Raw genomic sequence first — 136,179 nt, 5'->3', positions numbered from 1 at the left:
CAATATATCCTAAGAGCTACCATCAACATTTAAAAACCATAACTTTGTGACATCATAATTTGTGCACACAAGAGAAGGTCTACCAAAAACACGAGTCCAAAAGACTCACAGTAAAATTATTCTGTAGAAAAATAAGTTTTATGTTTGCATAAATCAACAGCAATCCACAGTAGACAACACAGTCATGACATTAGAAAGTAAAGAAACTAAATTTCCTTTTAGTAAGTATCAATAAGGCTGACACATTCTAGACCCTGAGGAGTGACTGAATCCATTAATCTAAATGTAAATCTGGGCTAGGGTGTGAAATTCAGTGCCATGAGGTTTATAGACTATTGGGGAGAAAAAACAGCTTTGAAATTGTCCGATTATTCTCTGGACTTACTGTCCATGACACTTCTCCAACCACACAAAAAGCTTTGAAAATACAGTAAGAAAGAAAAGTCAGCCATTATTACAAATTAAATGGGTTTATTGTCTCATCTTTGAGTCTAGACTGATTTTTATTTTTACGTCTTCTAGAAAAAGTCATTGTAATTATTACTAATTCCTAGCAGCCTGCCCTATGAATTTCTTATAGTTTGTGTGCACAAAGGAAAGGGAAAAGGAAAGGAGGCAAGGGAGGGAAAGAGGAAGAAATAAAGGAATGGCAGCGCATGATGCATTTCACGAGTTGTAAGTGGCTGGACTGCATATAGTGCTTTACCACTGGACTGTGTGTTGGAAAATCAGAAGTAAGATGAAAAATATAGGGGAAAGCTGAGTGAAGACTTATAAAAGACAAATAAGAATGATTTGTTTCAGGGTATAATTATTCTCATGAAATGAACTGAAATGGAATTTTAGATGGAAGGAGTAGGTAGATCCCAGATAGTCAACATTAATTTTTTTTTTTTTTTTTTAGTTTCCACACTGTATTTCAAACCAGTTTTAAACTGCCCACACTATTCCCAAACTATCTGATTTCATGTTTCATCATTTGCTGAGTTTAATCATTTCCATAAAGGAAGCAACAAATGATGGCCAAATGAAAACAGAAACTTCAAGAGCTGGGGCATCGTTAGTGAGGAGCCCAGCTTCTTCCCAGGAAACCTGCTAGGCTATGGGTTCCAGACAGAATAAGAATCTCTCCTGAACTTACACAACCTTAAGTCAAGAATGAAAAGTGGCTAATAGGAGAGAGACAGATGAAAAAGGATGAGTTCTCACTCACTACTCAGCCAAGCTTTTTACAGGAAGCAGCATGTATTTCACACTTTTCTGTAGCGTGGATTTTACCAAATTTCAGTAAAGACACATGGCAATATTTCTTTCTGGGCATTAACTTAAATCTATTTTTCAATTCTTATTTTTAGACATCAAGTCCTGTGGTTGGCATTGCAGAAGTGTTTCTGGAACGTGGCCATGTTGCCAGTGATTTTTAATGGATGCCAAAGAAGAAAAAGCATTCTAACTTGGAAGAAATACTTTAGGCCAGAGAAGAAAGCGCAAGGCAGTCTAAATGTAAACCATTTATGTTAAACAAATGCAGTCATGCTGAAACAATAGAGTTAGTGCCTTAGTCAAAGAATCTTGTGACATGTTTATGGTTATGGAGACTTGTATAAGAAATATAAAAATGATCTTTTTTGGTACTGGGGAAAATTAGGATATTTGCCTCAAATATTATGCTGTGGGTTGCGACCCATTCCTAAAAATGTTAGAAAGCTTTTTTTCCTTGCCAATCTAAAACAGATACATGAACAAGAATAGTTAGGGTGAGTAGGCCTTGGACATTTAGGCATGTGGGCATGGTATGAGTCATGGGAACATGACAAAAGGAAGTCCAAAGACCTGGGGTCTTGTCCCAGATCTGTCATTTGCTAAATATGAACCATGAATCGGTACTCATCTAAGCTTCTATTTCTCATTAATAAGAATAGGATGATTTTTATGCATGCCCTCTCAGGGTCCTTAAGAAAGGGGTTCAGGGCTGGGCGCGGGCTCACGCCTATAATCCCAGCATTTTGGAGGGCCCAGACGGAAGGATCACCAGAGGTCAGGAGTTTAAGACAAGCCTGCCCAACATAGGGAAACCTCATCTCTACTAAAAATATAAAAATTAGCTGGGCAGGGTGGCTCATGCCTGTAATCCCAGCTACTCGAGAGGCTGAGGCAGGAGAATCACTTGAATGCGGGAGATGGAGGTTCCAGTGAGTCAAGATCCTACCACTGCACTCCAGCCTGGGCGACAGAGCAAGACACTGTCTCAAAAAAAGAAAAAATAAAGAAAAGGAGATCCAGTACCACATCAACGGCAAACCGGTAGTATATTTTGGGACTAATAATAAGCCCTCATAAATTGAACCTCTTAAGAAGTAAACATGTCTTTCTGGCTTAAAGAAGCAAAACAGAGCTTTGGCTTTCCAGAAATTTTCAGTAGAACAACTAGGAGAGAGGTCAGAGAGTACTAACATTTAAGAACTGCAAAATATTAAGAATGCATGTTTAATTTGAGTGTTGGTCAGAGTTAATGTCAATGTTTTTGGTGCCCAAGGCACTGACGGTCAGCTCAGCGTCTAGTCAGCCCAGAGGCACTTTGAGTCTAATGCAGCCTCACTCGATACCACCTTATAGGTGATGTGGAGAGTCTAACAACGCTCAGTCTGGATTTTTCTCAGGCTCCATCCTCCTCAGTCTCACTTTGACAAAGCTCTTGAAAAAAGTTCAGCTTATCTGACTCCAACAGGGTGTTGAGTTTCTTGTGTCAGAGCTCTAGAAATAAGGAACTATTCTTAGCTGGGTTTACTTGGGAAATATTTCACTGTGGTTGTTAGCTATTCTAGGAACGAGACTGGCTTTGGATGGAATCAGGTTGGCGCCTCCGCTAGAAGAATGTCTGTTTGTTGAGGAAGAGAGCATGGGGATTGTAACTTCAGTTTGAATGTTTTAAACTATGTTGTGGGTAAATAGAAGTTCCTGCAACCCAGCTCCTCAGCATAATTCATCCATGGCTCTGTGCTTACTTACAAAAGGTGAGGCAAACTTGTAGTCAGCATGACCCCTAACTTCCATGTCGGTTGGTTACATTTACTGTCTTATCTACTAATGAAGGACAAGATTCTTAGGTGCAACAAAAGTCACTGAACTCTTGAAACATACCCTAAACACCTCTAGAAGCAGTTTACCATAATTCCTGGCACTCAATATTGGCATCAGTGCATGGCCTACTCCAGTGTCTTAGAAGTCACAGATAAATAAATCCAATCAGAAAACCAGAGGGAGAGACTTTAAGAAGCAGGAGACAACCTTAGAGCTCAGTTGGCATCTGAAGGCAGGAAAATATGTAGGCAAACTGCCTAATTGACAAGTTGTAAACCAGGATTACAGATGCTGTAATACAACTGAATGGCTCATAGATTCATGGAATGTCAGAACTCCAAAGGCAACTGGAGATGTGATGTTCAATAAGAGTCAGTGATTATCCCACCAGACCCTGAGCAAGACCTGCATGAGAATTTCCCCACCAATGTGTCTCAGCACCTACCAGAGTATCTGGCACATAGTAGGTGCTCAATGTGTATTTGTTAAATACATGACAAACAAATGAGTAAATAAATTAATTAATTCAACAGCACTTGTTCCAGATGTCTGCTTTAAGGATGACAAACGCTCTATAGCATTAATAACAGACACTGCATGCTTGCTTTATCTCACAGCATTTGAAGTCTTAGATAACATAAAATTAATTTAAATGGTTTGCCTATTTTCTCACACTTCTAAAATCAAATTTTTAGTGTTCCTAAGCCCCGCAAAATGCTGAGATTGTGAAATCAGCTCCAGCAAGAAGTTATTAAAAAATAATATAATAACAGAGCCATAGGAATCTGTATGAATTTATAGGCACAAAGCCTGAAGTCAAGAGTATGCGTGATATGTTAACCAAATGTATGAATATGTAATACAATACATATTATAATTAATTTAATATGTGCACTAATATTTAGATGCTATTACGCTACACAAGCATTTGATAATTCCTGACAACATAAGTGACACCACCTTGACATTCATAAGAGAATGTTAAGCTTATAAAAAATTGTTAGTTGGTCAATGTTTATGTACTGTTCATTTCTTTAAATCTGTCATAAAAGCAAGATGTCCTATAGGAAAAATAAGAATTATGAGGTGATTGAAAACAGAAATTGGGCGTTTTTAAATCTGCAAGTGAAATATGTATCTCTATTTCAAAATCCAGGTTTTGACTTCATGCTCACTAAAGAAAAAAGAGAGAAATTTTAGCAATTATCCAGATATTTCAAAAGAGGAAAGATATTTTTGCTATTCCACCAGAAATTTCATACAAAACTAAGGGCTAGCATGTTCCACATGATCTAGGCATAGCCCGTTTTCTTCTAAAAATTTTGTAGTTACATGTAATGAGTAATTTTTGTTCCATGGGAAACTTAGTTTTATCGTGATTCACTGGTTAGCTATGGGTAACATTTTATAAAATGGCTTATATTCTATTATATTAGTCATTGAAAATAAAACAATATATAAAATAAATATGTTGATCTAGAGAGACAGAAGAAAAAGCATTGTTTATTCACCAAAATATTAAATAATAAACACGTATCTTTCACTCTAAATACAAATGAATCTGACTAGATACAAAACACCTATTCTACTCATGGTAACTGTCACATGGACTTTGAGAAATTAAACATCCACATGATGGGAGATAAGGCTGGCTTCATCCTGTTCTAAATCAAGTACCAACTCATGGAAAAGCAATGAATCACTAGTTTTCTTTGAGTGAGGAAGAAACAGATTGTGTGTGTTAATTCATCTACTTAAAATGGAAATATTTTGAAGATTTTAAAAAGGAACTCTGGATTCCAACAAATAAATGCAGATTTGGGAGAGTCATTTATAAAAAAAAAAAAAAAAAATGGGTGTGTCTGCATTTTCCCTCCTGATGACTGCAATCAATTAGGTAACATAATGGGCAAAACTTGTTAGTAGGATAGAACTGGAAACAAATTATTTTTTCTGACAAGTTTTCTATTGGAGATATTAAGGAACAACTGATGTCTCTTGGAAAAAACTGAAGACAACACCCTCTTTGGCAATCAGCTGTGGGTTTTCTTTGGTCTGATTTTCCCTGTTTTCCATGGCAAACAGGATTTACTTGAGGATGCCTGTCTCTGGTCTGCCTGGCTGTTTTCCATGGGAGTCAGAGCTCCCTGTCTGGTGATGAGTTTGCTTTCTCACAAGTGGGGATGATACCCTGAGACCTAGGAGACCCGCTGCCCAAGGGCAGTGAGCATCCTAAACAGATGAACCAGAGAAAGAGAAAATGTTCTCCATAACCAAAAGCAAATGCAGAAAGCCAGGAGGAAAGAGAAACTCTTGGTTCCAAGGACATAGACATTGGTTCTGAGAACATCTCCTGCCTTGTAAAGAGTACATCACGGAGAACACAATCTTTTTGTCTCAATGGGCATCTCACAAGGCCTACAAAGCAAGGCCCCAGAAAAACTGTATTAAGATCTTCGTTTTCTATTTCGACATTCAAAAAAAAAAAAAAAAATGTGGCTGTTTGGTAAAACTCTCCTGACTACAAAGGAACCATCTGGGACTAATTATGCTATCTAGCCTTATTTAAAACCGTCATTTCATTCTGTATTTTGAGTTCCTCTAATGTAGCTAATTAGGGTTTCTCCCAACCCTACTATAATCCCATATATATTACTATATTATGGGAGATATATATATATATATATCTATATTTGGAGGCATACGTTGGAGGAATATGTATATGTGTGTGTGTGTATATATATATATATATTCCAAAGCTTTTGAAGAATTGTGCCAGGATTACTACTATTAGTAGCAAAGAGTTAGAAAGTTTTCCAAGCATTTTTTTTTAACTGAAAGTCATTTTCTAAGTTTTCTTCAACCGATAACAGTAATAGCTCCAGGACAAATTAATGGCTTACATCATTGGAGCATCACATCTGGAGACCATGACTGCAGTGCACTCGTGTCTCTGTCAGCATGTGAGTTGCTTGCAATAGGACACGTTACTGATCCAGAATAAGAGGGGCCCCGCCCCTTCGGGTCTATAGAAAACCCCCAAGGGAGCGGTGAGACCATAAAGAGCTTACCTCCCCCCAAAAAGGTTAGAGACTAAATTACATTGAATAAGCCCTTTCTCTTACAGGCTACTGGCTAGAAGTAGATGGCTCTGTGGTAGCATCTTTCCCACTCAGCTATACTTCAAATCAGTTTTTGAAAGAATATCTTTAAAGAGGCCTCAGAGTTTTCTGAAGTGCTTCTACTGCTTTCTTTCAATTGCTAACTAGAAACTGAATTTAGAAAGGAGATAACAGAAGTTTGGGGGGATCTCTCTTAAACCACAAGGAAAGGCAAGACACCTACTGAAAGAGTAGGGAAATTTTATCCTGGTTTATTACAGAGTGGTTTCCTTTTCCCCCAAATAACTCTAGTCAACATGCTGAGAACCACCTCAGGACCATGACATTTGGGCATAGGTCTTTTGATTCCACCCTTCTTTCCTGCTGGCCATTTCCCTACCCCAGCGTGGGGCAGAGCCAGGCAGAAGAGAAAGAAGAACAACTTGACTGCGTGTGGATTTTCTGGCAAAAGTTTAGTGAAGGACAAGGTTCAACCTAATTTCGAAAATAAATTTTTCAAGTGTTATTGGTACAAACTCAGTCTGTTCCCCATTACCACAGAGAGCAAGAATTAACTATAATTTTACTTCTATTTGATTCCCTGTAAGGACAAAACCACACTTTTAATGCCAACACATGCACAGTCTAACATTACAGTAAACGTTTTTCTGACGCATTTACAGATTGACAAAAAGAGAGAGAGAAATAAACTAAAACATTTGGCTAGGGCTTAGTTACCTCATTGAGAATCAGTAATATTTCAGAAAGTGGTACAATGTAGAAATTACTAAACCCATTCTTTAAAGACCCTCAGGTTAGAGTCTGAATTACTAGAAAAAGAAAGAAATGCAAATTGTTTATTATTTTCACATGTACAGTAAATTCAAAAAATTGTACTTCTTTCGAGAACCATATGGGACAGGCTTTCTTTTCATCAGGAGTGGTTTTGCTTGTTATGCCAAGAGCTAAAAAGATGTTTTTAATAACCAAAGCCAGTTTGTTATACAAACTGTCTGGATTTAGCTTGTAAGAAAGATGAAGATCCCTTGGGCAGAAAACAGAGGGTGACGGGGGAGTTGCCTGAGATGATAGAAAAGTAGCGCAAAATACACGAAGATGATGATAAAAGATGATTCCAAAGGTAATCAGCTTAACTTGTGGTTGGTAGAACTCCTGCATAGTTCATTGAGGAACCATAGGAGGTGACTGGGGCTCCTTTTGTCAATGTGATCATGCTCTTTATGGGGAGAGTGTAAAAATAAATTGTGTGCTGGCAAACATGTTTCTTAAATACCTACGTTTGGTGCACGTGAGGAATTCACCCAACAACAGCCTCAGAGGATCTCAGAGAACATGACTCCTCTTTAAATACAGCTTAGGACAAAGGGAAGGCCAGCACCCTGTCTCAGACTAGGAAAAAAGAGTTATGAGAAATGAGAATGATCTTGAGAGGGTCGCCCATGTGTGTTTCACTAGACCAGAATTTCAAAAAAAGATATACCAAAAACAGGTCCAATAGCAGGATGAAGTTGTCATGGTCTATGATGAAACCAGAAAATTAAGGAAAGTATAGCGCATTTTTCATAAAATTAAACAAATTTGTATTAAGAGCTAGTCTGTTACTGTAAGGTATATCCTTACTATATTTCTCAAGTTAGAATAGGCTTTATTACATTAGAGTGAATCATGGGAAATTGCCAATACTCAACTGCTTTTGACCTACAAAAGCAACAGTTTGCAAGAGTTCAACCTAACATTAAATGATGATAATTGGATATGGGAGAGTCTAATGACCTTATGTGGCAAAATATAGAGCTGGTAACCATATGTCAGTATCTAGATTGGTTTTGAAAGTTGTTTGGTCTATAAAATCCAGAAAAATAGTCATAAATATATATTGCCACTAAAGGGCATCTTAACCAGCAGACTTCTAGATTTTGATTGCAGTAAAATGAAACAACGCCCTCCCCTCTCCATGCCCCTGCCAAAAAAATAAAAGGAAGATAGACCCAGACACAAAACAGAATGTCATGGTCATTGTTGGAACCAGCTCTATAAGAAGGAGGGGGTATAATTCCCGCATCTTGGGACACCAGGAACACCAGGAAGACATGAAACAGCCCTGAGCTAGGGTCTTCCCCATCCCCTGCCCCAGCCTGGTAGCTCAAAGGAAAAGGAATTTGCTGCTCACCCACATTCATTTCCTCCAATGGAAGGCAAAGAAGCTGATCGGCCACTAGACAGCAAAGGTAAAACTCTACTGGTGACTGGGTAGAAAAGAAGGTCCAGAAACTCAATATGGAGGCTTCTGCCAACAGTAGACAGGAAGAAAAGCAATCCAGCCCTCTGGTTCTTATAAAAGAGGATGATCCAATGCCAAGATGAGGGCATTTTTATTGACCTTGCCAATCACTGCTCAGGCACACCTGACAGACCACAGTGGGCCAATGGGATTCTCTCTGAGTGGGAATTTGGATTTGTGGGAGATGAGCGGGAAGGCCCTGCAGAGACTAAGGCTGCCATTTTAGAATGAGCACAATGAGCCTATGTGCAGGCAGAGAGCTGCCAAGACCAGCTCGGTCGTGGAGTCCCTAACCCAGAGGTGCTAGAGGAATTAAAGACACACACACAGAACTATAGAGTACGGAGTGGGAATCGGGGCTGACAGCCTTCAGAGCTGAAGCTACGAACAGAGTTTTACCCTCATATTTATTGATGGCAAGTCAGTGATGAGCATTGTTTCTATAGATTATAGATTAACTAAAGCAGGAAACAAAGGAATGGGCTCTGGCTAGTTATCTGCAGCAGGAACATGTCCTTAAGGTACAGATTGAGGCTCATGCTATTGTTTATGGTTCAGGAACGCCTTAAGCAGTTTTCCGCCCTGGGTGGGCCAGGTGTTCCTTGCCCTCATTCCGGTAAACCAACAAACTTCAGCATGGGCGTCATAGCCATCATGAGCATGTCACAGTGCTGCAGAGATTTATGGCCAGATTTGGGGCCTGTTTATGGCCAGATTTGGGGGCCTGTTCCCCACAGAGAGCTGAAGAGAGGAAGCAAACATGCAAAAGCCATGAGAGATCGTATGCCAAAGAGAAATAGCTGGGAAGACAACAAGGCAGAAATAGATGGGAAGACAACAAGGCAGAGAAAGTAGCGCCCTTCATTATTCCAAATCCACGTCCAGCCACTTAAGAAGACCTAGCTGGGTCTTGGGATCCAGACCTTGAGATCCATGAGATAGCCTGAGACTAATTTTTCTTTACATAAGTGAGCTGGAAGACGTGGGGGAGGGAGTGTCTTAATTTTACAAACAAAAGATCCTTGCTAAATTATAAGTTTGTAAGTGATCTTTAATATTCAGCAGGAGAAGAAATGAGATTATAAGTAGAACTGGCCAAAAGTTATAGCAACCTGACTTCCATAACCAGGCTTCATTAATCTGAGAATTAAAGGATGGAAATAGGAGTAACCCTCTCATTAGTACCCCTGATGATTCACTAGCAAATCATCAAAAGTTTGCTTCCCATACTTGCAACTTTTGGCTTGGCTGGTTTTGATTTCTTAGTGACAAAGAAAGAGGAATGCTTCCACCAAGAGACAAAACAACAATTCCATTCAACTGGAAGTTGAGACTGCCACATAGTCACGTTTGGGTCCTTACACCTGTGAATCCACCGGCAAAGGAGTTATGCCAGTAGTTCCCAACTGGGAATGGATTTTGTCTCCCAGGGGACATTTGTCTCCCAGTGGTCATCACAACTGGAGGAGGGGATGCTCCTAGGTATTATGTATCTAGTGGTAGAGGTCAAGGATGCTGCTAAATATCCTACTATGCACAGGATGTCCTTGCCCTCCCCCACTTTACATCACCTCCCTCCCTTCCAAAAGGCCTGCCCTATAGACATCAAATTCTAGTGTAAGACATGAAGATAGGTTCACAGAGACTATTTAACCAGCTACTACAATTGTGTATAATGTTAAATCTCTATTCAAAAATGAATATGTATAGTTCAGCCATTGTGGTACGCAATTTGGAGATTTCTCAAAGAAGTAAGAGTTGAACTATCATTTGACCCAGCAAATGGGCATATACCCAACGTAAAATAAATTGTTCTACCAAAAAGACACCTGCACTTGTATATTCATCACAGCACTATCACAATAGCAAAAACATGGAATCAACCTAGGCATCTATCAATGGTGAACTGAATAAAGAAAATGTGGTACATATATGCCATGGGATACTACATAGCCATACAAAAGAATGAAGCCACTTCCTTTGCAGCAACATGGACGCAGCTGGACACCATTATCCTAAAGGAATTCATGCAGGAACCGAAAACCAAATACCACATGTTCTCACTTATAAGTGGGAGCTAAACAATGACACAAAGATGAGAACAAGAGACAGTGATGACTACTGCGGGGGAGGGGAATGAGGGTTCGAAGACTATCAGGTACTATGCATTATGCTCACTACCTGGGTGGTGGGATCATTCATACATCAAACCCCACGACACGCAATTTACCCATGTAACAAACCTGTACATGTGCTCCCTGAATCTAAGATAAAAGTTGATATAAAAATAATGCACACATACACACACACACACTTATACAGGCTCCTTCCATGGCCCTGGAAGGGTTCCTAGCATTATGGTCTCTTGATTGTATGTTTTTGGAAAAATCTTAAAAATAAGCTATTTTGAACACAGTCAGTCAAGTTTCAAAATTATTTTGAACACAGTCAACTTTCAAAATTTGTAACTAGTTGTGATTTGTTTTCCTTAACAGAGAATCACCTTCATACCTAGTTTATACTCGTAATTTCATACTCATTCTCCTAGAGAGGGCCTTCTATAGGAAGGAAAACAGTCTATGCTTCAAAATCTGGCCCTGCAGAGCTCTAACTGCACTTGAGGTCAGTTCTGAGCTCATACCCCAGAAAACAAATCAAATGACCCTTTTACAACTGTAGGATGAAATAGATGCAAACTACAGAGGAATGAAGAAAGTCAGCAAGTCCTGAGTTCTAACCTCAGGCATTTAAACATGAAGTGAATTCTAGCAATTTAGTCTTCCTTATAGTTTGTATAAAGAAAATACCACTGTAAGAAGAAGGGCTGTCCTGGAAAATCAGGTTCAGTCTCAGAATACACACATCCTCAACAAGAAGAGGGATGCAGCTGAGGGTACTAGGAGCTCAAGAAGGAAGATGAATTAAGGCTAGAACATCAAAATCTTCATCAGTGCATTTCTCTGGACGCTGGGCCTTCCCAAAGAGCAGGGAAATTACTAACATGTAAAGAGAGTCTCAGATCTTATTGGACTGATTCATTGAGGTAGAAATGGAAAGTGCCTTGTTTGAGGAGAACATTGAGACACTGGTTTCTAAGGTTTCTAAGTTCAATGTCACACATAAATGTGACAACAAAATTTTAAGACCAGAGATGGGTTTTGCTCAGAATTGATGTCACTGCTGGCTAAAGATGAACATTTTGGAAAACACTTTATCACTTTAAAATACTTGGAAATAAAATTTAGCTCCTTAACCAAAAACTGCAATAATATGCATTCTACAGCCAAGTATTTTACAAAAAAAAAAAAAAAAAAAAAAAATCTTCACATTTCTAAGTTTTTCTGTGACAACTTTTATACTGAAGAAATAATATATATCCTTCATAACCTAAATGTATAGATATTTTAGACATATTTTATTTGTTAACATTGTAAAACCATTTTTATCTCAGATCTAAAACAGGATGGATGGATGGATGGATGGATGGATGGATGGATGGATGGATGGATGGATGGAGAGAAGGGAAGGGTTTGATAGATGAAGAGTTGTTATTCTAAACCTGGCTGCAGTTGGAGCTAGGTGGCAAGAAAAAAAACCTTCTCATGATGGAGAAAGGCTCTTTTCTTTAAGAACAATTCCATACCGAGCATGTTGGTTGTGAAAGGTGAGATTCTTAGAGTTCAACCTACATAACAGAGTTCCAATAAAGAAGAATCAAAGCGTTCGACATGATAAAGAAAGAGGATTTGCAAGCCTCTGACGGTGGGCTGGGAAGAGAAGGTTTTTAGGTCTCTGAGACTGGGGGATGCATAAAGAATTTGGAGGAAGAAAAAGAGAGGTCCTCAAGAGGGTGAAAGTTCAAGGCTGAGAGATGAGCATGGCCAGTGAGAAGTTCTCTGAGAGGGATTAGCATCAAATGTCCATGAAAAGAGAATTGGGAATGATTTCCTGCCTTAGGCCATAACTATTCTATTAATTCCCCAACGTTTAGGAAAATCGGTGATACTCATGCCAATGTCAGGCAGCTGCTCTCATAACTGAGAGCCAGGGGGAGAAGGTGAAGCCACCAGCGAAGTAACTGAGAACCACCAGAGGCAGGAAATCAGAACCAGAAGGCACAGTGGGAATGTGAGTCACTGCCACGCACACCCGGTCCACCCTCCTGCTGATGCCCAGCTACGATGGGGAGCAGACTTATTTCTCACATGAAAGGGGCTCAAGCCACTTTATAGGAGAGTAAACTAAAGGTTGACACAGAAGGTCAGAGGATTTGGGAACATCTGGGTAGCCAGCATCAGAGTTACATGTGTTGCAAATATAACAACTAATTTGATCACCTACATTTGCCCTATTTTTCCTTAATAAACATTTCAGAAGGTTCAAACCGCATTTTAAAATCGAATTCTTTGGAACTAGAGGTTTTGCTCTGGACCATTTGGTTCCTATAAAATGTTGTTGATCTCAGGAGCTAACAGCATCACACAGAAACACTGCAAGTTCTATCGCACTGAAAGAAATCTGAAATAAAGGCAGGTCGTCTCAATGAGTTACACAGAAATGTTGGGTCGATTCATTAATCATGACCTTGAGGTATGAGGGCGGAGAAGGCACAGGCAGGGACACAGGCAGAAGGACGGCTGCTCAGTATGCTGCCTAGAAGATTGTGTCCCTTCTCTGTCTCCTCTGAGGAAGGGCAAGTGGCTGTTCCTCACCCGCCCCCAAGAAGGGGATCCGGTAACACCCTGGTTCCTCTGAGGACCTAGCTCCACCAATTTTCTTCCCTCTCTAGTATATATTTGTTTAACCTTTCCCTACTCCCCAGTTCCTCCAACCAGCACAGGGGCTCCCAACTGCAGAGGCAGTCAGCCTGGTGGGGTGCAACACCGTGTGGCTTGTTAGCACTGATTTCTCACACTGTTTATATAAATTACAGAGTATTCCAGAGCTGCTCTGTAATATCACTCTCATATTCCGCAATGCTTTTTTGAGTGAGAAAGCTCTAGTTTGCTATCTGGGAATTGTCTGTAGCCCACAGCCTATCTCAGTTACCCGTGGACATTTATGCACCAGGGATCTCAAAGGAACAGAATGCTGTAAAGCCCGAAAATTGGGATACAGGGTAACAACGTGTAGGCATTTCTGCGGGAGTGTTATTACACATGTGAACCGCATTATTCATAATGTTGCAGCAGGCAAAACAAACACCTCATCACTAATGCCTTACCCTACGATATGCTCAAGTTTCTTCCATCTTATTAAAATCTTATTAAAATGGTTGCCTTAAATCCTTTTCGAAAAACTCTGAAACTGCTAGATATAAAACAAAGCGACAAATAAATTTTAGTTTGTCTAAACCCCTGTGTAAGTCTGTTTCCAATAGGAAACAGATGGCACCCTCAAATTAGGACAATTTAAGTGGGGTTTAGTTAAACAAGAACCTTTTATAAGGGTCCCAGTAGGGTATAGGAGAACCACAAGGGAGAGTGTAGTGACCTGGGGCTAGGAGCAATGGAGTAACCATCCCTGAGTCGAAAGCAACAAGGGAAGAAGTTACTGAAACACAGAAGGAGAGAATGCAGAGGGGGCTGTCTTGAAAGGAACAGTGAACGTCAGAGAAGGGATGAAACCCAGTCAAAAGCATTCCCTCTGGGAGATCCCCAGGGGATAAATATCCTGAGCTCCCTCTACTCGCTCTTTTCCGTGAAGTGTGATGTTCATCAAGGACTTCCTTTTGGGCAAATGCAGGAAATAACCACTCCTTAGTTCTTTTCTCACTTGATCTCTCTCCAGCATTTGACATGGTTGACTACTTCCTTCATCTTGAAAGCCTGTTTTCCTTTGATTTCTGGGACACTACTCTTTCTTGGTTTGCTCTCTTCCTCTCTGATTTCTCCTACTCTAAATCTACAGATTGGTCTTTCTCGTCCTACTCCATAAATGATAGTGTCCCCAGGGGTCTGTTATCAACCTATCCTTTCTTCTCAAGTGATCTCATTTATTTCTTCACCAATACCATCTAGTTTTCAACTTTTCCCATATGCCCATTACTACCTGTCTTAGTTTGGGTTTCCCTAGAAGTAGATCCCGAAACAGGGATGTAGATGCAAATAGTTTGTTTTGGCAATGATACTTGGAAACGCCATTAGGGGAGTGGGGAAGGGAGACAGGGAAGAGGAAGGAGCCCATAAAGTAAATTATTAAGCAAGATTCCACAAGGGGCGAAAGGGCTTAGTCCTGCTGGGAAGCTCCAGGGAACAGCATAAAACATACTCTAGAGTTTTCCCAGGCAAAGAACAAACGAGCTGTGGCGTTTGTACACAATCCCCGAGTCATTGGTTGAGGGCTACTCCCAGAAAGCATTAATTCCTTACCCCTTCCAGCCTGCCATTACCATAGGTAGAGAAGCCCCTGAGGACAGTTATTGGCAATGGAAAGATGTGCCAGAACACACCAAAATGGTAAGTGCCAAAGCAATGTGGGTGGAACACTGACAGCATCTGCTACATTTCTAAATTTCTGTTTCTGGTCCAGATCTCTCTCTTTTTCCCCAGATCCACACAACCAACTGCCTACTTAGTCCTCTACTGTGAGACTGCAGGGGCCACCCACTCCCACCCTCACCTGTTTTCTCACTGATTGCAGAGCCTGACACCACCATCCTCACAACCCCAAATCAGACACCTACCATTCATTTGTGATTTGCTAATTGGTTGCCAACCTCCTAACACCACTTTTAGCTTCTATCTTCCATCACACTGTTAGTTCAGGTCCTAATATTTTTTGCCTAAGCTGTTGCAATAATCTCCTAATCAGCACTTCTCTCCCTGTTCTATTCACACTTCCACACCATGTAATCATCTTGCTCGAAATCCTCTAAAATCCTCTTAAGGGCCTCTCAATTACCTCAAGTCAAGATTCTAAGTCTTTAGGTGAACACAAAGATCCGGTCTCTCTCTTCATCTCCAGCTTCTCCTTCTCAACTCCTCTAAACACATTCTATCTACCTACCCACACACGTGTTCATAATTCTCCACACATGACAGAGTCTAGACTTTGCATATGTGTTTCCTTCTGCTGTGCTTTCATCTTGCCTTCAACTCCAACTTGTGTCAAACATCACTTTTTTGCCACTTTGTTCCAGATCTCCAAGGAGGCAGCTCTTACGCTGTGTTTCCGCAGCACTAACAATTACTGAGCAATAATCACATATCTAATGGGTTTATAGTAAAGGTATTCATATGAATAGTGTAGGTTCTTTACCTGAAGATCAGAACATACCAGAAGTGATCCAAAAAGATGAAGACCTGATGGATAAGCATACAACTGCTCATAATAATACTCAACATCAGACATAAAGACATCTTAAGATGTCTCTTTCTCACTCAAGGGATTCAAGTCATGACCAGACTCAGCTCTGGGAACCTACCATGATGGTTCAAGTACAGCTTTTTATACCAGATCTAGATTCTATCATCAACATTGTTATTATGTGGATCAAAGGGCACACCAGTGGATTGTCCAGCCACAGATGTCAAAGACCAATTTACTATTAACAAAGATAATCTAATCTGATTAACACTCCTGCCCATCAGCCTTCTAAGGTTACTGGGCTGCTACTCACCCTCTACCACTCCAGGGTCTCAGCATCCCTATGGAAACTAAGCATTTTGTTTCAAAGGTAACACCTACCTCCACCCTAGCCTACAGAGGACAGCCACCAGGGCACTTTTCAAAAGTGCTGATGCCACATTCCCAATGTGTTTATCAGTGCTATGACAAAGGGAGTGTCCTCTGGGCCTTTACAGAGAAAAATAGTTACGGGGAGGGAGAGCAGTTCGTGCATGATAAATCCATTCCTACATCTCAATCATTTAAGTTACTGCATTTCTCTTCTTTCTCTAACACTAAGAAATGACTGATCCCTCTACTTCATTTAGTGTGTGCCACTGTTGAATCTAGGTTTTAATCAACAAACTGAGAAAACTGTTAGGAACACTTCCAGCCGCTCAAACCAGCACATTTAATCCAAAATCTCTGGTGAGAGAACCCATATCCAAAAAATTCATCCCAGTCTAAAATTATACAGCTCATTCCCTGGGCTAGCACCTCCAGAATCCATTACCACACATAATCTCCCAAATCTTTTGTGGCATAAGTTAGCAAAACTATTTTTGCAATTTGATTATCACAGATTTGACTTTACAATTGGTTCCCTGGTATATGCCAGAATGTGACTCTAATTGCCTAAAGGCAATGAGGAAAATTGACACCCCCTGCAAAACAACTATTTCTGGTGAGGTCATCACAGGGTCTTCAAGCAAGGCAGGAATAGCTTTGTCTCTCAGAGGTTGCTCCTGCTAACAAGAAAAAATAGTGGAATTTGGGAGCTTAATATTCTTAAAAATTTAAATCCTCCCAAAAGTCACTATTTCTATTCTCAACGTTCCCCTTTTTTTATTTTTATTTTATTTTTGAGACAGGATCTTACTGTGTCACTCAGGCTGGAATGCAGTGGCACAATCGTAGCTTACCACAGCCTCAAATTTCTGAACTCAAGTAATCCTCCAGCCTCGGCCTCCTGAGTAGCTAGGACTACCGCTTATGCCACCATGCCCAGCTAATTTTTTTGTTGTTGTTTTTAGAGACAGGATCTTGCTGTGTTGCCTAGGCTGATCTCGAACTCCTGGGCACAAGTGATCCTCCTGCCTCACCCTCCCAAAATACTGGGATTAAAGGCATAAGCCACTGTGTCTGGCCTATTTTATTTTATTATTTCTAGAGACAAGGTCTCACTCTGTCACTCAGACTGGAATGAAGTGACATGATCATAGCCCACAGCAACCTCAAATTCCTGGGCTCAAGCAATGCTCCTGCTTTAGCCTCTTAAGTAACTAGAACTATAGGTGCACGACAGTACCCTTACCTAATTTAAAAAAAAATTTTTTTTGAACTCCTGGCATCAAGCAATCCTCCTGCCTTAGCTTCCCAAAGTGCTGAGGTTACAGGCATGAGCCACTGCTCTTAGCCTGTCAGGGTTCTTCTGTTTTGTGATCATTATGCTCGTGTTCATATAAGAGATCCAGCAAAGCTATGAATTTCACCTGCAATGCAGGTAAGCAGTTTGCAGGATCTGACCTGTGTCTGCTTTTCCACCATGTTGGCCCTTTGACAAGAGGTAAGGGATCCCTTTAGATCAGTCTTAGAAACTTCCCAGACTGTAAGCGACTGGGCACAGTTAGAAAGAGCCAGCCGAACCTGCAGGGTATCATCCATACTCATGGTGACTATCTATTCCAGTTTCCTTGGCACCATCCCATTTATGTCTGCTATCTGAGAATTGCTAACCACATTCATTTTCTCTTTCAAAAGTGTCCTAGTTTGAGCAATACATTATGTTTACCCTTCACGTACCTGTAACCTAGCAAACAACCACTTATAACACCAGTGGATGCTCAAGGGAACCACAATAAAAATCTGTTTGATTACTGAATACCATTCTCTAAGGCTGACAGTTTCCACTGGTTTAAAGCCAAATGGAGTTGGATAATCAATCACAGATTCGCATTTTCTTGAGAGTCTGTTCCCTGCAATCCTCTTGGTACTAACAACTACATACATCAGGATTCTTCATTGCAGACTACAGAATCGACTCTGTTATTAAAACAGAAAGAAATTTACTATCAAGTATGGGATCTTACAGAATTCTGAGAGGGCCAGAACCAAACCTACATTCATAGCCAAGAAAATTGCAGCCAAAATAAATGCCCAACATGAGACTGTCCCATCAGAAAACTCGTTGTCATTATCATCTACTGCTTGCCACCTAGGATGGGACTAGACAGCAGACCCATCGTGACAGCTGCCCAGAAGATTCTCTTGCTGTGTGTGTGACCCTCCACCGCACATGGTTCCCGTCTGCATTCTAAGTTTTGTGTAGGAATATCTTCTTAGTAGAACCTAGGTCCTGTACCGAACCCTAGCTGGGAAAGTGCAATGTCATCTTTATATTTAAGATCTCTTTAAGACAGAAGGCATATTATTAGAGACGCTTTGGTGAGGATGAAGAGTGAATCAATCTTCAGTACCTGCCAAGAGCTGAAAAGGATGATGAGGAATGCATATGAAACACAGTGATAGTAAGAACATCAGTGGTAGCTCTAGAATTTCTATTAAGGAAGCATTTAGAGGACACTATCTCACTGGAAGGAAGATCAGGGGATATGTCTCAAAGCTGTGTTTGCATAGCAATCACACTGTTATTGCTTCGCTCTATCGTTTATTCCAAGTGGACCTATGAGAGCTCATAGAGGTCTAAATCAGACAAATGAGACAACGCTGGCACCATGACCAGATGGAAAGGTAAAATATGGCCAACACTATTACCCCTACTTCACAGATGGAGCTGTACTGCTTCTGAACAGCAAAGTAAAGGACAAGAAGGTCCTTAAATAAAGTGCTCTGCCACATGGACTGGAGTCCTCCCTCAACATTTCTGTGAAAGAGAAAAAGACTATTTTTAAAACAAAATTGGGACATAATATCTAGAAATGCAAATTATGTTACAAAATAGTTTAAATTATGAACCTCCAGATAATCTTGGGTTTATTATTTCTATAATTATCACATCCAAACTGGCACAGGCAAGGAGGACCGAGTGTGTTTTCCCTTCTCTGTGTTGCCAATCTTTCTCTCTCTCTCCCTCCATCGTTCCCTCCCTTCCTCCCCTCCTCCTCCTCCTTCTTCTTTTTCTTTCTCTCTCTCTCTTCTCTTTCTTTTTCCCTACTTGAAATACTCCTTTGCTTTCAGGGTACTTTGAGGCAAGTAACAGTCATATTTGTCTTTGTGGGGTCCCTGAGATGCCTTTTTTCATTGCCCCAAGTCTACCTACGTAGGCCAGTGGATGGTTCAAAAAGAATTCATTATGTATTTCCTTTTTCTGTTTTTTCTTTTTTTTTTCTTTTGTAATCAATCCACTTGGTGAAAATCTGTAATTCACAAGTCAAATAGCACAGAACAGAAACAACTTTCGGAGCCCACTGTGGACGTGGTGGGGGCCAGCCTGTGCTGCTAAACATAGATTTTGCTGATCTGTTGGCTTCTCAGTTCATAGCATTCAGCCCCCTGGCTCCTTAGCAGCTCCTTCTTGTCAGCTGTGTCTCGAGCTTTCAGCTGCGGGAAGTGGGCAGGAGAGGCGATGAGATCGTAGTGCCAGTCCAGATACCGCAGGTAGATGAGCATGTGCAAGGCGTAGGCCAACACCAGCAGCAGGATCAGGGACGTTGCCAGACCAATCAGAATAGCTGGCGAGGAGGAGGAGGCGCAGTCTTGGGCCTTGGTAAATCGTTCCCCCTTGATGGCAAAACCTTGGATCTGCAGGAGAAAGGAAGGAGCTGAAGTGATACATCTCTTCTCTCCTAGGATCTACTTCCCAGTTGGGCTGGCAGTTCTGGCCCCTAGGTAGCCAAATTTCATATACTGTCACCCTATTTGTTGAATAATTTAACCACACGATTTGACAAATGTGATTGTGCTTATGGGGACAGTGCAACTCAATCTTAAAACAGGACTGACCCAGAAATTCTGGCATGTATGGTTGTCATAACTAGGAGGCTCATGAAATTCAAGACTGAAATAAAACCTTGATTTCAAGGCTCTGCAAGAAAACCTCTTTTAATCTGATCCTTAGAAATATTCCAGTTCGTGGAAAAACCACAACTGCTGTGTTGTCTCTAAAATCCAAAGCACACTCAAAATTTTATAAGGCTAGTATAAGTTTCACAAAGATTTTAAGTCTCCATTCCTCTGCCTTTGATTCTATTGACAGTAATGAGGAAGAGTCTTTGAAGGGGGATGTCATGATCCTTAATGAGGTAAAAGATAAATAATAATCATAAAAACTAACACTTATCGAAGGTTTTTGTGCACCATAAACTGCCTTAATTTTTTCAGTATGCAAAGAGCCTATGAGTAAGTTACTATTTCATTCCTACTTTATGGATGAGGAAACTGAGGCACAGAAAAGTAACTTGCCTAGAATCACACAACAGTAAATGTCGTGACGGTGTAATTGAAACCTGGGCAGTGGGCGTCACACTCACACTCCATAGCTCCTGGTGGGTTCTGTCTCTTCCTCCTCCCTACCCTCTCTCTCTATTGGTTTTACCATACAGACTTCGTCCCATTTCTGGAAGAGATGGATACCAGCCCCTCCTTGCATCCTACCCATTACTTTTAATGGCAAAAACCGCAATCACTTTTGCACCAACCAAATAGAAAGAAAAGCTTTCCATTATGTGCAGATGAAATGGTATCATTACTTGAAAGAAAGAGAGGTTCAAATTGAGAACTGGCACTGATATCTAATACTGTCAAAATGAAACAGGACTACACAGCAATTACTTTAAAACAAGAGCCATCGCTTGTGGAAGATAGCCCCCTGTCTAGCTGGCTTTAAAAGTATGACCCTACACAGCATTGCCTCATTCAGACACCTAATCGGTTTTTAAAGAGTACATCAGACAACTGAACTATCCATGAGTGCTTTACTGAAAATTCACTTTGATGGCTTAAGTGAGCACTTTGGCATTGTCCCGGGTGTGTTAGAATTATTGAGGCCACCCATCACTCCATAGATGCAAGGGGCCTTGCTCGCCCAACTGCCTGTGCTCTTGATTGAACCCAAAGCAGCTTCTGAAGGAAACTCTTGTTCTGGCTTTGGGGATCCCCGCTCCGCCCCTCCTGTGAAGAGGCAGAGTGACCTTCTCTTGAGACTGGTGCCTGAAGAGTCGAGCTCCGCCATGACAAAAGACGACCTCACTTGATTCTGCAACTCCAGCCAAGGAGAATGTCCTCAGGTTGACTGACACTTAATTCTTTTTTTTTTTTTTTTTTTTTTGAGACAGAGTTTTGCTCTTGTCGCCCAGGCTGGTGTGCAATGGCAACATTTCAGCTCACTGCAACCTCCACTTTCAGGGCTCAAGCGATTCTCCTGCCTCAGCCTCCCAAGTAGCTGGGATTACAGGTGCTTGCCACCATGCCCAGCTAAATTTTGTATTTTTAGTAGAGGCAGGGTTTCATCATGTTGGCCAGGCTAGTATCGAACTCCTGACCTCAGGTGATCCACCCATCTCGGCCTCCTAAAGTGCTGGGATTACAGGCATGAGCCACCACACTCGGCCAACTGCCACTTAATTCTTAACAAGACTTGGTTGAGAACAGTAAGTGTGGAGAATGCCTGATACACTGTCCACCCATTTCCTGGACTAGAGGTTACACAGACATCCTGTTTCTAGCCCATAGGTGAGTTTTGTTTGACGCAGTGTCGGAATATCCTGAAAATTTCCTGTGAGAATCCACCAATCTAGCTTCTATTGAAAAGATTCAGCAACACCAGCCCCGCATTCCTACAAAGCAAAAATCAGCACGGTTGAATTTGTAAAATGCTCACTGTGATGAAGGCTACCCTTTGCCACAGTCCCAGCCCAAATCACCAGTTACCCAAGGTACTTGAGTTTGCCGCACCAGCCACATCGCTCTATACTCTATTCCCACCATAAGCCAGGCCAGCAGAGCTGCACATGTGGACAGCAGCCTTTTGTACACATACCTCAGCCACCATCACCACCACCTCCTCTCCACTGGACTGAGCTTGTGTTCTGCCATCTCTTCACATGAAGGGGGTTTCAACAAGGCCCACCTGTCCCCCTGAAAGCCGTGTTTATGGTACGAATGCTGATGAGGATGTACACATCTCACACCACCAGGGACCAATGTGCTCATCCCAAGCACACTGGCAGCAGTCTTAGGGACCCTGTGAACATGTAACTGAGTGTTTCTCATACTGCTTGTTCCAGAAATTCAGAGCCAAATTCCTGTGCCGCCTCCAGTCAGTGCAGACAAATGGTCTCGTGGTTTTGTATATTAACCTCACTGGTGGCTCTAACTGACCTTTTCTTCCTTTGTTTTTCTCTGCCCCCACATCTTTGCTAAATTTTTTGTTTTAATTGTTTATTATAAAATACATATGATATAAAATTTATCATCCAACCATGTTAAGTGTATACAGTTCAGGGCTATTAAGTACATTCACATTGTTGTGCAACCATTGCTGCCGTCCATCTCCAGAACATTTTCACATCTTGCAATACTGAAACATTACTCCCATTAAACACTAACTGCCCATTCCCTCCTCCCTTCAGTCCCTGGCAACTACTATTCTACTTTCCATCTCAGGGTTTGACAACTGTAAGTACCTCATATAAGTGAAATGATGCAATATTTGTTCTGTTGTGGCTGGCTTATTCTACTTAGCATAATGTCTTCAACATTCATTTATGTTGTAGCATGTATCCAAATTTCCTTCCTCTTTTTAAATTTAATTTTTTGAGACATCTGTCACTCAGGTTGGAGTGCAGTGGTAGAATCTTGGCTCACTGAAGCCTCGACCTCCTGGGCTCAAGCAATCCTCCTACCTCAGCCTCCCAAGTAGCTGGGACTACAGGTGCTACCACTATGCCCCCAGTTGATTTCTTTTTTAAAAATTGTTTGTAGAGATGGGGGTCTCACTATATTGCCTAGGCTGGTCTCAAACTCCTGGGTTCAAGAGTGATCCTCCTGCCTCAGCCTCCCTAAGTGCTGGGTTTAAAGGCATGAGCCACCACTCCCAAATTTTCTTCATTTTTAATGCTGAATAATATTCCACTGTATATATACACTAGGTTTGTTGATCCCTTCGTCCATTGATAGACATTCAGGTTGCTTGTACCTTTTGGTTATTGTGAATAATGCTGCCATGAACGTAGGTATAAACATAGGTGAAAGCTGTTCAAGTCCCTGCTTTCAATTATTTGGAGTACACAGCCAGAAGTAGAGTTGCTGGATCCCTTGGTGATTGTATGTTTAACTTCTTGAGGAAACTCCATATTATTTGCCACGGCATCCACACCATTTTACATTCCCAACAGCAATGCACAAGAGTTCCAACTTCTCCCTGGCCTTGTCAACACTTATTATTTTCTGTTTGTTTGTTGTTGTTTATAATAGCCATCCTAATGGCTGTGAAATGATTTGCCTATTTTTGAAAGTAATTTTTCATAAGTAGTATTTCCATAAGTCAACTAAGTCATTTCCGGAACAAGCTAGAAGTATAAATCAATCAATTCCCCTGGTCTAATTAGGCAAAATTATTTGTAAAATATTCCTTGTTGTCATTGTATCGTCACTGCTATTTCTGTATATATATATATACAGACACACATACACACGTGTATAAACATACACATACATATTAATATTTATAAACATTTTATACATACACACACAAAAGAATCCTTGGAACCAAACTGTCCAGAATTTGAGTCGTGCCTCTACCATTAACTCCACCAGTTATACTCCTTAGAAAAATTATGTGATTATCAGAGATTCAGTCACCTCATTCATAAAAGGACCTTGCAGCATTATGGTAAGTTCTGAAGACAAAGTACATAAAATAACAACCACAGCACCAACACACACGGGACACTCACATGTAGCAATTATTGTTAGTCCACTCCTGGCGCACTACTGAGTGTTTCTACATATCTTAGGCCACGTAGTCCTTACATTAACAAAGATAGGTGAGAAATTGAGAGAGGTTAAGTAACTTGCCCTGGTGGCTGAGCAGTAATTTGAAACCAGGTCTGTCTGACTCCAAAATGTGAGCTCCTTCCCTACCCCAAACTGCCTTTCATCCACACCACACTTCTCTACAGAAGCTTGGGAAGGATGGAAGGGAAGAATATGCATATATGCGAATGCCCATATATATTTGGAAAAGGTTGGAATGTGCCCATGAGAGGTACATGCAAAGCCCTGCCTACTATTTCAGGGAGCAGCAGGAACAAGCTAAGCTTCATTCACAGGTAAACAGGATAGAGGAACTTGACAGAACGTCTCTCAACCTAAGATTCTGGTAGTGAAAAGGAATCTCTTACACCCCATTCCTTTCTCCAAATACCTTCAAGAAGATCTTTGGGATATTTTTGACTCCCCGCTGAGTCCCTTCCTACTAACTGCCAAAGCTGTCACTCACACTGCAGATATACTTCTTATCTTCCCTGATAGGATCACTGTGCCACTCCCTGAAGGAAATAAAATAATTGTCCACCAATGCCTCTCCCCAGAAGGGCCTCTCATTGCAGGAAGTGTCAGGCCCTGGCTTCACCCACAGCTTCGCTAGGGCTTAGATGGCTGGCATTCCTCACTGATAATTATTAGTGCTGGATAAAGCTGAATGCAAAAGCAAGGCCTGGGTAGGGGGTGGGGGGTACAGGGAGATAAAATTCTCTATCCTATTCCATTTCATACCTTAAAAGGCAAAGGAAAAAACCCACCAATATTCTTTTAAAGGCATCTACTTCTCTTTTCCTTAAGCATCTAGGTTTGTTTCAGGTGTTTTTAAACAAACATTGAGCTCCTTTGGTACCAAAAACGCAGGTGCATTGAGCATAGGTTTTAGTTTATTACCTGGAAATCAATAAGAGTGACCTCCCACAGGCTCGACCCATCAGCCGTGTTGCCGGGCAGCAAGAGGGCCTGGTCCCGCGGCAGGTTGCCCACGACGCGTTGGCAGCGGTAGGAGTAACCGGAGGGAGCATATATGCCACTTGGGTTAAAGACTGCTTGGATTGAATTGTTGGAAACGATCTCAACTCGGCGCAAACTAAACCAGCTCTGGATGGACAACTTGTTGTAATTGGTAAGGATGAATCTGAAAATGGTTATAAAATCAGCATTACTCCTAAATAACTTTTCCCACATTTACCGACGCAAGGCATCGTCTATGAACAGTACAATGGCGCCCTCTTTTGTCAGGCGGCAGAACGGGCTTGGGGAGAGGCCTCACTTTTGTTGCAGAGCCTCCCCTGGATGGATGGGAAAGAGAAAATGACAGGGCAGCCTCCAAAGTGGACAGTGCAAATTGCTACGAAAGAAAAAAAAACACAAAGTTTGGGTTTATTTTGTTTTGTTTTTGCTTTTTTAGAATCAACATTTGATTATGGGTTTATTCATCAAAAAATTTGAGAAAAACTTAAACGGACATCAATGAAGAATTTGCTAAATTGTGGTTTAAAATAATGGTAATAGCCCTCTTAATAGCTTCTGTGTTATGTATGTGTATTGTGTTTAACCTGCACTACAACACTATGTGATAGATAATATCCTTATTCTAATTTCACAGGCAAGGAATCTAAAACACAAAGGGCTTGAACAAGCTCACTCGGAGAGTAAGTGTCAGAGCTGGGCTTCAAATCCAATCTTAACTCTTTCAGAATGGACTGTTTTCCAGCCATGAAAAAAGTCATAATTTACTTATCATTATCATTTTATTTCAATTTTTAAAAAATTATGTGACTGCATAGAAAAAAATGTCTGGAAGGATAGAGATTAAAACATTAGTAGTGATTGCAAATGGTGTTTAGATTATTAATGATTTTCATTTTCTTCTTTCTGTAGCTCAATATTTTCTGATTTTTCTGTTTTCATTAGTTTTTCTTGTCTCTATTTGGTTCCTTTGCAAGAAGATCCTAAGACAAGGGTGTGAATATGAGAAATATTCAGAGTTTAGTCATTCAAAATATGTAAAATGGAGAGAAAAGAAACGACAGAGGAAGGGAAGGCAGCTAAAAGAGGCACATGATTAAGCAAGTTTCCAATGTGGACAAGCAGGGCTTCATTGCCATGATAGAACCTGGGAGCCAGAGTACAGCACATGCTGCTGAGTTATCTCACCTGACGGGGAGGGAGCTGAGGTGTGTGTATGTTTCCTCCAGTCATTGGTTGAAGGCTGTTGGGCCAGGGACTGGGGACAGTGGGCCAGAGAAAGCTTTTAGGCAAAGAGAGGCTGGGAGTTGAAAGTTCAGCAGGTAGGATACAGTGCTCTCAAATGAAAAGGACCACGTAGATATTCATGGGGTACTGACAGTTTCTGCTACATACCTTTATCATCAGAATAAATAATAATAACAACAATAATAATAAAGCTATTTTTCATTTTGGAAAAAAGTAGAATTACAGACCAAAAATATGCTCCATTTCTAGATCAAACAGATATGTGTGTTTGGTCACCTTGTGGGGTTCTATTTACTTGTAAAGTTGCTCTGAAAGATGATGGCATATATTTTCTAAATTATGATCAGTGAAACACTAGTCTCCCATGATATGTAGACAAGTGTTCTGAGGAAGAAGGCTCTCCAAAGTTAAACACAGGAAACACTGAGTTAGTCAAAGTTACAAAGTGCAATAGTCTTCCTTAAGATTATTTCTTCTCAGAAACTTTAACATACAAGTTTACACTGTGAATTGCCAAGAGGAAGACATGCTTTAGAGTCGTTCCCAGACACATTTGACCACAGAACCCCCTTTTCATAAAATCTTATAAATATTCTTACAGAGCAGAAGTGTCCCACAGAGCAAAGCTTAAGAAAGACTGCCCTAGCACAATCCTGCTGGTTTTCCAAATAATGTTAAAGACACAACTACTTATCTCCGCTAACAAGTTTGTCTTATAGGAAGGGAAGCACTGTATTTTTATAAGAAAAAAAATAATAATGCCTTCAAATTGTTCCCCCCACCTCAGGAGCAGTTCCTAACTGCTTGGCTAAAGTCACTGTTGGCAGATGCATCCTTTCATACCTAAACACCAAAAAACTGTAGGCCTCTGTTGATTGTCTGCTGGGGAACGCACATAATAAGGCTTTTTCACTGTAGTTAAATGGTAAAGTCTGATTCGTTATAAGAAGCTATAGAAAATAGTTTCAAACCAGAGCCCCAGTCCTTAGAGCTTTATTTCTATTTTCTTCTTTTCTCAGATGAAAAGGATATTACATTCTCAGGACTGGGAGTTTTCTAAGTCCCTAATGCAGGCAGCATGGGGCATGGGGGAGAGGGAAGAACTATGGGTATTTTGGTAGAAACTTTTAGAAAGAAAGCATTAGTATAGGATCCCATCATATCACAGCACCAACTTTTCAGTGTAATTAGGTTGATGTGGCATGCAATGTGTCACAGTGCTTGGGCGGATAGCAAACCCCTGCTTCACACATGTGGAATGAATACATTTTTAAACAGCTAATCTGAAGTGCTGAAGCTGCGATGCTCTAAAGTGCTGTCCTACCTACCTTATAGCAAGACTTCTGGGGTTTCCAGCATCACCAAGCTTCAAAGACAACCTAAGAAAAGGAAACAACACAGTCTATGAAAATAATAACCGTAACTTCATATCTAATCAGAAGTTACCTCAAGGTAGGTCACGTAACACCTAACACACAAAATGTATAGAATATTTTTTTAATCTTGAGGTAGGCAATGGTTTCCTGAAAAAAATACAAAAGCATAAACCATAAAAGAAACAACTGATAAATTGCATTTTACTAAAATCCAAAATTTTTACTCTTCAAAAGACACTGTTTAAGAAAACAAGAAAGGCAAGCCACACAACAGGAGAAAATACTCACAACACGTATTACATAAAGAACTTTATCCAGAATACAATAAATAACACTAACAACTCAACAAAAAGACAGCCCAATGTAAAAATCATAAAAATTGTCAGAAGACTCGAGCATGTTTTAAAGAAAGATATACAAATGGTCAATAAGTACATGAAAAGATGCTCAGGACCATTAGACATTCAGGGAATGTAAAATAAAACCAAAATAAAGATAACACAGTATAGGAATCAGAATGGCTAAAACATTTTTTAAACTGACTCTTAAGCTTTTAATAACTACATTTATTCCTATTTTTCTGAGAGTAAACATAAGATTTCCCAGAGCAAAGACAGATGAATTATGACTTACTCATGGGAACAACCATAGTGGTTCCCCCTTCTAATCCAATTCTCCCCCACTAGGCATCATGAGAAGAGCCAGATGTCATCCTACACATATTGGGATTTGCAATACAGATGAGGAACACCAAAATTATCAAACTGAGAGTTTACATAGGAGAGAGATCGTGGATCCCTTCTCACCTCCCAAGAGAGGGACAGAAACATTTGCTCCCCTAGTGTCAATAAATTCTCCTTAGGAAGAGAAGAGGGATGATTAGTCTTTGAATGAAAGAGTTTAATTAGCCTTTGGGTGGAAGCAAATCGCTTACCATAAGGAGACAAATGGCTACAGGTCTCATACCCATGGTATGTAAATAAATATCTCCAAGGGGAGGATAAGATAAGCCTCTCTGAGTTTCTAACCCCTGGAATGTCTCTATGGCCTTGAGTTTCATTACCCCTTGATACATGAACACATTACTTTCAAGAGGTAAATCTCTCACTAACTCTAACAGTTATGTTTTAACCCAGTTCCCAGTAAAAATTTGTTCAGAAATTCCTAAACATGCAGAAATATAAAAATGCCTTCTCTAGTCTCACTCTGACCATACGAAGTGTTAGTGAGAATGGGAAGCAACTGGAACTCTCATATGATGCTGGAAAAAAGGAAAAGATGTGGCCACTTAAAAAACAGTTTGGCTGTTTTCTAAAAAGGTAAACATACACATACCATATGATCCAGGCATTCTACTCCTAGTTGGAATGACAGATAAGAGAGATGAAAATACCTGCTGCCACAAAGACTTGTACATGAATGTTCATAGTGACTTTAGTGGGAAAGTTATTCAAAAAGTGAGGGAAAAAACAAATTTCTATCAACAGGTGAACAGATAAGTAAGTTGTGGTACATCTATAATATGGACTACTACACAGCAATGAAAAGGGAAATACCATGAACACATGCAATAACATGGAAGATTATCAAAATCATTAAGCTAAGTGACAGTGGCTACACTAAAAGAGAGTACACACATGTGATTATATTTATATAAAATTCTAGAATGTGTAAACTAATTGATAATGATAGCAGATCAGTGGTTACCTGGAGATATGACAGTGGTTGGAAAGATGCATTACTAAGAAACACACAGAAACGTTGAGGCACGATGGAAATGTTTGTTACCTTTTTTTGTTTTTTGAGACAGGGTCTTGTTCTGTCACACAGGCTCAGGGGCAGTGGCATAATCTCCACTTACTGCACCCTCCAACTCTCAGGCTCAAGCAATCCTCTCATCTCAGCCTCCTGTGTAGCTGGGACTACAGGCATGCACCACTACACCTGGCTAATTTTTGTATCTTTGGTAAAGATAGGGTTCATCATGTTGGCCAGGCTGGTCCCTAACTCCTAATCTCAGGTGATCTGCCCATCTTGGCCTCCCAAAGTACTGGGATTATAGGTGTGAGCCACCATGCTCAGCCATGAGGATCTTTAAGTATCAGGTACTGTGCCATCAATTGGGAACACAAAGGAGAAATACAACCTGGAACAAGAGCTGTTCAAAAAGGAGCTCTTTCTACTCTTTCAAGCGCTCTACTCTCACACATGTAAAATGGATTCTGAATTCTTCAGGCTATAATTGCCTAAATTCCAAATACACACAGATGCTGGGATTATGCTCTATTTGCAGGGCTTTCACTATTTAAAAAGACTTCCGTAGCAAATCCATCTGCCAATAATTTGCCTCTCTCTGAACATTTTGTTTCCAAGAGCTAAAACGGTCATCTTTTTTTAATCTGTGCTTTTGACCTTACATGGTTATGTCTTTGTTTCAGTTTGTTATTTCAGCAACTCCCATTCTGCTTCTTGAGATCTTAAGATTTCCTTGCCAGCACAAGGGCATCTGGCTCATCCATGGAATTCACAGGAATCAGCCACTAGGTCTCAGCAGCTGAGACCTCCCTTCCTAGAAGCCTCCTGTTGCCCCTCTTTGGGCAGGCTGTCTAGGATGCCTGCACACTCACCTGTGCAGGACTCCAGCAGGTGGATGCTGCACACTCAGGGCTCACACCTGAATAGAATTCTAAGGCAGTGTCCAAAAAGACAGTCAGGTTCTGCCCAATCTTTAATTTGTGTCCTGTGAGACCCAAAGCTTACTGAAGAAATTAGACACTGTTTCACTCTAGTTATCACTGGGATGTCAGGAAGGAAAAGAATGCTACTACTATTAATACTCTGAACAGCACTCAACAAGATCTCAAAGTGCTTATGCATATATTTCCTCATGTGTTTTCCACAACCTTGTAAGATAGAGCCAAGAGGAAGAAGATAAATGGTCATTTTTAAAGATGTTTTAAACCCCAGCTCTATGAACATACATGCTCCATGACTTTAGCAAGTTTTCTAACCTCTGTCATGATAACTGCCTGTGACTCCGAGAGTTACTGTGAGGAATAACAGACATGGGCCTATGAAGACCTCGCACCATGCCTGGCCCACAGTAAATGCTCAAGGCCTCATAGCTATAATGAATAGATGCCATCATCTCCATTTGACAGATGATGATCCTACATGTCCTGCCTATAAAATCACAAAGCTCTCTGGTAGAAGTGGGCCTAGAGGCCAAGTTTTCATTCTTTCTGTCTCTAGGTTCCCAGAAATCACAAGGTCTCAAAAACCCAGAAAAAAAAAAAAAAAAAAAAAAAAAAAAAGCTGTAGGTGGCCGGGCGTGGCAGCTCACACCTGTAATCCCAGCACTTTGGGAGAACGCAAGGTAGGCAGATCACCTGAGGTCAGGAGTTCGAGACCAGCATGGCCAACATGGTGAAGCCCTGTCTGTCTCTACTAAAAATACAAACAACTAGTCAGGTATGGTGGCACCTGCCTGTAATCCCAGCTACTCGGGAGGCAGAGGCAGGAGAATCACTTGAACCTGGGAAGCAGAGGTTGCAGTGAGTTGAGGTGGTGCCACTGCACTCCAGCTTGGGCAACAAGCAAAACTCTTGTCTTTAAAATAAAATACTAAAATAAAATAAAAAACAAACAACTGTAGGACCCTGATTGTCTCCCACAGATGCCCTAGGGTCAGGATAAATGGAATCAAGGAGAGCCAGGCAGCCATAGACAGCCAAGATTATCCCCAAGCAGGCAGCCTCTCTCTGTGCGACAGACCACAGATAAAGAGCCCTGTGGGGAATTAATTAGCACCCCAGGAAAAGGTCCTGAGCTCTCAGCATCCCATAGTCTCTTTGATAGTCTTGGATAGTTGAGCTATAACAGGATAAACAAATCTGAGAGGACTCTAGATGCTTCCACTTACAATTCCCTAAATCCCTAATAAAAGACAGTCGTTCTGAACAGCAAGATACTCAGATTTGTAACATGACTTTTAATTGTATATTAATAGAATCCATTTTTACCCATCGCCAAGAATTTTTAAGTGGGAAGTAAAGTTCAGGAATAAAAGGATGTTTCCAGCCAAAGTACATAAAGTAGAAAAAGAATACACACACACACACGCACACAGTTATGCTTCATATCAAGCACCCTACCCATCTAAACCAAACCAGAACAAATGCAGAGAATCATCCAAACGGATCTATTTTACCAACAAATGTTGAAAAGAAGGTTTATAGAAAGCAAGCAGGACATGCCAGATTTCCTCTCCCTGGACCAAAATAAATAAAAACAAAAAGTTTTGCTTGGATGACTGAAAAGCAGAAAAAGGCATTGGAAATTGATTTGCCCTTCAAACATGTTATTTGTTTAATCTGCTTATCTCAAATCAAAACTAATTATTTCAATCATTTTGAAATGTCCCAAAGAATTATCTGGAATTTAGCCATTGAAAAGTGCCCTGCACATTTGCAAACAGGCAATATTCCACTACTTCAGCACACTGACACACCCCCTCGGCCCCCACCTCCACAGAGTCAAGCATTTGTCCCAGCTAGTGTGTCACCCACTAGAATGTGTATAACCCTGCTGGGATATGTGATCTCTTCCCTGATAGGATAAAAGTAGTTTAACACCTAACATTTGGAGTTGAGACCAAGCCTGGAATCCTTTGCTGTTTTCAAAATGAGTTTGAGAACCCTCGCTTTCCAAAGTCTCATTTTCTACAAGTTATTTTGACAATTAGCAAAAAGGTTCAGCAGAAAACTGCCAGGAAAATATAACTTTTTTATTTTTATTTTTGTTTTTAGACCGAGTCTCACTCTGTCACCCAGCCTGGAGTGCAATGGTGGGATCTCAGCTCACTGCAACCTCCGCCTCCCAGGTTCCAGCAATTCTCCTGCCTCAGCCTCCTGAGTAGCTGGGATTACAGGCACCCGCTCCCATGCCCGGCGAATTTTTGTATTTTTGTAGAGACGAGGTTTCACCATGTTGGCCAGGCAGGTCTCAAACTCCTGATCTCAGGTGATCCACCCCCTCGGCCTCCCAAAATGCTGGGATTACAGGCATAAGCCACCGTGCCCAGCCAACAATTTTTGAAGTTAACTTCTGACTTGTTACTTTATTTTAGACAGTAAATACTTTCTCAAAGATGTGTGTCAGGGTCCTATACAAAGGAGCCTACTTTTTTTTTTTTTTTTCTGAAATGACAAAAAAATTGAATGCAGACTTAACAACACAATAGCCCTAAGGGCTTCCTCAAACTGACAGATCAACATACCTAGCACTTTCTTCAGTGCAATTTGAGTTGTCAGGGTCCACTGTTACCTTCTGACCAAATGCCTCGTCTGTAAGGTCCAGCCAGGTTTGATTCTTAAATTTAATCGTGATTCTTTTGACCCAGAAGAGAATGCAAGGAATTCCATCGATGGAGACATTAACTGGGCCATGATGGCTGAATGCATTCCAAGGTTCTTTTTCTAAATGCCCTTCTTTGCTCAGATTGTAGTTGAGAGCCTAATTAACCAAATATAAAGAACGTAAGAGATGAACTTGTGTCTATGGTGCAAAAGGCTTCCTAGAAAAGAAAGAGCTAATTCATATCCCGTAATGGTAAATACATGTCATTATACATTTATTAAAACCCATAAAATATACAATACAAAGAAAGAAATTTATACCAATTACTCTAGTGTAAATACAGATGAAAGAAAAATTAGTTAATAGAGAGCTGCAACTTATGCTTACCAGTAACCAAAGATTATTATTATTATAGCAACAGAAGTGAAGCTGAATATTGTAATGAAAATATAAGAGAGCAAGTAAAATTAAGTATTTTAAGTTTTTCTCAACTGTAAGATTCTATAATAAACAGAAAACCAAATACCACATGTTCTCACTTATAAGTGGGAGCTAAGCATTGAGTACACATGGACATAAATATGCAAACCATCGACATTGTGGATGACTGAAGAGTGGAGGGAGCAGAGTGGGTTAAAAAACTACCTATTGGATACTATGCTCACTGTCAGGGTGATGTGATTCATACCACAAACCCCAGCATCATGCACTACTCCCATGTAACAAATCTGCACATGGACCCTCTGTATCCAAAATAAAAGTTGACTTTTAAAAAGAAGAGATTCTAGCCAGGCGCGGTGGCTCACGCCTGTAATCCCAGTATTTTGGGAGGCCAAGGTGGGTGGATCACAAGGTCAGGAGATCAAGACCATCCTGGCTAACATGGTGAAACCCTATCTCTACTAAAAATACAAAAAATTAGCCAGGCGTGGTGGTGGGTGCCTTGTAGTCCCAGCTACTTGGGAGGCTGAGGCAGAAGAGTGGTGTGAGTCTGGGAGGTGGAGCTTGCAGTGAGCCGAGATCGCACCACTGCACTCCAGCCTGGGCGACAAAGCGAGACTCCGTCTCAAAAAAGTAAATAAATAAAATTTTAAAAAATAAATAAAATAAAATAAAAATAAAGAGATTCCATATATTTCCTCACCCCAATTTGAAGCAAAAATATGTTACTTATTAAATCAATTATAATTAATATTTTCACAGGAGCACAGACATGATTGAAACGTGTTTTTCAGTTTTTTAGAGCTAGATTACAATCTGGTTTCCTGGCATAGCCATACCTGTGTGATTGGTATTGTTGTGAAATTCTGGACTGGTTTCGTACCTCCATTATTCTGATCTGTAAAATAAATAATGATGTGGTTACCAATGCTAAATGTCCTTTATTTATTAATGTAATTGAGTGGCAATAATATGCTAAGCACTGTCACATATATCAAGCTTGAGCCCCTTTTGACTCATCGTTTAGAACACACTAATATAAGATTTCACATGAGTGACTCCTGGTACAGACACCGTTGGTCAGGGAATTCTGTCACAGAAAAAGCCCTTCCCCACCCCACATGGAATCATGTGGGCAACTGGAGTCTTACCATTCTTCATAACCACTTCTTTATTTGAAGATGTTGGAGAACTGAAATTAGAAAAAAACAAAAAAATTAAAAGATGCTGAATAAATATCTACAATTCAGATGTTATATGAAATTTTAAGAAGTATATTTCACTTTATTACATCTCAGAATAGAGGACCAGAAACAGCCTGCCAAAACTCTTCATTTCTTAATAGTGAATTTCCCATTTAAAAAGTAGTATGTCGGCCGGGCGCGGTGGCTCAAGCCTGTAATCCCAGCACTTTGGGAGGCCGAGACGGGCGGATCACGAGGTCAGGAAATCGAGACCATCCTGGCTAACACGGTGAAACCCCGTCTCTACTAAAAAATACAAAAAAAAAAAACGAGCCGGGCGAGGTGGCGGGCGCCTGTAGTCCCAGCTACTCCGGAGGCTGAGGCCGGAGAATGGCGTAAACCCGGGGGACGGCGCTTGCAGTGAGCTGAGATCTGGCCACTGCACTCCAGCCTGGGCGACAGAGCGAGACTCCGTCTCAGAAAAAAAAAGTAGTATGTCTCTCCCCGTTGTCTCTGCATTTAACAGAGAGAGAAAGTAACATACGTTCTTCAAAAAACAAATATGAAAAATAAAGAAAAATTATTTTATTGTATTTTATTTTATTTGAGATGGAGTCTCACCCTGTCGCCCAAGCTGGAGTCCAGTGGTGTGATCTAGGCTCCCTGCAACCTCTGCCTCCTGGGTTCAAGTGATTCTCCTGCCTCAGCCTCCTGAGTAGCTGGGATTACAGGTGTACCACCACACCCTACGAATTCTTGTATTTTTAGTAGAGATCGGGTATCATCATGTTGGCCAGGCTGCTCTTGAACTCCTATCTCAGGTGATCCACCCACCTCGGCCTCCCCAAGTGCTGCAATTACAGGTGTGAGCCACCATGCCCAGCCAGAAAAATTATTTTAAATCAAACTTGATTCTTATTCACTGAATAATACTGCGGGTAGGGGGGCCTACTATGTGCCAAGCAGTGTGCTACACGCTAATGTTTAACCAATAACAAATACAAAATAACAAAATAATGGGCCGGGCACGGTGGCTCAAGCCTGTAATCCCAGCACTTTGGGAGGCCGAGACCGGTGGATCACAAGGTCAGGAGATCAAGACCATCCCGGCTAACCCGGTGAAACCCCGTCTCTACTTAAAAATACAAAAAACTAGCCGTGCGAGGTGGCGGGCGCCTGTGGTCCCAGCTACTCGAGAGGCTGAGGCAGGAGAAAGGCGTAAACCCGGGAGGAGGAGCTTGCAGTGAGCTGAGATCCGGCCATTGCACTCCAGCCTGGGCGACAGAGCAAGACTCCGTCTCAAAAAATAATAATAATAATAATAACAACAAAATAATAAAGCATATAAAACATTTTACAGTGAAATTTCATACTACATTTCATTGTTAACATATCAAAGCCAAAACATCCAAACTTTTGGAAAACAAGACAGACTCAATTACCAAAAAGTTATACTGGAAACTTATGAGCATATAAATTATGATATGTATCCTTGTGTTTGTGTGTATATATACCTTCTCTATACGCATACAAACACACAAACACACACCACATATGTATATAATTTACTTTTCACAAAGTTTAAAAATGGATTTTTCTGGACATGCTGTTTTAGAGTTTGCAATTTTTTAAAAAAATTATATCGCAAATATTTTCCATGTAATTATATACTTTTGACACATTTTTAATGTCATGTGGTATTATATCATAGAAATGTATCATAATGTATTTAACCAAATTTCTACTTTTAAGTATTTGTTTTAAATTTTATTAGCATTATAACAATACTGCATTGAACATTACTGTGGGTTGTTTGTTCACACCCATGAGAAGTTCCTTAAGATAAATTCCTTGAAGTGAAATTTCTAAGTCAAAAGATATACACATTTTTTATTACAGGATATTTCAGACATACACAAATATAAACAGAAAAATATAGTAAGCCCCCATGTACCTGGACCCATCATTCAGCTTTAGTAATTATCAGGTTGTAACCAATCTTGTTTCACCTACAAGCTCACCCTCTTCCCCCACGTGATAGCAGTTTGAATAAAATATCAAAAATTATATCATTTCAGTATATATCTCTAAAAGATAAGAACTTTTAAAAATAACAGCGCAATTACATCTAGAAAATACTGATAATTATTTAACATAAAATTAGTGTTTAAATCTCCAGTTTTGTCATAAACGTCCTAAAGATTTAACAGTTTGTTTATTGCATATTTTAAGTTTTCCGTAAGTTTTACCTATAGTATATGAGAACGTAAATCAAACTCTATACTTAACAATTCCAATCTAAGGTCTCTATATATCGCTATCATATAAACTCAACATTTTTATAACTAGAGAAAAATATATATTACATGATTTGTAGCTGAAGAGTTACTAAATCTATATCATAATAAAGTGCTTTAGAATTAATTATATGGACCCAATTACAAATTAAATGCACCATTCTCTCTGTAATATGATCCCTATTATCTAATGAGAGTTCCTGAAGATAACAAATTGGTGACCATGATGTCTACTAGTTGCTGTTAATAAATGTATGCATGCATGCAATTCATTAACTTTTATCAACTTTATTGAGGTATATAATTTATGTACAGTAAATTGCATTCATGAAAATTATACAATTATATGAGTTTTGGCACAGGCACATACCCATGACCCCATTGCCACAATAAGAATACAGAATGTTTATAACACCCAAAAAAGTTTCCGCTTGCATTTTTAGAGCTAAGAGTTGTTCCCTCCACCCTCAACCCGAGGAAACTACAGATTTGCTTCTGTCACTTTAGATTAGTTAGCATTTTCTTTTTTCTTTTTTGAGATGGAGTTTCACTCTTGCTGCCTAGGCTGGAGTGCAATGGCGTGATCTCAGTTCACCACAACCTCCACCTCCTGGGTTCAAGCGATTATCCTGCCTCAGCCTCCCAAGTAGCTGCGATTACAGGCATGCACCACCACACCCGGCTAATTTTGTATTTTTAGTGGAGACAGTGTTTCTCCATGTTGGTCAGGCTGATCTCGAACTCCCAACCTCAGGTGATCTGCCCACTTTGGCCTCCCAAAATGCTGGGATTACAGGCGTGAACCACCGCACCCAGCCTAGTTAGCATTTTCTACAATTGCATATAAATGGAATCATACATATTCCTTAGCATTTGGCTTCTTTCCGTCTTATCATAATGACTTTGAAATTCATGTATGTGGTTGCATATGTCAGTAGTTCATTCTGTTTTAGTGTTAAGAAATATTTCATTGTATGGATATGCCATACTTTGTCTATGCACACATTCATGAATATTTGGGGTGATTCTCGTTTGGAGCTACTATAAATAAAGATTTAAGAACATTAATGTATAGGAGTTTGTGTGAATATGTTTTTGTTTCTCTTAAATAGCCAGGAATTGAATGACCAAGTCACATAATAGAAGTAACTTTTTAGAAAAGCTGCCAGTCAATTTTGGCTTCCCTGTTATTCAACATTCTTGCTAACATTTGGTATCATCAATCTGTTTAATTTTAACCATTCCAGTGGGTGTGGGTTGCTAGCTCAGTGTAATTTTAGTATCCATTTCCCTGGGGATTAATGATGCCCTGCGTTTTTTCTTATGCCTATAGAGCATTCATATAGTTTCTTTTGTGAAGTGTGCTTAAATCTTTTGCTCATTTTAAAAATCAAATTCATTGACCTCCATAAGTGCTCTTTATATGTGCTGGATGCAAGTCCTGTGTCCGATATACACACTGGAAATATTTTCTTGCATTCTGTCTTCCGTTTTCATTTTCTTAATGGTGGTTTTCAAAGACCAAAAGTTCTAATTTTCATAAAGTCCAATGTAATCTTTTTCTCTGTTATAGCCTATGTTTTTGTTTCTAAAAGAAATATTTGCCCAACAAGGTCACCAAGATTTTCCTCTTGTGCTTCTCCTAGAAGTTTTCAAATTTTAACTTTTACACTTAGGTCCATTTTGAGTTGATTTTTGTGAGTTAAGGTACTTGCATCATTTTGGAGCTAAGGATAAAGAAAACGTCCTATTAAGCTTGCAGAGGTAAAAAACAAGAATCATGCAAGAATTCAGCCAATGCATCCCTCTCACCCCTTCACAGAAGCTAATGGCGGACATGCTCCCACAACATAAGGGCAACAGTCAACAAAGAGAAAGCACAGGCTCTCATAAACAGCAGATCTCACTAGAAGAGTGGTGAAGCGAAACTAAGACTAACCATTGTACATCAGACATAGAATCAGTCCAGATTGGAGCGAGAGGACAATAAAAGGAAGACCTACAGAGAGATCTCTAAGTGAAACGGGAATTTGAGAGACCACTGCATATTGGAGGAAAGAACATGTGAAAAGAATTAAGACTATGCATGTTTTGAAACTGCAACTACAAAAAGGCCATTTTTAACTCAAGGGAAAAAGAAAGGTTATCCAAAAGAAAGAAAGAAACAAAATACAGTCTACTGTGAACAATATACGTAGTCGTTTTGATGCAAGCACTGATGAACTGAAAGTAGTAATGTAACTATATTGAGCGGGGGGCGGGGGTGAAGGAAAGAAAGATGAGGACATTGTTGGAGACAGGAACTTTGTCAATAATAAAGGAACTTGTTATAAAATCTAACATGTATAAATGGAGAAATCATCTATGTATATTATTTTGATATTATGGCAGTACAGTGAATTGTATGATTGTTACCAAGTCTTTGTTTCCTTCTCTGGGAGAGGATTTTGCATCCCCCTAGGCCATATGACTTGCAGTTCCTCTCTGTGGGTGGAAAATGCTTCCTGCCCCATCTTTAGGCTTGGCTACTATGTGGACAGGAGACAGGGAAATACTGGATAGAAGAGGGCAGTTCCTGGCAAAGGCCCCACTCTTAAGCCTGGAAACCCATGGCCCTAAATGGGAACAGGCTTTCCTGTTTCTGTGCCCAAATGTTGCCTTTTGGCCCACCAGGGCCCCCATCCAGTACCCATATAAACCCCAAACCCCAGGCTCCACAAGCAGATGAGCAGATGAACAGGTAAACAAGAGCAGTAGAATGGCATGACAGAGAAGGAGAGACAAGGAGTGTCTGAACATCTAGAGGAGTTTGGCTGGGGACAGTCAGAGAGGAGATTGGCTGCTGGAGAGCCACACTCCAGGGGAAGATCATCTCCCACTCCATCCCCCTTCCAGCTCCCCATCCATCCTGCTGAGAGCCACCTCCACCACTCAATATAACCCCCACATTCACCATCCTTCGAGCCCTTGTGTAACCTGACTTTTCTTGGATGCCAAACAAAAACTTGGGGTCCAAGAGGGCACTAAACTGGTTAACACTTAAGCCATCTGCAGATGGCAGAGCTAAAAGAGCACTGTAACACACCCACTGGGGCTTTGAGAGTCACAGGCACCCAACCCTAGATGCTACCATGAGGCCAGAGCCCAAAAGCACTTGCCCTGGTTCCTGCACCTGCCCGTCTGCATGCTCCCCGTCTTGTAAAAGGTTTGAGCACATGTGGCAGCGGCCAAACAAATGCGCCACACCCCTGTTGCACGTCCTGCAAGGGGGGGTCAGGGAACTCTCCAGTTTTAGCTATATATCTTAATTAGGCCAATGCAATATGAGCAGAAGCAACAATGTGACAGTTCTGCAGAAGTTGCCAGTGTCTGCATGTGCCTGCCATCTCTTGCCCCATTCCCTCTGTCATAAGAACGGCATGCCCAAATAGGGGCTGTTCTTTCAGCCTGGGACTTGGAATGAGAAGTGGAAACAGAGCTAGAGCAGGGTCACAGCAGCCCACCTGTAGCTGTCAGAAGTAACAGGAGCAAGAAAGAAATGTTTGAGGCTACAAACTTCTGTAATATAGGGGTTGTTTGTTTCTAGAAAAAAGGTGACTAATACAAGCAGTGACCAACAGAAGAAACAACTAAAAATTTGAAAATGTTTGCCTATAGAAATAACTAGAAGACAATTTTTCCTTTAATGTGTGTCTTGTCACCTTTTGATTTTTTGAAACCATGTAGGTGTATTACTTTGATTAAAATTTCTAATTTAATTTTTTAAAAAGATACCTTCCTTTAGAAACTTATAAATTAGCATTACGGTTTACATTAAGTGTCTTGTGAATATAAATTTAATTTCTTGAGCAACAAAAGTGAGGTTCCCATCCAAGTAATAATGAAACTATAATAAAGATATGCTTTAGCCAAATAATCTAACCTACCTAAACTCCAGACTTTGTAGTACAGGTTAAAATGTAACTGAATATAATATATGAAATAGGCACAAATACCCAGACATTACCCAGGCAGACTTTGTCCTGCCAGCTGTGCTTGCCTCATTTCACCTCTTTCCTTCTCTTTCTGCTCCAGCTACTCTAGCATTATTCAGTTCCTTGAACACTTCATGGTTCATTTTTCCCTTAGCACCTGCTGTTCCCTCCACCTGGAATGTTCTCCATCCTCCTAGTGATTTTCTACATATCCTCCAGATGACAGCGTATCACTTCCTCAGGAACACAATCCTAACTTCTGCGAGTTCCAATCCCCCTATTGTATGTGCTCACTGCTTCCTATACTTTTCTTTCACAACACATTTCCAAGTTTATTTGGAATAATATATATCATTTGATTAACAAGGGCTTCCCTATTAGACTTAGTCCATGAGGGCAGGGACTAACCTTGTTGTGCTCACCATTGTAGACCCAGCACCTAGCATGGGGCCTCGCTACTTAAAAGCACCAATTATTTTTAAAATGTGTTGCATGCACAAATGAACTAAGAAATTAATGAAAATACTCTGAAATCAAAGTGGAAAATGGGAGGTCACACAGGATTTCTTTTTGGATCAAGAATAAACCCAACTTGAGAAAGAAATGTGCAAAGTGAGAATAATGACCCCTACTCACTCTGTGTTTAGAAACTGTGTATTGAGCTTAAAATACAATCCTCCTTCCTACAGACAGAATATTGAATAGCCCCAGGGAGCTGAAAGATATTTTAAATTTCGGATCTATTATTTGAAAGAACACATAAAACAACAACTGTTGTTTCCTTCATAATGAATTAATGAGCCATATTATTAGATTCAAATGATCATTGACTTATGTGATTTCTAAGATCTAAAGCTTCTGAAGCTAAAATTAAGCCCATTAACTTTATCTTAAAAACAGAACTGGGATTTTTCTAATTCTTGGTGTACATTTTACTGGTGTAATACACAAATCAGGCATTTCTGTGTAACCCAGGTGTGGAACCAGGACTAGGCTTTAACCACCTAAAGGATATAAGTCACTTACTATTCAAAAGAGAACCTGAAGGAAAGCACCCATTGACTCAGAAACAATGGAAGAAGAAAACTGTTAATGTCTATATGTAAAGATTTTATCAGTTTTGGACTAAGGAGTCTTTAACCTGAGTTTTGCCAGACTCTCCTGCTTGCTGCTGTCCGCTGTGTTCACACTAAATTCCCTGATGGATTTGTTGAGATGGCACACAATGAGTCAGTGAGAGACATGACATACCTTAATTGCTATTCAGATTTTGAATATTCTTTTTCATAGAAAAAGCTGTAAATTGTTCCTTAAATGATGTATAAAGAAGCCAAAGGGACAACAGAAATAGAAACAGGAATTTAATTGCCATCTCTTAACAGTTAAAACAATTTAACCCCTTTTCTTTGAAGGACAGGATATATATTTCTGAAGTTTTCAATTTTTTTCTTACTCTTTTCTCACATAATAATGGCAGGAGATACTGTGGAATTAATATTTCCTTGTAAGTATGAAAGAAATCTGAACACTGATTTGAGGAGTCATTTTCTCATAGAGAAATACTTTGATACATACTACAAAAGTTTCTTGGATATTTTGAACAAATAATCCTTATCTCTTAAAAAAAGCTTATCTTTTTACCTCAAGCATAAACTCTGTTCAATAATTTTTGTAGCTACCTGTATGATCTAGCATATCCATTTTGAATCACAAACAAATGTAGATATGAAACAACATAAAGAAATCACAGAGCCATCTAATTTCACACTTGCACTTAAGTTCACAAATACATTGCTTTAAAAGACGTGCAGTTACTCACCTTACATTCTTCCTGGCAAATATATGGTCCAAGGTTAGTGAAAATCCTATACATAAAAAAATCAGTGAAAAACTAAACAAGATTTTTTTTCCCATCAGAAAAGAATCAGTTTCTTCAAAGCAAGAACATCTGTTAATTCATAAATGCAAACAGAGCAGATGCAGTACTTTTCATGCCATGTGACTGACAGCATATTTAACCAATAACAGGGCAGCTTTCTCAGAATGTATTCCATGGTAGGGGGGAGGGGGGAGGGAGGGGTCTGATAGTGCTTACAGTATAGAGTGAAACAAATATTTAGGTTTTTAATTATTCATCTCATGGAAAGATTATTAAGGAGCCAATTTTTAAAGAAAATATATTTGCCACTTAAGCTCATTTTAGAAATTGGCATTGTTTTGATACTGTCATATAACGCTTAAGACTTTGTTTTATATACTTCATACTACATATATGTCATACTGTTATATATTTCATACTACACTTCAGGAAGCTATTAATTTCTCCCCAAAATCTATGAAGTATATATTTTTACATGTATTTTTCAGGTGAATAAATAAATAAAAATCTTCGGAACTTCCCTAAATTCACATGTATGTCCTAGTTCACAGTTTCCTGATGAATTCATAAGCCTCCATTTGCCAAGAGGCGTGGACAGCAACGGTGAGGAGCACCAGCTTTGGAATCAAAAGCTCCTTACCAGTGAGCAAGCTGACACCAGGCAGGTGATTTTCCCTCTGGAGTCTTGTTTCCTCATCTGCGGAGTGGGGACAGACACATTTAATTGTTGTGAAGATTAAATGGGATCATGGATAAAAGGCTCTTTTTTTTTCAGAGTCTCCCTCTTCAGGCTGGAGTGCAATGGCGCGATCTCGGCTCACTGCAACCTCAACCTCCTAAATTCAAGTGATTCTCCTGCCTCAACCTCCTGAGTAGCTGGGATTACAGGCGTGCACCACCACGCCCAGCTAATTTTTGTATTTTTAGTAGAGGCGGGGTTTCACCATGTTGGCCAGGCTGGTCTCCTGCTATTGACCTCAGATGATCTGCCCGCCTCGGCTCCCCAGAGTGCTGGGATTACAGGCGTGAGCCACCGCGCCAGGCCAAGAGAGGCTCTTCTTAACTCAACGCTTAGCTAGGTAGAGTGTCTATTGTTATTCCTTCCCTGCTGACCTCTCCTTTCACCTCACTCCCCTAAGAGCCTGAAAAACAAAACAAATGACAAAATTCCTAAGAGTTTTTACATTTTTTAAAATATAATTAAAATGCCACAATAAAGAAAATCCTCCAAAATTAAAGTGTCAAGTGTCACCATTTGGGGCACTTAGGAACGTTGATGGCTTAAAGACAAAGTACTGGTAGCAGAAAAGAGCTATTTGTAAGTGAAATTTCAAAGAGATGATGGACTCTAGGAAAGCTGGGGTCTTCGCGCTGAGGAGACATTCCTATTCCTCTCACACACCACTTTCTCCCAACATAGTTCAGGGGACTCCAGTAGAAAATAAGAAGAGGAGAATAAAGCAGAATGACTAGGGGAAGTGGGAGAATGCAGGAATAAGGAAGAAAGTTGCTAACAAAAATTACAAAATCAAAAGGGTCGCTGGCCTTAAATGTGGCCCTTCCGTGCCGCATCTAATTCCTACTCCCTCCTCATACTGTCTTTTCTTCTCTGTTTTCATTTCACCCAGCTTCTACTGTTCACCACTCCTTTTCTCTTTCTGTTCTTTTCCTGATTCCGTGGAATTTCATGTAACAAGCAGGTCTGGATAAGAGAAGTTAGTTTTAGGTAATGTTGACAGATAACCTATAGGATAACCTGTTAAAGCTGAATGTCAAAAAAACCACAAATGATTTTAATATAAGTATGTTCCATGCAATATTTGGGACATACTATATTTAAAACTTATTGTTTATTTGAAAAATTAAGTGTAACTGGGCATCCTATATTTTAAGTTTGCTAAACCAGCCAGTCCTATTCTTAGGGAAGCTCAGCTACTCAAAGTGTAAAGTGCATACAAATCACATGAGATTCTGTTAAAATGCAAATTGTGACCCAGTAGGTCTGGAGTGGGGTGTAGGGTACCACATTCCTAACCAGCTCCCAGATTATGATGATAGTGATGCTGCTTGCCTGAGAACCGCCCTTTGAGTTGCAAGGATCTAGAACAGCATTGTTCAACAGAAACAGAATGAAGGCTACACATGGAATTTAAAATGTTCTAGTCACATTAAAAAGAAGTAAAAATAAACAGATGAAACTAATGTTAACAGTATTTTTATTTAACCTATCTAAAATACTATCATTTCAAACACACTTAATTTTAAGAATTATTAAACATTTTACATTTTTTCTGCGCTAAATCTGAACTCTAGTGTATAATTTTTAAAATTTATTTATTTCTATATTTTGTAGAGATGGGGGTCTTGATATGTTACCCAGGCTGGTCTCGAACTCCTGGGCTCAAGCAGTCCTCCCACCTCAGCCTCCAAAAGTGCTGGAATTACAGGCATGAGCCACCGTGCTACTTATATCTCAATTCAAATAAGCAAAATTTCAAGCGTTCAGTGGACACTTGTGGCTGGCGCCCACTGTATTGGACAGTGCAGATACAGAACATCTCCTGCAGCTGCCAGAGCAGTACCTGGTATTCTCCCATGGGAGCAGTGGCAGTGCCTACTCCTCAAGGCCCTGGTCAGGAGAAAGTGAGACCCAAGTCAATGATGATCCTGCATTGTGACAACAATGGTTCTGTGAACACTGAGAAAGGAGAGTGTTAGTCCCTTAGTGGTTATCACATAAGAATCTTTCGGCCAGGCATGGTGGCCCACGCCTGTAATCCCAGCATTTAGGAGGCCGAGGTGGGCGGATCACGAGGACAGGAGCTCAAGACCAGCCTGGCCGACATAGTGAAACCCCGTCTCTACTAAAAATACAAAAAAGTAGCCGGGCATGGTGGCAGGTGCCTGTAATCCCAGCTACTAGGGAGGCTGAGGCAGGAGAATTGCTTGAACTCAGGAGGCGGAGGTTGCAGTGAGTCGAGACCATGCCACTGCACTCCAGCCTGGAAAACAGAGCAAGACTCCATCTCAAAAAAAAAAAAAAAAAAAAGAATCTTTCATGGAAATATGCTTGGGTTTACATTTTCAGACATACACACAATATTTTTAATTTAAAGTATCATTTTAATAGATTTTATGTCCTGATCCTAAAATTTTAACATAGTATTCTTTGTGTTGTTAAAACATTCTCCCACTTGGTTAAGAACATTCAAGGCATAATAATTAGTAGCTAGTAGGTTTCACACATGTATTTTAGACTAGAAGTCACACTTAAGATGTGATTGTCTGAGAACAGCTCATCTTGTGACTTTGGAGGAGAAAAACAGTGAGAAGAAATGCTAATTAGACATCTTAGAGGCTGCAAAGCACTAGGGTGTCACCTGCCTGGCATCATACCTTCCTGCTCAGACTGCTGAGGAGCCTCTGTGAAGAACTGTGAAGGGTCTGAGATTTTACTCACTTCAAAGCTAACTAGTTAGTCTGACAGTTTTATGAATGCTGACAGAAGACACAGACTCCTGGGTCAGAGAAAAGGACTTTATTACTCACCACCCAGCAAGTGGCACAAGCACCAGTATATCCGGTCAGTTCCCCTTCCCCTTGGAGTAATGTAGGTAGGCCCAGATGGATACTTGCACACACAGTGGGCTTCATTTCAGGAGAAACCCTGAGCTTAAGGAGCCCCAATTTTTTTATAGTGGGTAGTAAACCTATCTGCCCTTTGCTCTGAGGGGAAACACCACCTCTACTTTCCAATGCTATAAGCAAGCCTGTCCTTTGCTACAAAGGGGACATGATTTCTACCGTTCAAGGCTTCTCCCCATACAAACATCCTAGAAAAGGTATTCAGAACAGAGAGCAGTTAGAGACTAGCTCATAACACATGCAGAAAATGCAGAGGCACATGCAAAACTTCCCCTCTACCGTCTCCACGGGAGAACAGGAAACTGTATAGCCATGCTACCTTCTTCACAACTGGAAACAACTTGGGTTTGCTTTATTTTTTCATTTACTATATATAACTAAATGATATGTTACCTGAATATTTGAATACCAAAAATCTATCTTCCCATAATCATATATGACCATATAGAATTGTGTTCCCACAGGAACAAAAATGGATCTAACTTAAGAATTCTAATATTTACCTTGAGAAGACTAATGGGTGCACAGTCTCTATTCATTCAATGCTCTCAGACCAAAAGTTGCATAAATGTTTAAATCAGTTATAATGGTCTTTGCACAGTGATTCAAAATCCGAATCCATGTACCTCCTACAAAGCCCAGCGTGGCCTGGGCCCTGCTGGTCTCTCTTGCCTCATTTAACACCAGCTCCTCCTCCTGAACATGTTCCAGGCACTCTGGCTCGCACTCAGCTTCTCAGCACCCTCAACATGCCAAGCTCCTTTGCACCCAAGTGACCTTGCACATATTGTTCTCTCTGTGAAGTCACCTCATACCTCTCTACCTCTCCCTGTATCCTATTCACTTTCATCATAACAAACATATATCACAATTTGCACTGAGAGATTTATTTTCTTGTGTACTTACTGATGCTGTTGTTTCATCACACGGTACACTCCATGAGGGCAGATACTATGTCTATTTGACTGATATATACCTGGAGCCCAAGTTGGTGCTCAGTAAAATACACAGAATGAATGAATGATCCTATCGAAAAATGCCACATAATTCTCACTTTGTGCCACATGGTTATGACTCCCAAGGCCTGAGTCTTTAGGCAACTATAATGGGAAAATCAATTAATTCAAGTATTCCATACAATTCTGCCACTTGAAAATGGGAACAGACAAAATCCAGGTTACATCAGTTCACTAACACCCTCCATTCCCCAAGGAGCAAGAGGTACTGTATAACTCTTTATCAAGTTCAGAGCAAAACTGCTGCCGTGATTTCTACCAATTTTCATCAAATTAGCTTCTGCATTAATTAGAATCAGGATGGTACATTAAATAGTTGTAAGTGCTTTTAATTTTAATGTTCACATTTCTCACGTTAGGTTTCCCTTTGACTTCCTGAAACACAGATGATGTGCCAGATTAATGGCACTTACTTGTGTTCTGGGCTGCTCAAGCTAAACTAAGACAGGAGACCTGCTCTTGAAACAAATTTGTGCATTCAACAAATACTGATTGTCACCGTGCTAGATTCTTTACCAGGAATACAAAGTGCAAAATACAGTCCTCACCCCCAAAATCCTCCCAGCCCAGTAACATGCAGAAATGTAAACACCTTTGGGATACAGCAAACCAGTGACCTTGCTTAAGCTCAGCCCCACCTCTTCCCCAGGCAATGGCTGATTAAATGAAGGAGACAGTGGCAGGTATATAATAGACACTCCGATTTGGGTTTCTTTACTTGAAGTACAAAAGAGCCTTTATCAGAAGGATTTGCTAAATGACATATTTAGTGTGGTAATCAAGGCAAGACTAGGAAGAGAGGCTTGAGCCTCACAGACCTGGGTCCCAGGGAAAGAAAGGCCTCCACTACCCTCAAAAAATGCTCTCACCAGGCACCTGCGGCGTCCACTTTGACAGAGACACTGAGATGAAATTCAGGTTGAGAATATGTGCCATGTGATGTTGCCCTATCCTTGAAGTCACATTTATAACAAGGGCAAAATGAATTATTTGGATATAAATTAGCCAGCACACTTAGTTTCTTTTTTTGTTTGTTTTTTTTTTTTTTTTTTTTTTTTTGAGATGGAGTCTCACTCTGTTGCCCAGACCGGACTGCAATGGCGTGATCTCAGCTTATTGCAACCTCCACCTCCCAGGTTCAAGCGATTCTCACGCCTCAGCCTCCCGAGTAGCTTGGGAATACATGCGTGAGCCACTGCGCCTGGATCATTTTTGTAATTTTTGTAGAGACGGGGTTTCACCATGTTGGCCAGGCTGGTCTCAAACTTCTGACCTCAGGTGATCTATCCGCCTTGGCCTCCCAAAGTTCTGGGATTACAGGTATGAGCCACCATGCCCGGCCATGCACACTTAGTTTCAAAGGGAGTATTATATACAACTACTTGGTAACAACTCCAATATATTATTTTCTAAATAATTAAATACTTTTGTGAATTCTAACTTAAAACCCATCTAAGTAAAATTTAAAATTCACATGTACATGGGCACACTATTCCATAGTATGCGAAATGGCTGTATCTATGAACTGGCTACAGAGTCATTCATTTTGGCTATCCTCATAATTAGCAATGATCGCTAGAACCAAAGAGATCAAGAAGCAATTTTTAAATCAACAGAAAAATTACTTCTGTTCTTTTGTATAGCAATGCAAACCCAGAACTCCTCTCTTCTTCTTTTCTTTTTTCTTCCTCTATTTCCTTCCTTTTCTCTCACTTTTTTTAATTCAAAGGAAAAAACTGTTTTATAGCAAGTCCTTTAAGCGATAAAGTCTAAATAATATAAAGTGTCTGAGATTTTGCATGTTTATTTTGGTAGGAATTTTTATATTTATACATTATAATCATTTACATATCATATTTGAATAATCTTAAAATAATCCTGATGATTTTTCATTTTACTGTGGAATGCAAGGGCTGAAAGAGTCACTTCTGCCATTCTCCATCACCAAAGATCAACTGTTTCCCCACGGAACTCACAGACAACACAGATCTGGTCCATCTACCCAGTTGTGAAATCTCTCCAGGGAAGGAGATGCTAACACATTTCTCACATTGCAGTGAGAAAAATTATCTTTCTTTTCCTAGTGAGAAAAATTATCTTTCTTTTCTTAGAACTCAAAGGTCCCTACAGAAATAGAAGTTTATTTCCCTTTGCTTGATTCTCAGCCAAGCTCAAGAACACCTGGAGAACAACTTTTAATATGCATCTTAAAATTATATCTCCCTTCCAGGAATTTACAAAGAGCATCAAAGAACAGCTTTGTCAACTCCCCCTAGATCCCACACAGAGGTTTAATTATAATAACTGGATTTTAAAGATCAGCAATGAGTATTAGGAAGATCATACGGCAACACAGACTTATTTCTTTAGTTCTACCTTGGAATAGATGTGAGAAGAAATAATCACTGCACCAAGCAGTAGCTAGAGTGAGAGGATAAGCAGTCTCATTCAGGCCAGGTGTGGTGGCTCACACCTGTAATTCCAGCACTTTGGGAGGCCGAGGCGGGCGGATCACGAGGTCAGGAGTTCGAGACCAGCCTGGCTAACACAGTGAAACCTCCGTCTCTACTAAAAATACAAAAAATTAGCCAGGTATGGTGGCAGTGACTATAATCCCAGCTACTCGGGAGACTGAGGCAGGAGAATGGCATGAACCTGGGAGGCGGAGCTTGCAGTGAGCCAAGATTGTATCCACAGCCTGGGTGACAGAGCGAGACTCCATCTCAAAAGAAAAAAAGAAATCTCACTCATTTTAGACAATGAAAAAATGGTGTTTAATAATTTAATCAGGAAAATGAAGCACTCAACATTAATTATGAGTAGTTACACAGAGCATGTAATCATCAGTCTTACCTTCACTGCTTCTCCATGCTCACTTAAAGTTGTTATTTTAACTTGTCACATTTCCATAGCAACTGCTGCCTCCATTTTTATAGCTAAAGTACTAGGAATCCCCCTAAATGTTCCAGTATTAATCATCAATATTGCAAAAACCTTTGGCTCTTTTCCCAAAATGGCTAGATCTGCCCAGGGTGGCATCAAGAATCATGATCACTCTTGACCTAAATCTCCTCATCAATTGATCTAATGTATGAAGACCTACTTTTCTTCTTGGTTGGAGAGAGTGGGGTGTCTCTGAGAGAAATCAAATAGAAATGCCTTTCTACCCCAACTGAATGTTAAACCAAATGAGAAACAGCACAAGGGGTAAAACAAGCAGAGGCCCAAATGCCACCTTTATTGGCGTGCAAGGCCAGGACAGAGAATGGAGGAAAGCGTAGAGTAGACACAAAATGGATTGTAACTGAGCCCTCCCACCAGAAGACAGACATGGCAACCTATCCTGGCAGCACTGAACTCTTGGTGGGAAAAAAAGGCCTGTCTAGGAAAAAAACAGGGGAAATGCATGCTCTGTGTTCAGGCTGGGTCTCAAAAAGGAAAAGTTGAACATGCCCAGACTACTCTTTTGAAATGTGCTACAGATGCCACACATCCTTACCTGGCACGGAATGAGTAAAGTGACAGATGGAAACCAGTTTATTAACTAAACTCCTTCTACTTGGAACATAACAGAAAAGAGGGAAAATTGTTCTCCTTCCTGCTCCCACTCCCCCTGCACATTGCAAGAGCTACCAAGTAGGATTCTTTAGTGATGGTGTCTCTTGGTTTTCATATACTCTATAGTAACCCAAAGATAGCAGGTTGAAACTTACAATAAAAATACTTCTATCTTAACAATAACTCTCTAGTTTTCCTGATGTTTGTCTATTCTATTTCCATCTATTTTGTGCCTTATTTAGTTCACATTCATTAAAATTTTTTCTAAACTTAAAAATCAAAATTCTGCCTTATAACTAATCTGAAAACCAACCAACAAAGAAGTTAAGCAAGTTAACTTCTTTAACTCTCCATTTTCTCTTTGCAAAATGGGGCTAACAGTACCTACGACACAGGGATTGCTTTGAGGATTAAAAGATACTATGCATGTGAAATGCTTAGTCATCCTATGTCTGGCACCAAAATAACACTCAGTACATATTAGAAAAGGTGATGGTGGTGATGGTGACAGTGATGATATCAGTTCTTTTGCTCTTTCATTCATGACCTAACTCCAAAACACATCCTGAAGAGTATGACCTCTCTCCACCTGCAAAGTTACTACCTATTCCCTCTCACCTGGACTGTTGTAGCAGCCCCCTCCTTGAATAACCTGAGGCCTTGCCCCTCTGTCATGGTTCTTCTATAGCAGGCACAGTGAGCATTTTAAAATAGACATTTGATCTTGTCACTCTCTTACTTTAACCCCTCCAGTGCTTATCATTACAGTTGGAATAACACCCCAATCTCTTATCCCGGCCTGCAGTTTGGACACAAGTTGGCCCTGCCCATCTCTCTGACTTCACCTTCCTCTACTTTCCTGCCAGCTCACCAGTCTGCAACCCTGGGGCCTTGTTTTTTTTTCCTCTAACCCCAAGCAGATTCTTTTGGGGGACTCTTTTAGGGAAATTCAGAGTCCAATATCAAAGGATAGTCCCTCCTCCTTTCAGGCTCCAAATTAAGTAATAAGTTCATCACAAAGTGAAAAATTCAAAATGTAAAGCACCAAGAAAGAAAAATTAAATCCCTTTTTTCTTCTTTGCTGAGAAATAGTAATCATAATCCTTGGCTCATAACACACTCTGACCATTGGTTCATGCCTTGTTTATGGGATTTTTAAAATGTACAAAAATGTAATAATTAAGCTCATTACTGAAAGTAAGCCAATAATCCAACATCCAAATATGATCCAACATCCAAATTTGATCCTCACCTCCCTCCACTTAATGTCACTATCATCCTGAATACAGGATGCAGAAGACTTGAATAGCACTATCAATCACCTTGGGCTAGTTCATACTTATAGAATGTTCCACCCAACATCAGCAGAATATACTTTCTTTTCAAATGTGCATAGAAAATTCACATATATTTGGAAATTCCCATATATTTGAAAATAAGTAACATACCTCTAATTCCATGATTCAAAAAGGAAGACAAAAGAGAAATTAATAAACATTTTGAATTGAATTAAAACTAAAACATAACATACCAAAACCTGAGGCAAGCAGCTCAAGCAGTGCTTAGAGGGATATGTAGAGCATTAAATATATTAGAAAAGACTGAAGGTTTCAAATCAATGACTGTAGTGAATTCTATAATGTTATGTTACCTCAGCATCAATTCTGAATATAAGTTGAAATTTCTCATGCCAGAGCAGGGCTTAGTCACACTTGACACAGTTTCCATTTATCTAGCTCTTCCCAGTTCCTCAATGTGGTTGATCTAGATAGCCCCCAATACAATTGCCTCTGGTTGACAACTTCCCTATGGGGAAGCTAGATACAGCCCCAGGGACAGGCCCCACTGACCCCCACACCCCACACAGACTGCATGGAAATGTCACAGTAACCATCTCTCAGTCACAACATGGCCCCACAGAACTCATGCCTGCGTGCTTTAAACTCACCAATGAAAACTTCCCATGGGAAATCTGTCTGAATAATACTTTGGACCCCAATAAACGCTTTAATCCCACAAGTCCTCTGTCTCTGCCTCTCTCTTGCCCCTACCCGCTGGTTGAGCATGTGTGTCCCAAATGGCCCTGCAAGGTGTGCTGCCCTGTTCTTTCTGGGCTCTGTCAAGGAAGCAAACCGCTTCTGTTAGGTGATGTGTTTTGCTGTGCTGCCTCCTCTGTGTTTCATCTGCTGACACACTCAGACTTCTTTCCTGGTCAGGGTTCTCCTAGAGAAAGGCTATCTTGGTGGGAATAAACTAGACACAGGTCAACAAGGAACCACAGGGTGTCTCCCAGTAAAACAAGCGTACTGTGAAAGGGACACCCGGGCATGGGTCAGACACTTAGGCATTAGGCCATCGATCCCCCAGGTTAAAGAACTGTCCCATGAAATGTACACTGTAAACATCCATAACCATCAGGGAGTCCCATTACAGCAAGGATGCATGTTATAGCCACTCTCCAGAGAGAGACCTCAAGACCAAATTAGAAAGAATTTTTTAAAAGTATCTAAGCTTCCACTTTAATAAACCAAAAAAGAAAAAGAAAAAGAGCAAATTTAAATTCAAAACAAGCAGAAGAAAGTAAATAATGAAGGCCAAATGACATTGAAAACAAACAAACAAAAAAACAAATACATTGCTTGATAGTTCATGCTGAAAAAAAAAGAAAAGAAAAAAGTAAAATAAATAAAAACAACATAAAATTAGTGAAACAAAAGCTGGTTCTTTGAACAGATCAATAAGATTGTTAGACTTCTAACTGTGATGGTTAATTCTGTGTATCAACTTGACTGGCCCTAGGGAAGGCCAGATTCATTATTTCTGGGTATAACTGTGAAGTTTTAGCTGGATAAGATTGGCATTTGAGTCAGGGGACTCAGTAAAGTAGACTGCCCTCTCCAATGTAGACATCATCCAATCCATTGAGGGCTTGAAACAGAACAAAAGGCAGAGGAAGAAGGAATTTGCCTCTTATTTCTCCCTGACATCTCATCTCATCTTCTCTGGCCCTTGGACTGAGATTTACACAGTGAGCAGCCCCAGTTCTCAGGCCTTCACTCTCAGACTGAATTAAACAACTGATATCTTTGGTCTCCAGCTTGGAGATAGCAGATCGTGGGACTTCTCAGCCTCCACAACTGCATGAACCAATTTCTCATAATAAATCCTCCGTGTGTGTGTGCGTGCGTGTGCATGCATACACGTTCTATTGGTTCTGCTTTTATGAAGAACCCTGACTAATACACTGACCGAGAAACAAGAGAGAAAGAGAGAAGACACAAATCACCAAAATCAGGAATGAAAGATGAGAAATCACTATAAATCTATGGATATTAAAAAGATAAAAAGAGAATATTACAAACAGCTTCATGCTGTAAGTTAGACAAACTAGATGCAATGGACAAATTCCCAGAAAGGCACATACCATCAAAGCTCACTCAAGAAAAAATAACCTGAATAGCACTACATCTACTAAAGAAATTGAAGTCATAGTTTGGAAACTTCCAACACAAATATATAACATATACATATATATACACATATGTATATCTACATACCCATAATAGAATGTCATAACAGCTTTATGAAATAATTTTGAAAACTTAGATGAAATGGATAAATTCCTAGAAAAATGACTTACCAGATCAGACTCAAAAAACACCTACAGTTTTACAAGTATTTCTTTAACTATTAAAGAGATCTAAGCTGTGGTTAATAACCTTCCCATAAAGAAAACACCAGGCCCCAAAGGTTTTACAGGATGTTTGATTAAACCTTCAAGGAACAAATCATCCCAATTTTATATGAACACTTAAAGACAACAGAAAAAGAGGAAGTATTTCCCCAACTAATTTCAAGTACAGTTTAATATTTATATCATAATCAGACATGACGAATACCTCTTCAAGTATTTACGGGTCATACGTTTCCTTCTTTATGATATGCCTATTCATGTTTTTGGTTTGTTTGTTTGTTTTTGGGAGACAGAGTCTCGCTCTGTTGCCCAGGCTACAGTGCAGTGGTGTGATCTTGGTTCACTGCAACCTCTGCCACTCAGGTTCAAGCGATTCTCCTGCCTCGGCCTCCCGAGTAGCTGGGACTACAGGCAGATGCCATCACACCCAGCTAATTTTTTTTTTCTTTTGTATTTTTAGTAAAGAGATGGGGGTTTCACTATGTTGGCCAGGCTGGTCTCGAACTCCTGACTTCAAGTGATCCACCTGCCTCAGCCTCCCAAAGTGCTAGGATTACAGATGTGAGCCACTACGGCTGGCCTACTCATGTCTTTTGTCATGTTTTCTCATTGTATTATTTGTTCTGTTTTTATTGTTATGTAGAAGGAATTCTTTGTTTGTTTCTTTTGAGAAAGAGTCTCACTCTATTGCCCAGGCTAGAGTGCAATGGAATGATCTCGGCTCACTGCAACCTCTGCCTCCTGAGTTCAAGTGATTTTCCTGCCTCAGCCTCCTCAGTAACTAGGATTACAGGCATGCGCCACCATGCCTGGCCAAGTTTTGTATTTTCAGTACAGAGGGGGTTTCACCATGTTGGCCAGGCTGGTCTCGAACTCCTGACCTAAGGTGATCCCCCGGCCTTAGCCTCCTAAAGTGCTGGGATTACAGGCGTGAGCCACCGTGCCTGGCCAGAAATTTTTTAAAATATTAATCCTTTGTAAGTTTTGTGGCTAGGGATAGCAATCCTCAGCATGCAACTTGTGTTTTCACTTTCTTTCAGATGTTTTTTGATGAAGAGGGTCTTAATTTTAATATGATCAAACTTATCATTCTTGTCATGTGTAGAAACATTTGCCTTTCGTAAGTTCAAAAAGATATTCACCTTTGTTCTCTATTAAGAATTTCAAAGTTTTCTTGTTGATATTTAAGCCCTTAATTTATCCGGGGTTGATTTTTGCTTTCAGGGTGAGATAGTGGCACAATTTCATTGGGTAATCACTTTTTGTGCAGCTCCATCTTTTTTAAATATTAATTTATTTTTAATTATTTATTCTTTAACAAAATCTGTGTATATTCATGGTGCACAACATATTTTAATATATATATATATATATATATATACATTGTACAATGGTTAAAAAGAGCTAACTACATGATTGCATATTCAGAAAACTCCATTGTCTCAGCCCAAAATCTCCTTAAGCTGATAAGAAACTTCAGCAAAGTCTCAGGATACAAAATTAATGTGCAAAAATCACAAGCATTCTTATACACCAGTAACAGACAAGCAGAGAGCCAAATCAGGAATGAACTTCCATTCACAATAGCTTCAAAGAGAATAAAATACCTAGGAATCCAACTTACAAGGGATGTAAAGGACCTCTTCAAGGAGAACTACAAACCACTGCTCAGTGAAATAAAAGAGGACACAAACAAATGGAAGAACATACCATACTCATGGATAGGAAGAATCAATATCGTGAAAATGGCCATACTGCCCAAGGTCATTTATAGATTCAATGCCATCCCCATCAAGCTACCAATGAGTTTCTTCACAGAATTGGAAAAAACTGCTTTAAAGTTCATATGGAACCAAAAAAGAGCCCGCATTGCCAAGACAATCCTAAGTCAAAAGAACAAAGCTGGAGGCATCATGCTACCTGACTTCAAACTACACTACAAGGCTACAGTAACCAAAACAGCATGGTACTGGTACCAAAGCAGAGATATAGACCAATGGAACAGAACAGAGTCCTCAGAAATAATACCACACATCTACAGCCATCTGATCTTTGATAAACCTGAGAAAAACAAGAAATGGGGAAAGGTTTCCCTATTTAATAAATGGGGCTGGGAAAATTGGCTAGCCATAAGTAGAAAGCTGAAACTGGATCCTTTCCTTACTCATTATATGAAAATTAATTCAAGGTGGATTAGAGACTTAAATGTTAGACCTAATACCATAAAATCCCTAGAAGAAAACCTAGGTAATACCATTCAGGACATAGGCATGGGCAAGGACTTCATGTCTAAAACACCAAAAGCAACGGCAACAGAAGCCAAAATTGACAAATGGGATCTAATTAAACTAAAGAGCTTCTGCACAGCAAAAAAAAACTACCATCAGAGTGAACAGGCAACCCACAGAATGGGAGAAAATGTTTGCAATCTACTCATCTGACAAAGGGCTAATATCCAGAACCTACAAAGAACTCAAACAAATTTACAAGAAAAAAACAACCCCATCAAAAAGTGGGCAAAGGATATGAACAGACATTTCTCAAAAGAAGACATTCATATAGCCAACAGACACATGAAAAAATGCTCATCATCACTGGCCATCAGAAAAATGTAAATCAAAACCACAATGAGATACCATCTCACACCAGTTAGAATGGCAATCATCAAAAAGTGAGGAAACAACAGGTGCTGGAGAGGATGTGGAGAAACAGGAACACTTCTACACTGTTGGTGGGATCGTAAACTAGTTCGACCATTATGGAAAACAGTATGGTGATTCCTCAAGGATCTAGAACTAGAAGTACCATATGACCCAGCCATCCCATTACTGGGGATATACCCAGAAGATCATGAATCATGCTGCTTTAAAGACACATGCACACGTATGTTTATTGCGGCACTATTCACAATAGCAAAGACTTGGAATCAACCCAAATGTCCATCAGTGACAGACTGGATTAAGAAAATGTGGCACATATACACCATGGAATACTATGCAGCCATAAAAAAGGATGAGTTTGAGTCCTTTGTAGGGACATGGATGCAGCTGGAAACCATCATTCTCAGCAAACTATCGCAAGAACAGAAAACCAAACACCACATGTTCTCACTCATAGGTGGGAACTGAACAATGAGATCACTTGGACTCGGGAAGGGGACCATCACACACCGGGGCCTATCACGGGGAGGGGGGAGGGGGGAGAGATTGCATTGGGAGTTATATCTGATGTAAATGACGAGTTGATGGGTGCTGACGAGTTGATGGGTGCAGCACACCAACATGGCACAAGTATACATATTTAACAAACCTGCACGTTATGCACATGTACCCTAGAACTTAAAGTATAATAAAAAACACACACACACACACGCACACAAAAAGAGCTAACTAACATATGCATTACCTCAAATACTTTTGTATAATTTTTCTGTGGTGAGAACACTTAAAATCTATTCTCTTAGCAATTTTCAAAATATACTTTGTTATTTATACAGTTGACCCTTGAACAACATGGGGGTTAGGGATGCTGACCTCCCCACACAGTAGAAAATCTGTGTATAACTTCTGACTTTCCAAAAACTTAACTACTAATAGCCTACTGTTGATTGGATAACATAAACAGCCTATTAACACATATTTCATGTTATGTGTATTACATACCATATTCTTACAATAAATTAAGCCACAGAAATGAATGTTAATAACAAAATTATAAAGAAGAGAAAATGTATTTACTACTCATTAAATGGAAATGGATCACCATAAAGGTCTTCATCCTCACAGTCTTCACATTGAGTAGGCTGCGGAGGAGTAAAAGGATGAGGAGTTCTTGCTTTCTCGGGATGTCAGAGGCAGAAGAAAATCTGCCTGTATGTGGACTTGCACAATTCAAACCCATGTTGTCTGTGGGTCAACTGGAGTCACCGTGTTATTCAACAAGTCTCTTGAAAATTTACTCTTCCTGTCAAACTAAACCTTTGTATCCTTTGACCAACATCTCCCCAAATACCCCCAACTCCCACGCCCATCATTCTACTCACTTCTTCTATCAGTTCAAAATTTTTAGATTCCACATATAAGTGAAAACATACAGTATTTGTCTTTTTGTGCCTGGCTTCTTTCATTTACCATAATGCCCTCCAGGTTCATCTATGTTGTTGCAAATAACAAGATTTCCTTCTTTTTTTTTTTTTTTTTTTTTTTTTTGAGACGGAGTCTTGCTCTGCCGCCCAGGCTGGAGTGCAGTGGCTGGATCTCAGCTCACTGCAAGCTCCGCCTCCCGGGTTCATGCCATTCTCCTGCCTCAGCCTCCCGAGTAGCTAGGACTACAGGCGCCAACCACCTCGCCCAGCTAGTTTTTTTGTATTTTTTAGTAGAGACGGGGTTTCACCGTGTTCGCCAGGATGGTCTCCATCTCCTCACCTGGTGATCCACCCCTCTCGACCTCCCAAAGTGCTGGGATTACAGGCTTGAGCCACCACGCCCGGCTGATTTCCTTCTTTTTAATGGCTGAATAGTATTCTGTTATGTATATAAACCATTTTTTATTTGTCCATTCATTTACTGTTGGACTGATTCCATATCTTGGCTATTGTGAATAATGCTGCAATGAACATGGAAGTTCAGACATCTCTTTGACACACTGATTTTATTTGCTTTAGATATATACTCAGTAGTGAGATTGCTGGCTCACATGGTAGATAGATTTTTTTTGTTTGTTTGTTTGTTTGTTTTTGAGACAGAGTCTCGCTCTGTTGCTCAGGCTGGAGTGCAGTGGTATGAGCTCTGCTCCCTGCAACCTCTGCCTCCTGGGTTCAAGCAATTTTCCTGCCTTAGCCTCCTGAGTAGCTGGGATTACAGGCACCTGCCAACACACTCAGCTAATTTTTGTATTTTTAGTACAGACAAGATTTTGCCACATTGGCCAGGCTGGTCTGGAACTCCTGACTTCAGTTGATCCGCCCACCTCAGCCTCCCAAAGTGCTCGCATTACAGGCATGAGCCACCATGCCTGGCCTGATTTTTTATTTTTGCGAACCCTCCATACTGTTTTCCATAAGGGTTGTACTAGTTTACATTCCGCTGAATGTACGCAAGGGTTTCTGTTTCTCCACATCTGCACTAACACTTAGCTTTCATCTTTTTGGCAATAGCCATTCTAACAGGTGTGAGGTGATCTCTCACAGTTTTAATTTGCATTTCCCTGATGATTAGTGATTCTGAGCATTTTTTGAGCATTTTTCATATATCTGATATTCATTCTTGTGTTTTCTTTTCTTTTTTTTTTTTTTTTTTTTTGAGACGGAGTCTCGCTCTGTCGCCCGGGCTGGAGTGCAGTGGCCGGATCTCAGCTCACTGCAAGCTCCGCCTCTCGGGTTTACGCCATTCTCCTGCCTCAGCCTCCCGAGTAGCTGGGACTACAGGCGCCAGCCACCTCGCCCGGCTACCTTTTTGTATTTTTTAGTAGAGACGGGGTTTCACCGTGTTAGCCAGGGTGGTCTCAAACTCCTGACCTCGTGATCCGCCCGTCTCGGCCTCCCAAAGTGCTGGGATTACAGGCTTGAGCCACCGCGCCCGGCCTCATTCTTGTGTTTTCTTTTGAGAAATGTGTATTCAAGTCCTTCGCTCATTTTTCAGTTGGATTGTTTTCTCGTTAGTGTGTTCTTTATATATTTTGGACAGTATCACATATATGCTTTGCAAATATTTTCTGCCATTATGAGGTTGTCTCCTCTGCTGTTTCCTTTGCTGTGCAGAGGATTTTTAATTCGTGTAATCCCATTTGTCTATTTTTACTTTTGTTGCCTGTGCTTTTGAGGTCATATCCAAACAACCTTGTCCAGACCAATGGACAAGGGGAGCTTTTCCCTATTTTTCTAGTGGTTTACAGTTTCAGGTCTTGTGTTTAAATCGTTAATCCACTTTGAGTTGATTTATACATATATCGTATATGCATCCAGTTTCATTCTTCTGCATGTGGATATCCTATTTTCCAAATACCATTTACTGAAGAAAATGTCCTTTCCCAGTTTGTCCTCACAGCATCTTTGTCAAATATCAATGGACTGTAAGGCCTAGTGCAGTGGCTCATGCCTATAATCTCTTGACTTTGGGAGGCGAGGAGGGCCCATCCCTTGTGGTTAGGAGTTCAGGACCAGCCTAACCAAAATAGTGAAACCTCGTCTCTACTAAAAATACAAAAATTAGGCTGGGCACGGTGGCTCACGTATGTAATCCCAGCACTCTGATAGGCAGAGGAGGGTGGATCACTTGAAGTTAGGAGTTCCAGACTATCCTGGCCAACATGGTGAAACCCCATCTCTACCAAAAATACAAAAATTAACTGGGCATGGTGGTGCACGCCTGTAATTCCAGCTACTCAGACGGTTGAGGCAGGAGAATCACTTGAGCCCAGGAGGCAGAGGTTGCAGGGAGCCAAGACTGCACCATTGCACTCCAGCCTGCGTGACAGAGTGAGACTCCATCTCAAAAAAAAAAAATACAAAAATTAGCTGGGTGTGGTGGCGCACACCTGTGATCCCAGTTACTTAGGAGGCTGAGGGAAGAGAATCACTTGAACCCAGGAGGTGGAGGTTGCAGTGAGCCGAGATGGCGCCACTGCACTTCAACTTGGGCAACAGGGTGAGACTCTGTATTCAAAAAAAAAAAAAAAAAAAATCAATTGACTGTAAATGTGTGGAATTATTTCTGGGTTTTTCTGTTCTATGGCTCCATGTGTCTTTTTAAATGCCAATACCATACTGTTTTGATTATTATAACTTTGTAGTGTATTTTGAAGTCAGGTAGTATGATGCCTCTAGCTTTGTTCTTTTTGATCAAGATTGCTTTGGCTATTCATGGTCTTCTGTGGTTCCTTTTGAATCTTAGGATTATTTTTTCTATTTCTCTGAAAAACATCATTGGGATTTTTTAAGAGATGGTATCTCACTATATTGCCCAGCTTGGACTCAAACTTCTGGGCTTAAGAGATCCTTCTACCTCAGTCTCCTGAATTTCTGGGAGTACAGGGACACTTTGATAAAGATTGTATTGAATCTGTAAACCATTTCAACTAGTATAGACAACCTTAATAATATTAATTCTTCCAATCTGTGAACTTGGGATGTCTTTCCATTTGTATGTGTCCACTTCAATTTCTTCCATCAATGTTTTATAGTTTTCAGAATGCAGACCTTTCACCTTCTTGGTTAAACGTATTCCTAAGTTATTTCATTTTTCTTTCTGTAGCTATTGTAAATGGGATTGCTTTCTTGATTTCTTTTTAACATAGTTGTTAGTGTACAGAAACACTACAGATTTTTGTGTGTTGATTTTACATACTGCAGCTTCAGTTAATTCATTCGTTAGTTCTAACAAGTTTCGGTGCAGTTTTTTAAGGTTTTCTATATACAGGATCACGTCACGTGCAAACAAATACAATTTAATTTCTTCCTTTCCAAACCAAATGCCTTCTCTTTCTTACCTAATTGCTCTGGCTAGGACTTCTAGCTCTACCTTTTTGAAAGTCCCTCCTTTACCCATTGATCTGACATCTACTTTTGTCATTTAATAATATTGTATACTCATATGAATCTCTTGCTGGGATTTGTTCATTCTGTTCTATTCAACAATTTGTCTATTTCTGTACCAAAATTATACTCTCTTAGTTGTACTCTCTTAGTTGCATTAAAAATTCCCATATCTGGTAGGCCTAGTCCTTCTCCGGAAGCATTATGGCTATTCATGGCTCTTTACTCTTCCAGCTTTGATTTCATGTTTCATCTCTGTAATTATTTTCCTGCAAATAGTCTTAATTCCTTGCCCTCCCTCCACCATACTTATCTGACTAGACCTCAACCCTAGCCATTTAAATCCACATCCTCACCTATTCAGTTATTTCACTGAACGAATCTGAATACACGTAACTCACTGCTGTCACTTCATAAACACAGATTTCAAATGGGCTCTCAGAACTGCTCAACAACCCTATTTTCTTGTTAATGTATTTTCCTACCATTCTAGATTAGGAGGCAGTATAACATACGGGTCAAATATAAGATTCTAAAACCAGATTACCTGGGTTAAAATCTTAGTTCTACCACTTACTAAATATGTGAGCTTGGGCAAGTTAAATTCACCAAAGCCTCAGTTTTTGTTTATCCATCCCTCAGTAAAATTCTCTTTATCTGTCCCTCAGTAAAATTCCTTATGAGAATAAAATGAGTTAATAAATATAAGCCAAAAATAGAATCTGGCACATAGTAAGTACTATCTAACGCTTGTATTGTTATCATTGATGATGATTTCACATCTTACCTTCTCTCAAGCCTTTTTCTCCCACTCTCTCTTCACTGATGGCCTTGCTTTTTATTTCATTGAACAAATAAGTCAAAAGTGAAGTTCCACAACCTCCTATCACCAAATCTTCCAATTTACTTGCAGCTGTACCTGTCACTCTATTACTGTACATAAACTGTTACTGTTCCTACAGTTAACTCCTCCACTTGGGCACCCTTCTAGTCTACTTAAGGACTTGCTCCTGCAATTATCCCCTTTCTCTGCTGAATAACCCATTTTTAATTTTCTCAACCTGATCAGCATACAAAAATGTCATAAAAGTTGTCATCTTAAAAATAAAACCCTCCAACTCCACATTTCCCTCCTAAAAGGGTCCCATTTCTCTGCACATAAAAAATGTCTTGCAAAAACTGTCTATAGCTGCTGTCTAGACTTCCTTCCCACCCATATTCTCTTCACTCTGATCCCATCAGCCTTTCACTTTCAGTACTCCATGGAATCCCCATTTGACAAAGTGACCAGTAACCTCCACATTTTCAAGTCCAAAAGACAATTCTCAGTCCTCATCTTATCTCTTTTCACACTTTCTCACTCCCTTCTTCACTTGGCTTTGAACAGAGTGTAACATTGGCCACTGTTTCTTCATCTATTTTGCTTCACCTGCTGTCTTTTCTGTACCACTAAACTTTGGTGTGCTCAGGACTCTAATCTTTCTCTGTTCTACCTAGTCATCACCTAAGCTATCTCAATCAGAGCCATAGTTTTATACTATTTATTCATTGATGACTCCTGAGCTTCATATCATATATCCAACTGTCCACTCCACATCCCTGGATGTTTGGCAGCTCAAACTTAACACATCCAAACCAGAACTCTTCATTTCCTCCTTTGAAATTTGCTCCTCTCCTAGTATTTCCCACTTTAGAACTCACCCAACTCACAACTCACAACTCTACAACTCACCCAATTGCTGACGTAAAAAATCATAGGGGTGTAATTAACTCCTCTCCCACATCCTGCAGTCGTGAGCAAATTCTGTTCATTCTACCACCAAGCAGTGTATCTGACCCAACCACTTTTTACCACCTCCACTGAGGGTCCAAGCTACCACCATCTCTCATCTGAACTACTGCAATACCTTCCGAAGGGGCCTCCCAGATTCATGTCTTTTTCTCCTCTCAACAGCCAGAGTAATCCCATAAAAATATAAATCTTATTTTGCTACTAACTGCCATGCTCAAAACTTTACAATGGCCTTAAATCACCAGAAGAGTAGAAAAAAGGCTTTACCATGGCCTACAGGCTCCACATATTCCTGTGTAATTCTCAGACCTCATCTAGTGCCACACTACTCAGTAACTAAGCTCCCCTTCTTCACTGATCTTTCAGTTCTTAAAAAGCACTAGCCCCTTCAACATCTCGAGATGTCTCCTTAACCTACCCTATCCAGAGTAGCCACCCCCATTCCCAAGTCACTATCACCCATCCAGCTGTATTTTCTCCATAGCTCTACAGTATGTAAAATGATCTATTTAATTATTTAATGTACATCTATCTGTTTATCTGGTCTGTCCTCTCACACTTAAAATATAAATTCTATCAGAGGAGAAACCTTCACCCTCTTAATTTAACTGCCATATTCCCGGTACCTACAACAGCGTCTGGCACATAGCAGGCATTTTTTAAAATCCTTGCTGAGTGAACCAATATTCCAGAAACCTCTCATAGCTAGTTCATCTTACAGGAGAAACAGTATTAGAGTTAATTAAATGGCCAGGCGCGGTGGCTCACGCCTGTAATCTCAGCACTTCGGGAGCCGAGGCAGGCGGATCACTTGAGGTCAGGAGTTTGAGACCAGCCTGGCCAACATGGTGAAACCCCGTCTCTACTGAAAATACAAAAATTAGCCGGGCAAGGGGGCGGGCGCCTGTAATCCCAGCTACTCAGGAGGCTGAGGTGGGCCAATCGCTTGAACCCGGGCAGTGGGGGTTGTAGTGAGCCCAGATCACACCACTGCACTCCAGCATGGGCGACAGAGTGAGATCCTGCTTCAGGGAAAGAAAAAAAAATTAAATTAAATGACTCGCCAGTCAAAATAAACGGCAGCTTTAGGGTTAAAGGCGCAGTCTGCCTCCAAAGGTTGGGGTTTTAGTTACTATATTACATAGCTTCACTACATTTTACAATTTACTGTGCTGCTTGTGAGTATGAATTAAGGCTCAGAAGTCTAATTTTCCAGACTACTCGCAGAACTCCCGCCCCAGTACACTCCACATATTCAGCTCACCGACTCCTTCCGCCTTCGACCTAGCTCCGCCCAGCCCAGCCCCGCGACCTGCTCGCCGTGGCTTCGGCAAGGGCGCCTACGCGGTGAGCGGGTCCCATGCAAAGCATTCTGGGATTGGTAGTCCATGTTCCTCCGGTCTCCAGCATTCACATGAAAAGGGGGGGAAAAAAACCCATGCAAATTAGATATCTCTGAATTTCGTGCAAATTAAATACGACGCAGATTCTAGCTCAGGAAAGTGATGCAAACCCGTCGTTTTCAAAGGAGAGACTCCAGCCTCGGGTCAGGCGCGACGCAGACAGCGGCGCGGGGTCCTTGACTGGGCGGGGCTTGCTCGCGGTGGTTTGTGGCTCCTTCCTGCGCTGCTTCTCTCTTTCGCTCAGGCCGGTGGCGCCGACAGGATGGGTGAGTTGTCCTGGCCAGTCTAAGGGGGCCGCAAGCGGAACTTGGGGTCTCGGGGACTGGCGGGCGGATGCGAATAGAGTAGGGAGTGGGATGCCACGGAGAGGCTCCATGGCGGAGGGCCGGGGAAGCGCCGCTCCAGGCGGCACATGGTCCCGCGTGGAAGGGGCCCGTGAGGTGTGGAGGCCGCCGAGGTCGGGGTACCGAGGGACCCAGGGAGGCCGGCGCTTCCTCTCAAGCATTCGAGCGGGGCCTAGTCCTTTGGGAGAATACATTCTCCGGAGCCCTCTTCGAACGTTTATTGGTTCGGGGGAACCTGAAGGCCAGATGTTTGGCCCACAGGCCAGTAAATAGTACGAGAGCCAATAGGCTTAAGGGTTTATGCCTGATGGAGGCGAGTGTCTTAGAAGATGGGAAACACGTAGATGGCGTGTTTTTGCAGAAGAACTAAAATAGTTAATTTTCAGGCAAGTGTCGTGGACTTCGTACTGCTAGGAAGCTCCGCAGTCACCGACGAGACCAGAAGTGGCATGATAAACAGTACAAGAAAGCCCATTTGGGCACAGCCCTGAAGGCCAACCCTTTTGGAGGTGCTTCTCATGCAAAAGGAATCGTCCTGGAAAAAGTGTAAGTCCATTGCTTCCGTCAGTTTTAGTTCATTATAGGAATTTGAGACATAAACTTACGAATTCTTGTCTTAAAAGTAGTTATAGGTTTTTGTGTAGTAGTGTTCATTTGGGCATTACGGGGTAAAATCGCAAAGCGTTTATTGTACTTAAAAGTTGGTAAAATTAGTGTTTGGGAATTAGGTAGTTAAGGTTTTTATTTAACGTTGGCCTGCGAGGAATTGGAGAAGATACTAACAATGATGAAGTAAAGGACACAAACACTTTTACTGTGGGAGCTGTTACAAGTAAATGTCACGTGTCAGCTATTGAATCTGCAATCAAATGATTTTTCGACTTGATAAAAGTAAGGTGAAGAGAAGTGACTTGCATCAGATTTAACTGAGGTCGTACACCTAAGATTGAGACATGAAACTGCCAGTATTTGACTGGTTTTGACTTTTAAAAATGATAATTTCACATAGTTTAATCGTATTTGATGGTAGATCCATTTGAACTCAGACTTTCTAATTTTTTTTTTTTTTTTTTGAGACAGAGTCTAGCTCTGTCGTCCAGGCTGGAGTGCAGTAGCGCCATCTCGGCTCCCTGCAACCTTAGCCTCCCAGGTTTAAGCAGTTCTCCTGCCTCAGTCTCCCAAGTAGCTGGGATTACAGGAGCCCACCACCATGCCAGCTAATATTTTGTATTTTTAGTAGAGATTGGGTTTCGCCATGTTGACCAGGCTAGTCTCAAACTCCTGACCTCAGGTGATCCGCCTGCCTCGGCCTCCTGAAGTGCCCTGATTACAAGCGTGAGCCACTGTGCCCAGCCCAGACTTCCTAATTCTTATCTCAGTTTTTTTTGTTAAACGGGGTCTCTTGTTACCCAGGCTGGCAGTCTTGACCTCCTAGGTGTAGATCCTCTCACGTCAGCCTCCCAAGTAATTGGGGCTACCACTCCAGTCTAATGTTATAACTGTAAAAGGTCTAGAAATTTCCCCCATTGTGCTAATGAAATTAAGACTGGCAGAAAACTTGGTTGACATCACAGGACTTCAGCTCAGCCATTTGAGGTTAGATTGAAAAGACAGAAACAGTTTCTCAGTAGTTCTCTAGTTAATGTGAAAAATCCTTTTTCAGAAAGCCAGCTCAGTCTGCTATGCCTTTTATATTTCAGAGGAGTTGAAGCCAAACAGCCAAATTCTGCCATTAGGAAGTGTGTCAGGGTCCAGCTGATCAAGAATGGCAAGAAGATCACAGCCTTTGTACCCAACGACGGTTGCTTGAACTTTATTGAGGTGAGTTTTTCAACTCTTTTGTACCTTCTGTTCTTGGGGTGGACTCCCTCATATTTTTATCTGATGCAAGGGAGTTTCCTCATGTGAAAGTATTTTTGTGATTGCCACTGACACTAGAAATAAACTTTTTATTTTATTCCAGGAAAACGATGAAGTTCTGGTTGCTGGATTTGGTCGCAAAGGTCATGCTGTTGGTGATATTCCTGGAGTCCGCTTTAAGGTTGTCAAAGTAGCCAATGTGTCTCTTCTGGCCCTATACAAAGGCAAGAAGGAAAGACCAAGATCATAAATTTTAATGGTGAAAACACTGTAGTAATAAATTTTCTTATGCCAAAAAATGTTTGTATCTTATTGTCCCCCGTTCTCACCACAAAGATTGTGTTCTTTACTATACCCCCCCTTTTTTTTAATCCTAAACCAGCAAACACAGGACCTGTACCAATTTTAGGAGATGATAAGACAGGGTTGTTTCAGGATTCTCTAGAGTTAATAACATTTGTAACTTGGCACAGTTTCCCTCATCCTGTGGATAAGAAAATGAGAGCTGGAATAAATGTGCAGTATTGTAGTATTACTTTAACAACTTTAATTCAAAAACTCACTTAAATTCTAGTGAGATACTTTCTTTTTAATTATTGGTATTTTCCGTATCTGGTGTGACATTTCAAGCAGTTACCAAGTTTCATGGCACATAGATAATCTTAGGTACCCTGGAAATGCACATTCTTGTATCCATCTTTCAGAGACCCAAGTGATAAATAGTAACCTCAAAATTGCTCCCCACTCTGTTTAAAGGTGTCAGGATCTGTGTTGTAATGTGTCTATGTTACTGTGTTTAGGATGCAGGCACTGGATCATTTAGTTGATGGAAGTATATGTCAGGCAAGAGAGATCAGGTATATTACAAGACTGATGTTTTCAGTATCTTCTCATGAGGTTGTCAGCGACCTTCATGTCTTCAAAGACCAGTCAGCAAATGAAGTAGTTTAGTGTAGAGATAAGACTGGTTGTGTTTTGATAATTTAAGCTAGGTATTCAGTACATGTGGATTTTGCTCTCCAGAAATACTTGTTTCAGAATTTTCATGGATATAGTGGCATGGTTGAAATGAAGCTATTAGCCTTCTGATTTAAATCTGATATAAGAAACTCCTGGTAACAAATAGTAAATATGGATTAATTAGCCCTTTGATCAGAGCCTAGCTTTACATTGTTTAGGATCTTTGGAAAACAATTGCTTTGGTTGCCCATTTTCTGTAGGATCAAGAGCAGAACCTTTGCCATGACACAGAAGAATCCAGGTTGTGCCTCATCCCTGCATATTCCAGCCTTAGCCTGCCATTTCTCCCCTTGGCTCTGTGCTCCAGCAACACTGGTCTCAGTTGGTCATGCTCCAACTTGTGTTCCACATCCAGCCTCAGGACCTCTGTTACTATGGTGCCTTGCTTGTCGCCCGCTCTTCAGAGCTCCTATTTTCCAGCACTTTTATCTCTTGATACCAATGATGATGCTGCTAGTCTCTCTCCACAAGGGCGGAAAAGGCTGCCTGTTGGTTTGTACCAGCGTTTCCCAACGTGTAGCTGCAGTCAGCATTTGGCTAAACCGTTCCCAAGAGCTCAGCGGATGTTTTCGGATGGGCCTTAATTGACCCAACCCTTTGTGATGCGGAAGAGATTGCCGAGCCTCGCTCACCGGGCCAGAACCAGGGAAAGACGCCGCGGTTGCAGCGCGGTTCCAGGTCCCGGACGTCAGGCGCGGGGCGGGCAGCTCTCGCCCGGCGGTGGGGTCCTTGTGACCGCAGGGCGGGGCACACCAGGAAGAGGCTGGGACAGCGCGGACGCCCAGGGGCTTGTCCCAGTTCCCCTGCTTTCTTTGACACGTCAAGACACCTTCGACGATGGCTCGCAGCTGTACCCTCTTGGCTGCACCTGGGACGCCCTTTTCACTTGCTAAGCAGTTCTACCTGAGGCCCAGGGGCCGCCAGATTGACCCATAAATAATCTCCGGCGCCTCAGATCTAGAAGCGGCTGAGCCTGATCTTAGTGCCTTCTCCTTTCTCTGTGTGGCCTCCCAACCTCTTTCCCCACGGCTATGTGTCCGAGGCCCCTTCCTTCATGTATCCAACATGAAATGGATGCCTGGCACTTTGCTGGGCCCAACTGTGCAAGCCCAGGTCTATGGTGAGAGCAGCAATACACTCACCTTGGGCACAAAATGTATGCAAAATTCCAGCAGCTTTTTTTTTCTTGGTAGATGTAGAAAAGCTAATTCTAAAATTTGCATGGAGGCTGGGAAGGGTGGCTCACGCCTGTAATCCCAGCACTTTAGGAGGCCAAGGTGGGTGGATCACCTGAAGTCAGGGGTTCGAGACCGGCCTGGCCAACATGGAGAAACCTCGTCTCTACTAAAAACACAAAAATTAGCCGGGCGTGGTGGCGGGCGCCTGTAGTCCCAGCTACTCGGGAGGCTGAGGTTGCAGGGAGCCGAGATGGGGCCACTGCACTCCAGCCTGGGCGACAGAGCAAGACTCCATCTCAAAAAAAATAAAAATTAAAAAAAAATGCATATGGAAAGGCAACTAGAATAAATAAAACAATATTGAAAAAGGAATAAAAGTGGAGGAATCGTAAAACTTCATTTTATAGTTAAAGTAATCAAGACTTGGAGGAGGGACAGAAATACAGATCAACAGAATAAGATAGAGAATCCATAAATAGACATTCAGAAGTATGGCCAACGGATTTATCTTAAAACCAACAGAGGAAGAAGAGTTTCAATAAATGATGTGGACTTCCATTTGTCAAAAACCAAAACAAACAAAGGAACCCCAACCTCACATGTAATACAAAATTAACTCAAAATGGATCATATATCTGAATGTAAAATGGAAAGCTATAAAACAAAACATAGACTATCTTTACAACCTAGGTTTAGGTATAGTTTTTAGACATTACACTAAAAGCACATGCCATAAAAGAAAAAAATAGATAAATTGGTGGATTTCATCAAAATTAAACTTTTTCTCTCTGAAAAATCCTGTTAAGCTGGGCGCTATGGTTCATGCCTGTAATCCTAGCACTTTGGGAGGCTGAGTTGGGAAGATATTAATAGTCTGAGGCCAGGAGTTCAAGAGCATCCTGGGCAGCAAAGCCATACACTATCTATGCAAAAAAAAATTTTAATTAGCCTGGCATGGTGGTGTGCACCTGTAGTCCCAGGTACTTGAGAGGATCAGAGGATTGCTAGAGCACAAGAGTTTGAGGCTGCAGTGAGCTATGATTGCACCATTGCAATCCAGCCTGAGCAACAGAGTGAGATCCTGTCTTAAAAAATACAAAATAAAAATTCCTGTTAATAGGATGACAAGACAAACCACAGACTGGGAGAAAATATTCGCAACTCACTTATGCAATAAAGGACTTACATCTAAAACAGAATTCTCTAAACCAAAAATGAGAAAACACAATCCCATTACAAAATGGGCAAATACACGTCTCTTCACAAAAGAGATGGCAAATAAGCACATGAAAAGATCAAATCATTAGCCATCAGGAAAATGCAAATTAAAACCACAACAAGTTATCACTATAACCTAGCTAAAGTTAAAGATGCTGATAATATCCAGTACTGGTGAGAAAGGAGGGTAACTGCATCTCTCATGCATTGTTGGTAGAAAAATGGTACAGTCACTCTGGAAAAGTGATACTTAACAATATGACCCAGAAATTATACTCCTGGGTACAGGATTGAAATATAGCAATGAAAATATGTGTCCACACAAAAACCTGTACATAAATATTCATGGCAACTTTATTTGGACAGTCAAGAAATAGAAAAATCCTAAATATCCTTCAATGGGCCAATACATATACTGTGGTATATCCATAAATGATATACTACTCAGATTGTTACATAAAACAACTTCTATGAATTTCTAGGGTAGTATGCTGGGTACCAGAAGCCTATCTCAAAAGGTTGTATCTGGTATGGATTCATTTATATAACACTCTTGAAATGACAAAATTAAAGCAATGGAGAAGAGATCAGTGATCACTAGGGATTAAGAATGGGGGCAGTCTGATGATAGAGAAAGGATAGTATGAGGGAGTTTCTTTGTGGTAATGAAACACTTCTGTGTCTTGATCTTGGTGATGTTTATGGAAATCAATACTTGCAGTGGAATTTCGTAGTACTATACACACAATAAAAGCATGCAAAAATTGGTGAATGAGTAAATTCTGTAGTTAATAGTTTTGGACTAATATCAATTCCCTGGTTTTGAAAATATACTCTGGTTATGAAAGATATCATTTGGGAAAGCTGGATAAAGGGTATACACAAACTATTCTATTTTTGCAACTTCTTGTGTGTCTTGAATTATTTTTAAATAAAAAGTAATGTATTAACATATATGTGTATATATATATAATTTATGAATGGGTAGTTAATTTAGTCTGTTATTTAATCTGTATTCTCTTTATTTACCTAGCAAAGCCCAAACCAATCAGAAATTGTTATAGCAAAAAGAATCAGGAGATCACTTAGTTCTGTGGTTCCTAAACCCAGGGACATAAGAATTCCCCTGGGAAACCATCTTGAGGGTATCCAGGAGAAATCTGTCAGGTAGTTCTTATGTAGCCACCTCCTGTTTTCTCCGTTTGTGGGAATTACTGCTCTTATCTTAGAAGTTGGAAGCTCAAATAAGGCAGCTCTTAAGTATTTTAGAAATAATTTGCCCAAGTAATTGGCACAGCTCAAATCAGAACAATAGTCTATTCTCCAAATGGAATTGTTTCTGTCAGAAATACCCCATCTCAAAATGATAAACACTGCCTTACAGGTAGCTACTTAGTAAATTCAGGCACAAATTTATCTGGGAATTTAGTAAGAGTTTTTGTTCTCTGTTTTGTGAAAGGAAGAGGAATAAATTTTCTGTGTATTTGTATGAAAATATTGAAACACTCCATTTTTTTTACTGATGTTCTGAAAAAAATTTCGAAAGTCTAAACACACAATGCCTCAGATAAATGTGGGCTTTTTTCTGTTATTTTTTGATGGCACTGACAGAGACACTTCTAATTTGACAGCTATAAAAATTCAAATGTGTATCTGTGTGTGTACTGAATTCCTGTATTTCATTCCAGGAAAATGTCTAGTTGTAGGATTGGTCATTATGGTCACACTGTGGATAATATTCCTGGAATCTGTTGGAAGGTTGTCAAAGTAGCTAGCGTTTTTCTTTATTGGCTTTACATAAAGCCAAGAAAAGAGATTATGATAATAAATTACCAGAGTGCAATAAAATTTTCACTAACAGTAACTTATGTAATCGTTATTTTAACCTATAAAATTTATGTCAGTGGATTATTTAAGCATTAACTCACATACTTATGCTACTGTAGTTGGGGGACTGTCTTTGCTGGTTATACTGAGCAGCCTTCGTTTCTAACACAAATCCTGTCCTTATTGTTTGGTAAAGTGATGTTATGTTTGTTAGTACCTGAGGAACAGAAGTGGATTTTATAGGTTATTAATTGTCACAGTAATGTCACCCAGAAGGTCTAGAGCAAACCATTAAAACATTTAACAATTAAATGTTTTAAAGCATAAATTGTCTCATAGGAGGAAATAGTTTTTTAGAGTGACACATTTGAAGGGAACCATGAGTGACAAATAACCAATATTTTCAAATATGCATATGCCCAGTCGCCACCTCATTCAGATGGTCACTTAAGCCTCTAATATATGATGTGTATCTTCAAAAACAAGGGAGCCAGTCACACACAGGTCTCAGATGTGTGTGATGAGCACCATCACAAATTCCTTCCTTTAATACACTCTGCTCTCCAGCTGACCTGAAGCTTGCAAACAGCAGTTCTGATGGTAAGGAAGGTAAGGAGGAAATCAAAGTCCCCAGGTCACTAGTCAGATCTAGCCACAGAAGTACCAGCCCCTTTTATCAGTGATCTGCTTATTTGTTGGCATGAATTCTGTTCTATAATCTAGTCACAGTGTGGGATAAATTTTTAAATCTAGCCTTCTAAAACTCTTTTTTTTTTTAAGACGGAGTCTCACTCTGTCATCCAGGCTGGAGTGCAGTGGCGGGATCTCGCCTCACCACAAGCTCCACCTCCTGGGTTCACACCATTCTCCTGCCAGCCTCCCCAGTAGCTGGGACTACAGGCGCCCACCACCATGACTGGCTAATTTTTTGTATCTTTAGTAGAGATGGGATTTCACTGTGCTAGCCAGGCTGGTCTTAATCTCCTGACTTCATTATCCACCTGCCTCCGCCTCCCAAAGTGCTGGGATTACAGGCGTGAGCCACCACGCCCAGCCTAAAACTCTTTTGTTACAGTTTATTAGAAATAGAAGGCTGGGCATGGTGGCTCAAGCCTGTAATCCCAGCACTTTGGGAGGCTAAGGCAGTGGATCATCTGAGGTCAGGAGTTTGAGACCAGCCTGGCCAACATGGCAAAACTCTATCTCTACTAAAAATACAAAAAATTAGCTGGGTGTGGTGGTGCACACCTGTAGTCCCAGCTACCCAGGAGGCTCAAGTGGGAGAATCACTTGAACCCAGGAGGCAGAGGTTGCGGTGAGCCAAGATCGCACCACTGCACTCCAGCCTGGGTAACAGCGCGAGACTCCCTCTCCAAAATAAAAAAAAAGAAAGAAAAAGAAAAGAAGAAATAGAACAAGGGGCTACATTGCTTGACTGTGCTAAAAGTGTAGGACATACAGAGCAAACCCAGATTTCAAAGTGTATATGTTAATGGATGTATTATAATGCTTACTTACCTCTTTCAGCAACCAGCTAATGTTTACATCTGTACAATAATGGGCAAAGTAAGATATGCTTTAAATAATTTTTCATTTCAATCACAGCTGAGAACAGTAGAAAGAACTGTTACTTTTTAAAATGTATCTTGTCCGTTTCTTGCTTTGGAAACTGCTATTAAATAGATTTTGTCATATTTTTTTCTCCAATAGCTTTATGAATTTATCCAGCTTATAAGAAGATTTTTTATTTCTATACAGTTTGACAACTTTAGGTACTCTATTTGTGTGCTTGTAGGTAGCATGAACACTTTTCCCCTCCACAAGTTCCTAATAGGTTCCAAGTATTTCTCTAGGATCTTAATTACAGTATACAATAGTTGATTTTGTTTGTTCTGTATTTTACACATTTTCTTATGTTTATGTGTTTATAATTAAGTACTTTTTTCCTTATCAACATACTCATCTTCCTCCTGCCTGTGTGTGTGTGTGTGTTTAAGTAATGGAAGAAAGCCATTGTGAGTGGAATTTATTTGCCAGGATTCCCATCAATGGATAGGGTTTGGCCCACAGGTGGATTTTAGAGGGACTAGGAACACCTGAAACTATATGCAGAATTTTCCGATTATGTGTGTATATCTGTGTATATGAGTTCCTAACACAAGAAACCAGCTACTATTTCAACCTGCACAACAATGAAGATTTAGTCACATATTACATAATTTTCCATTTTAATCACAGTTGAGAACAACTGAGAGAAGTGGACTGTGGTTTGACATGGTTTATGAGTGTTCCCAGTGTTGTCTAGTTCTGTAGATGATCCAGCCTGAAGAACCTACAAAATGCACATTTTACATTCTGCTTTTATTTCATGGCTGCCCTAATTATGGTCATTTTAGAGAAAAGTTCCCCATGCTATTGGTAAAGATAGAATTAGAAAGAGGGCACAAAGCCTCACCCTCAGGAATAAAAGCAGAGGACAAAAACCCAAAGATATTTTTAACATCTAAGAATGGAAGGAATAAATCAAATAAAAATGTTCAGTATGCACCTGTAAAAACAAATGACATAATGTCTGTTACTGCTTAAAAGTATTTGAGCACAGTAAGAAAAAAAGTGTTAAGTGAAACAAATATGGCAAAATCTTGGTAATTGTTGATTCCAATTTATAGGTATGTGAGGGTTAATTGTACTATTTTCTCTATTTTTACATATGTTTGAAATTTTCCATAGTAATTTTTTAAAATTACATACATATTCTAATTGTTTAACTGCATATTCTCTGGTTAAACTGAACCAGAACATGGACAATCTGCTCTTATAGGAGCACAATAGACATGTGGGGGCAATGAAGTCACAAGAAGAAGGTGACAAAGAGAAATTTAACGCTCTGAGAAAAATATAACATATTAAGAAGAAATGAAGCTGAGGATCCAAGAAATCTTAGCAAGACAAGAGAAAAATGTTTAATTCAGTAATTAAAGCAAAGTAAAATAATTTTCAAAGATTTAAGAAAATGATAAAACACAGACTGCTGCTGGGAATGTCAATTGCTATATCCTTACTGGGGAACAATTTACTGACATGATCCTATATCCTTTGATCTGTTAATTCCGTTAACAGTGTAACCTAAAGAAACAAAATGTGAGCATAGGTTTCTGCCCACATTTCTTATTGCATTACATTTTCTTTTTTTTTTTTTTTTCCGAGACAGAGTCTTGCTCTGTCCCCCAGGCTGAAGTGCAGTAGCATGATCTCGGCTCACTGCAACCTCTGCTCAAGCAATTCTCCTGCCTCAGCCTCTAGAGTAGCTGGGACTATAGGCATCCGCCACCATGCCCGGCTACTTTTTTTGTATTTTTAGTAGAGATAGGGTTTCACCATGTTGGCCAGGCTGTTCTCAAACTCCTGACCTCAGGTAACACGCTCACCTCGGCCTCCCAGAGTGCTGGGATTACGGGAGAGCCACTGCGCCTGGCTCATTGCATTACATTCTGAAAGCTCTTTGAGGGTAGGGGCTTTGTCTGCCCTATTGACCACTGTATTTCTAGAACAGTTCCTGACATGAAGTAAATGCTGAAATGAATATATGTTAAATAAACAGTGAGGAATTAGAAAAGACCAAAACTCAAACAATAGGATAATTATTTGGTACATTTTGGAATAGAAGAAATCCTAGCTAGTCATTTAAAATAGTATTTTCAAAGAACATTAAGTGACATGAGAAAATGTTCCAGATATAATGTTAAGTGGAAAAAATCAGGATGTAAAACCATATATAGGATGATCCTAATTACATATGTTTAAACTAGCACAAGGAAATATATGAAAAATTTAAAAGCAGGTATCTCTAGATGATGTACACTTCAGTGATTTTAAAATAGTCTCCTTCAAATTCTTCTGTGTTTCCCAAATTATCTATGAGGACTCAAATCTTTTTTTAAAAAGGAATTTCTAGTTTTACATTCTATGGATAGATTAAGTCTAGCATTACAAAAAGAGCCAAAGTCTTCTTTGATCACTTCCAAACCAAGTTCCCACTCTATACCTGCAGAGAGTGATCAAAGAAGTCTTTGATCACCTTTTTTACAAATTTGGTGTCCTTCCTTCTAGATTACTTTTTATATTTTCCATACACTTGCAGTATATGTACCTATAGAAAATACATGGTATTAGTGCATTTTAAAATATAAACAGTATCAAGCTGCATGCATAGTGACTTCTTAGTCTATTTTGTGCTGCTATAATGGAACACTACAGACTGGGTAATTTATAATGAACAGAACTTTATTGGCTCACAGCTCTGGAGGCTGGGAAGTCCAAGAATGAGGGGTTGCATCTGGCGAGGGTCTTCTTACTGCTTCATAACATGGTAGAAGGCATCACGTGGCTGAGAGTAAGCAAGAGGGTGCCAAGCCCATTCTTTTGAAAGGAACCACTCCTGCAACAAAGGCATTATTCCATTCAAAAGGGCAGAGTCCTCATGGCCTAATCATCTCTTAAATCCCACCTCTTAATACTGTTAAAACAGTGATTAGCTTTCCAATGCATACATGCTTTTTGGGGGGATGCTTTCAAACACAGTTCATAGTTAACATCTACGATTTGTTTTCTGTTTTAACTCAATAATGTTTTTTGAGATGTGCCCATTTGGATACATGGAGATTGAATTCATTCCCCTTAACTGCTACATAGTACAACATTTTATTTAGTCATTTCCCTGTGGATAAGCAGGAAAGGGCCTGGTGACTTTTTCTCTGAACCTACTGAAGGACAGCGCTGACGAGACTACATCTCACTCTGCTGCTGGTTGGGAGAAAGAAATCTTCTCACGGGATAGGGTGGGTGGCACTTCTTGAAAGAAGAAAGCAAGTTCAGTCCCTGATACCTGCAGAACAGAGACCAACGAAGTCGGTCCAGGCCTGGACAGGGATTCCCACTACAGAATCTAAGCCATAACCAAGTCATGACAAGTGTCTTCTCATTCTCTTCATACCAAGTTCTGGTTCTCAAAATGTCTCTGATACTGATCTCTTTCTCTTTACTCTGTCACCTTCCTAACTTAGAAATTCATCACTTCACCACTACATTAGTTTCTTGGCCTCTATCCAGTTTCTCTTCCTTCTAATCCATTCAATTTACCACTTCCAAATGAGTCCTCCAACAACTCCACATAGTCAACTTTCTCTGTTAAAACCTTCAAAGGTGCCGTGTTGGGTCCTACTGATGGTTCCTTTTTTGGCCTTCCGTGGCCCCTAACTTAAAAGCTTAGCCTTCTAGTCTCTTATCAAATTCTCTGTCCTTCAAGTCCCACATCTTCTGTGATTCTTCTCCACGGCTTCGTGATCACCCACGTATTCAAACATTCAACAAAGATTTAGTGAGTGCTACCAAACACCAGGCACCATGCAAAAGCCTGAGGTTCTGGCATGTACCTGGAAATAACAATGCACTAAAGGCTGTAGCTATACTGAAATATGATTTTCTTTTAATTTATCAGGGCATGCTTTGTTAAATTTCCGCCTCATGGTTACAACCGACAGCGACTTCTGGGTATTTGAAAAGCTTCAAAGTAATCCCAGAAAGCATTACACAGCTATAGGTTTTATTTATTATTATATCGAGTTGATTTGAATGTAGGAATACATGTGAGTTTTCAGTTTGTTTTTAATAATTTACAAAATGGGACCTGGTGGTCACTAAAATCACTTTCAGCTCCAATGGTCTAGAATGCAGGATGCTTGCAACAGAACCACTAGATGTCACTACTAACAACACAAAAGTTAAAGCAAGGTCTTGAGATCACAGGATTACTGCAAAGAATTACCAGATTTAGGAATAAAAATGTGAAAATGCTTCTATAGGGAAGCCCTATAAAAATCCAGAGGAGTAATAGCTTCGAACACCTTTGTGCACATGAAGTGCCACAGACACAATAATTGTTAAGTACTTCCTATACCCTTCTATTAACAGAATAGCCTTCGGCAACTTACTGGTCAGCAGCATAAGGAAAATCAAGTCTTAGAATAGGAAGGAAGCTTATTAGTCCATCAGTTTTCAGATTTCTATTTTCTGGCACTAGAAATACAGTCTATATCACAACCCAGTGCACATGTGCACGTGTGTGTGTGGACACACACATAGATTTCATATATATATATAAAATATATGTGTGTGTATATATATGTATATAACATATAGTTGAAAACAAAGTTTCACAACTATGTGTAGTGCACTTTGATATTTTCTTTTTTATGTATTCCATTTCATTTTTAAAAAAAGCTGACTGGGCATAGTGGCTTACACCTGTGTAATCCCAGTACTTTGGGAGGCCGAGATAGGAGGATCTCTTGAGTCTAGGAGTTCAAGTACAGTCTGGGCAACATAGTGAAAACTCATCTCTACAAAAAATAAACAAAATTAAACCCAGGCATGGTGGCATGTGCCTGCAGTCTTAGCTACTCAGGAGGCTGTGGTGAGAGGATCCCTTGAGCCCAGGAAGTCAGGCTGGAGTGAGTCAAGATCAAGCCATTGTACTCCAGCCTGGGCAACAGAGTAAGACCTTATCTCAAAAAAAAAAAAAAAAAAAAAAAAAATCTTGTTACGAAAAAATAAATTGATTTTATTCAATCAAATATACTTCCTTATGTTAATATATCAGAAAACAGAGGCTCTGGGGGTGCAGTGACTTGCCCCAGGTAACTCAGTAGCCAGGATTCAAGGCTTTTCAGGACACTGGCAGGTTTTGTTTTGGAAGACCCTAGGTAAAAACTGAAAAGTGTCTTGGCACAATCTCAGCTCCTGCTGTGCTCCTCAACCTTCTAAATCCTGTGGCTAAGATACTGTGGTAAAAACAAAACCAAACCAAACCTGACAAAGTGTATGGATGATTAGTTATATGCAGCAGCCATTTAAAAAATACAGGTTCTTTCTTAAATGCAAATGTGATCACTTTAACTTTTCTATTTGAATCCCAGCAGTGGCTGTGGTTTTCAGGCCAGATACAAATTCTCAGTGTGACAGTAAAGGCTCTTCCAGAGCTGGCCCCAGTCCTACTAGCCAGGCTTGATTCTTCACCACTTCCCCACAAGCACCTTCAAGATTCTTCCGTCACTCTTGACCTGGCTAAGTCATAAGGTTTTCAAGACTCCACTCACATTCCTCCTCTGCAAAGCCTTCCTTGGCATGTGCTTGCCCACAGCATGCAGCCTACTGTTCCTGAAGCGTCCTCTTGTGTGTCCTCTCCACTGAACTGTGACATTCTTATGTCTCCCCATTTGCTATCTGTGGCACCTGGCCTAGGATTCAGTATGTAAGAGGAAATCTGCTGAAGTGAGTATTTTCATATTCTCACTCTCAAATTTCAATCCTAAAAAAACCTCACTGGAATATCTCTGGATTATGTAAGAGCTGGTTTTGACATTGCAGAGCTCTATTTCCTAATATTTTGGGAGTATGAATAAAAACCACTATACCTATCATAGGAGAAGTACATGCAAAAACCCAGTTCTGACCTTTTTTCTCTTGATTTTAATAAGCGTTTATTGGGGGGAAGGTGAATTTTGTTTTTTTTTTTAACCTCTAGCTTGTAAGCTAGAACCTGCTGAGCAACACAGACTCTGCTCCCTCCACTGCTCCCTCCACTGGTCCCTCAAAGAGTTTTCCCACCTCTCAAATTCCCAACCCAAGAGCCTTTCTACTTACGTGGCACACACAGACATTCTTCTGTGTATGCTGCAACAGAGCAAATCAAGAACACTGGCCAACACCTGAAATGACTTAATTCATACTTATCAAGTTGGGGAGAAATCAGAGTGGAAGAGAGGCAGCTAAAAGCTCATAGTGACAAAGGATAGTGAGTAATGAAGGGAGCATTGATTCGAGGCTGTGGTGGTCAGAGGTGGCTTTGTGAGAGTAAATCACCAACACCAGGGTGGGAATTGGGTAGCTCTGTGGGGAAGGAAGCACTTCCAGGTGGGTACCAGCATAAGCAACCATCAGCTAAGGGTGTGAAGCAGAAGACTCCCCAGATCAGAGAGCGCTTGGCACTGGGGAGGGCTCATGCAATGAGGTGGGGAGGAGTAGGGATGCTGGTGTCCCTGAAGGAGCAGGTCATTATCCACTGTCACCTCTCACTCCATGTCTCACTGCCTTGGTTATAAAGCACATTCAGTTTTATGTAGCATTTTGATCTTCTCTATGCTCTTGTCAGGTAAGCAGCATAGATACTGTGGGCTTTATTTTTCATAAATAGTTTAAGAAGGAGATAAGAAAATTGGCCCAAGTCACACAGCTAGCAGCTAACCAGCCTCACGGTTTAGATCTCTGGACTTCTATTTCACAGACCTAAAAATTCACGATTGTTGCAAAAGACACATAGCTGAATTGCCCCATTTTACAAATAAAGAAACTGAGGACCACAGAGGTGAAGACATTTTTCCAAGGTCACACAGAAGCAGAATTTAGGAGGTTAGCTGGAAGCAGCTTTACCCAGCCTTATTTCTGATAGAAGATGTTGTACATTATATGAGGAAGCAGGGAGAAAAATTCTTCATATTGCCAAGAAAGAACAGTTACTTCAACAAAACTAAATATCTTCTAATGTTTAATAACTGTCAGGATAACATTCTGTTAGCATAACTGCATTTATAAAAATGGAAATTGTTATCAACCAAAAATTAGAATTTTTTTAAGTGAAAAAAATTCTAGAAAGAAATCAAGCCACTCGAGGAGAGGGCTCTATCTGGGGAGAAAGGCCTCCCCAATCTACAGGAGCTCCTCAGAACTTTTTTCTGCCACGGATGAATTTTTAGGTCCTTGTTGATCAGAGAAAAGGTTTTATTTTTAACTTTTTTTAAAAAACTAAACGTTGGCTCCAAACTGATAGACTCTCATCTCAGAATCTGTTAGCAAAGGATAACTAATATTTGCAGACAAGAACACCATTCAGATGACACATTATTATAATTTATTTTACACTAGAAATGACATGGCTTGAGAAATGACTTGCTGAGAAATCTGTGTTTACATTAGGGAGAGTGGGGGGAAAATCCCTCACAGAAGTTGAAAATATGTTAAGCGGTAAATACCAAAATGCCCAGCAAGCATTTAAGCTGGCTCTCATCCTAGCATGAATATGTGCAGCTCAGCATTTTAAAATTTACTTTTAGCTTTTCTAGCAGTTTGAATTAACCCTTTCTCTACTTCCACTTTCTCTGTGAGAGTTCAGCTCTTCGTCTGCAGATGTGGACTGAGGGTGCTGTCAATGGTGCTCAGTGATCCACTGGTGAATGATGTCCTCACCTGGACTGGTTTCCTACAAGACGGCTGCCTTGTGAACATGTCTCCTAAGCTTCCTTCCTATCCAGGTAAGGCCTAGACAAACATTAGGAAGCAAGTTCAGCTTGTATGGATTGGAAAAGGCCTGTCAGTAGAGCAAAACAATACAAATCAATGTCACAATAAAGGTATATCCAGACCAGAGGTTCTCCAGAGCAGAATCACCCCCAGAGAGACTGTGTCAGGTGGCCCCAGCATCTGTAGCTGTAAACGATCCTCAGGTGATTTTAAGCATATCCCTCATTCAAAGACACTAATCTAGACTCTCTAAAAACCCAACGACATTTTAATCTTAGTTTCAGCTCCTAGCAAAAAACAAAACAAGCAACCAAAAAAAAAAAATGGTTCCAGGTTAGGTTTATCTTAATACTTAACTGGCTATGAAACTTATTTACAGCCTGAGTGAATACCTATTATATACAAGAAAGGTGAGCATTTAATGAATATTTGTATAATACTTTACAATATCTTATCATGCATGAATGATCTCATATGGTTCTCACAGCAACCCTATGAGGTAGTTTGTTATTTTCAAATTAAAGATGAGGAAAATAAGTCTCAGGGACACGAAGACTCGCTTAAGAGCCCTCAAAGAGTACAGCAGAGTAGCTGTGGGGTTGAGAAGTAGAGGGGTAAAATGACCATTGTTTTATTACTGTAGGTCAAAAAGAAATTTTAATGTTTAAATATTTCCTATAGCTTTTTAGAAAACTTCTAATTACTATGCCACACTTCGCTGGTAAAACATATTGTCTCACAGTAAAATGTTGTGTTTTTTTCTTTATTTTACATCTATCTGTCTACACAAACACCCACACATACATACATACACACACACACTCTCTCTCTTTCTCTCTCTCTCCCATCTTTGGAGTAAAACAGAAATAATCTATTGTTCCTGAGTTTGATTCTGGGAGAATCACTTAAGATAGGTCATGTTTGTAACACCAGTTTCAGGGACAGGTAAATCCAGTAATTTAATTTTTGTGTATCTTACATTAAAATGAATACACAAATACATTTCTTCCTCTATCTCCATATCAGACAAATGGAAGTGAAGTACTTGGCCTAGAAAAGAAATAACCTGCAAGGGCCCTAATAATGTTGATATTCCTAGTATTAGTAAGTTAAGATTCGTTTTTTGCTATTTATAGTGATGTGTCTTTTTTTTTTTTTTTTTTTTTCTGAGATACTGTCTCGCTCTGTCACCCAGGCTGGAGTGCAGTGGCACAATCTCAGCTCACTGCAACCTCTGCCTCCGGGGCTCAAGCCAACCTCCCACCTCAGCCTCCTGAGTAGCTGGGACTACAGGCACACACCACCACAAACAGGCAAATTTTTGTATTTTTTTGTATAGACATGGTTTCACCATGTTGCCCAGGCTGGTCTCGTACTCCCAGGCTCAAGTGATGCTCCCACCTCGGCCTCCCAAAGTGCTTGGATTACAGGTGTGAGCCACCATGCCTGGCCATGATGTACGCCTTTGAAATGTTTCTTCTAAACACTCAGTCTATCAAATATCAGTTGCTGTAGACATTTGTGTCCAAGGGAAAAATAATCCATGTCAAATCTTGGTGAGATGAAATATTCCATGGTATTGGTCCTATTAAAGCCAGGGCTGGTCAGGTAAACTCTTGACATTCTTCATACCACAATTTCTAAGCTCGATAGAAGAATCTGAAGAACACAAAACAAAAGCCAAGAGAACAAAAGAAGATTAACTGAGAAGTAAAGACTTATTTAAGAATATCAGTACTAAAATAAAACTATCCGTTCCTGTCATTGAGTGCATGCTACTTATAGCAAAGTAAAATATTTCCTGAATTGGTGGCCCCCAACCTTTTTGGCACCAGGGACCAGTTTCAGGGAAAACCATTTTCCTACAGACCAAATGGGAGATGGTTTCAGGGTGAAACTGTTTCCCCTCAGATCATCAGGCATTGGTTAGACTCTCATAAGGAGTGCACAACCTCGATCCCTTGCATGCGCAGTTCACAATAGGGTTCACATTCCTATGAGGATCCAGTGCTGCAGCTGATCTGACAGGAGGCAGAGCTCAGGCGGTAATGCTCGCTTCCTCGCCCGCTCAGCTGCCTCTCACCTCCTGCTGTGAGGCCTGGTTCTGGTTCGTGGCCCGGGATTTGGGGATCCCTGTCCTAAATAACTTGGTAGGGGACTGATTGGAAAAATAAAAATTAAGTCAGGGTTTGCCCACTAAAGATGAAAGCAAATTTTACATTTGGTGGGATGAGTCTAAATGCAATGGAGACACTGATCTTTGTAACAGCAAAACATTAAATCCAGGCTTTTCTTTTACCTTGTTAATCGCTATTTCGTTCAGCCTGAGAGGTTGCTTTGGCATAACTCAGAGGTAGATTCAGTCCAACAACTGGTCCTACAATGCTCAGCCATGATGTGATGTAGTTGACATTCCTAGGAAACAAGTGAAAAACAGGCCATGCTAACGTTTCCATTGTAGTTTTTGGATGAATGGTAGAATATCAGTTGGTCACCAACAATAACAGAAATGAGGTTTTCTTCAAAGATTTGTATCTACCACCTGGAATCTCAGCATTTCTGAATGCTAGCCCCATTGCTTGACAAGAATTTAAGGTCCAGAGAGCCTGTGAGGATCCCTTATTAGGGTAGTTGAAGAATGAGGTTAAGGTACTGGGGTTCCTGACTCCCCTTGATGATTCAAATTTTACCCTTGCGGTTTACAGCACTTACTAAGGTAGCAGAGTGCAGTGATTAAGAGCATGGTTCTGAGGCCAAAATGCTTAGATTCAAATCCTACCACGTAACTAGTTGTGTGACCTTGTTTGAGAGGCTTAATTCCTCTGTTCTTTAGCTTCCTCCTCTGTAAATTGGGTAAAATAATGGTACTTAGCTCATAGGAATGTTGCAAAAATCCAATGTCTTACTGTATCTAAAACTCTTAGAACAGCATCTAGCATATAGTAAAAATCAATGTGTTAGCCATTATTATTATTATTATAAATAATATTTCTTTTTTAGCCTAGCTTTTAGAGTCACATAGAAAGATTTACACTTTTAAAATCAGAGTAGAAGCCAATGTATCTTGATGGTATTTCTTACTTATTGATTTTCCGAGAATTCTTTAATATTGGAGCCATGAATTCATTCGTTTTGCAGGGATGAAGTACAAAAAAAGGTTGTCCAAGTATTGGATGTTCCTGTAAGAATCAGAATTGGTCCAGGATCAGTGTGAGTTACTTTGAAAAGGCTAAAATAATTTATCTGGTTTACTCCTTTAAAATAAAAGATTTGTCTCAAATTCCAAGTTATTGAATTAATATACAGGTTTATTTTCTATTTTCAAATATAATTTATAATCCAAATATCAGAAAAAGTTGGTGAGAAAGGGCTATTCACTGATAAAGCAGTATGGTCGAGTATAGCAGGGCGCCCATTTTTGTTTACACAATATAAACCGTAGTTGCATTTTATCAGTTCCCTCTCTGTTGGCCAGTGTTTCTCTTTGGCCTATCATTATTCTTCAGTTTTTCTTCAAGGATGTTCACAAAGCTCAGTAGTTTGACAACCTAAACAATTCATTTTATTCACCTCTTTGTCAATGGTAAGAGAATCAAAATCATTTGCATATTTCGTTACACAAATTTTGTCAACATGTTGTTTCAAGCCTATATGTATCCAGTGCCAGTGGGCACATGTTTCATGAGTAGAACCAGGGATGGGAGGAGATGGCCTGCACTATTTAAATTGTTCTACTTCTGTCTGTCTCTCTCTCTCTCTCTTTCTGTCTCTGAGTTTTTGTTTTTCTTTTTCCTCATTTCTCTCCTTCTGTCTCTCGCAAGCCTACAGGGCTGTTTTTATAAGTTAAAAGCCTAAAATGTAACTCTCTTCCTTTTATAAGGTAGTAACTGGATATAAGATATAGGTCAGACTGCACCCAAGTTAGGGACATGGACATCATTTGCAAGCAATGGGGAGCCCTAGGAGGTTTCTATGTAGTGCACAAGTTCTACCAACACAAACACTATTATTGATGATACATTTATTGATTATTTATATTGTGGATTAACCATTATACCAATACTACAAACTCAAATACCTATGAAGACGAAGCAGGTGACCTAAGGGGATAACGCCAACTAAAAACAACAGCAGATGATGGGGCTCAGGAGGAACTGCAGAGTGCACCCATCCAAGGCCATGCTGGCTACTCTGCTCCGGCCAACTGTCCCATGTGGGAATGCAGGTTCAGCATGCCAGACCTTCCTATTTGTGAAACGAACCTAGAAAACCTGAAGTTTATGTTAAACCTCCTACATTAAAGTGTTGGCACAATATATTTTTAAACATGAGTGGGACCAGTAAAACAGGCTTGTAGGCTGGATTTAGACTAGGGGATGCCTGGCTTCTTCTCTTGGCTTCTTCTCTTAGCCAACCCAAGGGCAAGCTGAACTCAGACCTGTTGATGGGATGAATTATGTGGCTGTCCCTGCTGCCTCTACCCCTCAGCTCCAAACATTCATGTTTGCATGCTTATGCACACATCCACTCACAAGAACTGGGAGGGACAATTCCACTTGTATTGGTGACACTGGGTATGGAGATGTGGGGTGGCAGTGGTGAGGGATGAGTTATCCACTAGTTGTAGGTTATTGCATGTATCTCGCATTTTTAGCATCTCCTGGCATTTTTTTCTCCCTGAGTGCCACCTCCAGGTGACTCTGACCAGTAGCCTGATTCTTCCAGCAAAGCATCAGCTTCCTCTCTACAGCTCTCTTCCCAACCTTCATTCCCATCCCTAACTGGGCCCTGTGTTCAAAGCCCTGATGGGTTGTGCCTATATCAAGTCCTCCTGTCCAACTTGAGTCTGGTTTCCCTTATCTGCCTTAAACTAATATTTAGTAATTCAACATACATTAATCAATCTTCTTTTTTATGTGTCTGCCAGAATACTTCTAGGTATAGTTATAGAGACCACTGTATCTCTTAGATAAACAATGTTCCTGATCCCATGGAACTTAGATTCCAGTGCAGAAGACAGCCAGTAAACATGCAGAATGAATAAGTAAGATAATCCAGATAATTATAAGCCCTACAAAGGAAACACAACAGGGTAACATGATCCTGGAGGGATTGTGGTGACATTAGACTTGGAAAGGGAAGGCCTCATGGAAGAGGTAATACAATGGACTGAATGTGTGTGTCCCTCTAAAATTCATATGTTGAAATCCTAACCACCAAGGTGATGGTATTAGGAGGTGGAGCCCTTTGCAGGTGATTAGGTCATGAGGGTGAACCCCTCATGAATGGGATTAGTGCCCTTATAAAAATGACCCAGAGAGCTCTCTCACTCTTTTCCTATCATGTGGGGATACAGTGAGAAAACGGTATCTATGAAATAGGAAACGGGTCCTCACCAGACACTGGATCTTCCAGTGCCCTCATCCTGGATCTTGTAGCCTTCAGAACTGGGAGAAATAAGCATTGGTTGTTGAGTCACCCAGTCTATGGTATTTTTGTTATGACAGCCTAAATGGACTAAAACAAGATGATACTTAATCAGAGATCAGAATGACAAGGAAAAAACAACCTCACAGAGATTTAGGAACAGAATGTGGGGGCAGATGATGCTATGGGGAAATGAGCATAGGAAATATGCAGGAAAAATGCAAAAAAATTTAAAATTATCCTGGACTAAAATAATGACTGTTTAGAAAGCTGGAATTTAAAAAGATAAATGTAGTCTAAATTCTTTTGGGATGATTTACACAGTTGCCAATGGAAGGAATAAAGAGGTATAATCCAATCTTATTGATAAAGACATGTTAACTTTAATGAAATGAAACCTAGGCTTCCAAATTTCCACTGGACAGAAACACTCATAATAGGGAAAATCAGTTCAATCATGCAGCCTCCACTCTCTCTAAAACTCACTCTCCCTTTGGCATCTCTTATCTAAGAGGTGGATAGGCACTTACAGTTCAGGGGACCATTTTCTTAGAGGAGTCTTAGGACCATGGCACACTGCAGCTCTGCTCATTTGATGCTTCTTTGTAAAGACTTGGACTTTACTTCTATAAGTCATCTTTTTCTCATTCCACATAGCAAGTGGGTAAGCACATGCATGAGCTCTGTGGTTACAACTGTTTGAGGTCAAGTCCTGCTCTACCACTTGGTAGCTGTGAGCTATTGGGAAAGTCACTTAACCATTTTATGTCTCTGTTTCTTCATCTGGTAACTGGCTAATGATAGTATCGGTCTCAGAGATTGACTGTGACCCTTCAATGAGATAATACCACAAAAGTACATAAACAGTACCTGACACATAGCAGACACTTGGTTGGCTATTAGTATTTAACCCATTAATATCTAAACAGAAAAGGATAACAGCCAGACATTCAGAAAGTAGTCTTATGGTACCCTATAATAAAGCCCAATTTCAATCTAAAAATAGGATATTCCTGTAAATTAAGTAGCATATTAAAAGCATCACTGACCAGTATCTAAGTGTTTAGGAATATTTAACAACTGTTTATAAGTGAAAGGAAGAAAGGTCTGAATTAGTGAAAGGTCTAGGTCTATATGGAACTAGAACTATCACTATATTTGTATTCAGGTTTAAAACCAAATTAATGAAAAATAATTTAAATGAATTTAAATTAAAATAAAAAGCTTAGGTACTTCAAAAACACTTCAGTAATCTACAGCATTTTTTTTTTTTTTTTTTTTTTTTTTTGAGACGGAGTCTCGCTGTCACCCAGGCTGGAGTACAGTGGCCGGATCTCAGCTCACTGCAAGCTCCGCCTCCCGGGTTCACGCCATTCTCCTGCCTCAGCCTCCCGAGGAGCTGGAACTACAGGCGCCGGCCACCACGCCCGGCTAGTTTTTGTATTTTTTAGTAGAGATGGGATTTCACCATGTTAGCCAGGATGGTCTCGATCTCCTGACCTCATGATCCGCCCGTCTCGGCCTCCCAAAGTGCTGGGATTACAGGCTTGAGCCACGGCGCCCGGCCAATCTACAGCATTTTAATATTCATTTTTCCTCAAAGAACATAAAACAGTCATATTAGCATTTAAGGTTATGTTCTAATAGAGTAAAATGCATGGCAATGCTCATTTAAAACACTTTTTAAAATAATTGAGACTTTCATGCCTTTGAAGAGCTTTTAGAATAGCTTGAGCATTTCTTTAATGCAGGTTTGGCCATCTTTAAAAAATTCTTTATCCTTTACTATATTGAGACCTTATATTTATATAATTAAATAGAATATATTAAAATGAATGATGGTCTTTAAAAATCACAAGTTTAAATTTCTTAATAAATTGGATTTTAAAATAAAAATTATATTGTTTTGGCAAAATGCTTTTGGTTTAAAAGAATCAAGCCTATACTATGTTGATCACCTTAATATAGGAGTTATGAGATATAGTTATGTAATCTTTTAGAATAACTTTATAAATTAATAACAATAGAAGTGGACTTCCAGCTGTGATAGAATAAAGAGGTCAGCAAATACTCTTCCCAGAAAATAAGTATAAAAATGAACAAAATTGTCAAAAACAAACCATTTTTGGGTCCTGGAAATCAACTAAGGGCAAATATAAAATCTGATAAGTGTTTAGTTCATGATAATCTGCTAAACTTCAAGTTAGAAACAGAGGGAATCTGAAGCGTTCTTGCCTGGAAGTACTTCCATATCCCCTCCTCCTCTTCCCCAATGTCCCCAGCCACTCCATCAACAGAAGTTTTACCAGAGCAGTCTGGCCATAAGAGCCAATAATTGTGTAGCCAGAGGGGCTGGCCTGATTTCCAAAAGACAGCTAAAACTGTTGCTCAGTGGCACTGACAATAAAAAATAGCAAAATAGGTACTAAATGAAAAGAAAAGGTTGCAGTCCCAGTTGAGGCAAGCAGCAAACTACCAGTATTTTAATGGGGACATTCTGGAAGTAAGACAGCCACGGAAGGGGTAGATAAATTCTCCAGGCATCACTGGCTGATGGGAAGGGGATGTTCAGTGGAGACACAAGAAGGCCTGATGGGATGTAAGAGCTAAGGCCAACATGAATACTACTTGAATTTTCAGTGTGTTCCCAATCCACGTACACATTCATTGGCAAAATGAAAAGGCATTATAGGCTTGAGGTATTTGAGCACAATTTCTGTCCAATCATTGGCCAATCTGCAAGCTTTACAGACATAGCTGGATAACCCTGAGGAAGGCAGTCTAAAAAATAAAAGTAAGAATTAAAAAACCAATAGCAAAGACATCAATGGCCACACTTACAGAGAAAAAAAAAAAACATCTGCAGATAAAGCCTAGGAAAGTTATTAACCAAACAAAAACAACAGCAACAACAAGAAAAAGACAACCCTCAGGAAAAAATATTGGAATCCAGAATTGCTGCAATATATTATCTAAAATGTCTAGTTTTCAAAGGAATTTATGTGACATGCAAAGAAACCAAAAAGTGGGGTTCATACCGGGGGAAAAATCATTATTAAAAACCGACACTGAGTAGACTCAGATGTTGGATTTACAAATAATTCAAAGCAGGTATTATAAATATGTTCAGTGAATTAAAGAAAACTAGAATTAAAACAGAAAAATTATGACAATGGCTCTGCAAATAGCTAATCTCCATAGAGGAATACAAACTATAAAAAGAACTAAATAGAAATTCTAGAGTTGAAAAGCACAATACCAGAAACAAAAAATTCACTAGATGGACTCAATAGTAAATATGAGACAGCAGTAGAAAGAATTAGTGGATTTGAAAGTATATTAACAGAAAGCATTCAATGTGAAGAAAAGAGAAGAAAAAATTGAAGAAAAATGAGCCTTAGACATCTGTGGTATAACATCAATTGTACCAGAATACATATAATAGTAATCTGAAAAAGAGAAGGAGAGAAAAGAGCAGGCAAAATAGCTGAAGAAATCCTGGCTAAAATTTTCTATACTTTGATGAAATACATTAATCTACAGATCCAAGAAGCTCAACAAATTCTAAGTAGAAATATAAAAAGACCCACAGTAGACACATCATAGTCCAATGGCTGACAGCCAAACACAAGGAGAAAATCTTAAAAACAGCAAGTGAGTCCTTTAGGACTCATCACATAAAGAGGAATAACAATTCAAAAACAGGTGACTTCTTATCGGTCCGGATAGGAGCAGAATGACATATTCAGAGTAATGAGGGAAAAAACCTGAACTGTCAACCAAGAATTCGACATTCTTCAGAAATGAAAGTAATATAAATATATTCCCAGGGAAACAGACTGAGAGAATTCCTTGCTAGTAGATTTGCCTTATAAGATATACTAAAGAAAGTCCTTCGGGAAATAACACCAGAGTGTAACTCAAATCTACAGGGAAAAATGAAAAGTGTCATAAATGGTGAATATAAAAGACTAAGTACTTTCTCTTTTCTTAATTTTTTTTAAAGAGACATAAGATTATATAAGCAAAAATCGTAACACTGTAGTGTTGAGTTTGTAACATAAATGTAATATACATGACAATAATGGTACAAAGGAAGGGGAAAGAAATGAAAGCATATTGAACAAAGTTGCCATATTTTATTTTTTCAATAATTTTTTTAAGTTTTTTTTTTTTTTTTTTTTTTTTTGAGATAAAATCTCACTATGTTGCCAGGCCAGTCTTGAACTCTGAACTCATCAATCCTTCCATCTCCCAAAGTGCTAGGATTATAGGTATGAGCCCCCATACCTGGCCCAAAGTTGCTATCTTTTAGCAGAATTAAGTCAGTATTGACTGAGCATGGTGGTTCACGCCTGTAATCCCAGTACTTTGGGAGGCTGAGGCGGGCAGATCACTTGAGGCCAGGAGTTCAAGACCAGCCTGGCCAACATGGCAAAAACCTGTCTCTACTAAAAATACAAAAATTAGCTGGGCGTGCTGGCAGGCGCCTGTAGTCCCAGATACTTGGGAGGTTAAGGCAGAAGAATCGTTTAAACCCAGAAGGCAGATGTTGCAGTGAGCAGATGTTGCCACTGCACTCAGCCTGGGCAACAGAGTAAGACTATCTAAAAAAAAAAGTCAGTATTAAGTTGTGCCTGTGTTGTTAGAATATTAGTAAGCATGTTTTTGAGAGCATATGGAACCCAAAAGCTTTTTCTTGTTGTGAAGCAAATCCTTTAAGTATGTTGTTAATCATGAGCACTCTTCTAGCAATGTGTCAAAAGCATCCATAATTAATTTACATGGTTAAATTGTACTTGCTTCAATACTCGATGCTTTCTAAAATGTATCAGTTTCTTTTAGTTGTGGCGAATTAGCCAAATCATTAATTACTTTTCAAACACAAATTGAAAATTAATTTTTAGAATATTCCAAATAAATCCTTGTTTCTAAATATATAGGACTACTGAATATAAACCCTTGAGTTATGAAGACTGCAATAATGATCATATGATATAGAAAAATAACAAGTTTCCTTTATGTGACTAGAATTCATATATTATATCATTCACTCATTTATTAAACATTAAATCTTGTCTGATAATTTTAAATTGATTTAAGCCTAAATCAAGTCAATGGATCTGTAAGCGAAAAATGTGGTTAATCCTGTGGAGATCTTAATGCTGCAGAAATCACAGAATTCAAAAGTTAGCATAGTGACCTGAGCCAATACTATTTTTTCAGTCACATTCAATCAGGTGATTCTGCAAGCCCAGCAATTTGTATTCAGAGAAAGTAGAGTAGAGAATTTACAAGTAATTTGAGGCATGTTATCAGTGCAGACAATCAATGTAGATAACATTCTCCAAAAGCCATTATTTTCCAGTGGAGATTCTGTAAGGTTTATGCTATCAAGAAAGATTATCTGTATTTTCTACTATTTTCCTTCAAACAGCCGGAATCAAAGATGAAAGCAGTCATTAGTTGGTTTAGGAATTATGTGTTAGAGTTTTTTTAAAAAAATCTAAACTCTACTCCTTATTTGTTTAACATACCCTTTTCAGAGATGGAAGAACATCAAAACCATTGGGATCCTTTTAGTGACATTTCTTAGATCGATTCAGGAGGTAAATTCATGTGGAAGTGCTACCATCTGCTGTCAGTAATAATGAACTGAGCAAATCTGCACTGAGAAAAATGTCCGTGTGGAAATACACACTGCCAATGAACTGTGTTAGGCTTACAACTTAATAAACACTTCTACGGAACCAAGTTCTGCTAAATGGTTTTCCATGAAAATAGAAATGATGGGTCAGATTTCTATCTCTGTAACTCCAGAGAAGTTATATAGGCATATTTCCTCATGAAATTTAATTTAGCAATGGTTAAATGTCTCATAAAATAAGTCTGACAAGAATACTGTGAATTGGTTTTAGAACTATTAGATGTGACTATCACAAGGAAATGATAATACTGCACCTTCATTCTTACACGTAATAAATATGATGAGTTACTTGGTTCATTTCTTAATTTTCTTGGCTCTTTGGGAGGGCACAAATATAATTTCACATATTAAGCTTTCATCCAGTTTCATATTTAGACTGATCAAATTTGCCTTCCACGCTGGGCATATTCCTTAGAAATGAAGACAGGTATCTCCCTCATTCTAACCCCTCAAGCAGGGGAAGGCAAATGACTACCCAGCATCTGCAGTATCAGGCACTGGATTAAGTGCTTTACATGGCCACCTACCACAATAACTCTTTGAAGGAGGCTTTATTATTGCCACTTGAGAGAACAGGTTTAGAGAGATTATGCGTAAGGTCATCCATGTACTGAGGGGCAGAGCACCTACATACCTCCTAAGAGCACACACTTACACTGCACCTCCTCGTGCCCTCCGACCAGAATTGGTGTCTAGGATAGTTCCTGACTTCCAACCTCTAGTCTACTCTTCAAATATCTATGTATTGATTTTAAAATCACGTGTTTTCATAAAATTATAAGAGCAATACACACAGGGAGTTCAGAAAATACCAAGAATAAAGAATAAAAGCAAGCTAATCTCAAACAGCCCAACTCAGGTTTAATCACTGGTGAATTTCCTTTCAGACCTTTTTATACACACATTTATACTTTCAGTTGCTTGTTATTCACTGAACAGATATTGAATTGTTGGCCCTACCATGTGCCAGTCCCTACCATGTGTCTTTTGTTGATCCTCTTTAGGTATCTTTGTCCTCTGTTTTACTAATTTCTGCATTTACCTTTATTATTTGCCTCCATATGTTTTTGTTTGGGTTTATTTTGTTTTTCTTAATTTTTTATATTTCCATAGGTACTTAAAAGGTTATACATAAAGAATATGTAATCGTCAGTGTTGGCTACACTGTTCTACATGTTTCATTAGATTAAGCTAGTTATTTATGTTGTCCATATGTACATCCTTGTTTGCTTGATTTATTAATTTCTAAGAGAAATTTAAATCTCCCCTATAACAGTTGATTTGCCCATTATTGTTTGTCAATTGCAGTTGGTCAATTTTTGCTTTATATATCTGGAAGCTGTGATATTTAAATGTATAGACATATATCTTCTTAGAGAATTGAAACTTTAATATGAAGTGATCATATTTATCTCTAATATGCTTTCTGCCAAAAAAGGATTCTTACGTGATATTAATATAGCCACATCAGCTTTCTATTTATATTATTCATTAAAAAAATCGTTCGGCTTCTTGTCTTTCTGCATCCTTATGTTTAAGATTTTTCTACAAAAAGAACATAGATGGATTTTTAAACATCCACCTTTACAATCTGTCTCATAAGTGGGGTATTTAGTTCACTTACAGGCTTTGCGATTACTGATACAATTTGATTTCACTTTTTTCCATCTTATTGTAGACTTTTGACTCATTCTATTTTTAATGTTTCTTCCTTTCCTTTTCTTTTTTTTCTCTTCTGTTTCCTTCTTTTGGATGGACTAAGTGTAGGATTACAAATTTTTTCTCACTGCTTTTTCTCTTTTTATTAGCTTGAAAAATTACATACTATTAATATATTCCTAAACATTTAGTGGTTATCCTTAAATTTTAAAATAGCTATTTCACTTAATAAAATCTACAATTATTCTGTATCTTTATCTTCTTCCCAAACAATTCAAGTACCTTAATACTCTGATCACCCCTTACTAATTTATGTACTACTGTTTCTGCTGTATCTACTTTTTGTTAACCCCAGAAAGTAGATATTATTAGTACTTTATAGTTCAATGTTTGCTAAAATGAACCCACATTTTACTATTCCTTTGCTTACCATTTTCCCCTATATCTCAGCGTCCATTCTGGCATAATATTCTTTGTCATTGAAATATGCCCTTCAGAACACTCCTTGGTGAAGATCTGTAGGTAGTAAATTGTCTAATCCTGTGAATGCTTTATGTTGCCCTCATTTTTGAAAAATAGGTTTTCGTAGGTATAAAATTCTAGTTACGATGATTTTTTTTTTTTGCACTTGGATTATATTATCCCATTTTCTTCTGGCTTCCATTTATTCTGGGTAGAAGTCGACTATCAGTCTAATTGTCATTCTCTTTAAGATCTTCTCTTTCTCTTTACTATTTCACTGTTACGTGCATAGGTGTGGCTTTTTTTTTTTTTTTTTTTTTTTGAGACAGAGCCTCGCTCTGTCGCCCAGGCTGGAGTGCAGTGGGCCGGATCTCAGCTCACTGCAAGCTCCGCCTCCCGGGTTTACGCCATTCTCCTGCCTCAGCCTCCCGAGTAGCTGGGACTACAGGCACCCGCCACCTCGCCCGGCTAGTTTTTTGTATTTTTTTAGTAGAGACGGGGTTTCACCATGTTAGCCAGGATGGTCTCGATCTCCTGACCTCGTGATCAACCCGTCTCGGCCTCCCAAAGTGCTGGGATTACAAGCTTGAGCCAACCGCGCCCGGCCTATGGATTTCTTTTCATTTTTCATTGTGGGGATTCACTGAGCTTCCTGAACCTAAATATCAGTGCCTTTTCAACAATTCTGGAAAATTCTCAGCATCACCTCTTTGAATATTGCCTCTCCTTCATTCTCTCTAGCCTCTGCTCCTAAAACTCTTATTAGAAGTGTTCGTCCTCCTCTATCCTTTGTCTTTCTTAACCTGTAATCATACTTACTATTTCTTTCTCATTTTTTGCTGCAATGTATACAATTCTTCAGATTCTTCTCATACATTAATGCTCTTTAACTGTACTTATGTGCTTCTTAGAATAGACGTTACGTACTTTTCTTTCTAAAAGTTCTGATTAATTCTTAAATTTGCTGATCATTTTCCATAGTCATCTTCCTATGTCATTTTCAATATTTTTATCCATTTAAAAAATATGTTCAATATATGTATATCTTTGCACTGACTAATTTCAGTATCTGGATTTGTGGGTCTGCTACTAGTTTGTTGTCTGCTGGCCCTCATTCATAATGGTTCCTTATGAATTCTGTATTTTTTTTTACTGTGACCTTATAGTACGACTACAAATATGGTAATTCTTTGAGGCCTAACATTAAAAGTGCATCCAACCAAATTTATATACGCTTCTGCCTGGTACCCAGGAGGAATTCCAGTTCCATGACTTGAGGGTAAGCCTGTGTTTAGAAATTTTCTGGGGAGATATTTTTTCTCCTTTTATCTGTTTTGTACATAGCAAGGTAGAGAGAGTCAAATGGAGGGGAGAGAAAAACATTTTTAGTATATAAAGAATGATGGGGAAAAGGCTATTTTAGGTAAATTGGTAAGGGAAGGTCTAATTGCAGAGGTAACAGTTGAGCAGACCCCTGACCAAGAGAGGAGCAAGCCATGCACTTCTTTGGGAAAAAGAGTATATCCAGCTTGAGAATACCAACTGCAAAGACCCTAAAACCCTAGGGCAGAAGGGGGCTTGGAATGTTCAAAGAATGACAAGAGCAGCCTGGCTGGTCGGGTGAAATGAAGAGGCGTGACAGTGGAAGTAAGGCCAGAGAGCGAGCCAAGATGCAGGATCATGTAGTGTCTCATATGCATGGAAAGAACTTGGGGTTTTACTCTGAGTGTGATGGGGAGAGTGTGGAAGATTCTGAACAAAAAAGTGATACATTCTGATTTACATTTTAAAATGTTACCTTGATATTGTAGAAGGGCAAGAGGGAAAGCAGAAAAAGCAGTTAGGAGGTTATTGTAGCAGCTCAGACAAAATATAATGACTTATACAAGGCAACAGTAGTGTGAGGAAGAACAGTCAGATTTGGATTTACTTTGAAGGTAGAGCCAACAAGATTTGCTAAAGGATTTGATATGCTGTGTAAGAAAAAGCCAACGATGACACCAAGGTGAAATGCCTTTTCACATTTTCTTGACAATTTGTCTATTCAGGTTTTATAGAGTTTTCTTATTAATTTATATTAGCTACTTAACATATTTTGGGATATTGATCTTTTTCATTCATTCAGCCATCACTGCAGGCTATGTACCTGGTTAAATGCTAGTTACCGCACAATGAATAAACAGATAACCTCTGCTGTCATGAAAGTTGCTGAAATACCCCAATTTTTTTTCCTTCCAGATTGTTATTTGTCTTTAAATTTTGTTCATGATGACTTGGCAATGTGGAATGTAATGTTAGATAATTAAATCCATAACTTTTCTCCTTTGTTATTTCTTTTTGTAAAAGTTTTATGGATATATAATAGTTGTACATATTTATGCGGTGCCGGGGATATTTTGATGCAAGCATACAATGTGTAATGGTCAGTCTGAGTAACTGGTATAGCCATCATCTTAAACCTTTATCACTTCTTTGTGCTGGGAACATTCCAAATCTACTCTTCCAGTTATTTTGAACTATCCAATAATTATTTCTTAAGTCACCCTATTGTGCTAACATAGGATCTTACTCTGTCTATCTATTCTTACACCCATTAACCAACCCCTCTTTATCTGCCCTCCTCACTACCCTTCCTAGCCTCTAGTAACCACTACTATATTCACTTTCTCCATGAATCAATTTTTTTAGCTTCCTCGTATGAGTGAGAACGTGCAACAGTTGTCTTTCTTTGCTTGGCTTACTTCACTTAATATGATGTCCTCCAGTTCCAGGTTAATAGCATCCAGGTTAGTGCAAATGTATACCACATATTCTTTATCCATTCTCTTTATGGACACTTCGGTTGATTTCCTATCTTGACTATTGTGAATAGTGCTGCAGTAAACATGGGAGTGCAGATATCTCTTTCACATGCTGATTTCCTTTCTTTTGGATATATACCCAGCAGCAGAATTGCTGGATCATGTGGCATTTCTATTTTTAGTTTTTTTAGGAGCCTCAATACTGTTCTCCATAGTGGCTGTGCTAACTTACCTTCCCACCAATAGTGTATGAGCATTCCCCTTTCTCTACATCCTTGGCAGCATTTGCTATTTTCTGTCTTTTTGATAATAGCCATTTTAACTGGAGTGAGATGATATTTCATTGTGGTTTTGGTTTGTATTTTCTTGATGATTAGTGATGTTGGGCAATTTGTCATATATCTTTTAGCCATTTGTATGTCTTCTTCTTAAAAATGTCTACTCAGATCTTTTACCCATTTTTTAACTTGGATTATTTGGGTTTTGTTTTTGTTTTTGTTTTTGGTATTGGCTTGAGTTCCTTATATATTCTGATTATTAATCACTTGTCAATTGAAGAGTTTGCAAATATTTTCTCCCATTCTGTAGGATATCTCTTCACTTTGTTGATCTTTCCTTTGCTGTGCAGAAGCTTTGGACTCAATATTTATATACAGTTTACCATTAAACTACTTGGTGTTCCCCAAACACACTGCTTCTTCTTACCTGCAGGCCTTTGCACATGCTGTTCTCTCTGCCTGGAACACCCTCTGTCTCTCCTTCACCACTAATCCCTGACCGGTCAGGTCCCCTCCATCTGTGTTCCCACTGTATCCCATGCCTAAGTCTACTGCTAATTCCACACTGTTCCGTATAGGCAACTGACAGTTTATAAAAGTCTTCCTCTACTACTCTTTAATTCCTTGAGGGCAGAGGAAGTATTCTGATTACTATTTTCATCTTAGCATCCAGGTTAGTGCCTTTTATCTAGCAGGTACTCAATAAACATTTCTGGAATTTATCACATAGACAAAGACAGCCTATTATGCCAAAGTAAGTTATTATTGGCATATGCTGCCTGCTCCAAAAAGGGAAATATTTGTGTGGAGGGCACCCATAGCCCCTACGTCACTGTATGGACACCATTCTCTCCTCGGCACAAAATTGGAGATAGCACCTACTTTACAGAAGTTCCAAGATAAGATAAAAACTTCAGTACCTGTTTTCTCAAATATTTCTTCCAATGTGTATCTAAGAACAGAGAGGATTTGAGGGCATGGTTAGGATAACCCTCTACATGTAATTTACTTTAAAAAATTACGTCAATTATGCAATATATTCTAAATTCTATCTATTGGCTTCCACATTAAGAAATAGTATCTTATTTTACCATTGTGGAAAATTGATGTACCAGAATTAAAATTAATGCATATTTTAATTCTGTGAGTTTGCCTACTCCTTGCCATACCACTGCATCCCCCTAAGGTATGTTACCCAGATTAAGAAGCAGCTCAAATACTACCAAAATACATGCCTTCCTACCTTACTCCCACCTTTGTTACTCCATGTTTTTTACTCATGCATTCCGTAAACATCACTGAATACGTATTATGAGTAAGATTCCATGCTAAACACTCATACATATATCCATCCATCTGCTCATCCATTTATTCAACAAATATTAATGGAGGACATTCTATATGCCAGGCACTTTTCTAGACTCTACAAATATTTGCACACTAAAGACAGAAGCAAAATTTGTTCTCATAGAATTTACATTCTAGTTTTAAGTACTAGAAATACATAAAACAGCAGCTCATTCTCTTTAATTCATGGGGTTTACAGTCCAGTTGCACCTGCAATACTACAAGTCTTGAATTGTACCTCTAAAGGAAAGAGTTCTAAAGGTAAAATACTCATGTCCCAGCCCCTGAATGAAAAAGCAGATCCCTAGTGAGAATAGCAGAGATGGCTGATGGCTGGGCAGTTGTTAGGGAAGGGGTGGGAGGTAGGTAATAGGACTATGACTAGGAAAAGCTGCTAAGAAAGACTCCTTCTGTGGCAGCAACTAATTTCACCATTTGGAGGGAAGGCACGGGGAGTCCTCACGCTTCCAGAGAAGACCATGTAGGGATCACAGTGGCACTAGCAAAAAATGAGACACTCCCTGCTATAAGATAGAGGGTGTTCCAAGGACAATCTGAGGTGTCTGAGGGCCACAGAGGAGCTCACCAGTAAAATAAAGGAAAACTTTGATGCAGAGGTGGCCCAGGCCTGAGGCCCCATGGATGGAAAGACCTTGTTCCCTGGGATGATACTCCTGGTAAGATCCTGCTTGCCTGAAACTTAATCACTATTTCCTTAAAGCAGATCTAATGCTTGCTGTATGATTTCAATCGTGTGCTTTCTGTAACACTGTGTTGAGTGGCTACAGTTGGAAACGTCAGTCTGTACAGCAGGATGTATATTTTCATGAGCTATGAGAGATCTTGAGTCAAATGAAATTTGGTATCTCCTCTCTCCTCCCCATACTCTATTAGGGCATCGACCATTCAAGGATGACAGAAATAACTGTTATATATGATAGGTTGGTTGTGATCCTGGCTACTCAAAGGTACAAATCCAGGAAAATATGAGAATTCAAAGAAAGGAGAGGTCACTTCTGATTCAGGGAGAGAGAGTGCAGCGAAAACTTTTTTTTGTTTTTTAGAAGGAATCTTGCTCTGTCACCCAGGCTGAAGTGCAATGGCGTGATCTCGGCTCACTGCAACCTCTGCCTCCCGGGTTCAAGTGATTCTCCTGCCTCAGCCTCCAGACTAGTTGGGACTACAAGTGCATGCCACCATGCCTGGCTAACTTTTGTATTTTTAGTAGAGACGGGGTTTCATCATGTTGGTCAGGTTGGTCTCAAACTCCTGACCTCAGGTGATCCGCCCTCCTTGGCCTCCCAAAGTGCTGAGATTACAGATGTGACCCACCGCACCCGGCCAAGACTTCTTAAAGATACAGTATTTAATCTGGCACAGACCTTAAAGGACGGGCAGGACTCAGGGAGGAGAAGAGCAAAGTGTGGCCATAGAATATAAGCCAGAAATAGCCTACTCCAAGTTTAATGGGAAAGGAGTTTACAGAGATATACCAACTTCTATCTTTTAGGTAAGACTGAGAAGTTTAGTAAATTTGGAGAAGAAAAATTGCCTATTTTTGTTTGTCTGGCTTTGTTGGTGTTGGTGTTAAATGATTGAGGCAATCCCTTTATGATCCAAGAATTTTCAAGACAGAGGCAAGGTTTGAACAGCAAGCAATCTTACAGTTTTAAAAAAGGAAAAAAAAAGGGGGGGGGGGGGAATACCAGTTCAGATTTCCATCTCTCATAGGTATATGAGAACATACATAGAAAAAATGTGAGAAAATGTTTAAGAAAAAAAATATGTGGGAAAGAAACAAAAGTCTCATCTAAGTACCCAGAAAGATCAGCAAGTTCCTCCTCATTTCTAGGATGAAGAGAGGAAGACAAGTGAGCCACACTTTGCTCCAGCTGTCCCTGTTGACATTTTGTGGCCTGTTAATTAGGAAGAAACATCTAATGGTGTTTGGGAAGGTAGTTTAAGCAACAACAACAAACAAAAAAACAGTTCATCAAATTCATATGCTACACAGACACCACCAGGCTTTCTAGAATTTTTATTAAAAATTACAGACATCACAACAATAATTCTCAGATACCACCTCCTCTACTAACAAAACCTTCTTTCATGGCTCCATAGAGAGCCCAGAAACTAATTCTGCCACCCCTGCATAAATCTACAAAGGGCTCCCTCCCTGGGCTTCTGACAGTCCCAACTCCAACTCCTGGATTAGAGAGCAGAATCTGAATATATTTATAGAGTCTATATGGGTTGTTGCTTTAAGCAAGACTATTAATATGCCAGAACTCTGAGTTCCCAAACTTATTCAGTTATCAATTTGTTGTACATAATTTAATCTCTTTGTATTTTGATATGCAAAATGGAAAATGTACTGCTGATACTTCACAGGGTGAAATGGAGATAACCACCAAGACCATTATAAAGCTTGCTAGGGGAAAATCAGGAGCTTATGTAAATGTCTATTAATTAAATAGTCACGGCTGCACAACTAGGTCAGGCATGATGATAAGACTGAACAACCCACCCCAGTCACCAGCCTCAAGAAGAAGAAATGAACATTTAGTCCTAATAGCACTTGTTGCAATTTACAAAGAGTCTTAAATTGTAATATTCCGTAACATAACAAGAGTAGCATCTTTCAGACCATCCTCAAATAATTCTTTGATAGAACATAAACTTATTAGAGTCAACAGCCAAAAACAAAACAAAAAAGCAAGCCAATTACTAATGAAGAACTTGTAAAAAGCTAATCAAAGCTCTCATCCAGAGAAAATGAGAAAATCTGAGGCTTAGAATGATTTTGTATATTGATGAGATTTTATATAGCGTCACAGAAAGAAAAATAAAGCAGATTTAAATGAAGACAAAAAGGATTCCAAGTCTCTATTTAAAAGCCTTGTTATGTTCCATATCAATGTTTTCATTAAAATGTTTTGTTCCAGTAGAAACATCCACTTTAAAAAAAATGCCTGACAGGAGGTGCTGTCATTGGAAGATCCTGTCAATTCCTTTGTCTCTCTAGTCAAACCCCTAAGTGTGCAGAGGGGCAGAAAGAACATTTAATCAGCCCTCACCTGAGGGTGACAGTATGGTGGATAGTGGAGAATAGAGGACTACAATTATTTTTCTCCATGTCAATGGAAAAAACAATCATTTTGTTTGTTTGTTTTGAGAATAAAAAACCTAGTCCAAAGATATAGAGAAGAATCCCAAGAAGGATGTCACATTAAAGATGAAGAGACAGAGAAGAAAACAGTGGGAGTAAAGTCTGAGGAGTAGTAAGCAATACAAAAGCAGAGCAGATTTCTCAGAGTGTGATCCCAGGACCATCAGAATCATTTGGGGTTGCCTGTTGACCATGTAGTTTCCTGGGACCCACTCCAAATCTGTGATCAACTCCCAAGGCAATGATCATGCTCACTAAAGATTGAGGGCCACCTGCTTCCCTATGGGAAAAGGCTAGCTTTCTCCAGCATGAATAGAGGAAAGGAAAGAAGAGAGTCATAATGACAGCTGATTCCAGAAGGAAACACAAGGCACATGGTTTCTGACAGCACCTCCCCACTGTGTGCAAAATAGGAGGCACACCCATCCCCTAGGAGTCTGTGCAGATCAGGTAACTCACGTGTGTGATGCATACTCCAGGAGCGTGCCAGGAAAGCAAAGAGAAGAACTGATGGGCATGATTAAAGTGCAACAGCACAAACATACAATGGGCTACAAATTAAATGTTTATAATTAGTTTAAATTATAAATGCTGCATTCTTCTCCAGTAATACTTTGTTGTCAAAAAAGAATGCAGGAAAGAATTAGGCAGCAGAGCACCTAACGTGTGGGTGATAAGCTTACCAGGGAAGGTGAGTTGGAGCTAGACTGTGGGTATTCCCTTGAAAAGGGAATCGTACAAACAAGTGCATGAGCTGAACATTTACTAGGATTCTCCCTAAATTCTAATAATAATACTAAGAGGTTGACATATAATTATTGTAAAGGTAAGGAAACTGGGGTTTAGAGATGCCAATTAACTTGCCCAAGGTCATCTAACTTTGAGGTTTGAATTCAAAGTACCTGATTTACTTTCCAAATCTTTTCAGAGCTAGCTTGACCTTCAAATACACATAGAGGAAATGACACCCAATTTCTAGCATGTCTCTCTACCTGTCCCTTTCCTGAGGTATTCTGGGGTGTGGGATGCACACATGGGCAATGGAGTTCAAGGTACGAATCTAGGGCAGGGTTTTATGGATGAGTCCAACAGTGGCCCTGCACACCAGGTACTCTAAACCCTGCTTCTGCAGAGTGGGCCCTGATACCTGCTCAGTGCTCAGGGCTGTGGGAAACAGAGCAGATGAAGGATCTCTCCCCTAGTATGCTACTTTAGTTTAAGGACTATTTGAGCCAAAGGCAATTCAAACGCAGCAAATTCAGAAAGAGCTCTTTGCCCTCCCCCGTCTGCCTAAAAGTATGACATAAACTTCTCTTTGTGAAGGTGTTCCCCTCCCTTCTCCCATGGAGCAGATCACCCATTATCACCGGACACAGAACGCTGGCACTGAAACGGGTCTGCACAAACAAATCTTACTAAAATCACCCTTAACTTCCATTAGTTTCTCCTCATATTTACCTTCTTATAATCTGTGTCCCTGGAAGCTCAAATCCCTTTTGCTTCCTCTTGTGACTTCTCCACAAATTTATCACCCTTTGTTAAAATGGTGTATAAGCTGCAGGGTCTAACTGCTCCTCTGAGTCTCCATGCCTTTTCTGTAAGGGCATGTAAAAACTAAAATGTTATTTTGTATGACTTTTCTCCTGCTAATCTGTTTTTTGCCAATTTAATTTGCAGGCCCTAGGCAGTCAATTAGAGGGTAGACAGAAACATTTTTTTTTCTCTCCCCTATACAGTAAGAAAGTTGGGGACAGAGAGATGACAGGTAAGGAAGCTGAGGGCAGAGGGGCCTGGGCCTTCTCTGGAACTGCTCTATGTTAACTGCAAAACGATGGAGCATCTGTACCTGGAATTCAAACATGGCACTGGTTCATTTAACTCAGAAGTTCCATGAGGGATAGTCCCATGGGCTGGCAATGCCATCATATGATTATGAGCTCACACTCTCACTCCTTCGTTTAAAACAGTGATGATTAGAATGCTGTAAGAGGGTAAACAAGAACTCAGAGGCACATTTTAAAATTGGAGCCACACAAATATAATATAAACGAAAGAACAATGTATCCCAGGGATAATCAGAAGTCAGAAATTTTTATATTTCAGTTCACATTAACAGATAATAGACTGCTTGTGGGTTTTTAAAGGAAGAAATGTGTTGAAAGGGCAATTCCTTAGTCATTTTTAGGCTCAGATCAGAACCTTGGTGATGGTGTCAGACAGTAGGGGTACAGGCTCAATCAGGCGTAACATAGGTGTCTAACGTGATAGGAAAAATATTATGTAGTTAGATGTTACACAAGTGACTGAAAAACTAGAAAATGAATGTATAAAATGAAGAAAATATACCTGAAAAATATTACCAAAGCAAGTGATGTATTTCCTAATTAGTCTTATGTAAAAACATCAGCCCTAAATCTTTTTGTGTATTTTTAATACTTTCAAAGTCATATTTTAAACCTGGGGAAGAACGTTCCAGGCAGAAAGATGTAAGAGTAAAGACCATTAGAAGGTAGTGAACTAGACGTGTTCAAGAGCAGAAAGGAGGCTATAAGGCTGGAATATTGGGAGAGAGAGAAGACAGCAGAAACCCTGAAGCTGGAAAGGAAGGTAGAGTCCAGTGGCTTGATAGCCCTCGGGAGAGAAGGAGGCTGCCCTCCTGCACTTATTTTAAATGCAACAGAAAGTTTTAAGTGGTTTATGACATGATTTGTTATTCACTTAAAAAAACATCTTGGCTGCTGGGTGAAGAATGAAGGCAAGAAGAGAAAAGAAAGCAAAAGAGGCAGGAGGGAAACTACCATGAAAGCTACTGTATCAAGAAAGAAGGGGCTTGATTAGGGTGAAGACAGCAAAGATGGAGAAAAATAAATGGATTTGAGATATATTGGTGACTAGTAGAAGTTGCAGGGATTGCTATTAGATTGGCATTAAGAAAAAATCCAAGCTATGCATTAATATATATTACCCAACTAATTTTCACAATTCTATAAAGTAGGTATTCTTCCCATTTTGTAGAAATTTGTTTAGAGGAATGGCTTATCCAAGGTCGTGGAATGCATAAATGATTTAGCCAAGACTTATGTCCAGATCTAAGAACAAAATTAAGTTTTTCCAATGCCAAGCCTGCTAAGACTAAATACAGAACTTCTGTATGAAACAACTTTCAGGTGGTACATTTATTCTATTTTTATCTTAAAGTAAAATAATTGGAAGCCTGCACTTTCCAAGCATTAATTCTTTACTTTTTTTTTTCTATTACATTACATAATGGTGACAATTTTTGACTTAAGTCTATTTCTGAGACACACATTAAACCAAGGACACCACTTTTGAGCTAGGTGTGTTGCGGAATACCCCTGTAAATCAGCAATCAGAAAATCCCAAGATTTCCAAGAATACATTCACAAAACCAGCCTAATTTATTGATAACCAGATACTAATGTCTGGCAACTATCACACAGGAAGATATTTTATGAGCAACACAAAATAAAATATCTATTGCTATCATTACTTTTTAGAATGGTGCTAAATATTATTTTAAAGCAACAGAAAAGAGATGAATCTTCAAGATGATTTTTAAAATACTATAATGCTTCTCTTTAGATAAATATAATCAGCATAAATTTCTAATACTCCAGTTACAGCTATAACTACTAACAGTTTTTTCTTTGTGCTTCTTACCCAACTTTGAATATAAGGATTCCTTTTATTCCCAGAAGCAGATTTCCCAGTGATTTCATTAAGCTAAAATTAGTTTTTCTCTTTAGCTCTCTCCAAAGAGACTCCATGAAGAAAACTCATAAGCATGTGATAATCCCATTACAAAATATGTGATTCTCCTTCTCATAATGAAAAATGTTAAAGATCTGCCCTATAAAAACGTAGCTACTATGAGGCATTTTCCCCACTTTCTAGAATACTAATAATTTAAAACTAAGTAACAAAAAACTATGCTACTAATAGGCTGCAGTATTGAGAAATCATGCGCTCCTACAAATAAACATAATAATGGAGCTTTTCAGAACAATTGTATTCTGGTATTTTGCAAGCAAGTATTAGGAGAGAGAAATAAACTGATACATATGTACAAGAATGACAGCTTATTTTAAAAAAATATTTTATTACAACTTTAAGCAACTTAATAATGTCAAGATTTTTAAAAGTATAGTCTAATCCCATTTCCTGATCGTATCAATTTCTTACCTTTCCCTAACTTCTGTTGAAATTTTAAGAATTGTGTTTTTGGGCCGGGCGCGGTGGCTCAAGCCTGTAATCCCAGCACTTTGGGAGGCCGAGACCGGCAGATCACGAGGTCAGGAGATGGAGACCATCCTGGCTAACACGGTGAAACCCCGTCTCTACCAAAAATACAAAAAACTAGCCGGGCGAGGTGGCGGACGCCTGTAGTCCCAGCTACTCGGGAGGCTGAGGCAGGAGAATGGCGTAAACCCGGGAGGCGGAGCTTGCAGTGAGCTGAGATCCGGCCACTGCACTCCAGCCCGGGCGACAGAGCGAGACTCCGTCTCAAAAAAAAAAAAAAAAAAGAATTGTGTTTTTAATAGTTTGGATCTAGTTCAGTATTTTCTAGACAAGAAAGTCTATGACCCAAAAAGGAGTCTAAGACCCAAAAAGAAAACTCATACCAAAGCTTTCTACATGAACTCCTGAGATGAACCTTAATTTAAAGGTTGAGCTCTGAGCTCACCGTCATTTTCTCCCCAGTGGCCCTTCAGGCCACCAACATTCAACAAAGTTCATGAATGCTTCAGACCAGGACCTCTTAAAGGTTTATTTCTTCTCAAATTTTATTAATAGCTATCTATCTATCTATCTATCTATCTATCTATCTATCTATCTTAGTTATGTACACAGTGAATATATAATTTCGTGATTCCATTTTTCCTCTTACCTGTTGACATTTCATATATACTTTTATATATTTTATGTAGTCCTTGTAACTTCCTGTTTAGTTATATAATTTTCCATCTAGCTGATATATCATAATGGATATTTACATCATTCCATGGTTGGAAATTTAGATTTTCCAGTTTTATACTTGTTTTTTTTTGAGACGTTGTCTCGCACTGTCGCCCAGGCTGGAATGCAGTGGTGCGATCTTGGCTCACTGCAACTTCTGCCTCCCTGGTTCAAGCGATTCTCTTGCCTCAGCCTCCTGAGTAGCTGGGACTATAGGAGCATGCCACCACACCCGGATAATTTTTTGTATTTTTAGTAGAGATGGGGTTTCACCATGTTAGTCAGGATGGTCTCCATCTCTTGACCTCATGATTCACCCGCCTCGGCCTCCCAAAGTGCTGGAATTACAGGCATGAGCCACCGCGCCCAGCCAGCTTTATACTATTATAAATTACGCATATATACTATATATTCCTCTTTATGAATTATTTCCTTATAATAAAAATTTTGGAATAAATAAAAACAGTGGGAATATTTGCATTTCCTATTTGTTGATTTGTATGATCACATTTCCCTCCAGAAAGATGAAACTACATTATTGCCACCAATACGAATTGCTTTACTAGTCCCTCACTGTTTTAAGTAGCACTGTCTTAATGTTAGAACTAACCCTTCCTTTGAAATATTTCACAAAAACATCACATAGACTCCATAAAGACTTCAGTCAATTAGCTTAGCCCTTATGCCTCTTTCAACTTGGCTGTAGGCTGCAACCTTCAGGAATTAGTGACCTGATGCAAGAGAACATGCAGAGAAGGGTTAGGGCTCCGGGTGGGGTTGGGCAACTTACTTGAATGTTTATAAACACATTATGTCCCTGGATAATGCCTTTTGAGATTGACCAGTGCAGGGATGAGTAACTTTTCAAAAATAGTTTGCCTAGGTTCCAATCTCTATAAACAGGCCTGCATTATCTGACATGAGCTTCCAATGAGCTGGTATAGCCATCCTTTGGTATTCACAGGGATTGCTTCCAGGAACCCCCTACCTCCCTGCCACAGATAGCAAAATCCATGGATATTCAAGTCCCTTATGTAAAGTGGCTAGTATAGTTGGCCCTCCACGTCCGCAGATATGGACATCTGTGGACATGGAGGACTGACTGTACTTTGGTCTTCATGGGCCATGCAAATAAGAAGTCACATTAACTAAAGCTAACAACTTATTCAGATTCTGTGCCAGTTTGTATAAAATATGGCTATAGCATTAACATACCACTTCTCTAAAAAGCTCTATTTTCCTTGGCAAGGGTCTGAAAAATAATATTAAGTGTAAAAACCAGCACACAAAATTATATATTAATTACAGTTTACAACTATGGATACACTGACATGAAACTTACCCAATAAGAAAGTGGCATCCAAACTTTCAACTTGAAGCATGGCATGAAATAAAATTTAAATCAAAATTGTGCCTGTCAAACTCATATAATTAGCAGTAAACACACCTTAGGGCACGCACATTTTCTTCAACACTTATTTTTTTAAGTAGAAAATAGGTCCTTTCTAGCATGTTCCTCCTAAGAGGCTCATTTATTCTTTCCTGTGTTAGCCAGTGCTCCTTCGGTACTGTAAAAGTTGCCATCTCCAGCATGAAGTAAAATTGCCTCAGAGCATCCATCCAAGCCATCCAGCCTCTCCATTTCTGCCTCAGGAAAGGGGTTCACTCAGAAATAGCTTGTTTCACAAAAAGTTCAAGGGACAGATACAGCATCCCTTCAAAGGCAAGGGATCTCTCCTAGGAATTACTCATCAAATTGGGAGTACATGTGTTTTCTTATACACTGACCTTCTCTGTGAAACACTGAAGATATTCCAGTTAAGTTAGTCCACATGAGTCAAACTGACTTTCTGCCATGGGAACCTCAGGCTTCTATAATTTACCTACTTTCGATGAGGAAGGTATTGTTCTTATAGCTGATACTCAGGAAAACATAAATTATAAAGATAATTTTATGCCTCTGCTTTCACTTATGTCCTTACTCCTTTAGTGTTTTATTCCAGTGTCTTTGAACTCGTTTGCATTACCTACATTTGAAAAACTTGTATCTATATACCCCAGGTACACAAGTTCACCTCTAAAGGTTTTCATTAAATAGTTGCAAATTATATGATTTCCAATGCACTGTAAATATTGACAATTTTAAATACAACTATTAATATTACATCATTATCTTAAATGCATTCAATTGAAAATAAACATCCATCATCATTCATTTTAAAATATATGCAATACAATTGGACATTTTATATATTTCTCCTTGAATTCATATCTCTATTGTGCTCCTCTCAAAGAACTTCATCCTAATGTATATTTTATGCTTAAAAGCTTTTTATTGATCATCTTCTTGTAACCAAAACAATATAGAGAGACAAAGGAGTTTATGTTTTAAAATTTCCTGTGGCCATTTTGTTCTATGTTAACTTAGATGTCTGATTGAGTTGTCATAATCATTGCTAGTATTTAATTGATCAAAACAACATAGATATATTATAAAATTTGATAAGCAAATATATAAAGTAAAATATTTTTGGAAATTATGAGTTAATGGCATTATATAGTATTGATACATATTATTAATAGTACATACATACTTTTTTTCTTTTTTTTAAGACAAGGTCTCACTCTGTTGCCCAGGCTGCAGTACGGTGGTGCGGTCATAGCTCCTCACTGCAGCCCTGACCTCTCAGACTCAAGCTATCCTCCCACCTCAGCTTCCCAAGTAGCTGGGACTCCAGGTGCATGCCATCTATGCCCAGCTAATTTTTGTATTTTTTGTAGAGGCGGGGTTTCTCCGTGTTGCGCAGGCTGGTCTTGAACTCCTGGACTCAAGCAATCCACCTACCTTGACCTCTCAAAGTGCTGGGATTACAGGCATAAGCCACCGCACCCAGCCCATATATACTTTTTATATAGTACATGCTTTTATTCATATATGAATCAATTTAATCCCCACAATAACCTATTACTATAATCCTCATTTTATAGATGTAGAAACTAAGGTAGAGAAAGCGTAAATGACTCCTCAAGGTCACAGAGCTAGCAAACTGAAGAACCTGGATCTATGCACAGATTCTCTGACACAACAGCCCAAGTACTTAACCACTACCCTATATATCCTGACTTAAAAATATGAACTGGGGCCAGGAGTGGTGGCTCATGTCTGTAATCCCAGCACTTTGGGAGGCCGAGGCAGGTGGATCACCTGAGATTGGGAGTTCGAGATGACCCTTGCCAACATGGTGAAACCCCATCTCTACTAAAAATACAAAAATTAGCCGGGTATGGTGGCAGGCACCTGTAGTCCCAGCTACATGGGAGGCTGAGGCAGGAGAATCGCTTGAATCCAGGAGGCAGAGGTTGCATTGAGCCAAGACTGCACCACTGCACTCCAGCCTGGATGACAGAGACCCTATCTCAAAAAAATATAATAATAAAACAAATTTAAATTAAAAATACATATATATGTGTGAATTGGGACCTAGGGATACCTTAAATAAAGAGGTTGCCAAATTTCTCCTTTTTCAGTGTCCCAGCTAAGCAATATGTCATGGTAAGGAATGGATGTCAGATGTCTTTCTTTTGTACACTGAGAGAAAGTAAAAAAGGGGAGGGGAACAAGGAAAATCTCAACCACAGGCGCCTTCTCAAGCAGATGAATTTTACAAGAGGGGGCATATAGGAATAGAAGATCTGGAAATTAATTCCTTTAAAACTCTCATGCCCATGTATCTTTGAGAAGTCTTCATGAACCTCCAAGGGTACATATACTCCAGGTTGAATGCCATTGGTTCACATAATCTCTAATACAATACAAATTAGAGAAGATTTTGTGAAACATTTCTAATGCTTTAGAAACAAAATTTAATTAAAATTTAAATTATTTTAACTCTTGAATTTTTAAAATGGCAGTTAATTTCAATAATTTGAAATGACACAAATGCTAAAGTGTAATAGGATAGTAATAAGCATAACTATAACCTGCGTCATAGGTTTATAATGATTAGATGTAATGCATGAAAAGATAGCAGGCCAGTAATAGTGCTATGCATAAAATGCTCCCTTCAAAATCTTTATTTGCATTTCTATTACTGAAATCATTTCCTAATAATGAAGTTGCTATAAGAGAAGCTCCATTACTAAGGAATCACTGTTACAGAAACAATGTTATTAAAGTATTGCTATGTACAGAAACTTTTATTAGGAAGATACAACTTATACATCATTGTAATAAAGCTTCCATTATAATCCTAACTGCATAAAGCTGTGTTTGAGTATAGCAATGCTAGAGCTGTAGGACTTTTAATAAAGGATCAAAATAATGCTTTGGTAATAGGATTGTTTGAAATACTAATACTTCAGGGAAGACTGAACTGAGTAATGGGTGATGTTTTTTTCACTGATTATACATAGTCTACCAAGAATTAGAAAGGAAAAAAAAAGAAGTAAAAAGAACCCTCATGTACCTAGTAACATGCAGTGTGGAAACGTATGTGTTGAAGCATATTCACCAGCTCTCTTTAACATAACAACTACCTATTTCCAATAGCAAGCTGCTAATATGGGCATTTATAACTGTGGTAATTAAAAGATTGGATGTTCAGATCTATAGAGAGCTGGCAATCAAAAAGTTAACACATTTACTTAAATATGCCCACAAATACTCACACAGTCACATCTCGGAAATTGCCTGTAATAAAAACCATTAAAGAAATGTGAATTTGGCAGTGGGGGGAGAGAGAGGGGGAGTGAGGAAGAGGGAGGCAAAGAGGGAGAGGGAGGGAGGGAGGGAGAGAGAGAGAGAAAGAAGAAAAAGAAGGAAGGAAGGACGGAAGGAAGGAAGGGAGGGAGGGAAGGAAGGAAGGAAGGAAGGAAGGAAGGAAGGAAGGAAGGAAGGAAGGAAAAAAGAAAGAAAGAAAGAAAAAAGAAAAGGAAGGAAAGAAAGAAAGAAAGAGAGGGAGGGAGGGAGAGAGGGAGAGAGGGAGGGAGAGAGGGAGGGAGGGGAGGGGGGAGAGAGAGAGAGAGAGAAAGAAAGAAAGAAAGAAAGAAAGAAAGAAAGAAAGAAAGAAAGAGAAAAGAAAGAGAACAAATATGAATTGACTTTAAAGGGATGAATTCTTCACCTTCTTCCACTAAAGAAGTTAAATATGTATAACTCACTCTAAGATGCTACTCTATATTACATATAAACAATATACCATAGTGATCCATCTGAGTTATAGCTAGAAGTTAGTATCAGACTTAGGTTCACATTAGAGAATGTTAGCATATTCCTCTAAATGTTTGTTTTTGCATTTGCTCTAATGGAGTCCAGTATTCCCGTTCCCTCTGGAAGCATTTATAATGTTGACCACCAGAGACCGCCAGAGAGCCATTCATCACCCGGTAGGCACGGAGACACTCCTTAATATACCTGCCATTGTGGAAACCGGCAAGGAAGGCACCAGGCTGTCTGTAAAGGGTTTTGGCATCAGTTAAGGCACCAGAGGCCATAGCCAGTAGCCCTGTTACAACCGCATTCTCTGTCAGATAATGACGCCAAGGCCATTTTGATTTTGAGACCATTTGTGGCTTGCCTACAAAGCAGCAGCTAGACTGATCTGGAATCTGCTTGGAAAGCAAAGTGCTTTTACCTTTTCAAAGAGGATTTCCTTTCCTCTTGATCTGCTTTCCAGATGTGATGATCTGCAAACAGTTGGGTGGGGTTAATTTAGAACCCAGGAGGTTCATCTTCCCTACTAACTCAGATGATCAAAGGCAAATATGAGCATTTCCCTAATGTTATGGTCCCCAAATGTTTGTATTACCTGAGGGGTAGGTATAAGATTTTTTGACCTATACAGTCAGCTGGCGTAAGTTATTTTTCAGAAGTCTAATTTTTTTTTTTTGAGACGGAGTCTCGGTCTGCGTCGCCTGGGCTGGAATGCAGTGGCCGGATTTCAGCTCACTGCAAGCTCCGCCTCCCGGGTTCACGCCATTCTCCTGCCTCAGCCTCCCAAGTAGCTGGGACTACAGGCGCCCGCCACCTCACCCGGCTAGTTTTTTGTATTTTTTAGTAGAGACGGGGTTTCACCATCTTACCATCTTAGCCAGGATAGTCTAGATCTCCTGACCTTGTGATCCACCCGTCTCGGCCTCCCAAAGTGCTGGGATTACAGGCTTGAGCCACTGCGCCCGGCCTATTTTTTCATTAAATATGATCAACCCAAACTACTTTGCACTAACACAGTGAGACACTCTATTTCTGAAATACCCATAAAATTTGAAATTTCTTCACTTGAGGGTGTGACATTAAAAGGGTGCAAGGACTTACCCCATTGGTCGATTAAATACCTGCAGAACAAAGCACCAAAAATATTGAAGAAATGTCAGCTTCCATGAATTTAATTGGAAATTTGAAATCAGACAATTTTGAAAGAAACATTTAATTTCAGTATTCATGTAAGTCGGCAGTCTATAATACATAAATGTCCTTATTTTTAATACATGGGAGGCGGACACCCCAATCTTTTTAATCAGGCATTTCAAGGAAGGTCTAACTTCCCCTTGTGACAGGAATAGCATCCTTACATCAAAGTCTTACACCAAAGTGGTAAAGACTTAAGAGGCCTGAATAAATGTTGACTGATGGATTTCTTCAGAAAATGATTCCACCTTCACTGGTCTCCATTCCCCCACCTTCTCCACAAGCATTTTGTCAGTATTCCTCCAGCACAGCTTTCCTTTAAACACCCTCCTTTCACTCTATCTCCTTGAAGATAAACACTTCCACAGTGGGCTTTCACAAGCATCTCTTTCCCTCCAGCCTGCCAGAGCCTCCCACCTGCTTTCCTTTGCTTTAGAGCCTCTGTTCTCTCCTTCCCCCTGCATGCAAATACCCGATTCATAGTCCCAACTAATAATTTTATGCCACTCCCTTGCTCAAAATTATTTCTAACTACTCCCTTGCTTATTAGGTAAAGCTGAACCTTTTGGGGGCCTGGATCCCTTTCAATATGCAATGAGAGCTATGGAACTCAGAATAATGCATAATGTACACAGGCTTTTGCCCATGTTGCATGTGGTTTAAATAAACCCTGAAGCCTGGGGATTTGTGACCTCTAAGGTAAAAGCCCTAAACCTATATAATAAAGTTTCAACTGCATGGCCCTCTACTTGGTTTCCCTGCAGGCTGGCACAAACTACTTTTCCAGCATTGTCATCTATCAGACTGCCCCTAATCACAGAAAAGAGTGAGGGCTTCATTAAGCACCTACCACACGACCCAGACTATTCTAAGCCCTAAATGCATAGCAGCAAACACAACAACAAAGCAAACACAACTACTATTCTCATATTCTATCGACCCATGGTCATCCTCTGCCTTGTCACACCCTGGCTGACTGCTGCATATTTTCAAAGGTATGCAATTCTTAGTTTTAGAAGCCAGGCTCCACATGCATTTTATACTCTTGTTCTGGTTTGCTCTCTAGTCGCAAGATAACTAGTGTTTCCTCACCTCTGGGCTCATCCCCCTATCTGGAATACTCACTCCCTCATTTCCTTCCTCATCTACCAAATATTCTAAGATAATATCAAGCCTCTCTCTCTCTTTCTCAAATCTTTCTAGAATCATTTCAGCTCATAATAAACAAACTCTCTTCGTATAATCTCTATCAGTGACCTAGCACTTTATCATACACTGCCTGTAACATCGATATAAGACTATAAAGGTTGTTTTATTATGCAATTCATTATTATTGATTAATTCTTCTGTGTAATCTGTGCATTATCGCCCCATCTGGGGGAAAGAAGACCATGCTACAGATTTCTGTTTCCTGAACAATGCTGCCTCTCATAGTGCTATTTATACACAACACCACTAAATCTCTATTTGTTGATTGTTGGTGATTGATTGCAAAAGAAGATGCCACCAAGATGACAAAACTTATCTCTAACTTTCAAGGGCGATCTATAGACATTTAGGAGAGTCTTTCACTGCTTAAGGATTGATAATATGACCAAAGTGATGCACAACTTAGCAAACCAACCTAACCACTGTTATTCATCATTGTGGCTATGAGCCATAAGTGTGCAGACATTGGCACGCAGACAATATGTAATAAGATTGTTTATATTCCAAATAATAATTTGCTTTCTCCATCTAAATACAGTAGAGATTGGATGCATTCTTTTCTGACCCAATCTTCGTGTTAATACCTGAAGTGCAATCTTTGAAGGCAACAGAGAGCATCTTAAAACAAACAAAAAAAAACAGATAGCAAATGATAATGGCATACAACTGCAGCCTTGTTTGGTGCTATTAGTCACTGTAAATGCATTTGCTATCTCTTGTCTGCATCTATAACTCTCACCATCATTTCCTCACAGAGTAAACAAATGTTGCTTATAAACTTCCCCACACGGCCTGCCTTTGCAGGATTTTCCAACCTACCAACTTGCTGAACAGAATTAAATGCCTTGTTAAAACCAAGTACCCGGCATACAAATTACAACACTATTCTTGGGACTGTATCACGGATAGTGTGACTACACTTCTTAAACATGATACTTGTTTTCTTTGAAACCTGAAAGAACAATATGCCCTGATTGTTATCCTGGCATGTACAGTTCCATTCATGCCTGTGCAACTGCACAGCGGATGTGCCTTTGAAATCCTGAACAATATCTTCTGCTTTCCCAGACCTGGGGCAATCTCCACATGGGTAGCTATTTACCTCAGCAGCAGATTTCCATAAAACTATAATCACTACCAGATGGCCCACCAAATTATGATTGTTTGATGGAAAAAAATACATATATGAATCTTTCTCTATTTAACATTATTTGTTACTTGAGCTTATGTCCTATACTAACACATAGTAGTGTTAATTTGGAATTTGGTGAATAAATTAATAGAAACTATGTTCATCATCAATTTGAGACACTATCAGTAATAACAGTACTAGCCAGTGTGATTGCATACTATGTGCTAGGATCTATTCTAAATAGTTTATATTTATTATTGTATTTAATCCAGGCAACTTCATGAGGGATGTACTACAAGGATCACCATTTCACAGATGAGGAAATTAAGGCATAGAAAGGCTCAGAGCCTTAATCCATTATTCACAACTAATTTGGAAAAGCCAACAGTTGATCCAGGCAGTTTGGCTGTAAAATCAAATGCTCTTAATCACTATGTTATACCACTTCCCATTTAACTAGTTTCATTATTAAATTGAGAAGTTATTGTATCCCTAACTATACCCTGTCTTGTCATGGCAGAGGAAAAATACAAGCACAAAATCACAAATCAAGAAGGCTGCTGCTCTTTCTGTAACACTGGGGAGAGAGTACTCTTCAAACCATCAGACATTTTCTCTAACTTCTGTTTCTTTAACATAGGAAGAAATGCACTAATCAATATCACATTTTGGCCTACTTCAAGCATGACCTTTAAGGCAACTCTGATACGAGATTTTCTGTTACATATTCACTAAGAGAGTAGCAAAACGTTTCTTTGGTTAATATTCTGATTGGAGTGCAAAATCAGGGCTTCAGACTCAGAATTAATGCTGAGTTTGCTAACAATATACTCAAGGGCTGCTGGCCATCTGTACCTCCTCTGTATTCCTCTAGCACAGAACAGTCTGAAAGTAGCATTTGCTGGCTGCTATCATTATTTTTACTCATTTCAAAAATATATTTTTGCATGCCTATATCTTATATTGCTAACATGACATTCTTGAACCATCTCTACATTGTGGCTTTTGAGTCCTATCAAATAAATGGTGGCTTCAGAGTCCTATCAAGTGGCCTGATGCTGTCTTGGCTGCTGGCTTCCCTGACTGCTGGAAAAGCCTCAGAGTAATAGACGGTGGCCGCACCAAGACATGCTGTATAGGTTGCTCTGTCCCTGTGATTATCTAACATCTGGGTATCTTCTAAATTATCACTGCTCTTGGTACCTGATCTGCAACCAGAAGGCAAAAAGTGTACATAGTGTTTTTCAAGAGCTCTATCAGATCAGTCATGTCATTGAACATTTATTAGTCCTAATAAATGTTATGAAGAGGTTACAATGACTTATGAATGTTACCCAAAACCAAACAAAATATAGCCCCTACTGTAGAAGAGGGTGTAATTCAGTAGGAGAAAGACGCCTTGACATCTCTCTGGAAACAACAGTTTCCAGTTGGGAATGTTAAAGAGAGAAATGCAGAGACATCAAATCACAGGGCCCAGAAGGGAGCCATGCTAGCTAAGAAAGGAAACCTAGGCCAGGCGGGAAAGGTGTTCCAGACAGAGAGAAGCACAGAAGCAAAGGCCTGGAGTCATAAACAGCATGGTATATATAGAAACCATAAGAGAGATGGAAGGCCAAGCGCAGTGGCTCATGCCTGTCATCCCAGCACTTTGGGAAGCCAAGGAAGACGGATCACGAGGTCAGGGGTTCAAGACCAGCCTGGCCAATATGGTGAAGCCCCATCTCTACTAAAAATACGAAAATTAGCCAGGCATGGTGGCACATGCCTGTACTCCCAGCTGGGAGGCTGAGGCAGGGGAATCGCCTGAACCCAGGAGGCAGAGGTTGCAGAGAGCCAAAATCACGTACCGCACTCCAGCCTGGGCAACAAAGTGAGACTCCACTTAAAAAAAAAAAAATGAGAGAGAGAGAGATGGAGTACATGAGGGACCCAGGAGGCAGAGGTTGCAGAGAGCCAAGATTGTGCTACTGCACTCCAGTCTGGGCGACAAAGCGAGACTCCATCTTAAAAAAGAGAGAAAGAGAGAGAGAGAAAGAGATGGAGTACATGGGAGAGAGAAGTTAAAACACACTGCATTTGTGATTTTAAGAAACAAGCCTTCTGGCCAGGCGCGGTGGCTCACGCCTGTAATCCCAGCACTTTGGGAGACCAAGGCGGGCAGATCATGAGGTCAGGAGATCGAGACCATCCTGGCTAACACGGTAAAACCCCGTCTCTACTAAAAAAAATACAAAAAATTAGCCGAGCATGGTGGAGGGTGTGTATTGTCCCAGCTACTTGGGAGGCTGAGACAGGAGAATGGCGTGAACCCGGGAGGCGGAGCTGGCAGTGAGCCGAGATTGCACTACTGCACTCCAGCCTGGGTGACAGAGCAAGACTCCATCTTAAAAACAAAACAAAAAAACAAGACTTCCACTGCCCACCTGTACTGCTCTGTCCCTGACCCTCTCCCATGCTCCCAGGCACCAGCATTAGCTGATGAGAATTTGTTTGCTGGTCCTGTCTTTGCGACCCTGCACATACTGCTCACTCCCTCTTATTCCCGTCCCCATGTGTATGACCAACGAGGATTACTCCATCTATGAGGCCTTTGCTTATTCTCCCAGGCAGAAAAACTGCACTTGCTCCTTCCTAACTCCTTAGACACCTTCACAGTGGCTCTCCTACTGTTTTCCAATTGCTTGTTTGCAGAGCCATCTCCCCACCAGAATATAAGTTCTTTGAAGGCAAGGACTGTGTGTTAGCTGTGTTCTATCCCCAGCACTAACCATAACAACTGCTCGTAATAGGTGCTCATTTAATATTTGTGAATGAAAGAAAGAAGAAAAAAATAAATCACTTCTACTCCCTCCTCAGATTCTAATAAGTCCATAAGTCCACAAGTAATAAAGCATGTAGAGCAAACAGTATAGTTAAAATCAGCTTGACTAAAAGTAATGCTAGTAATGAATGTGAGGTGAGCCTTCTCTCTGTGGCCAGGTGGGCAGCAGCTAATGGATGTGAAGATGTTGCTGGTGATTGGCCCAACAGTCCTTGCCAGGATGGTGCAGATGAATTGGTGTTAGGCTCCTAGTCTGACTCCTAAGCAACACAAGCCTCAGCACACTCTTGTGGCATGTGAAAGTCTCACTAGCTACAAAGCCACAGCTAATATGAAAGGACTATTTGGGTTATAATATAATACCATTACATGTCAAGACTCTGTGTCTGCAGGACCTAGTAAACAGTCAGTCCCTACGAAACGTTTCCTATTAACATAGATTTTCACCAGAAGAGAAGGGAATCAGTGGAACCACTATCCTAGCATGCTAATTAATTCTCTGTGTGAAAAGAAGCACTAATCTCCATTTTAAAGCATCAATCATGGAAAATAAACTGAAATGTGACCAGATTTTAAAATGCTACTTGTTCTAAAATCAGATGTAAATGAAAGCTTCCAGGATTCTGCAAGAGGCGATTACAGTGTACATGGTACTATGAAACCACATTTAAACTCAACCTTCTAGAAAACTTTTAAAATATTTTTTTCCAGTTTGAAACTGTTCTCTAATATCACTCTTCATATGCTTTTCTTGTCCAAGAAGCTTTGCTCTGTAAAAATTTCTCTCAATTTCTAAGTAAGATATTACAGAATTTCCCAGAAGCATTAGCGACGGTTTCTTAGCAACTGTTGATATGTCTCAAAACAACCTGAGACAATCTTCTCTGAGACATGCAGTCTCTCCCTCTCTCCACTAACAGAATTCCACAATATGGCAAAAAAGATTCGTGTAGCTAAAAATAGCTTCCGACACACATTTTTAAAGTTGACAGAGTCTTAATGATTTAAGTCTTCCATATCACAGCTTGGGTAGGTGCACCTCAACAACACTATATCAAAGAGCTCTGTGCAGAGAGATTTTAGAATCTTTTTCTTTTTTAATCACACTATTAACACTCCTGACATTTCAGAAATAATGTTTATCGATTTTGGTGTTAGCACTACCATAAATTAAGTGATGTAATGGACAGAATTACTGTGGTACTATAAAGAATGTGTCATTCAGATTGTTAACTACATATGAGAAAAAAACACAGAGACTCTGGATTCATGTAAAAACAGCCCCAGATCTGGACAGTAAATAGGAGATGAAGGAAAATGACATATCCCAGTGATGATGGGTCTATTTCCACCACTCCCTCCTGGCTGCTGTACCAAAACAACTGAACCTCTTTAATAAAAGCAAACTATAATAGCAATGATCATTCTGTACCAACAAAAAAAGCCCTAGGATGAAAGTAAGATATATGAATTTAAGGTTATTCTCATCAAAGAAATCAGTATGAATGAAAAGTATTAGGAATGAACAAAAAAGCATTTTGAACCTGTAGCAGGAAAGAACCGCATGGTACAGAAAGCAAAAATGGTCCCTGATAATCTGTTGGGCTATAAACTTCCACAGGGAACTTGTCGCTATCATTAGTAGATGAGAGTCAGAGTCTAGCCAAAATCTGTGATTGTGGTTCTGGGTTGATGAAGTTGAAACCTGTGAAACCGCCATGTAACTGATAGGTTGAAAGAATTCCCCTCTCTCTCTCTCTCTCTCTCTCTCTGTGTTTGAAAACAGAGAACAGTGTTCTGTTATAACCTTCCTTATGCAGCTGTTTTTTTGTTTTGTTTTGTTTTAATTTAGAGGCAAGGTCTTGATCTGCTACCCAGGCTAGAGTGCAGTGGCACAATCTCAGGTCACCACAGCCTTGACCTCCTGGGTTCAAGCGAGCCTCCTACCTCAGCCTCCCAAGTAGCTAGAACCACAGGTGTGCACTACCACACCCTGTTAATTTTTTTTTTTTTTTTTTTTTTTTTTTTTTGGTAGAGAGGGGGTCTTGTTATATTGCCCAGGCTGGCCTCAAATTCCTGGGCTCAAGCAGTCTTCCTGTCTCAGCCTCCCAAAGTGCTGGGTACAGGTGTGAGCCACCACACATGGCCAGCTGTTTTGAGAATTAAATGAGACAATGGATGTAAAGCATGTTGCCTGTGTAAACTGCTGCCAATCAATATTATGCCCTATATGTGTATGTATATGGGTGTGTGTGTGTATATATGTATATATATTCTACAATATGTCACAAAAGATTCATGTGGCTAAAACTAGCTTCCGACACACACACATACATATGACAGGATATATAAGGGATAAGATTACATTTACACCTTATAAGAATTATAAGGTAATACAATACATATAATATATAAGCACAAGATAATGTAATATTACTACGTAATAAAAGTAGTAAATGAACTAATGCACATAAATAGCACAGTGTTTAGTAAATAACAAATGCTTAATGATGTTCATTGTGGTCATCATCATCATCACCACCATTATTTCTCCCATTTTATATAGGAGGACACTGAGTTTCCAAGGAAGTTAGGTAACTTACCCAACGCCAAACAGCTAGTAAGACCTGGGCTGAGACTGATGTCTGTTTGATTGCAAAGTTCATGATCGTCCCAATTTTACTACAGGTGTAAGCATTCTTACAGAGTGGTTAAGTATTCTGCTTCTATAAAACAGGTTTCAAGCAAAAAGAGAAGACAGTTGTTGCTACCATCTTCATTCTGTTTTTTTTTTTGAGACTGAGTCTCACTCTGTCACTCAGGCTGGAGTGTAGTAGCGTGATCTCGGCTCACTGCAATCTCCGCCTCCCGGGTTCAGGCAATTCTCCTGCCTCAGCCTCCTAAGCAGCTGGGACTACAGGCATGCACCACCACACCTGGCTAATTTTTGTATTTTTAGTAGAGATGGGGTTTAACCATATTGTCCAGGCTGTTCTCGAACTCCTGACGTTGTGATCCACCCACCTCGGACTCCCAAAGTGCTGGGATTACAGGCGTGAGCCACTGCACCTGGCCTGTTGCTACCATCTTCATTCTTATAGCTGTAGACTCAAATAAATCTAATGAAACTCCTAATAGCATGAGTTTTATTGGTTTGGCATATTACAATAATCTATTGCTAGTCTAAGACATTTCCTGGTCATAGGGCAAGTATCTAGAAGTGGCTTTTGCTGAAGTGTTGCCAGTCTGTCATTGATCTCCCATTCTATTCATATCCAATTATCATGCTTGAAGTCTCACAAGTTGCTCAGGTGGCTTACTTGATTCTGGTATTTTAAAACAGTACTATTATTTGTGGATGTGATGCATAATTTTGCCATATCAGAACATCAAAATCCATTCATTAAAGAATCTATCAAAGTCTGGATGCAAGTTAATAATATATGTCTCTTCTCTGGTTTGGGTATGAAAAAGGAAAGTTACTTGAAAATAAAAGGGTAGAAGATTTATTTTTAGACCAGGATCTACTTAGCTAATAGTCTTAAGCCAGGGTGGCTCCAGGCCAGAGCAAAATTCACTAATCTGAATCTCTTTTTGGTGCCCTTCCTTTTTACTCTGAAGCAGACAAGGTAATAAGCAGTGGGGAGATATCTAGGATCTATAGAATAATTCTGCAGTTTCTATTTTCTAAATCATCAAGCTGTTCTTTAGTTTTATAGAGCAGTTTTTCAATTGTTGAGGATCTTTCTGCAGAAAGGCAATTTGATTTCTATCCTTGGCTCTTCGATTATACATTCTATCATCACTAAACATTGATTAAGCCTGCTGCAATACACTCCCTTGTATTTGGGTCTTTGAATTCTCAGAAGGTCACTATTTATTACAATATAACAATCTGGATTTTTTTTTTTTTTTTTTTGGTACTTTTTTTTTTTTTTTTTTGAGACGGAGTCTCACTCTGTCGCCCAGGCTGGAGTGCAGTGGCCAGATCTCAGCTCATTGCAGACTCCGCCTCCTGGGTTCATGCCATTCTCCTGCCTCAGCCTCCCGAGTAGCTGGGACTACAGGCGCCCGCCACCTCACCCGGCTAGTTTTTTTTTTTGTTGTATTTTTTAGTAGAGATGGGGTTTCATCGTGTTAGCCAGGATGGTCTCGATCTCCTGACCTCATGATCCACCCGTCTCGGCCTCCCAAAGTGCTGGGATTACAGGCTTGAGCCACCGCGCCCGGCCTTTTTTTTTTTTTTTTTGAAATGGAGTTTCAGTCTTGTTGCCCAGGCTGGAGTGCAGTTGGGCGATCTCAGCCCACTGCAACCTTCACCTCCTCGGTTCAAGCTATTCTCCTGCCTCAGCCTCCCAAGTAGCTGGGATTACAAGTGCCTGCCACCACGCCCAGCTAATTTTTGGTATTTTTAGTAGAGACGGGGTTTCACCACGTTGGCCAGGCTGGTCTCGAACTCCTGACCTCAGGTGATCCACCTGCGTCAGCCTCCCAAAGTGGTGGGATTACCGCGCCTGGCGTGGAAATATTTTTAAAATACAGTCAATGCAGGTGCTGTATTTATCAGTGTTAGCCTTTGTTTCAGGACAACATGAACTGACGTTTCTTAACAAACATGACATTTAATTCAAGGGTTTTTTAACAGATATATAAAAATTAATTTTTTCTTTCTGGGAATATCATCATTGAAAAAATTCAAGGTCTGGTAGGTAGCTTTCTAAAATGGCTCAATAATTCCCTTGTATCCGCTTGCATGTGGGCTGGATCTACTGTCTTGCTTCTAACAATCAGAATATGGTTAAAGTGATGGGAAGCCACTTCCATGATTAGGTTACAGAAGGTTGTGCTGTCTACCTTACTAACACTCTCTTTTGCTAGCATTCTCTCTTACCTCTCATATCCTGGCTCTGATAGAGCAAGCTACCATGTTGTAAGATGCTCTATGGAAAAGCCCACGTGGCATATAACTGAGGGTGGCCTCTCAGTCCAAAAGCCTGTGAGGAACTGAGTCCTGCCAACCTTCCCAGTCAAGCCTTGAAATGACATCAGCCCAGTGAGAGACCCAGAACCAGAGGACTCATCTAAGTTATGCCTGATTTCCTGGCCCACTGAAACTGTAAGATTATAAGTGTATTAAATCATTTAAGTTTAGGTAATTTGTTAATAGAAATACATAAAAATAAAAGCTCTGAAATACATGTCCTCATCCATGCTATTTAGTAACAACTTAACAGGAGCCTCTTATGTGCAAGGTGCACTAGAGTTCCTCTTGGCTGGGTACTGGGAATACAGTGGAGAATGAAACACACATGATCCCTGTCCTCTGGGCCCAAGAGATTATCCGCTATGCTCTTGCCTGGCTGCCAGTTTGCACTTGTTTCCCCATGGGAGTCTCGATGAGGGTTAGCTGCCACCTGGTAAGAGAGTCCCTCCACCTTGAGAGATCCATTATCTTTCAGAAGGCCTCTGGTGAGCTACAATCTAGTCTGAAAACTTATTCCCTGCTGCAAGGGGCCTAAACTCCTCTTCTCAGGCACAACAAGATCCCAATCATATATAGGTAGTGCTATTTTCATTCTCAAATTATTTTATACATAAAAGAAAGAATGAGATTTGAATAAAAATTTTCATATATTAAAAAAACTTCATCCTATTAGTCTAATCATAATAGTAATTATAATTAGAAACCAATTATAATTGTTGCAACAACAATGCAACTGCAAATCTTTAGTAAATTAGTAGCCTTCATTTGCTGCTACTAAATTATTCCTATCAAGCTTACAAAATATCATACATTTAGCAAATTACAATGTGTATATTTTGGTTGCAGTTTTACCTATGAGAAAAGTTAACTCTATTCACAGATTTTTGTGGCACATTCTTTAGTGGTAAATTTGCATTCCTGAAGATCAGTTACATTTTTTGAAAAGTCTTAAGTCAATCATATTTAAATATTTGTGGATTATGATGTATTCTAAGTATTTACAAATTATGAAACGTTCAAAGATTACCATGTGGAAGTCCACATGGTATGAGCAGGTATGAGCAGACATCTTACCCTTCTAGCTTCTGGCAACACAGTTAGGCCAATGAGTAGTTTAGGTAGTACATGGACATGACAGAGAGGCAGAGCCTCATAATGAAACAGGTGAAATCAGCTCAAAGTAGTCAGGATCACATTTGCTCAGAAGTCACCTTAGAATATAACATCTAAGGCCCAAAGTCGAGGGAGAGCAATTCTGCTTTGAATAATTGTGAAAGAATGTATCAACAGAAGAGAGATAGTAGCAGAGATCAGAGAACGATAGGAGTCAGAGGGCAGACTTAGGTAGTGCTCACATAGCATCGTCCAGGGAATACTCCAGAGAATTCTGGAGTATTCATCCACATGCTAAACACCAGGCTTAATGAAGGCATAAAAGACATGAACTCTGCTCTTAGACACCCTACATTCTAGTAGACAAGATGACAGCGTGACTGGTCAAACTGGCAGGAATTTGCATGGAGTTGGCCACATAAGGCCGGATGTTATCTTTAAGATAGATTTAACTCTTTTGCTTTGCTTCTAGGCTTACCAGGTAATATTCTCATTACAAGGTAGCTTCCATAATCTCCTGAATTCTGATCAGCTAACACAAGCTCTCCAATTTGCTTGGCAGTTACAATTCATCATTCTAAATTAATACACTGGCATTCTAAGTTTTCCATACCAGTCACTTAAGAGTTTGGTTAGCATTCTCTGTGTTTTGCCGAAATAGCTGAAGCAAGGTGGTGGCCAGAGGAAGGAAGCTCACCAGGTAGGACTGGGAGAGATATCTGGAAGCAGCCAAGGCAAGGAGAGATGACTAGCCAAGACCATGGTCAAGAGGAACCAACTCTTAGTCTGGAATATGTTAATTGGCTTCAGGTCCAAAGGGGAAGTTTAAAACAGAAATTCGTGTGTAGAGAACAAAGTCAGTATCTTTGAGTTAAACTAAGTTCAAAATGGAATAATGTCAGGAAATAAATCAATGCAAAAAGTTCAGGACTAAATGAAATGAAAGATATTGCTGGTTATTTTGGCCTGAGAAGCTGGGAAGACAGTGGTATCATTTGTTGAAATGAAAAAGGCTTGGTAAGGATTAGGAGAGGAAAAAAATCAATTCTATTTGGACTACCTGAAAGTTTGAGATACCATAAAACTATCATATTAGCGGTTTAGATAAACTAGTTTGGAGTGCAGGGGAGTTTCTCAGCTGAAGGCTTAACTTTAGAGTCACTGGTATATTAAAGGTATTTAAAAACATGGAACTGGATAGAACCACTTAGGGAGAGAATATAGACACAGAAGAGAACAGGGTCAAAGACAAAGCCCTGGGGGTACTCTAACATTTGCATGTCTAATATAGGATGAACTTGAGAAGTGGGACTGCCTGGTCAAAGGGCATATGGAATTTAATAATTTTGCTATACTTTACCAAATTGACCTTCATTAAAGTTGAACCTATTTACTCTCAGTGGCATAGTATGAAAGGGTCCTTTTGCTCATACCCTTCCTGATACTATGTGCTTCCAAACTTTTATATCCTCGCCAATATGGTAGGTTAAAAATGGCACTTCCATGTAGTATTAATTTGTATTACTCTTTTTATTAGTGAACTTGAGTATCTTTTCAAATATTTAAGATACTTGTTTGTACTTGTCTGTGAACTACCTGGTTCAAAATCTTTGAAGGGAAAATTTCTCAAGAGAGTTGATAATAAAGGTGCTTGTATACAAATGGTAAGAATCCTATGGCAAGGAGACATAATGATGCAAGAGAGAAAGGGTGCAGGAGTCACATCTTTGAGAAGGAAGAGTTTAGGATTCAGAGCACAGGGGAGGGAGCTGGCAGTGAAAAGGGGCAGTTTCTCTTTTGCCATAGTAACAGAGCAAAGGCAGAGAGTGTGGGTACAGATGCCAGGAGGCTCTAGAATAATGCTGAGAAGGTGGCACTCTTCTGATTATATCTATTCTCACTATGAGGTATAAGTAGGCAAAGAGGAGCTTAGGCCACAGGAAGGAAAGGTGTGAGGTACTGCCCTTGGGGAGTGAGAAAGTGAATTACTAGAGGGGTGGAATAGAATGACTTTGCAGTTTTGCATGTCCTTTGAGATTCATGGTCATCCATTTGAAGTGAGCCTTGACAAGGGGCTTGTGTGATTTTTCTCCAGAGATGTTTAATTGCTTGGATATGGGTACAACATGGGAGAGATACAAGGATATTAAAGAGTTTGAAAGAGAATAGTCATTGACCTGGGCCATAGAATCTACACTGGGCCTGGAGAGATGTGAGAAAGTTGAGATGTGGAGGTGGTAACAATGAGAAGCAGAGGCATTAATGGATGAAGAACCCACTGGGGGACGCTAGAGTTGAAATATGGGAGTGTGAGAAGGAGGGAGTACCTGAGAGCAGTCAGGACAGTGAGTTAAGCCGGGGCCCAAAGGAGCTGGAGATTTTCCATAGGGATGAAGGAGTCCTGAGTCTGGAATGGCAGCTTGAGATCTGCAGGAAAGAGAAGGTGCAGGGGAAGCAGAATCCTCTTGAGAGAGACAAAGTTTAGTTGAGGACAATAGCTAAAAGAAATATTCAATGAAAGGTAGAGAATGTAGGGAACCTTTCCACCATGGAAAAGGAATTCCAGAGAGCATAGTGGAAAGTATAGCAGGGAGGGGAGAAGTGGGAAACAGGGTCAGAGGAGAGAAAGGACAGACAGGAATACGTATAAGGACCCGGGCATGTAGGGCTAGATGAGTGGAGGCACTTACATCATAAGCAGAGAACAATCCAGAACCTGTAGATTATATATAAGAAATAATAAAATCATAATACACTATACGATAGGAAGAAATGAGGCAGTTTTCATAAATGTGTACTACATAATGATCCACAGAGTAGTACATTCCTAGCAGATAATATTGCAACTGGTTCCCTTTGGATATAAGATTTTAGAATCCCATCATGCACTATGGAAAGAAGTCAGTTCAGTGTTTTACAACTGGGAGCTATCGTGCTGAAATTAAAACCCAGAAGTTTTCTTTATGATGATAAGCCTCCTTATCTCTACAGGAGGAATTTTAAGTTCTAATTAAACTTCTAAATTAACCTAAATGGAAGCCCAGCTCATTTAATAGAATCCTAGAATTTCAAATTACATGGAAACTTAGATGTCATCTAGTTCAACCAACTCCATCCTAAAGAAAGAAAGGAAGAAAGAAAGAAACTATATTAACTCTCCCTGCCTCCAAACTCTCCAACTTCCTCAGTCTCTTCTCAGCATGTATCATACATTCTTGTCCTGACTAAAACCTGACAGCCCCTAAGGACTCTATTTTCCTCGCAGCCCTCTTTAGTAGATACTCAGTGCCTTAGGTGGGGCAGGTATTATCACTTCCCACTGCAAACTTCAAAGTTCCCTGCCCTCCCCCTCAACCTCCTTCAAAAGCCCCAGCTTAAATGAGCTCCATGTCCAACATGATTCCCACCAGGAACTAGGAAAGCTGGAAAAAAAAAATCTGTTTGAAGGCATCAGAGTGTTACAAAAACACCAAGGAATTGTGGGTCAAAGAATCAGGAGAAAAGGGAAGCCCAGAGAAATGAGCCTGCTGTTTGGAAGATTACTGATCCTGAAAGTTCAGGGTATACCAAGGAAGAGGAGCCCTGGTAAACACATAGGATTTTAGATGGGATTTGGAAAGATTACACTTCAAAAGTAAGGGTATTGGAAACAGATCAGCTCTCATAGGGACTGAAACCCAACTTGGAAACATCTCAATCCTTGGCTGGATTAATGTGATCAGAAATTGCTAGTGCCCCTAAGCTAGCTGCCTCCTTGAAGCAGAAGTAAATCCTCTATGGAGAAAAATAACATTTCACAGAGCCTTAAAGTATCTCTGTAAATTTTTTATATGCAGAACATCTGGCTCTAAATAAAAATAAGTTATTACATACACATTTCTATGAAAAGACTTGACCAAAACCCAAGAGAAAAAAACAGACAATAGAAACAATGCACATAATCCAGATAAAAGAATTAACAGATATGGACTTCAAACTTCTATTAATGTGCTCAAGACGAGCTTAAGAATTTTGGTAAGGAAGTATAATTTTTTAAATTTACTAAATAAAAATTCTAGATCTGAAACTACTACATTTAGAATTTAGAATTCAATGAAAGACTTTCAGAGCAGATTAACAGAGATAAAACTGGAAAACTGGTCAGGAAAAAAATCCAGAATGAAGCACAGAGAAACAAAAGTCAGTGGGGTGGGAGAGGCATAGCAGACATATAAGATATGGCTAAGGGGTCTAAATACCTGTAATTGGAGTCACAAAAAGTAGGGATAGAGAGATTGGGACAAAAGCAATCTATTTAAAGAAAAAATGGCCCAAAATTTTCAAAAACCAATGAAAATCATCAAGCCCCAATTAAAAGGAAACCACGGATCTCGGAGGATACATATAAAGACTACATAATATGTAGACACTTATCTTAGTCCATTCAGACTGTTATAACAGCAAAACCATAAACTGTGTGGTTTATAAGCAACAGAAATTTGTTTCTTACACTTCTAGAACCTGGGAAGTCCAAGATCAAGGTACAACAGGCATGGTGCTTGGTAAGAGCTCGTATCCTGGTTCATAGATGGCCATCTTTTTGCTGTGTCCTCATGGCAGAAGAGGCAGACAGTTCTCTGAGGTCCCTTTAATGAGCACACTAATCCCACCTTGAAGGCTCTTCTCTCATGACCTAATCACCTCCTAAAGGCCTCACCTTCAAATACCATTACATTGGCGAGGCATAGGTTTTAACATACGATTTTTTGGGGAAGACATTCAGTCTACAGCAATATATAATAGTAGAAAAAAAATGAAGTTAATATTAAAAATAGACAGGAAAAAATTTTTTAAAAAAGACTACCTTCAAATAAGTCAGATTAATATCTATGGAAGAAATCAAGTTTTTATTAAAAATCTTTACAAGAAGAAAACTCCAAACCCAGATGGCTTCACTGATTAATTTTCCCAAACATTTAAAGAAGAAATAACATCAGCGAAACATAAACTCCTGCAGAGGAAAGAAAAAAAAAGATCCCTTCCCAACTCATTTTATGAAGGTAACATATGCTTGATATCTAAAAGTAACAAGGACATTATAAGAAAAAAAATTGCAGGCTATTTCTGTTATGAATATGAATGAAAATTTCCTAAGCAAAATGTTAGCAAATGAAATCCAGTAATATATTAAAGGGATACTGTATTACAACCAAGTTGTACTTTTTCCCCAGAATGCAAAGTTGATTTAACATTTGAAAATCAATTAAAGGAGCAAAATAGAAAACTCATTTGATTATCTTAAAAGATGCCAATAAAGCATTTGATCTTTTTAAAACATCAACATCTCAAACACACTGAGTAAACTAGGTATAGGATAAAACTTCTTTAATTGGATAAAAAACATCTAGCAGAAAATCTAATGCAAACCTCATACTTAAAATATTGAAAGTTCTCCCTCTGAAGGAAATGACATAAGAATACCCATATCCACTTCCACCCAACAATGTACTGGTGGCCCTAGACAAAACAAGAAGCTAAGAAAATGTAACAAAAGACGTGCCAGTTCTATAAGTAGAATACTATATAACAATATTAAAAGAAAAAAATTAAAAACTAATCAATGGAGGGATGTACCATATTCACAGATTGGAAGAGTTAATAATGTAAAATTGACCACTCTCTTCAAATTGACCTCTAGATCAAACTTATTATAATACAAAAGTCCTGGTATTATTTTGTGAAATTTCACAAGCTGTTTATTCAATTTAAATGGAAATTAAAAGAGTCCAGCATAGGCAAGGGAAAAAAAAAGAACAGTTAGGAAACTTTTTTTTGCTGGATATTGAGACTTATTATAAACTTATAGTAATAATAGTATGGTATTGACACAAGGAAACAACTGAATGGAAAAGAGAATCCAAAAACAGATCCAGGAACATGTGGAAATTTTACGTGTAACTAAGGTGATAAAGAAATGCAGAAAGCACAATGTTTTTCATAAATAATGTTGAGTCAATTGGATATCCATATGGGAAAAAAATGAAATATGACCCGTATCTCATACTAAACTAAAACTAGTTCCCAGTGGCTCATAGATATAATCTAAATAACATAATAAATTAGTTAAATAATATCTAGATAACAAATCTGTCCAATAACACAGTTAACAGTCACATGTAGCTATTTTAATTTATTACAGTTAAATAAAATGAAAAATCCAGCTCCTCAATCACACTATCCACATTTCCAGGGCTCAACAGTCACATTTGGCTAGTGACCACTGCATTGGGCAGTGCAATATATACATTTCCATTTTTGCAGAAAGTTTTATTGGACAGCGCTGCACATGAACTATCTTCATGACCTTGGGGTAGACAATGATCTCAAACAACTACAAAAAGCATAAAAAATACAGGATATGATTCTTAAATTAGACCACATTAAAATTAAAGACTTCTGCTTATCAAGACACTACTAAGGAAATGAAAAGTCAGGCTACCATGCTGAAAAAGCTATTTGCTATATAAACATCCATCAAAGAACTCATACCCCAAATTTATGAAAAATTCCTATAAATCAGTAAAAATAAATAAATAAATAAGACAGGCAACCAAATAGAAAAAATGGCAGTAGGCATTAACAGGCACTTCACAAAACAGTAGATTAACCTCATTAATCATTAGGGACATACAATTTAAACTATAATGATACACCAAAATGCATCCACCAGTAGGGCTAAATTTAAAAAGACTAACAATATCAAACAGTTATCAGAACATGGAGTAACTGAAATTCCTACACTGCTGATGAGAATTTATATACTGATAGAACAGTTTTAGAAAACTGTTTGGTATTAACTAGTAAAGTTAAATATATATATGCATGCCCTGTGACCCAGCAATTCTATTCTTCATGTATACCCAATAGAAATGCATACATACATATATGCATCGAAAGACATTATCTAGAATGATCACAGTCAGAACCTGGGGCAAGGGGAATCACATGGTCATTAATAGTAGAAAGATAAATTGTGATATACTCATAAAATCAAATACTATATTATATAGCAATAAAAATTAATGAACTCCTACTACATGGAACAACATGGATGATTCTCACAAACACAAATTGGGTTTAAGTAACCAGAATTAAAAGAATACAATGTATAGAATATGATTTCATCTATACAATGTTCAAAAAACAGGCAAAACTAACATAGGGCTTTAGAAGTCAAGACAAATGTTACATCTATGAAAAACGGAGAGAAAGTGATTGGGAGTAGGTATAATTTTACAAATGTTCTGTTTCTTGACTGGGCTACACAGATGGAATCACTGAGTTGTGTGATAATTAAGGATCTGTATACTTCTTATACTATACGTCAATGAGAATTCCGTTTTGTTTTTTTTTTTTTCCGAGACAGAGTCTCGCTCTGTCGTCCAGGCTAGAGAGCAGTGGTGCGATCTCGGCTCATTGCAACCTCCGCCTCCCAGGTTCAAGTGATTCTCCTGCCTCAGCCTCCCTAGCAGCTGGGACTAAAGGTGCATGCCACCACACCTAGTTAATTTTTTGTATTTTTTTAAGTAGGACGGGGTTTCACCGTGTTAGCCAGGATGGTCTCGATCTCCTGACCTTGTGATCCACCTGCCTCGGCCTCCCAAAATGCTGGGATTACAGGTGTGAGCCATCGCACCGGGTGAGAAGATGTTTTCAAAAATCAGTTCCTTTGATATACATGCCATCTAGCTATAATACCTTCCAATCTCTCTTCCTTTCTGTTACTTACTATGTTAGCCTCTCCCCAAGATTTTAGCATTTGATTCACAGTCTTTCCTTCTACCTCAAGTTCCACTATCATCCAAGGTGACTTTACATCCATGTGGTTGTCCCATCCTACGCTACAGCCTCTCTTTCTTGACTTCCATGTCAGCATAGCACTCCAATAGCCACACTCAGAAATTTATCAATACAAGAATCACTCCCCACTTTAAAACCACTCTCAGACCAAATATCGTATGTTTTCAGATCTCTCAGTCAACTATTCTCAAGATTTCAGTTCCTTGACTTCATAGGGATCTCTAGTCCCCTTTTTCTATAGCTCTCTTTCTCTCTTCCTTATTAAACTCAGGTTCTTTTCTTTGCCACGCCAACCACTTTCTTACCAATACTATCAACTTCCTTGCCTACTGTCTTTCCATCTTAACACCTGGCAAAAATCCCGTATTTTGGCTGACTCTATTTTGTACATGCATCAAAGTGGCACTGCTTAAGAAATCACATAACTTGGCCAACCTCAAGCATAGCTTCCATGCCTCCTGTTTGTCCTAATATATTTCTCTAGTCTACTCTTCCATCTCCCCATAGAAAGAAGTCAAATCTTTTCCATTTGTTCTAAAGTTCTAAAATCCCTCTCTGACAGCAGGTAAGTTCATGTCCAATTTCACAGAAAAAAAATAAAAACCATAAAATGTCCTTTCTTGTCAAACTAAAAATACATGTGAATCCATACCTATATTTTGTCCTCTACGGCTTCTGTGAAAATGGAAGCCATCCCTTGTCCTGCCACCATCCTACCTTTCCTAGAACTTTGCTCTTTCAGGTCTCTTCCTCCTGTCTTCCCTCTCTATTGGCTCTTCCCTTTCAGTTTTTAAAATATGAAAGTCTTTCTCATCTTAAAAACAAACAAGTAAATTTACAATGAAAAATAAAATACTCCTTCTCCTCCTCTTATCCCTCTGCAAGAATCACCCCATCTTCCTCTCCCAATTCATTAAAAAAAAAAAAATACATATTTATTCTCTGTTGACTCCCTCATTTCCCAGCTCAGGCATCAAACCACATTCTGCCTACTCACCAGAGTACACAAATGACATTGTTGTTGCTGAACCCAATGGGCACATTTCAGTCTTTCCTTACCTGACTTCTCTGAAGCATCTGATAGGCTCACAGTGTTAAAAAGTAAGCAAGCAAGCAAACAAACAAACAAAAAACATGCCTCCAGGGCTCAAGAATCTCCTGTGTTTCCTCCTACACTTCTGACCACCCTCTCTTAGTAGCTTTCACAGGCAGTCTTCTGTTCTTCTTTTAAATGATTATATGCTTCAAAATTATCTCTTAGGCTATTTTTTTTCTTTCATTTTACATCTGCCTAGAGACCTTATCTATTCTCATGGCTTCAATTACCATTTATTGCTGATAACGTCCAATTCTACATTTCTATTCCTGACATGTCTCATGCGGTTCAGAGACATGCCACTCAGGTATCTTGCATGCTCTTTAAACTTAGGAACTTGAAAACTGAACTCATCCTATCCCTCATCTATGAATTGCATCATCCATAAGCCAATTTCCCCAACACTGTCAATTCCACCTCTGAAATGTAGCTTCTTTTTATCTCTAGTATCATTCTTTATTTCCACATGCCTCTTCTACCACGTAGGCCATCATCCTAGTTTGTTTGGGTTACTTCTCCCTCTTAACTGGTCTCTCCTTGCTTCCAGTCCTGCTCCCTTCCAATCTTTTCCATTCTATAGCCAGAGTATGCTGAAATTGTTTATTTAAAAATTTGTTTTCTCATTAAATTATAAGATTCAAGAGAACAGAGACCACGTCTATCTTGCTAACCTTGCAATTACTATAGGTGTCTGGCACATTGTAAAATTCAAAAATTATTTATCAAAGAGATAAATAAACTGGCATTATTGACTTCATCTAATATGGAAGTAATATAGAAATGCTCTCAAGACTTCACAGGAATGTCACTCATGTCTGCTTTTGCTCTTCATTGTACCCCAGAGTCTAGTGTAAGTCTGGCCCCTATTGTTGAATCAATGTATAAGAATAAAAGCAAAATTTTTATTAAAAATAAAAAAAAAAGAGGTTAAAGTGCTTTGGAAAGTGATATATAAAACACTACACAAATAAAACATATAAAAAATAAAGCAGTACTGCTTCCTGCATGCAAAAATAACGAACTTGCCATTTTAAAATTGTCACTTCTACCCTGATGGTGTTCTCCCTATCCTCTTCCATGTTTTATTTATTTCCATAGCTCTTTTCATGTTCTATCATACAATATAATTAACTTACTTCTTTTGTTTATTGTTGTCTCCCCTACTAGAATATAAGCTCCAAAAAAGCAGCAATTTTTATCTATTCTGTTACTGAGTACATAATAGGTGCTCAATGAATATTATTAAATTAAATTGATTAAACCTGGGACTGTACTAAAAGTGTTAAATATTTATCTTACTTCATTTTTAAGATAATACACTGGTTAGATCCTTTTATCTCCATTTTAGAGATTTAAAAAGCAGTCACAAGAGTCACATCATTTCCTTAAGATTGGAGGAGAATGTCATAAGAGAAAATCAAAAAGACAGAACAAACAGAAACACAAGTAAGATAAAAGGAAAAAATTGAAACGTATCAGTCATCATA

The 136,179-nt window shown here is 39.5% G+C and overlaps 3 protein-coding genes across 15 annotated transcripts in view; 1 reads left to right on the top strand and 2 right to left on the bottom strand.

The window, feature by feature from the left end:
* Positions 1-17,933: 17,933 nt before the first annotated feature.
* ATP6AP1L (ATPase H+ transporting accessory protein 1 like) lies at positions 17,934-65,376 on the bottom strand. Of its 9 annotated transcripts, none has more exons than XM_023214991.1 (9): positions 65,323-65,376; positions 43,463-43,519; positions 42,763-42,808; positions 34,640-34,680; positions 34,328-34,386; positions 32,968-33,203; positions 27,642-27,692; positions 24,988-25,231; positions 17,934-19,854 (listed from the first exon to the last, which is right to left on the bottom strand). In XM_023214991.1, exons 4-9 carry the CDS (start codon positions 34,647-34,649, stop codon positions 19,552-19,554), a joined length of 903 nt encoding a protein of 300 aa, XP_023070759.1. In that variant the 5' UTR covers positions 34,650-34,680; positions 42,763-42,808; positions 43,463-43,519; positions 65,323-65,376; the 3' UTR covers positions 17,934-19,551. The 9 variants fall into 9 exon arrangements, with proteins under 9 accessions (XP_023070759.1, XP_023070750.1, XP_023070753.1 ...); XM_023214982.1 differs by lacking the exon at positions 65,323-65,376 and adding an exon at positions 63,054-64,896; XM_023214985.1 differs by lacking the exon at positions 65,323-65,376 and adding an exon at positions 51,660-51,995.
* Positions 65,377-65,468: 92 nt separating this feature from the next.
* RPS23 (ribosomal protein S23) lies at positions 65,469-67,964 on the top strand. The gene is made up of 4 exons (XM_023214981.1): positions 65,469-65,727; positions 66,192-66,351; positions 67,506-67,626; positions 67,769-67,964. The coding sequence occupies exons 1-4, from the start codon at positions 65,724-65,726 to the stop codon at positions 67,913-67,915; spliced, it is 432 nt and encodes a 143-aa protein (XP_023070749.1). The 5' UTR covers positions 65,469-65,723; the 3' UTR covers positions 67,916-67,964.
* A 13,886-nt stretch (positions 67,965-81,850) lies between these two features.
* Positions 81,851-136,179, bottom strand: part of ATG10 (autophagy related 10) — a 284,072-nt gene continuing 229,743 nt past the window's right edge. For 4 of the 5 annotated variants that reach the window (XM_023214977.1, XM_023214976.1, XM_023214979.1 and 1 more), the window contains exons 6-10: positions 114,403-114,422; positions 113,723-113,774; positions 85,344-85,441; positions 84,562-84,677; positions 81,851-83,921 (exon numbers count right to left, since the gene is read on the bottom strand). In XM_023214977.1, coding sequence (XP_023070745.1) covers positions 84,566-84,677; positions 85,344-85,441; positions 113,723-113,774; positions 114,403-114,422 — 282 coding nt within the window. In that variant the 3' untranslated portion in view covers positions 81,851-83,921; positions 84,562-84,565. The remainder of the gene's footprint in view (positions 83,922-84,561; positions 84,678-85,343; positions 85,442-113,722; positions 113,775-114,402; positions 114,423-136,179) is intronic. The other variant, XM_023214980.1, reaches the window with a different exon arrangement.

Source organism: Piliocolobus tephrosceles, chromosome 4 (assembly GCF_002776525.5).
Source record: "Piliocolobus tephrosceles isolate RC106 chromosome 4, ASM277652v3, whole genome shotgun sequence".
NCBI lineage: Eukaryota > Metazoa > Chordata > Mammalia > Primates > Cercopithecidae > Piliocolobus > Piliocolobus tephrosceles.
This window is presented reverse-complemented; position numbering and strand designations above follow the sequence as displayed.

Excerpts from the sequence above, each read along its gene's own strand:
- ATP6AP1L (XM_023214982.1), bottom strand. The coding sequence starts at position 63,207 with ATGTACAGTAATAGAGTGACAGGTACAGCTGCAAGTAAATTGGAAGAT. Across the intron at positions 34,387-34,639 it reads AGAAGTGGTTATGAAGAATG|ATCAGAATAATGGAGGTACG; the intron begins GTAAGACTCCAG and ends TTTATTTTACAG. Across the intron at positions 27,693-32,967 it reads TGCACTGAAGAAAGTGCTAG|GTTGTCTTTGAAGCTTGGTG; the intron begins GTATGTTGATCT and ends TCCTTTTCTTAG.
- RPS23 (XM_023214981.1), top strand. Across the intron at positions 66,352-67,505 it reads GGAATCGTCCTGGAAAAAGT|AGGAGTTGAAGCCAAACAGC; the intron begins GTAAGTCCATTG and ends TTTATATTTCAG. Across the intron at positions 67,627-67,768 it reads GTTGCTTGAACTTTATTGAG|GAAAACGATGAAGTTCTGGT; the intron begins GTGAGTTTTTCA and ends ATTTTATTCCAG.